The 121,825-nt window shown below is 41.4% G+C and overlaps 2 protein-coding genes across 3 annotated transcripts; one reads left to right on the top strand and one right to left on the bottom strand.

The window, feature by feature from the left end:
- The first annotated feature begins 3,643 nt into the window (after nucleotides 1–3,643).
- Nucleotides 3,644–57,636, top strand: HGD (homogentisate 1,2-dioxygenase). Its single transcript, XM_003825165.4, has 14 exons — nucleotides 3,644–3,786; nucleotides 10,019–10,090; nucleotides 10,893–10,981; nucleotides 15,340–15,445; nucleotides 33,194–33,253; nucleotides 34,980–35,071; nucleotides 37,935–37,969; nucleotides 38,795–38,874; nucleotides 39,481–39,580; nucleotides 41,404–41,528; nucleotides 44,140–44,244; nucleotides 47,253–47,379; nucleotides 52,511–52,692; nucleotides 57,279–57,636. Exons 1-14 carry the CDS (start codon nucleotides 3,772–3,774, stop codon nucleotides 57,426–57,428), a joined length of 1,338 nt encoding a protein of 445 aa, XP_003825213.1. The 5' UTR covers nucleotides 3,644–3,771; the 3' UTR covers nucleotides 57,429–57,636.
- Nucleotides 57,637–83,338: 25,702 nt separating this feature from the next.
- Nucleotides 83,339–91,289, bottom strand: NDUFB4 (NADH:ubiquinone oxidoreductase subunit B4). Of its 2 annotated transcripts, XR_004670680.3 has the most exons (4): nucleotides 89,101–91,289; nucleotides 84,410–84,556; nucleotides 83,802–84,055; nucleotides 83,339–83,459 (listed from the first exon to the last, which is right to left on the bottom strand). XR_004670680.3 is itself a non-coding variant. In XM_003825164.5 (3 exons), the coding sequence occupies exons 1-3, from the start codon at nucleotides 89,515–89,517 to the stop codon at nucleotides 83,397–83,399; spliced, it is 627 nt and encodes a 208-aa protein (XP_003825212.2). In that variant the 5' UTR covers nucleotides 89,518–91,289; the 3' UTR covers nucleotides 83,339–83,396. The 2 variants fall into 2 exon arrangements, 1 of the variants encoding a protein (XP_003825212.2); XM_003825164.5 differs by lacking the exon at nucleotides 83,802–84,055.
- Nucleotides 91,290–121,825: the final 30,536 nt, after the last annotated feature.

The following is a 121,825-nucleotide window of genomic DNA, read 5'->3' as shown; positions in this document are numbered from 1 at the left end:
TTACTCTCCCCTTTCTATATGTATAGGATAAGGCCAGGATTTTGTATTTTTAACAGACAGGCCAGATTTTTCTCATGCAGATAAGTCAGGATCTAGCCTTTAAGAAAGACAAATAAACTCATCAAAAAGTAGGGAATATAGATTGTGAACTCTACTTTATGAGTGCCATTATAGCAGAATTCATCAAAGCGCATCTTTGGCTGCCTCAACCTGATCTCACCTTAATGAACTGATCCACTCCTCCCCACTCAAAGCTACATATGCCAAATTAAACATGAGATGATTGTCATGTCTTCTGTTGGCAAAACAAGTATTTGTCTTTCATGTATTGCTATCATTTTTATTACTGCCACTGTTTTTCCCCTGGGTTCTGTTTTTAATCCAAATATATTTATTTCTAACCAGTGCCTTGCCATCTTACACACAGCCCCCTCTCTAGTACTGTGTTTTCTCAGCTGGCTAATCACTAAGCTTTACCAAGGTCATCAATAACTAATGACAAAGAATGGAACCCCTAAACTCCAACCAAGGTGTAAAACCTCGCTCAGTACCATCAAGTATATCAGGTAATCTCTGTGTTCCATCTTTTTCTCGGAGACATCTGTCCTGGAGTCCTCTGATGCCTAACTCCGTTTTGGAGTGATTACTCTGTAGACCTGTCACACCCTGCTTCACATTACCTTGTAGCAATTCCTGGATGTAATGTTTTCCACTTTATATCCAACTCTTACTCTATGGGACTTGGCTCAGACATAGTCTCCTCTGGGAAGCCCTCCCTGGCTCTGCTCGTCTGGGCTACGTGCCCACTAGTGCTTCCCCTAGATCCCTGGGCTCTTTCCTGTCAGAGCACTTATACTATGTTGTGATGGTTTTCAAAATTTGTTAAATAAATGAATGTATAATTACATTAATTAAAATGAAAAGCCATTAGACATAGAATCAGAACTATCTGTAGCTGTGTGTTATTTATTCTCCAATCCCAGCAGGACATGATGGCTTATGCCTGTAATTCCAATACTTTGGGAGGCTGAGGCCAGAGGATGGCTTATGCCTGGGAGTTAAAGGCTGCAGTGAGCTGTGATGATGCCACTGCACTCCAGCTTGGATGACACAGCAAGACTCTGTCTCTAAAAAAAAACATTAAGTCAGGTGCAGGGGTTCACGTCTGTAATCCCAGCACTTTGGGAGGCTGAAGTGGGAGGATTGCTTGAGCCTAGGAGTTCAAGTTCAGCCTGGGCAACATGACGAGACCTCATCTCTACTAAAAAAATTTTAAAGTAGCCGGGTGTGGTGGTGTGTGCCTGTAGTCCCAGCTACTCAGGAGGCTGAGATGGGAGGATCGCTTTAGCCCAGGAGGTTGAGGCTTCAGTGAGCCATTTTTGTGCCACTGCACTCCAGCCTGGATGACAGAGAACCTGTCTCAAAAAAAAAAATTAAATAATAAAATAATATTTTAATATCCCCTGTGTGTATTCTCTCCTTTTAGAAGGAATCCCTAAAGTTTAGTGAAAGATGTATTCAACTTTAAATATTTTCAAGCCCCTCAAAGTAATTTTAATCCAGTCAAGGAACTGTTAACACTTTCTTACCCCTTCAGAAGTCTCTCTCATACCTTAGGAAAGAACTGAAACACTTCTTAAATCCGCCTTCACAACTGGTTCAATGGAAATAACAGAAAGTTTGTTGAAAAATAAGGCAGTAAAGATTTCCCTTTGTCTTTTATTAGCTCCCATTTGTTTATCTAATGACCAACTGCTAACTTCCAAGATCAATAGAGATTGAAGGCCCAAGGTATTCATAAACTTAGATACACAGGAGATATTTTCTTCGAATTCAGTTTCAGAGTCTGCATGTTATAGGAATAGTGAAAACTTAGCCTCAATAAAGCTAGGGCCTCCACCTACCTTCCTCCTAGGTTTGCATATGAATTCCAGAATAGTTTATATAATGCCACAATGCCATCTGTCTATGCTGACATATGCTGAGGTTTCCTATCAGCTGCCCGGTCCGTAGGCATCAGTCCACATGGTTTGCTACCAGCATGTTTCCTATCAACATGTCCCCTTTTGTCTGGCCCAGTCTGTGCTAGCACCTCATACACAGGCAATAATTCTGCTGCTACTGCAGTATGTTGGAGCCTGGGGACCCTTGGAGGTTGTTTAAGCCCATTTATCTAAAGCAGAGGGTCTCAAACTAGCAGCCTGTGGCCACTTCAAATCTGCACATGTTTTTCAACCTGCATGATTATATCAGTTATTTATCACTGCTTAACAAACCACCCCAAAATTTAGTAGTGTGAAATACACCATTCTATTTGTTCCCAATTCTATGGCTCAGCAGTTCGGGCCAGATTTAACTGGTGGTTCTTCTGCTGGTCTTGCCTGGGATCACACATGTTCTGCAGTCACCTGGCAGCCAGACTGCCTCATTCACATGTCTGGCAGTTCCTGTGGGGCTTGCAGGGCTGTTGCCTGGACCTCTGGAGGCCAGCCCAGCTTCTCTGCACTGTGGTCTCAGGCTGCAAGAATGGGCCCTGTCCTAAGGCACAGGCATGTTTCAAACTCTGTGTCATGTTTGCTACTAGCCAAAGAAAAAGACCCTACCTCTTGATGGGAGGAACAGCAAAGTCACATTCAAAGGGGCACACATACAAGGATAGGAGGAATTGGGGCATTTTTTGCCATCTACTACAGGGTGGTTTCTCTGTCTCTCTCACTCTAATTACCAATGGTTAAAAATGGGAGCTTCATCTTATCTTGAAAAATCAGCTAGCCTACTTTATTCACTTACACTTCCTCCCTCATCTGTTGGCATTTGAGTTGTGATAATGCCTAATTTACAAGATTGTTTTTGTGAAGTTAGATATGGAAAAATCTGACAAAAGCAGAAACTCAATATATGTTTTCTCCTTTCTGAACACCACTAGTCCTGAAGCTGCTACCTGCCAATGACCAAGGAGAGCGGCCAAGATGAAGAACAAGGGAGTCATAGAGGAGGTGGCTGGAGAATAATCCCTTGGTCTGTTTTAGAAGTATAGAGGCATTAGGAAACAAAACTCTTAAAGAATTTATAAGAAAACTAAACGTACTTTAAGAAATTAAAAGGAGCAGTAGGAAACATATCAGTTTGCTCTAAGTGAAATATTTCAGGCTCTGAATGGTTCACCCAAGAACCTGAGCTCATTCCTGGGAGGCACCTGCAGAAAACTGGTTCTGGTCCTGGTCCCTGTCTTCAGGTGGCTGTGTGTAAACATCTTACCCCAGTGTAAACATCTGCAGCTGGTAAATGCCTGGGGGTTTTCTCACTGCTCTCCAGGAGACTCAGCACTGCCCTGTTCCTTCCTAGCCTGAGTCAGGACTGAGCAGAGAATCCTCCACCACACACAGCAGGCGCTATCTGCCACAGTTCCTTTCCCCGATAGCTTCAAATTCTCTGCCTTTTGAAATAAGCCTACTTTTAACTGGAATAAATAATTGGTCAATCTCTACCTCAGGTGAAGAGGAACCAAGCCTCTGGAAACACTTAGGAACAAACTGTGTAAAAACCAAAGGCAATTGTGTAACTGGTTAAATAAGCTTGCTGGACATTGTCCCTGTGTATGAGTTAGGCAATTCTTTCAGCTAGTTTGAGTGACGCACTGACTAGTGAAGCGCAGTGAAGCAGTGGGAACCGGAATATCCAAAGAGTGGTTTGAAGGAGAAAGAAGCATTGTGGCTTTATATCCTCTGGGCCTGGGTTTCCTGAAGTCATCACACATAGAGGAGAGAGAAAATGGCTGAGTTAAAGGTAAGAAACCATCTGACAAGTTTGCTATGGCTTCTTCAGCCAAAATTTATGGAAGTTTCTGAGAACTCCAGGGTATCAGAGTTGGAAAAGACTTAGAGAGGCCCTGGTTCAAACCCCTGTGTTCAGAGGCTTCCCTGTGGTGTCTGTGGGCACAGCTGGAGCTGAAGAACAAGGGAAAGATGATAAAGGAAAGAAATGAAGCTCTTATTGGTCATCCCTTGCCTTTGTTCATTTCAATTATTGTCTTGGAAATCTGTAGACATCCTAAGAGCTCCCCTCCACTACGGACATGCACGTTTCTCTCTATGTCTTTTTCCCACCCCCTGCTCTGACACCTTCCCATTGCTGCAGCCTCATGGACCACTTCCGGTGACCAATTAGATATGCTTGATCTATTTAGTTAATTAAGGCTCTGAATCAGCCCTTGGCCAGAAGAAGCACCTCCTCTAGGAAATCATTCCTTCTTTTTAGTAATACGCAATTGAAAAGTATGTGTGGGTTATGTGCTGTTAGGTGCTAAGCATTTTAACTATGAATTAACTCATAATCCTCAAAATAAATCTGGGGTATAGAGAGAGGTTCTTGTTTCAATTAGAAAAGTAATGCTTGGAGAGACTATGATTTGCCCAAGGTCACTGCCAATAGATGACTTGATTAGAAACAGGGTATGTTTGAATGCGAAGTCCAGGCTCAAAAAGGGGCCTTAGTGGCTCCTACTAGACTGGTATCTTAAGGCAAGGAAAACAGAATATGTCCCTAATATCTAAAACCATGCCTAGTGCCCAGGCCAGGCTTGCATCAATGCTCAACACATGCATGTGTAACTGAACAGAACTGCCCAGAACCTTGGCTCAGGCCAAGTGGGCCAGACCACCCCACAACAGACATCTTCCCAGAATGCAGGGTTTGAGAAGTGCCCTAATGCCCTCTAACTGATGCTGAGTTTGAAGAATCCATCAGTTAAGGGGAGGTGTTTCTGAGTTTGAAGAATCAAACACCTTCCTAATTGGTAGGAATCCTGAAAACACTCCACACCGGAGTAAAAGACTTTGGTTTTTTATCTTTATGCCTGACTAAAAGTTAACTCTCATTCTTTCATTCAGCAAATATTTTGTGCTAGTGCATGACACTGCAGATTAATATCATAGATGAACTGAGTCTGGGCTAGGTAGAGTCAAAAAAAAAATTTCCTAAAGGAGCCTGTACCTAAACTGAGTCTTCACAGAGAAGTTGGAACTGGCAAAGTGAGGAAGGACGGGGTCTGGAGGGAAGAGTGAGTGCAAAGGCACAGCACATACAGAATGCCTGCATGCTCTAGAATCCAAAACTGTGTCAGCCAAATTTGAGTTGATGGAGGGACAGCCAAACTGAGATACCCAGGCGGTGGTTGGATTTATGGATCTGGATTTCAGGGGAGTGGGCAGGGCTAGGGGAATAGAACTGAGGGTCATGATGTCAGTGGTAGGAGTTGAAGTCTTGGAAGAAAGAGTAGATAGAAACTTTGTTTTCTGATGAACATTCTATGAGGAAGTTCAGCAGAGGTTGGAAACATCTTTGCCATTTATAAATAAATTTTATGTAAAATCCTATCCTGCTGTCATGTTTAAGCAACTTATTATGCACAGCACCAGGACATCAATGTAAATTGCATGCCAGTCTTTGCTCTCAGTTTCAAAGGCATTCTTCCCTGCCTGCTGTCTAATCTTTACAAAGAAAGGTTAACTCCAGAGGTCAGGAATCTGAACACAGAAAACCAGATTGCATCATATTCATTCTAATCAATAAACATTATATAATTTTTAAAACTGTTTCTCATCTTTTATTTCTTCTTTTTAGTGAATATGTCAACACAAAGCCGTAAATGAAATCACATTTACACAAAAGTACAACTGGGGTAAGAAAATTCAAAAGATAAAGTAATAAAATTAAATTTAAAATGAAATACCCTATGTATTTGAGTAAGTTGCTTAGCTTCTCCCAACCTTGGTTTCCTCATTTCTAAAACGAAGAACTTGCTTAATATTCAGGCTCTGGGCCCCACCACCAAATCCTTGATTCACTGGCTCTGGGTCTGTATGTAACAAGCTTCTGGAGTGATTCTAATGATTAGCCAGAGACAGGACCTACTATTCTACGTAACTGATTTCCTCTTGCTGCTGTAAAAAATTACCACAAATTTATTGGCTTAAAACAACACAAATGTATTATCTTGAAGTTGTGGAGGTCAGAAGTCTGAAATCGGTTTCACTGGGCTAAAGTCGAGGTGTCAGTGTGGCTGTTTCTTCTGGAGACTCTATGAGAGATTGTGTTTTCCTGCCTTTTCCATGGATTCTGTTTCCTCTTCTAGAGGCTACCCACATTCCTTGGTTTGTAGCCTCTTCCTCGATCTTCAAAAAAATGTATCTCTGCTTTTGTAATCACGTCACATTTTCTCCTCTTATAAGTCAAATCTCCCTTTGCCTCCCTCTTATGATGACACTTGTGATTACATTTAGGATACACCCAAATAATTAGGATATCTCCCCATCCCAAGATCCTTAATCATATATGCAAAAGTCTGTTTGGCTAGAAAAGGTAATACTCACAGGTTTCAGGGGTTAAGCCATACATATCTTTCAGAGTGAGCCATTAGCCATTATTCAGCCTACTGCGATAATGTGCAAGTTCCCTTTACAATCTATGTTCTATGTTCCCATCAAGGTTAATTAGAAATATTAGACTCTTTTTCCACAGAAAAAAAAAATGTAGCAGTAGTTTCATCTCTACCCTGACTTCTCTCTCTTTCCTTCATGCCCAGTAAGAGGAAGTGAGGTGCACCATCTGTTCATCTCATCGGGTGTTACCTAGAATCAGAGTCAGGAGAAAGCACCTCATAAAACTACTCTGACAAGTAAACCATATCCTGGGGACCAGGTGAGAATTAAAAAGCTGTATACTCATAAGCTGCCAAAGAGCTGATGGTACTGAAGTCACATGGAGCTCAGGAATTTATTCTTGCATTTAGAAAGTATGCATATAATTCTCTTGAAAAGAAATGAAATCATATTTTTCTGTCGGATCAAATTATTCAGAAATCCGAACTGTAGAAAACATACAAACACACTTGCTTAATGTTAGCTTTTTAATCTTATTTTTGTACACAGTATACTTTTACATAGGCACTGAACCAGCTGGAAATGAATGCTTGGATTTTCGCAGCTGATAAAAGCAGAGTTCAGATTCTGTCCTTGAGCTCAATGTCTGGAGAAAGCAGCTGTGAATACTGCTTCCTTAATTCAGATGCCTTTGGCCGTGAGGGGCATGGCATTTTAAAGCTGCAATAAACTCTGTACTTCTTCTCTCAGGGGATTAGAAAAACCAATTGATTTGATAGTGACTCAGCAGTTTTCACCTTCCTCTTTAGCCAATGCCCTGCAGCTAAGATTGAAAAACGGATTCAGAACTCACACCTCTTGGTGCTTGGTGGCTCCCTTCCAAACCATCAGCTGTTCTTTCTACTTTCTTTCCTATTTTTTAAAGCACAGTCTGAATCAAGTGCTTCAGAACCATTTATGCTAACTCGTGTTCCAAACACATAACCCTGAACCCTCTTCTAAGGCCACCAGTTACAAAGAATGGGGAAGGTTAATGAGTAACTCCACCAGTGCCTGCCAGAAAGCTCAGCTGTACTCCAGCCTTCCTTCCTCTCTTGCAGAGAGAAACAATGCGGCAGTTGAACAAAGCGAAGGCACTGTAATGCCCAGTGGCTTCAGTCACAGGCTGGTCTAAAATTCCATTTCACAGAATTGAAGATAATTTGGGGTTATTACCAATTCTCAGCAGCTCAAATTCAATCCCGTTGATGGTGAGCATGGGGTTCATTTTGAGAGTAGAAAATTGGATGCAGTGGAGAATCAGAATGTTAGATGGTCTCTGCCATTTCCCCAAAGATATCATCCTAACTGCATGCTGCTGCTTTTAACAAATCAGTATACAACTTAGTATTTTTTGTGTTGACAAATTTTCAAATATACAAAATATTGAGTCTGAAGGCAAAAAGAATAATTTTTCACTTCCATTGCTTCCTAAGTCATAACATTCACATCTGATATTTCTTCCAAATACAGACTGTTGTTGGCCTGATCATCACTCACACATCCAGGCTTGTTACATCTCCACGCCACTGAGTATAAGGGAACCTGCCCCAATATTCACATAGGTTCTTTTCTATTTTCCCTAAGCATCGGCCAACTTTAGAAATAAAGGGACAGAGTACAAAGGAGAGAAATTTTAAAGCCGGGCATCTGGGGGAGGCATCACATGTCGGTAGGTTCCGTGATGCCCCGCAAGCCACAAAAACCAGCAAGTTTTTATTAGGGATTTTCAAATGGGGAGGCAGTGTGCAAATAGGTGTGGGTCACAGACATCAAGTACTTTACAAGGTAATAGAATATCACAAGGCAAGTGGAGGCAGGGTGAGATCACAGGACCACAGGACCGAGGCGAAATTAAAATTGCTAATGAAGTTTCGGGCACCATTGTCATTGATAACATCTTATCAGGAGACAGGGTTTTTGGGATCAACTGGTCTGACCAAAATTTATTAGGCGGGAATTTCCTCTTCCTAATAAGCCTGGGAGCGCTGTGGGAGACTGGGGTCTATTTCACCCCTGCAGTCTCGACCATAAGAGACAGGCGCACCTGGGGGGGGCTGTTTATAAGCCTATACCTCCTGGCTCGTATTCTCTTTCTCAGGGATGTTCCATGCTGAGAAAAAGAATTCAGCGATATTTCTCCCATTTGCTTTTGAAAGAAGAGAAATATGGCTCTGTTCTGCCCGGCTCACCAGCAGTCAGAGTTTAAGGTTATCTCTCTTATTCCCTGAACAATTGCTGTTATCCTGTTCTTTTTTCAAGGTGTCCACATTTCATGTTGCTCAAACACACGTGCTGTACAATTTGTGCAGTTAATGCAATTATTACAGGGTCCTGAGGCGATATACATCCTCCTCAGCTGACAGGATTAAGAGATTAAAGTAAAGACAGGCATAAATCACAAGGATATTGATTGGGGAAGTGATAAGTGTCCATGAAATCTTTACAATTTATGTTTAGAGATTGCAGTAAAGACAGGCATAAGAAATTACAAAAGTATTAATTTGGGGAACTAATAAATGTCCATGAAATCTTCACAATCCACGAACTTCTGCCATGGCTTCAGCTGATCCCTCCGTTTGGAGTCCCAGACTTCCCGCAACAACTGAGAACTCTGGAGGGCCTACCCTTCACCCACTTCCACCCTTCTTATATCTCTTAAGGAGCTGTGTTCAGATGGTTACATTTCGCTCGCTGAGCAAGACTGCATTTTCATTATCCTGGGCTAAAATCAATTGGTATTTAAGTTAGAGCAAAAAGTGTTCTAACCCTATTTACAGCAGCACACATACACTTACATTAGAATTGGCTTTAAGGGAAAAATTCAATCAATCGACAAATTTCCACTGATTACCTTCTATGAGCCAAGACTGCCATAGTCTCAGCCTTCATGCAGCTTATAGGCTAGCAAAAAAGCCAGACAGTGCACAAGAACTCACAAGTGTGTTGAGTGTTGCAAGAGTAAGTTTCAGGGGCTCTCCATGACTTACCTGGTTTAGAAACCCTTTAACTTTTTTTTTCTCTGGGTGTAAAGTGAAGAGATGGCAATCAGAGTAGGTTCCATTGTGTCATTGTGAAAAGATGCTGGGCTGGCATGTCTCCTGAAGGCCACCCATATCTTTAAACTTTATTTTCATGCATTCGCACAAATATAGATGTGTTCCATAGATGAGGCAGATAGCAGAGGCTTCTGCCTACAGCAAGGCTAGTTTGGAGAGGGTTTTGCTGTCAGGGTTGGACCCACACACCTCTTCATAGATGCTTTTTCTTTTTTTTCCCAGAGTTTGAAAGGGAAATGGAGTCTCAAGTTCAGGGAGGTTACAGTGTAGACCCACAAATCAGCTAAGTACAGCTAAGGGTGGAGAAGTCTATGCAATATCCAGCACTCTTCTGATTAATTAGAAGTCTTTAAAATTCACAGAAAGCATATTGTCTTCCCTAAATGATTCATATGTCAAGACACAGTAAAGATATTATATGTGGAACATCATACACAAACATAGGTCCATATAGAAATTCTTACCTTAGTAAACTGCCAATTTTCTGAAATGCTCTTTAAATCCTGCTAATGGTGGCATTTGTGTCTTTGTCACCTACAGTACATTTCTGGATTTGGGAATGAGTGTTCTTCAGAGGATCCTCGCTGCCCAGGTTCCCTGCCAGAAGGACAGGTATGAGCAAATAAAGTGCTTAGAAGAGCTCTGAATCCTATTCCTGGATGACTAGCTTTCAGGCCAAAGTGCCTCCACCCACCGTGGCTCTTCCAATCTAGCCTGTGAACTGTCTAGGGGTTTCCCAAGTCATAGGGGCAATGAAGATACAGAGCAATGACAACACAAAAGATTAAAATTGGATTGGTGGCACAGCAGCCAATCCAAACTAGTAAAATTAACTGTAGGGTTTCCAGTAGGATCCCCAAAAATCCAGGGTTAAAGAGAATCCCTCATATTCCCCTTGAACACCATGGATGTGAGCATTATGATAAAATAACAAGGTGCTTTCACATGTATGCACAAAGATGTGCATACTAGTGCTGGTTAGAAAAGCAACAACACAGGAAACAAAAATATTTTCAAAACTTTTTGCAGGCCGTATCATAGCAAAAAAAAATCCTCATTTCTTAAAAAAAAAAGGAAAAAATGCCTGATTATTACAGGGTTACAGGTATAATAGGGTCACAATTTTGGAGGATAAGAATGCAAGGAAAAATACCAACATGTGAACGCTTGGTTATTTCTGGTTGTGAGATAATGGGTGATATCATATAGTTTATACATTTTCTACAATAAATATATATTACTTTTATAATCAGGGGGCAAGTCACATCAAAAGTTGTTACAAGAAACATATCGGGTTGCAGATGGTCATGTGCAGTCGCCCAGAGCATCCCCATCCCCCTACTGAGTTGGTTGGTGGGAAGGTGGGATGCTTTTCGGATGGGAGTAATATTGTTTATTGCATCCTTTGTTTCAGAATAATCCTCAGGTCTGCCCCTACAATCTCTATGCTGAGCAGCTCTCAGGATCGGCTTTCACTTGTCCACGGAGCACCAATAAGAGAAGGTACAAGGATTAGATGAATTCTGACCTGCAGACTGTGGGTACTATGACAGGGACTTTGTGCTGCCTCCTTCCCCTGGGCCACAGCCTCCCAGAGCTGCCCAAGATCCTGCTTCTTATAGGCTATGGTCTGGGTCATGGTCAGAAGAGAATGAACTTCCTGCCAGCTAGCACCAAGTGACTGGTGGAAGAAGGTGAAGGAAAGCTGCACAGAGCTGGGAAAATACACATGTCCAGTTCCATTTACAAATTATCTCCTATATTCAGAAGGAAATATTCCTAATAGTTTGGTCTTCTTCTAAAGACTGTCCTGTTGAGTTTTGGCTTGGGGTTTACCTGTTTTGTTTTGTTTTATAATGACTAAGTCACAATTATGGAAGATTCAGAGCAATATCTTTCTCAGCTGACTGGAGGTATGTTCTTTGCAAGAAAATGTTGGGTAAACGAAGTTTGGATAGTTAAAAAGTCACATATTATGGCCCACTGTGGTTTGAATTAATGAGGTTTTTACTCTGGTATTCGCCTTTGCTAGAAACCAGCATATTCCTTTACATACTGTGCCATGTTCCATGTTTGCTGTAATCCTACATCCAGGTCAATGAACGTAATCCCTTGATTAACTCATATCAGGCAGGTTGGATGCAGTATGTGTTATAGTTTTGGGAGGCAGTAAGTGTTATGATTTAAACAAATAGTGTCTAATTATAAAAATTTTAGGCTGAGGTATTTGTGAAGAGGAATGCTGCTGGTATTAGAGACTCGGGGAGAAGGGCATGTGGTCTTGTACTGCTTAGTAGGGCAGCCTGGGTTTATCTCCACAGGTCCTTCTGAGAAGCAAATGAGATAGTAAGTAAAAAACTATAATGGACCACACAAATGATAAAGATTGCAAGGTTTAATCATGGCCACCCTGGAGGCAGGCCCCCTAAGTATAAATCCTGGCTCCTTTTCCAGCTGTGTGGCCTTGGGTAAATCATCTGCCCTCTTGGATCCTCTAGTTCTTCATTCGTAAAACAAAGATAATTATAGTACCTATTTCATAGCTGTGGTGAGGATTAAAAGAAAGGATGTGTGTAAAGCACATTAGCTTAGCTTAGCACATTGGCACAGGCACATGGTTAGTGCTCAGTTAATGCTAGTTATTGTCATGATAACTATCATTAAGTATTGCCATCATAGCAGAGTTTCTGCCTCATTTCCAGGGTATCTCTAGGAGGCTGTCAAGAGAACTGGGCATGATATGTGGCAAGTGCTATGTTACAATGTCAATATCAACAGTACTTTTCTCTCAATAGATATATGCGTGGGAAGAGGAAGAGATAGAGAAAGATTTCTATACATGTCAAAAATCAGGGGATAATTCCTTCACTATTTAATCATCTCTCTCTCTCTCTGTAAGCCCAAATAGGGTAAGATAAGCACGCAGATAATTCTGTCCATTCTAATTTATGACAACCTGTCCTCTATGACTATGTTCTTGACTTTATGGCCCATTCCCTAACAGGCCACCTGGTCTCCGGATTCTGCAGCCTGTCCCCATTATTCAGCAATATCTTCAGCCAGCAGGAGCTGAGCTTTGTTCCAGCAGGCTGAAAAGGAGCTGTTGGCATTTCATTAAGAAGCTGGCACTGTTCCCTGAATCAGAATTAAATCTCTGTTCAGGGCAATGTAGTACTGCCTGGGGACTTTTATAAACTCAGCTAAAAAATAAGGGACACTAGGTATGGCTCACCCATCTATTTAGAAGAACTCTTCAAAGATATCCACAAGAATTTTGTGGAAATGCTTCCCACTCAAAATCTTCAGTGGGAAAATGGGACCAGTCTTATCCATAAGTAGGCCAGCCTGAAATTCTTAGTTACTACTCATCTGAACCATAGCATACAGGGCCACCACAAAACTATTAAAGAGTCTATCTACCTACCTACGTACCTACCTACCTATCAGGGATTAATTTTTATCAGATTAGCTAGCTGATTGATCCCTTGGGTCTTGAAAAGGCAAAAGTCTGGAGAGAGAATTTGGAAAATGTGGACTGTGATAAAAATTCAGAAGATTAAGAGAAGAAAGGCAATTTAACAAACACATGATAAGCCAGCAGTTACTGTATGCCAGGCATTTTTGGTACACAAACTCTCTGAGTTCTCACAACAATCTTAGGTGACAAGGATGAAGAACATAAGGTTCAGGAAGTCTAGTAACTCTCCCAGGATCACACAGGTGGTTCCAAGACATACACACATGCTCTGAACTTCATATACTGGGAGCTGGAGAGGCTTAGTAAGACCAAGGTCTGAGGTCACATCATCAAGAGATGGAGGAATCAAATGGAAACTAAACAGATCTAGCCCTTTTTCCCCCAGATGGCTCAATGTTGGGCCAGGCCAACTCAACTCACTGAGGTAGACTGTCCTTGGTCTTGAAAGGGCCAGAGCCTGTTGATTCAGGTCTGGTCTTCCGTTGTCCTTCTGTATTTTGTCAGGGTAGTACCCTCTGAAAGGACTTGGGTCCCTCTTAGTGAGCTTCAATGTCCCTTCCAACTTCTGGAAGGTCTCATCCTGGTGTCCTTTCAGATTCCTTTATCAGAGTCTTCTTCCCTTCCTGAAGCCTGAGATCTGGTCCTGGTAGAGAGGACACACTTTAAAAAGAAAAGAAAGAAAAACAAATAAAGGCATAAATGTACTACAATAAAACATGGACATACACTCTTATAATTTTGGAGTACAGAAGTGTTAATTTATTTTTATTTTATTTTAAGTTCCAGGGTATAGGTGCAGGATGCACAGGTTTGTTACATAGGTAAATGTGTGCCCTGGTAGTTTGCTGCACCTATCAACCTATCACCTAAGTATTAAGCCCAGCATACATTAGCCATTTTTTTAATGCTCTCCCTCCCCCAACTCCCACCCCCCAACAGGCCCCAGTGTGTGTTATTCCCCTCACTGTGTCCATGTGTTCTCATTGTTCAGCTCCCACTTATGAGTGAGAACATGCAGTGTTTGGTTTTCTGTTCCTGCTTTAGTTCGCTGAGAATATTGGCTTCCAGTTCCATCCATGTCCCTGCAAAGGACATGATCTCATTCCTTTTTATGGCTGCATAGTATTCCATGGTGTATATGTACCACATTTTCTTTATCCAGTCTATCATTGATGGGCATTTGGGTTGATTCTATGTCTTTGCATTGTGAATAGTGCTGCAATAAACATACGTGTGCATGTATCTTCATAACAGATTGATTTATATTCCTTTGGGTATACACCCAGTAATGGGATTGCTGGGTCAAATGGTATTTCTCATTGTAGGTCTTTGAGGAATCACCACACTGCCTTCCACAATGGTTGAACTAATTTACATTCCCACCAACAGTGTAAAAGCATTCTTATCTCTCCACAGCCTTTCCAGAATCTTTTTCTCTTATAAATTAATATCAAAAAGACTAACCCAATAGAAAATGATAAAGGACTTCTACAAGTAATTCACAGAAAAACTATAAAGAGCCAATAAATAGACTTGATTTTTGGAAATATTTTGTATTTTCTAATTCATAATAAAGGAAATACAAAATAAAATGAGATACTATTTTCCACCTAAAACACTAAAATTTTTAATAATACTCCAGATTTGTGAAGATGTGGGTGACCAGGCACTCTCACACGTTGTTAGTATGATAATAAAGAGTTAAAATGATCTGATAATTTTGTTTAGAAATGCATTGGACGTATCTGAAAGAATATATAAGAAATATATAAGAAAATCACTAAGCTCTGATGCCTCTGAGGAATAGCCCTGAAGAAACTGGAGGACGAAGGTGCCATTTACCTTTCAGGACTTTTTAATTACTTGAATTATTTTTACCTTTGGCATGTATTACTTTTGTAATTTTAAAGGAGAAAATTGATTTACTATTTCAAAAATAACAAAGATACCACCCATATTCTCTCAAGCTGCGTAGAACTCATTGTTCTTGCCTTCCAGAGCAAGGACTAGCATCCTATGATACACACATAAGCTAATGTTTTTCTATGGATTTTCCTACACAGATATCCCTCAAGGTACTTCCCCTTCCCTTATAGTTTTTAGAAAAGACAGTTCTTCATTTTTTGGCAGCATGGATATAACCATGAGTCAGAGTCCATTTGAAGCATGATGGGTGGAATGAAAAAGTGAGAAGAGGCCAGGGCTGTGGGCAGCAGATGGCCATAAAAAGTGATGCTGTATCATTGCTTCACTGCTTCACACATTAGAGCCCACAGGTCGTTGTTGACTTGAGTGTCTTCCTGATGGTACTGCCTGAGCCATTCTGTGTATCACTCAGAACATTACTCTAAGGCTTGTATATCTTGTATGTTTTTCCCTCTAGCTGGCTGTATAGGATTCTACCTTCAGTTTCTCACAAGCCCTTTGAATCCATTGACGAAGGCCATGTCACTCACAACTGGGATGAAGTTGATCCTGATCCTAACCAGGTAACCTGGTCCTGTGAATTGAAGCATATCATATACCCAAAGCCTTGACTAGAAATACCTAAATAGAATACCATGGTCATTGGAAAAAATAGATAGTTTTTTAAAGTATTATTTTAATAAATGCTAAAGTGTGTCTGTTTTCTGCTCAAACTTGGGTGGTGTATTAGTCCATTCTCATGCTGCTATGAAAAAATAACCAAGACTGGGTAATTTATAAAGGACATATTTTTAATTGACTCACAGTTCTGCATGGCTGGGGAGGCCTCAAGAAACTTACAATCATGGCGGAAAGGGAAGCAAACACATCCTGCTTCATATGGCAGCAGGAGAGAGAAGTGTTAAGCGAAAGGGGGAAAATCCCCTTATAAAACTATCATATCTTGTGAGAACTCACTATCATGAGGGTAACCATCCCCATGATTCAATTACCTCCCACCATGAAGGTCCCTCCCACAAAATGTGAGGATTATGGGAACTATAATTCAAGATGAGATTTGGGTGGGACACAGCCAAACGATATGAGGTGGGAATTTTGGAAATGATGGATTGATTATGTATATACATATTGTTAAAAGAAAAACCTTTGACAAATCTAATTTAACAGAGTTTAATTGGGCAAAGGACAATTCACAAATTATTCTACCTGAGCCGGGATAGGTTCTGAGAGATTCCAGTGCAGACACTAGTAGAAGACGATTTATGGACAGAAAAAGGAAAGTGATGTACAGAAAACAGAAATGAGGTACAGAAATAACCAGATTGGTTGCAGCTCGGCATATGACTTACTTGAACACAGTTTTAACAATGTGTCACAATGATTGGCACAAGAGTAGGTTACACATCCAATTAGGTTATGGTTCACTATGTATGGAGAAACCTTTAGGCAGAACTTAAAATATGTAAGGAAGCAACTTTAGGATAAACTTGATTAACAGTCTGCATGTGTGTGTGTGTGTGTGTGCACATGCGCAAATAAGCTTGTATTTTTCTAGCCTTATGGCATATAGATGGACACAGGAGTAGTTCGGACTTACTAGAACTGCTCAGGTGAATTGGATGAGCGGAAATTTTATAGGTTGGTCAAAATATTTTATATTTTATAGGTTGGTCAAAATATCTACATGCTCATGGGTTTTTTTTTGTTTTTAATCTAAACTTACCACAAAATATAGAAAATACATTCAATACAGACATCTTGGAAGAGAGGCCTTTGAAATCTGGCATAGGGGTGAGAGTCTTGCTATCTGGGCTGAATTATGCAAGTCTATTGTGGTCACAGATCACTATCACAGTCTCTTCAGACCTAGGACTTCCATTCTTTTTCTAGGAGTTTCCTCCTTTTGGTCTAGTAATAGTGGGCGTTTTCTCTGATTATCGTTATTACTTACGTACTCTGCTTGCAGAGTATATAAGATAGAATGAGACAGAACCAGTACTATAGCAATGAGATAGACTCAGTGCTATAAAGGACTGAGCTCTTTTTTTTAACCTTCTGAGAACCCCAGTGTATTGCCTTTGTCCCTGAGTTTAGGTACATGTTGCTGATAATAGGTATGTAGGGCAGGAAGAAAAACAGACCTGGGTTTGCATCCCTGCCCATCTACTTACTAGCTGTGTCTTAAGCTATGATGTTTCAATTGTAAAATGGGATGATAACATTTGCCTCACAGTGCTATTGTGAAGATTATGAGAGAATAGGTGTGAACCTGCTTCATACAATGCCTGGCATGTGATAGGCAAGAACCATGATTCTGATACAGCTATTTATATTTACCTGAATTTACATTATTCAGGTAACTTTATTTCTTCATTTTATATTATTTTTTACTCTGAAGGCTTCTTCTGCCCTCTTTCCCTCCCTCCTACTCTCTCTCTCTCCTCCCTCTCTCCCCACCCCGCCACTTTCCACAACCCAAGGAAATCTCCTGCTTCCCCTTTGTTTACCATGACATTTTGTCTATACCTGCAAATCTCCCTCCCCTAAGTGCTTAGACTTTTTATAAGACAAAAGTCAAAATAATTTATAGACACCTTTGGTTTCCTGCCCAGTTCTCTCTCTTGTCTTAATTATGGAAATCTCAGCGAAATAAGCATCTGCTTGAATGTTACCACCCCTCTCTACCAGGGACAGGAAGGGAGGGAGGCATTTAGGGTGGAAAAATGTGAATTGGTATTTAAAATACTATCTACCTCATAGCCACTTTGAAACTAAGATATTTTGTCTAAATAATTGACCCTTAAACTCGTATGAAGTTTAATGCATAAAGCAGACATCCTCCCTGGTCCCCAGCTGGCCTATATATTGCCTTTAAGCACATTGCAAAATGCAGCCCCTATTCTAACCCCCAACCCCTTAGACTCAGTCCCCCACACAAAGGGACACAGATGAGGCATTCAGCTCCTCCCTTTCCCCTTCAGTCGGACAAGGCCCTTGCGCAGGGCACAGCTTGCACAACCAACCTGGGGACCCTGACTTCACCTCATTCCTGCGTCTCATGTGGATTCAAGTAATATGGGTATAGTAATTATGTATATGAAGTTAACTAAATGAGGGATTATAAGAAAAGTCCATGGGCAGATTTGGATAATTTAAATTATTGTTTATTTATAATGAAAAATAATTATTTATTATTATTTTGCTTCAAGATAGCAATCAAATCAGTAGAGGTTAACAGGGTAGGCTGGGGAGTTCCAGGGCTCCTGCCTGCTCATGTCGATCACAACAATTTTCTAAGCCTCTCAACCTTAATAAATCTTCATAGATCTGTTTATAGTTGTGTGGACAACAGTGGAGCCATACTTCTTTTACATAGTTTTATTCGGGGTGGGGGGTTAGGTTTTAAACCTAACCTTTAAAGAAAATATGTGATGTGACTCTACTTTGAGTGTGATGTGTAATATGCTCAGTAATATACCTTTATTATATATTATTATTTCCTTGACTATCATTGCTACATTTTATTTAACATGAATACACCCTTTCATAGGAATTATTCTGGAGTTCGTGTGACATATCCATGGAAGACAATCTTGTTCTAACACAATTGTTCTAGCTTTGTCTTTTTTTTTTTTTTTTTTTTTTGAGACAAGAGTCTCACCCTGTTGCTCAGGCGGGAGTACAGTGGTGTGATCACAGCTCACTGCAGCCTTGACTTCCCAGGCTCAGATGATCCTCCTACCTCAGTCCCCTGAGTAGCTGGGAATACAGGTGTGCACCACAATGGCCAGCTAATTTTTTGTATTTTTGGTAGAGAAAGGGTTTTACCATATTGCTCAGGCTGGTCTCAAACTCCTGGGCTCAAGCAATCTGCCTGCCTGAGCCTCCCAAAGTGCTGGAATTACAGGCATGCACCACTGCACCCAGCTTAGCTTTGTCTGATTGTATGAGTAAAATATACTTATAAAAACCCAAAAATATTGTAGAAATTAATAAAATATTACTGGACGTCTCCCATCATTAAGTGAGAGTCAAGTATATAAGTTGTACATGTTAATTCATTATTTCATAAATAGTTGACATACATTTTGACCAGGAAGTTTGAAGCAACTGGATTAAAAAGCTTGAGTTAATACAGAGGCATCAAAATAGCTGTATCAGGGTGGGCATGGTGGCTCATGCCTGTAATCCCAGCACTTTGGGAGGCCAAGGCAGGCAGATCACCTGAGACTGGGAGTTTGAGACCAGCCTTACCTGAGGTCAGGAGTTCGAGAACAGCTTGACCAACATGGAGAAACACCATCTCTAATAAAAATACAAAATTAGCCAGGTGTGGTGGTGCATGCCTGAATTCCCAACTACTCGGGAGGCTGAGGCAGGAAAATTGCTTGAACCCAGGAGGCGGAGGTTGTGGTGAGCCAAGATTGCACCATTGGACTACAGCCTGGGCAACAAGAGCAAAACTCCATCTCAAAATAATAATGACAATAATAATAATAGCTGCATTGGAAGTTTCTGCTTGTTTTCTAGCAGACCCTCAGCCCATATTTGTTCCCCTTCTCCCCGCTTCCCATGTTTCCCATTCTAACCTATGGTTAGAATGGCTTTGCTTTTGTCCTTGAACTTGTTGCCTTTCTTCTGTTTTGAATTCCCTGAACACTTTCTATATGGTAGCCACCAAATGAATTTCTTCTCCAATATCTTCCCTGCTCCTTTGAGACCTTGTCTTCACACACACTGGGAGAGATGTGCCTCAGAATTCAATAGTGTCTCAGTGTCTCTGTGAACACCGGCTCCAACCAGGTAGCGATTTATTATCTTTCTGACTTGTGACCTCTGTCACCCGCCAACTACTTCTCTCTCCATGATAAACCCTGGCTGATCTTGCAAAATCTACCCTTTTGTCTTTTCTTTTACACCTTCTTTACAAGTTAATATCTCTTTCCAATTTTACACTTCATTATTTAACCACAGCATTTCGCATTCATCACTTTCTCCCTCATAACCTCCTCCAAATATGTACTCCAGACTCTCAGCAAGAAAGGCTGAGAAAATTATATTTAGGCACCCCTCTGACAGTCCTTCCCAGCTGAAGCCTGTGTGATAGGTATGTCTTCACCTGTCATAGACCAAATCCAATACTTCATCAGCTTCACCAACTATCCACATTAGTCATCTCTGGGAATTTGAAGACCTGAGGATTGCCTGATGATTCCTCCAGTGTAACATTTAGTCCCAAAGGCAGCATCATGCAATATGTGATCAACACTGTCATCCTTGATACCCTCTCAGGAAGACTGGGGGCTGCTCCCCCTAAAGCCTTCATTTTCGTTAGTGTATATTTAATCAGTTATCCAAGAATTAATGCAACCTCTTTTTGAGTGTATTTAAATTCAGCCTGAGGACATAAATTCAATTCATTAATACCTCACATAAGAAGTATACCTAATTTTATGTGTCTGCCTCTAATTTCTGAAGTCTCAGAATTTAATGAACTAATCTACATCCAATTTAACCATGATTTTACAGATTTCAGCTAGAATTCCTGAATTAGCACTTCTCTTTAAGAGTCCTTTAAAATTTATTTTTCTTATTATTTCATTCTAACCTCTTGATTGTTGAAAAATCAGATTCTTGACTCAGTTAAGACTCAGCTGAGAAAATTACCTCTTGGTTCTTAACCAGTATAATTTGGATCAAGTGAGAAATACCTCAAAGCTAATTAAAGAACATATCATAAAATGCCTTCTGTCTCTAGTACATGCAAATTATAAAAAAAAAGTTTCAAAACAATATACCCTTACAGGGTATTTGCTGTCTAATTTGTCAAACTTTCCAGGTTTTGCCATCCTGAAATCCCCTTCCCTCCACAAATGTCTTGGATTTTCCTGCCTCTCTTGCCCAAGTCTGTCCTAGTCACAGCCAGACTCCTTGAGAAATAATCTAAACCCACTTTATCACCCTCATTCACTCTTTAACCCTATGCAATTCAGCCTGCCCAGATGACTCTATTGAAAATATTTATACCCTCTTTACACAATAGTGCATCACTCTCTAATTAATACATATTTTTATTTAAAACTTACATAAAAGTGTCAATGCCCAGTAATTCCACTAACACAGAGTTAACAACTTCTAATGTTTTGGGTTCTTTCAAGTCCTTTCTTTTTGTACATATATGTAAATAAATAATTCCTAGGGTCCCATGTAGCCAGTAACCAAGAGTAATTTAAAATAATATCTGGCCAGGCACAGTGGCTCATGCCTGTAATCCCAGCACTTTGGGAGGCCAAGATGAGAGGTTCACTTGAGTCCAGGAGTTTGAGACCAGCCCTGGCAACATAGCAAGACCCTGGCTCTACACAAATGTGAAAAAAAATTAGCTGAGCATGGTGGCAAGCACCGGTAGTCCCAGGCACTCAGGAGGCTGAGGTGGGAAGACTGCTCGAGCCTGGGAGGTCAGGGCTGTGGTGAGCCCTGTTCATGCCACTGCACTCCAGCCTGGGCAACAGTGTGAAACCCTATCTCGGAAAAAAAAAAAAAAAAAAAAAAGGAAGAGAAAAGAAAGAAGGAAAGAAAGAAAGAAAAGAAAGAGAAAAGAAAAGTTAATCTTTACTTGTTTTTCCTGAAGACATTAAAGAGTATCCAATATATGACCCACAGCAACACTTTTTAAAATCCCCTTTTTCCAGTTTTTCCCAGACTCCAACCCTCTCACATCTGTCTTCTCTCACCTCACCTCTCACCTTCCCCAAGCTCTTCATGCCTTGTCACCATTGATTGTTGGCTTCTCTCTTCCTCCCTGTACATTCTGCCTCTAGAAAATGATACCTGCACTGTAGATCCCCTACCCCATTTGGCTGGGATCACACATGGTGTTATGTGGGATAACACACACATAACAGTGACCTCCATGGCAATACTGGAGTTCAAAGGACTCCAGTGAGAATAGGCAAATCTGAATTTTCTGCAGAGATCAGGGAAGGGAAGAGGAAGAGGCTGTGAATACACTTATAATAGTGCTTTTAAAAAAAATCAGTTACATATATATTTACTATAATTAAGCTGATGGTGTAATGCAGTCTTAGATTATTTTTATTTAAATATCATATTTTGCACCTTTTTCCATGTCTTTTTAAACTTCTTGAGTGTAGATATTTTTGATATTATATTATAATCCAACAAATGTTTATAAAACAATTCCTAATATTGTGAGATATTTGAATTTTTTCCATTTTTGCTATTATGTAGTAAATCCACGCTAAATATAATCCTTTTCTCCTCTACATCCCAGCCTGGAACAACAGACCTCCTTCTTTTCTTCCTGAATCCCCTTTTTTCCCTGGGTTCCATGACATTGCATGATTCCCAAACCTGCAAAATAAGTATTCTTCAAGGTCCTGAACTAGAATCTTGATACAGTTTGACTGTGTCCCCACCCAAATCTCATCTTGAATTCCCACGTGTTACGGGAGGGACCTGGTGGGAGGTAGTCTATCTGCACAAACTCTTTCTTTGCCTGCTGCCACCCAAATGAGATGTGACTTTCTCCTCCTTGCCTTCTGCTATCATTGTGAGGCTTTCCCAGCCACGTGGAAATGTAAGTCCAATTAAACCTTTTTCCTTTATAAATTACTCCTTCTCGGGAATGTCTTTATCAGCAGCATAAAAATGGACTAACACAACTCTCACCTCCCCCTTGTCCTCATCTCCCCTCTGAGAGAAGGGGAAGTACTTACTCTCTCTCTTCCCCTCCTCTTCCTTACTGTCTTTCTTATCCTCCTCTTTTCTTCTCCTTCTCTTCACCCCAACCTTCCCCTTCCCCTCTGTATTGTTCTGCTAGAGCTATCATAACAAAAAGATACTGGGTGGCTTAAGCAAAAGAGATTTATTTTCTAACAGTTCTGGATTCCAAGATTGAGGTATCGGCAGGGTTGCTTTCTTCTGAGGCCTCTCTCATTGACTTGTATCTTCTCCTTGGCTCCTCACATCATCTTCCCTCTGTGTCTATAGCCAAATTTCCTCTTCTTATAAGGACAGCAATCATATCAGATTAGGGTCCACTCTAGTAACCTCATTTAAGTTTAATTATTCCTGTAAAGACTCCATCTCCAAATATAGTCACATTCTGAAATACAGGGGGTTAGGAGTTCAACATATGAATTTGGAGGAGGAACACAATCTAGCCCATAATTCTCTCCTTCTGCTTCTTTTTCCCTCTAAATATCTACTAAGGATTCCCACTCTTTTGGATTCTCTTTGCCTTAGAGATGAAGGGATAGTTGTTGATAAGAAATAATCAAGTGGGACAAACTAACAGGAGGAACTCCTTGAGCAATAGAGGATTTTCCTAGCTCACTACACTGAATCAGGTGCCAAGTCCATAGAATGGTGATGCCTGAGTATACATAAGAGTTACCAGGGGACTTGTTGAAAATGTAGATTCCTCAGTCTTGCTCCCCAGAGATCCCAGTTCAGTAGGTCTGAGGTGGTACTCAGGAGTCTCCCCAGATGACTCCCATGCAGGTTGGTGCTGGACTGCGCTTTAGGAAATTCTGCTGTAGAGTGTGCTTTCAGGATCTCTCTGGTTCCTTTTTTCCTTTTCCTACCTCCACCTGGTTCAGACCTCATTTCTTCTTACCTAGACTATTTTAATGACCTTCTACCTGATTCCTATGTCTTCCCCTCCCTATCCCACACCGTGCTGCCAGAATCAGCGTGCTAAATTATCATCTCAAAAATCTTTAAATCTAACCATCACCCGCCCCCTCCACTGCCCAGCCAATCCAGTGCAGGCTTCCAGATAAGAGCTCAAGAGCTCTGATTCACTATCACAGCCTTTCAGACTCTCCACTCACTTCCATGTCCCCTACCTATCAGTCACACTAGAACCATCGTCATTTTATCTACCTGGGATTTCCTGTTCTTCCATCACAAATACTCACCCATCTAAATCTCACTCACGATTTATGATTCATTTTAAATAATACTTTCTTCATTATGCCCTTTCAATATTTCTCAGAGTATTTAAGGTTCTATGTCTCTATCATCTTCATCTGATCTGCAGTATCCAGTACATGCCTTCTTCCAAATAGAATCGCAAGTATTTGTTGAATTTACTCCCTGATAGTTCAGATCCTATCATTCTATAAATAAATTAGATTGCATTTCTCTAAATGCATTCAGTGGTGTGTGCCAACATTACAGTGCACATTCCCCTGCTCAGCCCTTTTGGACAGCTTGCTAGCTCTTTTTACATTTCATCTCCATCAACTTACATTTCACTTCTTGCAAAGATATTGGAGCTGTCTGCAAACCAGATGATTTCATTGCTTATATCTCTTATTTTCCATATATAAGAATGTTAAATAGGCCCTGTGCCAGGACTTATTCCTGAGAGAACATTTCTATTTACATTTCTCTTCCAAAGTTATTTGCACTGATCCACTTCCTTGTTTTTCTATCATGAGGTTTTCACATTTCCAGGATCTTCTGTAATGGATTATCTGAGGGAAGAGACAATGTCATGTTCACCTCCAGCATCTAGCATAAAATCTGGCACACAGAGAGGTTCAATAAATACTGTTTGAAATAATTAATATAAGGGGATTAGACAAGAAACATTAACCCTGAAGGACCTAAGCAGGGTTAGTGTCCCAGGAATCAGACTGGCCAGGGTGATTCAGCACTGGAGGAACAGTAAACAAAGGTCAATTTGGAAGACCAGGTACAAGACCATTAAAAGGAGGGAAAGCTTGGGTTTAGGAGCCAAGGAGATCAGGAATAATTTGGGAAACAGGTCAAGACAGGCTAAGATCAAAGGGCTCAGGGTGTAGGTTAGTAAGAGGGTCTGAGAAAGTGTTGGCATCAGTTCTTAGTAGAGAAAATTTAACTGTTCTAAACCATCAGTTTTTTCACTTCTAAAATAGAGATGATAATAATAATCATAGGGAGCCTCAGAGAGTTGTTGTGAGAATTAAATGTCATCCAACAAATATTTATTGAGTGACTATTATGTTCTATACTCCGTGCTAGGTGCTAGGTAATGGATTTAAAGCTCTTAGCTTTACATTCAAGGACAAGGTCAAATGAGAATCCAAGTTTTCATCCTTGATGGCTCATCTTCATTTGTAGCCTCATGAAAGACTTTTGTTATGTTTTGTTTTGTTTTTTGAGTACAGGCTGGAGTACAGTGTTGTGATATCAGCTCACTGCAATCTCCTCCTCTTGGGTTCAAGCGATTCTCCTGCCTCAGCCTCCCGAGTAGCTGGGATTACAGGTGCCCACCACCATGCCCGGCTAATTTTTGTATTTTTAGTAGAGACATGGTTTCACCATGTTGGCCAGGCTGGTCTCGAACTCCTCATCTCAGGTGATCTGGCCGCCTCGGCCTCCCAAAGTGCTGGGATTACAGGCGTGAACCACCTCGCTTGGCCTGAAAGACTTTTAGAAATCTAAATTACAGTGACTTGGATCCTCATTATCTATATTCTTGCCTATCACCTCAAAGAACTCCAACGGATCAACCAAAGCCTGATTTCTCTCCACATAATTCATGCTACCTTTTTTTCCTCAAACTTCCAAAGTTTCTGAAGAATTCAAGTGAGCCACTGTTTTATTTTAATCCTTCCTATCTTTCTTAGTCTGGACTGAAACTCACCACCACAAATTACCCTGGATCTCTCTGCTAACAACTATTTATACATTGTATTAGTCCATTCTTGCACTGCTATAAATAAATTCCTGAGACTGGGTAACTTACAAAGAAAGGAGGCTCATAGTTCTACAGGGTGTACAGGAAGCATAGTGGCTTCTGCTTCTGGGAGGGGCCTCAGGATGCTTCCAATCATGGTGGAAGGCAAAGGGGGAGCAAGGTATCTCAGATGGCAGGAGCAGGAGCAAGAGAGAGAGGAGGGAGGTGCTACACGCTTTTAAAGACCAGATCTCATGAGAACTCACTGTCATGAGAACAGCACCAAGAGGGTAGTGCTAAGCCATTCGTGAGAAATCCACCCCCATTATGCAACCACCCCCCACTCTCTCTTGCTCCTGCTCCCATCATATGAGATGCTCCCGTCATATCTTTGCCTTCTGCCATGATTGAAAACTGTCTGAGCCTCTCCAGAAGCAGAAGCTGCTATGTTTCCTGTGCAGCCTGCAGAACTGTGAGCCAATCAAACCTCTTTTCTTTATAAATTACTCAATCTCAGGTCTTTGTTTATAGCAGTGCAAGAACGAACTAACAAAGAAAATTGGTACCAAGGAGTGGGACATTGCTATAAAGATACCTGAAAATGTGGAAGTGACTTTGGAACTGGATAACTGGCAGAGGTTGGAAGAGTGTGGAGGGCTCAGAAGACAGGAAGATGAGGGATAGTTTCAAACTTCCTAGAGACTTGTTAAATTGTAGTGACATGAACAATAAAGTCCAGGCTGAGGAGATCTCAAATGAAAATCAGGAACTTACTGGGAACTAGATCAAAAGTCAAACTTGTTATGCCTTAGCAAAGAACTTGACTGCATTGTGCTCCTGCCCTAGGGATCTGTGGAACTCTGAACTTGAGAATGATGATTTAAGGTGTCTGGTACAAGAAATTTCTAAGCAGCAAAGCATTCAAGATGTGACCAGGCTGCTTCTAACCGCCTATGCCCACATGCATGAGCAAATAAATGACCTGAATTTGGAACTTAAATTTAAAAATAAGTTTAGATTTAAACCTATATTTAAATTTTAACTTGTATTTAAAGGGAAGTAGAGTGTAAAAGTTAGGAAATTTTGCAGCCTGGCCATGTGGTAGAAAAGAAAAGCCCATTTTCAGGAGAAGAATTCAAACAGGCTGCAGAAATTTGCATAAATAAAAAGGAGCCAAATGCTGATAGCCAAGACAATGTGGGAAAGGCCTCAAAGGCATTTCACAGACCTTTGGGGCAGTTCATCCCATCACAGGCCCAGAGGCCTAGGAGGGAAGAATGATTTTGTGGGCCAGGCCCAGGGCCTCGCTACCCTGCACAGCCTCAGGACACTGTTTTCTGCATCCCAGCTGCTCCAGCTCCTCCTGTGGCTCAAAGGGATCCAAGTACCACTTCAAAGGGTGCAAGCCATAAGCCTTGGTATCTTCCATGTGGTGTTAAGACTGCAGGTGCACAGGATACAAGAGTTAAGGCCTGGGAGCCACCACCTAGATTTTAGAGGATGTAGAGAAAACTTAAATGTTCAGGCAGAAGCCAGCTGCAGGGGCGGAGTGCTCACAGAGAACCTCTACTAGGGCAGTATGGAGGGGAAATGTGGGGTTGGAGCTCCCACACAGAGTCCCCACTGGGGCATTGCCTAGTGGAGCTATGAGAAGAGGGCTACCATTCTCTAGACTCCAGAAAGGTAGATCCATCCACAGATTGCACCGTGCACCTGAAAAAGCCACAGGCACTCAATGGCAGCCCATGAGAGCAGCCGCAGGTGCTGAATCCTGCAAAGCCACCTGAGTGGGGCTGACCAAGGCCTTGGGAGCCCACCCCTCACACCAGTGTACCCTGGATGTGGGACATTAGGTCAAAGGAGATTTTTTTGGAGCTTTAAAATTTAATGACTTCCCTGCTGTGTTTCAGACATGCATGGGGCCTGTAGACCCTTTGTTCTGGCCAATTTCTCCCTTTTGGAATGGAAGTATTTACCTAATGTCTATACCCCCATTGTATCTTGGAAGTAACTAACTTATTTTATATTTTACAGGCTCATAGGTGGAAGGGACTTAACTTGTCTCAGATGAGACTTTGGACATTTGAGTTAATACTAGAATGAGTTAAGACTTTTGGGCACTGCTGGGAAGGCATGGTTATATTTTGACATGTGAGAAGGACAGGAGATTTGGAAGGAGCCAAGGGCAGAATAATATGGTTTGGATCTGTGTCCCTACCCAAATTTCATATCAAATTATAATCCCTAATGTTGGAGGTGGGGCCTGGCAGGAGGTGATTGGATCTTGGGGACAGTTTCTCATGAATGGTTTAGCACCATCCCTGTTGGTACTGTCTTCATGATAGTGAGTGAGTTCTCATGAGATGTGGTCATTTAAAAGTGTGTGGCACCTCCCACCTCTCTCTCTCTCTTTCTTTCTCTCTCTCTCTCTCTCTTTCTCTCTCTCTCTCTCTCACTCCTGTTCCTGCAATGTAAGCCATGCCTTCTCCTGCTTCACCTTCTGTCATGATTGTACATTTCTTGACGCCTCCTCAGAAACTGAGCAGATGCCAGCATCATGCTTCCTGTACAGTCTGAAGAACTGTGAGCCAGTTAAACCTCTTTTCTTTATAAATTACCCAGTATCAGGTAATTCTTTATAGCAATGTGAGAACAGACTAATATGTACATTATGATGACTATTTCACCTAGAAATTACTTCAAAATTCTTGGATAGGTGGTACTGACTTCTAATGATATGTCTGTCTATCCTCAGCCAGTGTTGTTGAGAGTACTCAAGTCATCCAATCTAGTTGAGTCCATGGGAAATTTGGAGGGAATCTTAGTAAATTAAACAATTTCAGTTTTGAAAGGGATACTTGGATCATCTAGTTCAACTCCCGGTATTCTAACTGGAAATATTTAGGCCAATTATCTAATATTTTCTTTTCATCTCTGAGCATGAATTTTGAATCTTGATAATCAAATGTTGATACCAATTCTGTCTTCCTCCTTTGGTAATCTTAAGTAATTTTTAATTCTAACTTTGGACACCCTTAAAGATGCTTTCAAATTATTTTTGACCACCTCATTTCTAGCAAGTAAAAGTTTATCGTCCAATAGAACTCATAGAATACAGTTGTAAAATATGTGAAGCAATAATACAACTAAAAGGATAAATAGACAAATCCACAATTTTAGTTGGAGACTTCAACACCCCTCTCTCAACAGTTGATAGAACAACTGAACAGAAAGTCAGAAAAGATACAGAAGTGATCTACAGAAGGAGCAGGATTGGAAAAAAAGTTTTTTAAAAAAGAAAAGATATGGAAGTGACGATTTTACACGTGTGAAGAACTGACATTTTACCTTTGGACTTTTAGAAATATTTGATTTTCTAGACATTGCCTAAATGTTATTTTGAATTCCAAAAGATCTCACGGTCCAGGCACAGTGGCTCATGCCTGTAATCCCAGCACTTTGGGAGGGCGAGGCAAGCGGATCACCTGAGGTCAGAAGTTCGAGACCAGCCTGGCCAACATGGTGAAACCTCGTCTCTACTAAAAATACAAAAACTACCCGGGCATGGGGGCATGCACCTGCAGTCCCAGCTACTCAGGAGGCTGAGGCAGTAGAATCGCTTGAACCCAGGAGGTGGAGGTTGCAGTGAGCCAATATCACGCCACTGCACTCCAGCCTGGGTAACAGAGCGAGACTCCAACCCCCCCCAAAAAAAAGATCTCAAAAATTTACTTTATTCTTGTTCTTAGCAATGTTGTTAGTGCCTTAGATTTATTCATCTATTCAGTCATTCAACAAATATTAATGCCTACTATAGTCAAGCCATTGCATTGGGCATTACAATTGATTTTATTATTTTTGAAATGTTTAATAAGTAAATTCTATAGAGAAGAAGCTATTTAACAATAGTGTATAGTATAAATAAAATAAACTATTTTAAAAAGTTGTAGGACTATATTAGTCTGATCAAGCTGCCATAACAAAATACCACAGACTGGGTAGTTTAAACAACAGAAATGTATCTTCTTACAGTTCTGAAAACTGAGAGTCCAAGTCCGAGGTGTTAGCAGGGTTGATGTCTTGTGAGGCTCCTCTTTGGTTTAAAGACAGTCCTTCTTACTGTATCCTCACATAGCCTATCCTCTGAGTGCAAGCAGAGAGAGAGATCTCTTCTTCTTATAAGGCCATCAATCCTATCAGATTAGGGCCCCACATTTATGATCTCTTTTAACTTTAAAACCCATCTCTAAACATAGTCACATTGAAGGTTAGGGCTTCAACACACAAATTTGGAAGAGGACACAATTTAGTCCATATCAAGGACTAAATCAGTCAGCAAGCATCCTTTACTTCTTTCAGAGGTTCTTCTCTGGAGAGAATTATGGAATTATAGTTCTCACCAGCACCCGTTGTTATATGTAAGAAAAAAACAAAATTTGGAGAGAGAAAATGGCTTTCCTGAAGATCACAGAGTAAACGGGAACAGAGACAGTAGCAAAAACCAAGTCTTCAGTGCACAGTCCTTTTGGTCTGGCCTTGGCTCAGAGAGTTACTGCTCCACAGCATACAATAAAGCTGCAGCTGGCTTTAGTAGATGTTTGTACCATGCACTCCATGGACTCTTCCTATTAATCCTCTGCTCAAATCTCCCTCCTCACACTTATCAAAATATCACATCAGCGCTCCTGACCAAAATCTCTGCTTTCTCTTGTGAGTACTGAGTTTATCAGAACCACCTTGGGGATTTTCTTATCCTTCATGATACAGGCCCAGTATGATCTGAATATCGACTCTGAATAATCTTCTGCCATCAGGGCCAACAGATAAATAACTCCTCTCCCTATACTATCTCTGTCATTTGGTGGGGATCATTTTTTGCATTAGAGAAGGTTCATCAAGGTCGTTGCTTCTTCCAGATTGTGGGCCCTATTGAAGGTATGTTCTCTTCACTATGAAATGTAGTTGCATTTTCTTCCACCACCTCAGGCTCTCTGTTCTCATGACTTGCAGGCTAATGTGCTACAGAAGACCTTGAAAAATGACCAGCTGACCTGGTCAACCCATCAGTCTCTCTGGCTCAGCCTTTTCCACTCAAAGAAGACAAACCCCTTCTCTGAGGGCCAGGACTTTATTACCACTCATAGCAGGGTTTTTGTTTGTTTGTTTTGTTGTTGTTGTTTTTGTTGTTTTTTGTTTTTTAGACAGAGTCTCACTCTGTCACCCAAGCTGGAGTGCAATGGTGAGGTCTTGGCTCACTGCAACCTCCGCCTCCCAGGTTCAGAAGATTCTTCTGCCTCAGCTTCCTGAGCAGCTGGGACTACAGGTGCATGCCACCACACCCAGCTAATTTTTGTATTTTTAGTAGAGATGCGGTTTCACTATGTTGGCCAGGCTTGTCTCGAACTCCTGACCTTGTGATCCACCCGCCTTGGCCTCCAAAGGTGCTGGAATTACAGGCGTGAGCCACCGCCCCTGGCCTTACCACAGGTATTTTAACATCAGGCAGATGTACAAAGATATTGTCCCAGTACAACAAACCAGGCAGAAAATCCCCTGCTACTGGGATTTCTCCCTCTCTCTCTTCTTTCTTTCCCCTTGCTCTTTCTTCTTTTTTCTTGATCACTTTTTTCCTTAGATTTGTAAATCCTTAGACTTGTACTAATTAATCACTCCTGCTATTTAGTAACTGGCATTGTCACTGCCACGTATGGCCCAAGATGCCAGAATTTAGTTGATTGATCAGTTGGTGGGTTGGTTGGTTTGTTGACTGGATGGACTTTTCTGAGTATGATGCTTGGTTCATCAATACAAGAATCACAGAACCTCTGGATTGGGTTCTTAAACCCTAGCTGCACATTAGAAGAACTTTTATAAAATACCGATGTCTGGGCCCTACCTTCACAGATTCTGATTTAATTTGGTCTTGGTCTCAAAGGCTCTCCATGTGATTCTCATGAGTGGCCAGAATTGAGAATCTCTGGATAGAGCTAAAAGATTACGCAGGCAACCATTGATCTGATACTTAAATCCCTTCTACTGGGAAATCCAGAAAGATGACTCTTTCTGGATTTTCTTTCTGAAACTAAGATTCTAGGTAGTATTGTCTTCCTAACAATCTTCCTGGGTATAAATACTCTGCTCTGTTACTATAGAAGGAAGCAGCAGGTAATGGTTAGTGGTAGACCAGAACTTCCCCTAAAAAATCCAGCAGTGCTTAGCTGTGGCACTTCCTGATGTCAGGGAAATATCCTCCCAGGTCAGTGGTTCTCAACTGGGAGAAAATTTCCCCCAAGTGATGTTTGGCAATTTCTGGAGACATTTTTGGTTGTTACAGCTTGGTGGAATGTCACTGGAACCTGGTGGAGGCAGGCCATGGATGATGCTAAGCATCCCACAATGCACAGAACACCTCCCCACAACAAAGAATTATTTGGTGTAAACTGTCAATAGTGCCAAGATTGAGAAACCATTTCCTAGATCCTTGCCCTCAGGTCCCCCTATTATACCCCTAAGAGATACCATCCTTAATGAAATTAGTCCTAAAGCATTTCCTTCTTTCTGAAGCATGATTTCAGCACTGTTTCCCAAATCAACATTTTACATCCTTTTGAAGTATCTTTTAATGTGACCATCCTGCTTTGCTTTTAAAAATGAAGGCTGCTGCCTGACTGTGTGTGTCAGAGAGGCAGAATAATCCCAAGGCTGCCTTTTCCACTTGCTGCTTCCTTTCCCATCTGGCTGCCTCCCTGAAATACAGAATGAGTTGAGCCCTGTGACCTGATGGAGGCCCTGCCAAGCCCACCTTGACCAGGTGCTGCAGCCAGTGGAGCTAGTCTTCAGGGTGCAGGTCGCTCCATGAAACGTGGCAGCTGGGCTTATCAGCTGCCAGCCTGGATAAGTCAGGCCTGCTGCCAAGTTGATTAATAAGCGCTGGGCTGACACTTCAAGAAGGGCCTAAACCTGCTGATTTTCCTCCCCTCTTCCTTAGATCATTTCATTATTAAATTAAAGATTGTTGTGATTTAAACTGAACTGTCAGGCAGCCTAGGGACAAACGTGGGGTTTGGTGAAGCAGCTGAAGCTGGTACTGCATTTACCAAATCAGATCTCAGCTGGGTGCTCTTTCTTTCTCTTAAAAAAACAATTTAGAACTCTAAGGGCTTGAAGTAGAAGTAGAACCTTCCCCTGCAGTGTCAGGAGCCCACACAGGGAGGCTGGCATGCCAGGAAAGGGACCTGATTATAAATAGCATGAAAAGCAGCATCAGTCAAAACTCACTGATGTGCCTGGGCAAAATGTTAAAAGAAACAAATAGCTTCTAAAAAAGGAAGCAATGGTTTTATTTTTATAATCTAAAGTGCTAAGGAACAAAAGCAGTTTATATTCACATAGTTTTAAACACACAAACATGCGTGTGCACGTGCACAAATAACATACACACTAACAGAGTCCCTTTAAGGAAATGATGGATAATCATTTTAATATAACAAAATCACAAGTAGAGCCTCACAGAGGGGGTAGCTGTCCTTTCTTTTCTATGTAATTGATGCTATTTATTTAGAAGGTCTATGGTTTACCCTTGTGAAGTAATTTTTCTGTATGTGTATTTTTTTTCCAGCTTAGATGGAAACCATTTGAGATTCCAAAAGCATCTCAGAAGAAAGTAGACTTTGTGAGTGTAAGTCAGTCCCATCCACACCCTTCCTACTGCTCTCCTCTCTTCTGTGGTGAGTGAGCCAACCATTTGCCTCCTGAATGCCAAGCAGAAGCAGCCCTATCAGGAGGCAGCAGAGACAAAACCACCTGCGTATGCTTTGGGGGCTGGCGGAGGGATGTCTTACTTACAGAAACCATATGGCCCCTGACACCAGAGGGTATTCATGAACTATTTATATCTCAGAAAGGCCAATGACAATTGAACATTTTCTTACTTAAGTTCCTTTCTTTTGGCTAGAACGGGGGCTTTTAACCTTTTTGCTCACTTTGATGTCTGATGTCTGATGATGTCTTTGTTTATAAATATATAAAATAAATTATATAAAATTACAAAGAAGCTAATGATATTGAAATATAACGATAAAAATACTATTAAAAACAAATTTGATTTGGTTTATAGTCATTCATGTGCTTTCTTGTTAATGTACTAAATCATAATATCTATGGAAAACATCTAATAATTCTGGTATGAGATAAATATACTTTGAGGTATCTATAACAACTATAATGTGATATCCATGATTTTTATCATTGATAAAGTTACAGGCACCTCTAATACTGCTGTGGTTTTTTGCCTACATTCATATTAGTTGAAAGAAATGATAAATTTCACTCAGAGATTAGCAAAAGTAAATATAAAATATTTCCCATCCAAGTTCATAAATCTCCCTGAAGTAGATGCTTGGGCTAGAATGGCGTCAATTCAACATGGCAACTCTAGTTAGTACAATGCTGATTGGAAGCTCTGTTTGGTAGTTATAGGTCCCAGGAGTACTGGAATAACTGTGCAGAGCAAGGAGTATCTGGGAGAGAGGAGAAAGGAGCTCTAAGGAAGTGGGGCTCAAAGAGACCAGTGGAGGGTTCTGCAGACCAGCCTCAGCTCATGGCTTACGTAGGGACACTCCAAGTGCCGAGCCATAGGATAAATTGTTGGAAACATCTTGAAGTTCTCATCTTTATTAAGTGCTCCAAACTCTTTGTAGACTCACTTAAATATACCCTAAACTTACAAATTGAGTTAAAATACAAAATGATATCCCCATCTCCTTTCTTGTGTGAATTGTAGATATCTGGAGGTGCAGAGCTCTCTCCTTTTGGCTCTGCATCTGCAGGTTTGGGGCTGAGGGCTATTTTGAGAAGACCCATGTGTTAAGGTTTCTTGCACTATGGATCATCTGGTCACACAGCAGAGAGAATTACAGTCCATCTGAATACAGTCCTCTGCCCTGTTCCAGAGAGATTAGGCTGACCCTATCCATAAGCAGAGGGCTGCCCATAGTGGAGTGTACTTGAGAGGCATTAACTGGTCCCTGATGCTGCAACCTTCCTCCCCAAGCCTCCTAGATGCCTGATGGTACCTCCAACAGAATCTCTTCTTCCAGTTGATGTCAAGCATCAAATTGATAAAATACCAAGTAATGAACTGATACTCTGTAAGTTCTTCTGATATAGCCACTAAGACAACCCAGATTTAGGCCATGGCTGGAGACTAGGGTAAACCACAAACTACCAAACATGAGTCAGTAAATTCAGGCTCCTTAGAGGCTGCCTGGATTCCAAACGTCCCACCGGTCCCAAAGGGAAGACCCTAGTAGAAATGTGCCTCATGACCCTCAGGGACCAGTGGAAGGGCTGCCTCTTGGGCACCGTTCACATTAACCTTTCCCTCTTCTGTGGGTCTCTCCCAGGGCCTGCATACCTTGTGTGGAGCTGGAGACATAAAGTCTAACAATGGGCTTGCTATCCACATTTTCCTCTGCAATACCTCCATGGAGAACAGGTAAGTGGCTCAGTTCTAGGGAAGGACATGCCCATCTTCTAAGGGCTTTTGGCCAGAAGTCAAACTCCAGGTTTCACTCTTGTGAAGTCACATATGCACATACATAGTTGTTTTTGTTATTGGTTTGCTCCTCAAGGCAATATTCATATATATTTATTGACAATGATAATGAATGAGACAAAAGGCATTTATCTTGACTGAACATCAGTGATATAAACAAGCACATCACATAACAATGTAAACAGAAAAGGGAGGATGGAGCCCTGGAATGCAGGAGTAGATCGAAAGGCATTTTGACTTTAAGTCTGAGTCCAAATATCCTTTTGTTGTTGTTGTTTGATATTTCAAGGATTTTTCTGAGCCAAATATGAGTGACCAATGGCCTGCGACACAGCCATCAGGAGATCCTGAGAACATGTGCCCAAGGTGATTGGGCTACAGCTTGGTTTTATACATTTTAGGGAGGCATAAGACATCAGTCAACACATATAAGGTGTACATTAGATCCAAACTGTGGTTTTTATCTCAGTAGAAAAATAACAGCAGATTTAAAGCAGGCAGAAAAGAAAACAGAGAAATAGAGAACTTAGAAACTCTGTAGTTGCAGGTTGACCTTTGGGCTCTGAATGATACAATTTTCCCATTGGTTTAAAATGTGCACAACAGACTGTAATATGTAACCAGCTGGAGTACTAGAAACTCTGGCATACCCTTGAACTTTTCCATTTTACACAAACACTTGCAAGTAGAGGCACCTTTCTCCTTGTCTTTCCTCATTCTTAGATTATTTGTTTCCCACTTTTTTTTCTTAAAAGGAGGAACTGAACTGTGACCTAGGGGTTTTGTGGGTGGTGGATTGGTGTACTGAATGTAGGCAGGACTCCACAGTGTTTCACCACCGAGTCGTTTCCACCCTCTTACCTGTCTCAGTTTCTCTCTCCAGAGATCTAGCACCTCTGAGAGGCCTCAAAATGCCAAGTGATCAGCTCTTATATGTATTTCCGGGACAAAACTATTTTTGGGGGGGTTCCCTGTAGGGCCACTGCACATCACAGGGGATGAATCCCTCAGACACTGCAACTCAGCCCCTAGTCACCCAGGGTGCCTTTCAGTTGGGAAGAACAAAATGCCCTTTCTCTTCAGAGCTGAGGAGCTCAGTCTCTCATTTATGCACAAAAATGACAGTCACGCGAATGCGCAGGCAAGCCAACTGAGCTAAATTTGGGGAGAAAAAACAATGGAGTAGACCATTTAGAATACACCTCCAAACTGGAAACCAAACAGGGTACCCAAAAGGGAGTCATTCTTGTTGTCTTTAGAAAAAGACAACGGAGGCCGGGCACAGTGGATCACGCCTGTAATCCCAGTACTTTGAGAGGCCGAGGTGGGCGGATCACGAGGTCAGGAGCTCGAGACCAGCCTGGCCAACATAGTGAAACCCCATCTCTACTAAAAAATACAAAAAATTAGCCGGGCGTGGTGGTGGGCGCCTGTAATCCCAGCTACTCAGGAGGCTGAAAAAGGAGAATTGCTTGAACCCGGGAGGCGGAGGTTGCAGTGAACCTAGATCATGCCATTGCACTCCAGCCCGGACAACCGTGTGAGACTCCATCTCAAAAAAAAAAAAAAGAAAAGAAAAAGAAGAAAAAGACAATGGAGAAAATCCTTTAGAATGGACCTGTGAACTAGAATTAGGAACCTAATCAAGAGCTTCCTAGGAGGGAAAAATCAAGAACTGTCAACCAAACAGGGCTCAGCAGGACTTAACAGTTCCATCAGAGGAGAAGCCCAAAGTTGAAGGTGCTTTCAATAGGTCCCTGCTGATACCTTAGCTCTGAGTTCAGGCAACTCCTTCAGGGTTCTGAGTCTTCTCTGAGGCCCAATGTGTCCAGGTGCCAAATTATTGTTGACAAAAATAGTCAAACTATTAATATGTAAAATATTTGAATTGATGTATTCTGAGCCAAATATGAGTGACCAGTGACCCATGACCCAGCCCTCAGGAGATCCTGAGAACATGTGCCTTTGAATATCCTTAATTTCTAAGGTTCCCCAGGGCTGTTCTTGAGTCCCAGGTCACAGTGTGTGAGTTTCCATTAGGACCACCCGTTAGTAGCAGGCTACCCGACTTTGGCTTCAGCTAATAGTTCTGTGTAAGCTTAAAATTCTTAAGTAGAGGAGCTTATATACTGGCTTTGCAAAACAAAGTATGCAAATGGCATTCCTGCCTTATTATACACTACCTCTGGAACTGGACCATTTGTGTCCAAAGCCCAACTCTACATTTCCTGGCTGAGCGACCTTGTGAGCCATGAATCAGGGACAAGATCACAGCCCTATGACAAGGCTCTGGAGGCCTCTCTTTGGGTCAAATCTCATATCAGGCCACCTCCCCTCTCTCCACTTGAGCCGCATTGGCCTTCATTCACTTCTTTCAAGCTGCCGCGTGCCCTCCTTCTAAGCACTTGCACTTGCTGTTCCTTCTGCCTGGAACATTCTTTCCTTTCTCCAAACCCTCACCTAGATAACACCTTCAGATATCAGGTCAAATGTGTCCCTTCTTTGAAGAAGCCTTTGCTGATTCTTCAAACTAACCAAGTCGCTATTCTTTCATTCCCTCAAACTTGATTTTCACAGGGTCATTACAGTCTGCAATGATATTGTTCTGTAATTATTTGATTGCTCTCTGACTCCCCACTAGACTCTAAGTTCCACAAGGGCAGAGCCTGGGTCATTTTGCTCCCCATTTTATACCCAGCTCTGAGCTTGCTACATAGGCACTAAACAATGATTTGTGTTATGACGTAATTTGTCTAGACAATGTTAAAACTGAAAATCACAAGAATTACTCTATATGTTTCAGATGCTTTTACAATTCAGATGGGGACTTCTTGATTGGTGAGTTCTGAAGACTTCAGACCCCCTCACTGTTAATTGACCCCTAACCGCAAGCTGCTTTCTAATTTTATACACATTATTTTCCTTCATTCTCCAATCTGTCTTATTTCATTTAGTGCAATCCAGAGACTGAGGTCTAGAGGCCACAGGTGGTCTGGAAAAGATTTCTAGTGTACCTCAAAGCCCCTACTCTATTTCCTTGTCTCTCTGTCTTTGCCCATCTCTTCTGGACCTTTCTGATGTGGGAGACCTGGGCAGCTGAAAAGAAATGAAGACTAATACTAATGGGATTAACTTATTACGGTAACTGTATTTGCCTTGAAACTCTCTCAGTAAAAGCCCATTTATCATTAGTAACTGCAATTTAAATTCAAATGTTCATGAGACCATCTAAAATGTAAAGTCTATCAGAGATTGTTCTGGTCTGCCTATTATATTTGATGGTTTTTTAGTATCAATATTTTGGAATCAACATTTTCGTGTATATGTCACACAAGCAAATGTCAGCCTTTCACTGGAACTATCAGAAATGGGTGACTTTCCCATCCTATTTCTGCTACCCCTTTTTGACCATGTCACAAAATTGTGCATATACAAGTTCCTTGCCTGGTGACCAAAAAAGCAGAGTCATTGTTTTATTCACATTCTTCTAGATAGGAAAATAGCTAATCTAAGTTGTCAGAATTTATCTTTTTCCCCAAGAGACTCAATAAAGCTCTTTTCATTTGGAATGGAAAAGCAAATGCAGCCTTAAGCCTTTCCTGTTCATGAAATGGTTATCACACCAAAAGAATTGCTCACCACTGCCCTGTCTTTTTTTGTCAGTTCCGCAGAAAGGGAACCTTCTCATTTACACCGAGTTTGGCAAGATGCTTGTACAGCCCAATGAGATCTGCGTCATTCAGGTTGGTGATGTGTCCCCTTCTCTTCCCTGCCTCTCACTAATTTGGGAGCAGTCAGATGTTTCAGCTGCTGCTATTTCCAACTCTAAAATTTCTCTGTCATGTCTGGGCAACGAGGAGGGAATCTGAGTTATGCAGAAGGTTCCATGTGCTGAAGAGTAAGCAAGCTTGGGTGCCTGCTTTCTTTTAATATAGCACATAATTCTAAAGGAAAGACCACTTGTCATTGCACTTTCCTAAATATTTACATATACTCTGGATAAGGCCCTGTTCCCACTAATGGCAGTAGAGGCAGTGAAGGTGGACTTTTTTTTTTTTTAGTGTGGCTAAATCAGGCTTACCATCATCTCTGGACCCAATGAGAGGGTAGACTAGAATTGGCTTGGGTCACATGTGTGATTAGGAATTCAGTTTTTCTTTTTAAACTGAATTTTAAAAATTTCTTTTTAAAAAAATTCAGTTTTTCATGTTTGCTCTGGTCACCTCCCAAGCAGCTCAACAAACAAGAGCTTTACTTTTGCATGTGGGATGGGCTATGGCTCTGGGCAGCTTCTTTATAACTACAGCTGTGATTTCAGAGGGCACACCAGTGTCTGCTTTCCATTCCAGAGAGGAATGCGGTTCAGCATAGATGTCTTTGAGGAGACCAGGGGCTACATCTTGGAGGTCTATGGTGTCCACTTTGAGTTACCTGACCTTGGACCAATTGGTAAATCTTCATTACAAGCCTCTAAGCCTCGCTTGAGATGTAGGACTCAGATAATTGCATGAAAGTTAAACATCCTTCTCCCTTCGCTGTCTCACTCAAACTTCCACTTTTCTCTCTAGACAAATTCTTCTCTAGACCAAGTGTCTTCCCAGAAAATATATGCAAAACAGAAAGCAACCCAAACCAATCCACTATAAGTCTCTCTAGAATAGTATATAGACATTGGAGATAAAGACGGCATGTAATAGATTTCTGGTTGCATAGTGTGTACAGGAAAGAATATAGAAGTTTGGGTTACTGTGGGCTCGGGTCACCAGAAACAGCTCCACAGAAGAGATGAGAATTTGACTAATTCTTTATGAAAAGTTGAGGAGAGTAAAGAGGAAAGGGAACAGCTTTGCAAAAGCATATAAGTGAGAATAAGCTTTGTGATTAGGAGGAAGATATTTTTGTTAAGTCAGTGAGATTTATAATGGATTGGTTTGGATTGCTTTTTGTTTTGCATATTGTATAAAATGGGAAGGCCATAAAAATGCCCTGGGCTGTATTCCTATGGAAAGGAGGGATGGACTGGGTGACACATAGTCTATGAACCTCTGTGTACACCCCACCAAATCCACACACTTAGCAGTCAAAAAAACACATCACTCAGTGCTATGAAAGATCTAGAAACCACACCCCAGGAGGCAGATTAAAACATTCCAAAGTGAACCAAGGTCTCCACAGCCCCCATTCTTCTGGCAAGCTGGAGGAAGTGAAAATGTTAAGAGGGGTTGTTCTCAAACTGTCTCTTGGATTGAAAGAAATGGCTGGGAAAATCGGCCCTTGGTTTACTCTTTGGTCACATCTCCCAATTCTTCCCTTCCTTGTCAACAGCTTTTTAGAGCAAACAGGGACAGGCCAGTGTATGCCTTCTGGTCAACTCCTCTGAGGAATCCAAATATGCAGAGGAAGGTGGGAGGCAGCAAGAGGCAGCTGGAGCCGTGGTGGGCCGTCTGTCATCCTGTTCACCGCCCACTCTTCCCACTCTGCTCTGGCTTCCTGCTGCTCTATAGTCAGCATAGCCTCCAGGTTCTGTGGAACATGTACCCTCTGGAAAATATCTATAATTTGCTAACCAGCCGGGGACTTATTTTTTTAAGCCCAGGAGCTGGAAATGATAAAACACTCCTCAGCTCGCTCCTCTCAGAGTTAAATTGTTTTTGCACTTAAGTTTTTCATGTTTGGTCTTTTGATTTATTTCCTTTCTCTGGAGGAAACACTCACTCCTAAGCAAAGGTAAGCAGGCAGGTCCTAAATTCTTCTTCCTGAGTGGCAGACAGGGTTTTTCAGGCTGGAGAACCGTTTTCAGACTGGAATCTGAGTTCTGTCTAGGGAGCAGAGGCATGCCTTAGGCAACAGCGTGTAACCCTTTCTATCTGAGATCAAGGACTGTCAATGACTTCTAGAATATTCAAGGGTTCCTTCAAAAGAAAAAGTTCTGGAGTTCTATCAGATCTTCCCTTTTCCTCTTTTCAGTTCTCTTTCTCTCTTCCCTTCCCCTCACCTGTAGTGATAAGATAATGCATATAAGATGGTTTTGTTAACCATAGTCACTCCACAACCTTAGAAAGTAATGCTGGTTTTTGTGAATTTTTTTCTGACCAGATTCCTTGGGTCTTCCTAAAAGGTACCAGACTGGAAATGCAGTGAATCTTTGAGCAATGAAAGCAATTTGTGGAGTAGCTCTTGACATGAAAGAAAGCCTTTCTCTTCATGCAACCATGGACATCTTTCCTATGTTTTGGAAGTTTCTAAAAGACTTTTGGGTTACTGTTTTCTAGGGGCCAATGGCTTGGCCAATCCTCGTGATTTCTTGATACCCATTGCCTGGTATGAGGATCGCCAAGCACCAGGTGGTTACACGGTCATTAATAAATACCAGGGCAAGCTGTTTGCTGCCAAACAGGTAAAGTAAAAGGGTTGGCAGGCAAGGGAGGAAATGAAGAGTGATTGAGCACTTACTGATTGCCAAGGCAAGTGTTACAAACTTTACATATATCCTTTCGTTGTTATCATACCACTATGGCACTACAAATAAAGCACATAGTTCTAGTAGTCAATGATACTTTCATAGTCATGGAAAAGGCCAGTAATGATAAATAATTTACCAATTTCACAGTAAGTGGCAGAACCAGAATTTGAACCCATATCTGTCTGACTCCAAAGGTTGTGCCCTTTCTACTCACCAAGCAATGAAAATATTAGCAATATGTAGGTTTCTATAAGTGGTATGGAAAACATAATATATGTTCTGAAAAGTAAATGAGTTAACAGATCAGCCAAGATTTATACTCTCCAATACCACCCTATTTCAAATACAAGCAATTCTACAAAACAAGTAGAATTCAGTTAATTAGCTTGGCTTGGTTTGTACCACCGGGCTGGCAATTCAGGACACAAGCAAAGGCACAGATATTAATAAATAATAATAAAAACAATGTAATATGGACTCTGTAACATAATATATTACTAAATGTACTGAATATATATTAGAATAAAATAATCATATAATAAGAAGAACCCAAAGATCTCTTCTGTTTAGCATTATTTGTTTGCTTCATTTTGTCTATTTGACTTATTCCTTATATTTTCCAAGGTATGTTATTCTTCTTAGGCAGCGTCTAGAGATAATGCCAACCAGCCGAGGCCAACCAGTTTGGCACTTAAAATTAACCCCTGAAGCAGACATATTGTTATTCTCTTATTCTCTGGGTCAAGGTCTCTCAAAATTCGGGGGCTATTTGCATCAGAAATCCTCAAGGAGGCTTGTTTAAAATTCAGATCCTAGGCTGGGCATGGTGGCTCATGCCTGTAATCCCAGCAGTTTGGGAGGCCAAGGCAGGCGAATCACCTGAGGTCAGGAATTCAACACCAGCCTGGCCAACATGGCGAAACCCCGTCTCTACCCAAAATACAAAAATTAGCCAGACGTGGTGGTGCACACCTGTAATCCTAGCTACTTGGGAGGCTGAGGCAGGAGAATCGCTTGAACCCAGGAGGTGGAGGTTGCAGCGAGCCAAGATCATGCCATTGCACTCCAGCCCGGGCGACAGAGCAAGACTCCCTCTCAAAAAAAATGCAGATCCTTAGATACTACTCTAGCCTTGCAAAAAATGATAAGCTTTGGAGATGGGACATGGAAACCTACATTCATTTTAAGCATGTTCCCCAGATCATTGTTTACATACAATTGTTAAAGAACCACAATTCTAGAAGCAGCCAGTAGCTCCTCCGAAAGGTTTGCACTTTCCAAGTGGACCCTGTGCTGGTTATTTTCTGTGTGAGTCCCCACTGATCCATTCTCCCTCTTTGCCATGATCTGTGCCCTGGAAGGTTGACTGTATCACCCGGGCTCCCTAGCCAGCTGGCTTCTGTTGGGTTCAACCCACAGGAAACTACAAGGCAGGAGGAAAGACAAATTGGGATATTTCTTCCCCTGCTTCCTCGCTGTTTAGGACTGTGTTTCTGACAGTAGCTGCATCCCCCATATGACCTCAGTTCCTGTTGGGTAGCCCTACTGGTGGGCTGGAGCTGATTCATAGTGACTTGCAAAAGCTGATATGCACGCTTCTGTCCAACTGTGTATTTGTTGATGTCATACTGGTAGCTAGAAAATCATCATGGTGAGACTGTATACACCTTAGAAATCAGTAAACACTATATGTCAATGCTTTATGTATTTTTTTCAGAGTGCTAGTTGTTAAATATTTACCAGCACACCACTGGGTAACACCCTTCTTTATAATTCTAGCTCTTGCTGAAGTCCTATAACAATATTTCCCTCCTCATTCCACATGCCCAGGAATAGCAGTGTCTTCCCGCTATTGCGAGGCTCAGATACCTCAACATTTCTAGTCATTCCAGTTAACCCTAACCACGCCTCTATGAGTAGCGCCTTCATTAAAATCTTTAGCACTTTCAGACCCATAGATACAGAAGGGACCACCTTCCTATAGCAGGACACTGATCCTCTTCTACCCCAGGACAGGACCAGGAAGTATTATGTTAGGATTGCTCTGAAATCTCAAGTCCTTGGAGTTGGAACTTTTAGAGGCCTTCTCCCCTCTCCTGGACTCACCAACCCAGGCACTGTGTCTATTGCAAGCTCCTCTAGGCTGAAATTACCTGGAGAAGCATTACAGCAGGTACTCTCTGTTCCAGGAAACAGAAGGTAGCCCAGATTGTTTGAGAACTGCTGACATCCACAGATCCTCACAGTTAGGTTAAAAATTGTTGAAAAGGCACTACTTGGAGAATGTGCTGTGTTTCTGCTGCATGTGTGATCAGAAGGCAGCTGCAGCTTATGAACCAGAAAAATAGGGTTAGTGGCTAAGTAGAGGGTGTGTGGAGCAACCACAAAATGATTCAGGGTTATACTTCTCCCAAAGGACAGTAAAATTAAATCGAGAACAAAATCAAATCAAAAGAAGAGAGAGGTATGCTCAGTACATATTGTGGGATCACAGCTACAAAAGCATTAGATGGTAAAATTATCCTTTCCTGCTTTTTGTGTTTAGGATGTCTCCCCATTCAATGTTGTGGCCTGGCACGGGAATTATACACCCTACAAGTACAACCTGAAGAATTTCATGGTTATCAACTCAGTGGCCTTTGACCATGCAGTAAGTCTGAACCCTGTAGGGGCCTTGGGATGAGGCAACGCTTGGGTGGGAGGGGTCCACAGTAGACCCCTGACATTTACAGATCTAACATTTCCAATGTCACTGTTGGAAGCCCTAGATATAGTCATTTGTCCTTTGGTGAGGGAGTAAATAACACAACTAGTAAGGAAGCGAAGCCAGATACTCAACATTCCCCTGTGAACATAGCTTCATTCTCTACAGAGCATTGGTGATACTCTGACTTGTATTTGCCAAACTAAGTGGATAAACACTTAGTTTCTTTGTGGAAAATTTATCCCCCAAAACAACCAAGTGTTAATGTCGGTGGTAGAATGAGGAGAAAGGAACTTTATGAATTTGGAGAAGTCTCTGACCCCACAACTCTCAAGAGCCTGCTCTATGATCTCTGACTTCTCACCCCAGTGCCTTCATTCCTGGCTGTATTTGGCAGTGACAGAGTGAATAGCCCACTTCTAAAGTTACTCATAACTTTCAGTGCTTGAGTTTAAACCAGAGAAATTCTAGAGCATGAACTTGGTCATATTTTTCACTCAGTTCGGAGGCCACAAATGGTCTCTGGTCTACAGTGCAGGCTCCCAAGACCCTACATTCTTATTAAAGTGGTGGTTCTGAGACCCCGGGGGGAAGTTCATTTTGCAGCTCACTTCCTAAGAGATGAACCTAACCCACAAGCTGGAAGGATAATTAGAGCAGAAGTCAGAGACTCAGAGGCAAAAGGATTATCGTGAGCCAGTTCAGTTTATTTCTGGGGGGACAAACCTACCTCTCCAAACAGCAGCAACTCTTAATAAAAGCAAAGGGGAAAAGAAAAGTGAGACATCAGACCCCAAACAAACAGCACGAAAAAGGATCCTGAGACACTGATAAAGCTTTATTTGTGATTCACTACCTTTGCTTTAATAGTTTCAGATCATGTCCCATGACAGTTGAAGAAATGTCAATTCTCACAGCAATAAGGGTTGGGTTTATTTTTATTTGAATTTACACAGATGCGATCTTCTCTGTATTGCTGCAATAGTTATTTTTCCAAAATTCAGTTCTGATCATGCCACCACTGTCTTCATTAGAAAGCCTTTGCAGGCTTCCCATGGCTTAGGATTAAGTCTGCACTCTGAAGCATGGTGTTTGATGCTCTTCACCATCTGTCCCTGGACTCATTTTCCAGTATCACCTCTTGCCCCTCTCCCTTCTGTCAATGCACGGGGTTTTAGCCTTCTCTCCTCTTAACAAAATCTCTGTGCACTTTGATGTGTTTTCAGTGATTAAAATGTCATTTCCCTTCCTTCCCACTTCCTTAGTCCTCCCTCCCTCCCTCCCTCCCTTTTTCCCCCATCCCCGCCACGTCCTTCCTTTCTTTTTTTTTTTTTAACTTTTATTTTAGGTTCAAGGGTACATATGCTCCTTCCTTCCTTCCTTCTTTCCTTCCTTCCTTCCTTTCTCTCTCTCTTTTTCTTTCTTTCTGTTCATTCTTGAAGACCTACCTCAAATGTCACCTCCTCTTTGAAGCCTTCCTTGACCCTTTCAGGTAGAATTAGCTGCCCAACCCCCACCCCACAATTAATGCTAAAGAAGCAGGGAATCGATCCCCATGATCTTTGAATCTCCAGACTCTTACATGGCATCTGAAAGGGAACATGATTGTTGATTTCAATTAAATTGAATCTCAACCTTCTCACTAAAGAATTCTGAAGAGTTTTAAAAAGTATAATTTCGTCCCTCAACCTATCCCATCTCTACACTACCACTATGAAGACTACAGATGTAAATGCTGTGTTTTAGACCTGAAAGTCAAACAAAGGTAGGAAAGCAATGAACCACTTCTCAGACTTTTCTGCCAATGGATACAATCTGGAATCTCCGTATTCTCCCAAAGAGGAGCACATCTACACCAAAACTTGGATTTTGCTTTATTTCTATTTCTACTTTGCTCTGAGCATCCCTTCTGCTGCACATCTCAGCTCTAGTCAACTTGATCTGAGGTTGAGAAGCAGGCACCGTTGGTTCTCAGACCCACGGGGTAATAAGTTGCATGTAATGTGGGCTCAGCAGGGTGAAAAAGCAGTTCAGAATCCTTTTAGCTGGTGTTAATTCATTTTGCCTCAAGCACAGCAAGAGGAAAAAGTCATATGAGTGATTATTGCACCTTGATGACAAGCCCAGACTTCTGTTGTTTGATCAGAAATTAGGCTGTCCGTTTGCAGCAACATGGATGCAGCTGGAAGCCATAATCCTAAGCAAATTAATGCAGGAATAGAAAACCAACTTCTGCATCTTTTCACTTATAAGTGGGAGCTAAACATCGAGCACCCATGGACATAAACATGAGAAAAATAGACACTGGAGACTACTAGAAGGAGGAGGGTGAAAAAACTACCTATTGGATACTATGCTCACTACCTGGGTGATGGGATCCTGTATTAGTCCATTTTCATACTGCTGTGAAGAAATACCCGAGACTGGGTACTTTATAAAGAAAAAGGAGTTTAACGTATCCACAGTTCCACATGGCTGGGGAGGCCTCACAATCATGGTGGAAGGCGAAGGAGGAGCAAAAGCATGTCTTACATGGAGGCAGTCAAGAGAGCATGTGTTGGGGAACTGCCCTTTATAAAACCATCAGATCTTGTGAGACTTATTCACTATCATGAGAACAGCATGGGAAAAACCTGCCCCCATGATTCAGTTACCTCCCACTGGGTCCTTCTCACAACATGTGGGGATTATGGAAGCTACAATTCAGGATGAGATTTGGGTGGGGACACAACCAAACCATATCAGATCCCTACCCCAAACCTCAGTATCACACAATATACCCATGTAACAAAACTGCATATGTATCCCTCTATCTAAATTAAAAGTTGAATAAAAATAAATAAAAAGAAATTAGAATGTCACTTGCAAACACCTTCATGTATGCATGAAATGTGTGTCATTGTCCAGTCACTTCCCTTGCATCATGCGTTCAGTCTCTCCTTGTGTGTTCACAGGACCCATCCATTTTCACAGTATTGACTGCTAAGTCTGTCCGCCCTGGAGTGGCCATTGCTGATTTTGTCATCTTCCCACCTCGATGGGGGGTTGCTGATAAGACCTTCAGGCCTCCTTATTACCATAGTAAGTCTCTCTTTTACCAAGCCACATTTGCAAGCCAAAGAGACGACAAAGCAGTGAGCGCTACACATTGGGAATAATGCCTGGGTTATTTCTGGACACCCACCATGGCATGAATTCAGGATCCTGCTGCACAAGGCCTAGTGCTGATCCCCAAGCTTTAATCTCTTTAAGGGATGCTAGTTGTGTTAGTCCATTCTTCGTTGCTATAAAGGAATACCTGAGGCTACTTAATTTATAATGAAAAGAGGTTCATTTGGCTCGTGGTTATGCAGGCTGTACAAGCAGCATGGTGCTGGCATCTGTTTCTAATGAGGCCTCAGGAAATACAATCATGGTGGCAGGCAAGAGGGAAGCTGGCATATCACATGATGAGAGCAAGCAAGAGAAAGGAGGAAGTCCCAGCTTCTTTTGAACAGCCAAACCCCATGTGAACTCATAGAGTGAGAACTCACTCATAACCGTCATGATGGCACCAAGCCATTTATGAGGGATCTGCCTCCATTACCCAAACACCTCAAACCAGGCCCCACCTCCAACACTGGGGATCACATTTCAACATGAGAGTTGGAGGGAACATACATCCAAACTACATCAACAGTGATGCATTGATTCTGAGCCTAGTTCCCAGTTTCTCTGTCCCTGTAAGAGGCAGAAAGGCTGGTAAAGTTTAGAAGCCTTGTTAGAAAGGCTTCTAAACAAGTTTCCTCACATTTTAGATGTTTCCTTTTGGGGAATACTGGGGAGGTTGTTAGTTAGTCTGTTGTTTTGGGAAAGTTCATCACCTAAGTCTGGTTCAGAGAACCAGAGAAATAAGAAGAGAGAGACAGAGAGAGACAGAGAGAGACAGAGAGAGAGACAGAGAGACAGAAATGTGCCTTCTCCAATTATTTTGGCAGGGCAAAGCAGACTGCAGCCTGCATTAAGGAATGGACTCTATTCTGGAAAGAGTTTCTGCAGAACATTTGTTGCCTAGTACAAGACCTAACAAATCTACTATTTTTATTTTATTAATATTATTATTCTTAGCACCTAATAATTATTGTCCAATTTCTATGGCTCTGTTACAAGTTTTTTAAAAAACTAACTCATGAAGTGTTTATAATACTTGTAAGAGACAGATAGTATTATTGTCCCCCCCGCTTTTTTTTTTTTTTTTTTTTTTTTCAGAAAATTAAACTGACACGAGAGGGATTAAGTAACTCTCTCAAGGACTCACAGCAAGTTAAGTGTAGAGTCAGGATTTAATTGCAGGCTGTCTGATACCAGAGCAAACACTCATGACCACTAACTGGTATGGCTAGCATAGTGCCTGATATATAGCATGCTTTTAATAAATATTTATTTAATAAGTGAATGCATCAACAAGAATAAATAAAGTACTTCACGGCTGTACTTAATGAGGTTGACATTTTTAATTGTGGAATAGCTAGCTGAAAATCCAATCAAAGGTCAATGTGCAATTCTACTTCCTGGAGTGTGCATTTTTTTGTACATAGAGTTCTGGAAAGACTCTAAGAGGCATTCCACCTGGAACATTCTAGAAAACAAATTCCTTTCTTTAGTATAAACTCCAGGGCCTTCTGTTTATAATAGGTCCCTCTCTATATATACCAGTTCCCAGGTGTCAGGGCTCAACAGAACACAACAGTGCACTGAATGGCCAATTTAGCTATTTTATAGCATCAGGAATGAAGGCCCTTAGGATGGACGTAGGCCACTCCATGGTCAAATGCCAGCATCCCCCTTTTCAGATGGCACCATCATGGTAGAGAAAAGAAAACAATCAGTTACCATGGCAAAGACAGCAGCTATTTTGTGAATAGCATCATAAGTCGTTTCTAAAAACTGTGAAGCCTACTAAAGACTCTAACTTTTCTCCTCCTGGAAGTTAGTGACCTAGAGGACCTGTTGTCAAGGAGAGAAAATTGCCCTGGCTTATAGTCTGTACTTCGCATGCTACTCCTTAATAATTCACCATTTCACTCTTGTTCTTGTATTGAGGTTACTCTGTGTGCCTGTAGTGGTTCTTACATTTTACAATGTGTCAGAGTCAGCTGGAAGGTTTATTAAAACACAGATTACTGGGCTCCATCCTCAGAATTTCTGCTTCAGTAGGTCTGGGATAGGACCTAAGAATTTGCATTTTTAACAAGTTCCCACAAGTGATGCTGAATCTGCCTTTTTTTTTTTGAGACAGGGTCTCACTCTGTTACCCAGGCTGGAGTGCAGGTGGCACAATCTCAGCTCACTGCAACCTCCACCCCCCAGGCTCAAGTGATCCTCCCCGCTCAGTCTCCTGAGTAGCTTGGACCACAGGTGTGCACCACCACACCTGGCTTTTTTTTTTTTTTTTGTATTGTTAGTACAGACGGGGTCTTGCCATGTTGCCCAGGCTGGTCTTGAACTCCTAAACTCAAGCAATCCACCTGCCTTGACTTCCCAAAGTGCTGGGATTACAGGCATGAGCCACCATGGCTGGCCAGAATCTACATTTTTCACTGGCAAGTCAGGGGATTCTGATGAAGGAGGTTTACAGACTGCTTGTTGAGAAATACTGGCCTAGGGTGTGTCCCCATCCCTAGGTGGAGGAATAATAGAGTGATCTGATTTAGACAAGTTTGCTACTGTGCTATAGGGTCTCAACCCACTCCTTAATTTTTATTTGTAGTTCAGAGTTGCTGGCACAAATAATCTTGAGAGATGCCTCCTATAGTTTTTTAATGACTCTCGAAGTAAATTTGGCCCCAGGGTAGATCTTATAAAGGTATGGGTACCCTGAGTTCGTTGGAAAAAAACCACAGAACCCCAGGTTAGAAATGAGTTTTCCAGAGATATTAAAAATATTGCCTTGGCAATACTCAAAATCTTTGCTGTTTTGATGTGACTTTATTATAAGAGAAAATGGAGAATTATTTCTATAGAAATATTGCCTCCAGTCATCTTAATATGCCTTAGTCAACTAGATTCAGCTTTTTTTTTTTTTTTTTTTTTTTTGAGACGGAATCTCACTGTCTCCCAGGCTGGAGTGCAGTGGCGCCATCTCGGCTCAATGCAAGCTCTGCCTCCCGGGTTCATGCTATTCTCCTGCCTCAGCCTCCTGAGTAGCTGGGACTACAGGCGCCCACTACCACGCCCGGCTAATTTTTTGTATTTTTAGTAGAGACGGGGTTTCACCATGTTGGCCAGGATGGTCTCGATCTCTTGACCTCGTGATCCACCCGCCTCGGCCTCCCAAAGTGCTGGGATTACAGGCGTGAGCCACTGAGCCCGGCCTAGATTCAGCTTTAATCAGAAAGGCAAGGTCTATCCTCCCACTGTCCTTTGAAATATAGAAAATGATATAGAAATGTCATCACCAAGCTCACTGCTATCTAAATTCATATTCAGATCAAAGCTGAATTCTGTTTTGCTCTCTTCTTAAAATTAAGCCATGAAGGTGACCCTGAGGACACATACTAGAGCAAGGAGCTTGACACCAAATTTAAGTCATAAGCTGAACTGTTTTTAAAACATAGACAATTTATGCTTACATTTGCTTCTTTTTCTGTATTTCCACTTCATAGAGAAACAAGTAGAACTATTATCTGGGTCTCACCTCTTCAGCAGGAGCTCACACACTCTCACTCACTTTGTAGGGGCCTGCAGTAGCTTTCTGTTTCTGAGCAGGGTGGGTGTGGCTGCTTAGTCAATTATAAAAGCATTTGGCACTTGGTTATACTGCACATGTAAGCAAGAAGGGCAGGTATGTATCATGTCCAGTGTTTGATTTTGTAAGGGTTGCCACTGCCACATCTCTCTATTCTGTCCTTGGTTTGCCCTCTCAGTACTCTCACAGGACAGACTATGAGTAGCTTTAAAGGCTATGTTGTTGTTGTTGTTAATTATTTCTTTTTTAAATAGCTTTAAAAGCTATTTCTTATTCATCTCTGTCTCATGTTAGCCAGCACATATCTAATTATATGTGCTGGCTAACTGGATGGGCAGATGGGTGAAGTGGGAAAAGGACAGATGAATGAATGGGTAAGTAGATGTGTGGTTTGAGATGCAAAGGCACTTAAATTTGCCCAGGTGTTATATTTCTTTAATTCCTGCTCTATTGTATTGCTACTCTAATAAAGAGCTTTATTTCAATAGAAGCATAAGATTGGAAGAGTGGAAACATGGTGATTTTTGTTAAATTTTGTGTGACTCTAGAAAGCACAACTAGGACCAATGAATTTAACTCATATAAAAGCAAATTTCCATTTAATATAAGAACTTTCTTACACACAGAGCTCTTCAATAATATGATATGCTTTGTAGAGTGGAGAGCTTCCATTCACATCCAGGCAGAGCCCGGGAGGTAATCAGTCAGGAAAGATATAGAAATTTCTTCTACATTGAGTAGAAGTAAGGATCCCTTCCAATTTCAAGATTTAGGACTCTATGAATAGGGTATCAATGGAACTAGAAAAAATAAAAACAAATCCAAAAGACATTCTGAAGAACAGAAAAACAAGAGGATAACAGATTCATCTATAGAAGATAATATTTGTTATAATAAATAGCATTTATGGTCTGTTTTATACACATACCAAGATTCTTTCACACAGATTATCATTTGATAATGGACTTTAAGTCTGGGGTTCTTTTCATTACATTATCATCCATCAAAACCACACACCCTCAATCTAAGCCTTCTAGATTGGGAATTAGAAATATGCTGTTGCTGTGTCCTACAGTGGAGCTACTTGGGAAAGGGTTATGATCTGGGAGATAAGATAACTTTGATACAGGGCTCCTAAGCTTAGATGATAGAGTACATTCGCTCTCTATTATGACTAGCATTTTAATTATTATTATCTTCTCTGGGCCCTGATTTTCTTTAGATCTAGCCTGATTCCTGTCAGAGAGTGGAACTCGAGACCTCTGATAATCCACATGGCCATGGAGTAGAGCTGTGCCTGCCAAGAATGCCAATATGAATGTTTTATGATTGTTCTTCTGTCAATCCATATTCTTTATTAATCCTATACAATTTACTAGTTTCTCCTGTGTTCTTGGAATTCTGCAGAAATAATGTTTAAGGGGTCTTTGTGTTTTACTGGTCTTGCCTTGGATAATAAAAATAATACTGCTTCAACCTTCCCAGGGAACTGCATGAGTGAGTTCATGGGACTCATCCGAGGTCACTATGAGGCAAAGCAAGGTGGGTTCCTGCCAGGGGGAGGGAGTCTACACAGCACAATGACCCCCCATGGACCTGATGCTGACTGCTTTGAGAAGGCCAGCAAGGCCAAGCTGGCACCTGAGAGGATTGCCGATGGCACCATGGTAAGTATGTTAACTGCCACATTCCAGCGGCCTCTGAACTCCCCACCCTTGCTGAGAGGGGTGGCCGTTTTTCATTTCTCCAAAGTCACAGAGGAAGAGTCAAAAGAGGGAGAGTTAATGACTGCATAAGTATGTTTACATGTATATATACTCACATCCTTGTGTATATACTAGACTTCTGTTGTGGTGGTGTAGAAAGATTGTTGGACTTGGAGTCAGACCTGGGTTCTGAGTTCAAGTCCCATCTCTTAGTTCCTACAGGATCTTGAACAACTCACTTAGCTTCTCTGTGCTTCATTTTCCCCATCTATAAAATGGGTATAGTATCCAACCCAGCAGATGGCTATGAGTTAACCTAACAGACTGTCCAACACTATTCAAATGTAAGGGAACATTATTAATGCTATGTGAAGCCTCTTCCTGTATCCATATGCAGCCCTGGGCATATGCTATGTCTCAGAGTCTTCTGCATTTTGAAGTAATCCTCCAGGGCCACAGTAGTAGCGGAGGCAGGATCTCACCTTCAGCACGTGTTTCAAGCCAAGGAGGGTCAAAAAGCCCTTGCCTCACTATAGTCAGGGCTTGTGAGAAGCAATTCTCAGCTGTTTTTTGCATTTTCCTTTGCTCTGCTTTGGCATGGATGCAACTGATGGAATTTAAAACCTGTTTTGTATTCTTTCTGTGTCAGGCTGTAAACATTGAGGCTGAACACAATTGCAGCTGGCTGCGGTGCTTGATTTTATTTTATTTTTGCATTCTTCAAGGTAGAGTTTATGGTCCACAGGGAGTAATTTTATGCTAAATCACATGCAAATTTGCTTTACTTTTGAAAATAAATGCCTTCAATGCTACCTGGTTTAAAATCTATAGCAGAGACCTGCCTGCTTCATGCTTGCAAACTACCTAAACAGTGAGCATTATCTGTCCATCTGTCCACTGCAGTTTGCTTTCAGTCCCAACCCTGGAGCCAGAGTTGGTGGAGCTCCTTTGCAAAAGGAGGGTGTACAGAGTCCCATTTGCTTGCTTTGGCTCTATTTCCCCTTTCAAGGGCCTCTATGGAGTTTCTGTAGAACCCCTACATCTCAAAGAGATGCAGTCTGGCAGTCTCAGTTAAGCTATTACCTCTGAAGTCTCCTGGAGGTGCAGTCCTGGAGGCTATTCCAGAGTTGCCACTCAATAACCTTTGGTCCCCCAATTTGGCTTTGGGTAGTCAATGTTATGAGGGAGCTGTGTTTTACAACAGTGAGGCGTAGGACAGGGCTGTTTCTATGAGGAGCAATACTTTGAATTACTAGTGAGAAAGAGCTCTCCTATTAGGATGGGAGACCCTGGGTATCAAGGAGCCAGAATACCTGATGGCGGAGGGTCCAACATCTTACCTAGACCTAACTTTCAGTCGTCCTCACCATTTCCCATTATATAATTCAGACCCAGGTCTATCTACATGCCTTATCCTTATTCTTGTTTGGAGTGATTAACTTGGTACAATAGCATCTTCAAAGTCAGCTGGGATGGGGCTTTTGTTAATCCAGCCAAATGGAGAGGCTTTTAAGAAGCAGTCAGCAAAGAGACAATAGCAATGGCCATAATGATCCTTGTATGTGAATAGTGCTTTTTAAAAATCTTTATTACTTATTATTTATTATTTTTATGGATACATAATAAGTATGTATATTTATGGGGTACATGAGATATTATGATACAGGCATATGATACGTAATAATCACATCAAGATAAATGGGGTATCCATTACCTCAAGCATTTATCCTTTGTGTTACAAATAATCCAATTATATTCTTTCAGTTATTTTAAAATGTGCAATTAAATTTTTATTGACTATGGTCACCCTGTTATGCTATCAAATGCTAGGTCTTATTCATTTTTTTTCTTTTATTTCTTTATTTATTTTTAACTTTTATTTGAGGTTCAGGGGTACATGTGCAGATTTGTTATATAGGTAAACTGATGTCACAGGGGTTTATTGTACAGATTATTTCATCACTCGGGTACTAAACAGTACCCAATAGTTATTTTTTCTGATTCTCTCCCTCCTCCCACCCTCTATTCTCAAGTAGGCATCAGTGTCTGTTGCTCCCCTCTTTGTGTCCACAAGTTCTCATCATTTAGCTCCCATTTAGAAGTGAGGACATACAATATTTGGTTTTCTGTTCCTCTTAGTTTGCCAAGGATAATGGCCTCCAGCTCCATCATGTTCCTGAGAAACACATGATCTTGTTCTTTTTTATGGCTGCATAGTATTCCATTATCTGTGTGTGTGTGTGTGTGTGTGTGTATGTGTATATATATATATATAAAGCTCTTAAGTTTAATTAGATCCATTTGTCAATTTTTCTTTTGTTGCCAATTGCTTTTGATGTTTTTGTCATGAAATCTTCTTTGCCCATGCCGATGTCCTGAATGGTATTGCCTAGGTCATCTTCCAGAGGTTTTATAGTTTTGGGCTTAACATTTAAGTCCTTAATCCATCATGAGTTGGTTTTTCTATATGGTGTATGGAAGCGGTCCAGTTTAAATCTTCTGCTTATGACTAGCCAGTTGTCCCAGCACAATTTATTGAATAGATAGTCCTTTCCCCATTGCTTGTTTTTGTCAGCTTCATTGAAAATCGGATGGTTATAGGTGTGTGGCCTTATTTCTGGGCTCTCTATTCTGTTCCATTGGTCTATGTGCCTGTTTCTGTATCATTACCACACTGTTTTGGTTACTGTAGCCTTGTAGTATACTTTGAAGTTGGGTAGCATGATGCCTCCTGCTTTGTTCTTTTTGCTTAGGATAGCCTTGGGTATTTGGGCTCTTTTTTGGTTCCATATGAATTTTAAAATAGTCTTTCCTAGTTCTGTGAAGAATGTCGTTGGTATTTTGATATGAACAGCGTTGAATCTTTACATTGCTTTGGATAGTATCGTCATCTTAATGATGTTGATTCTTCCTACCCATGAGCATGGAAAGTTTTTCCATTTGTTTGTGTCTTCTCTGATTTCTTTGAGCAGTGTTTTGTAATTCTCATTATAGAGACCTTTCACCTCTCTGGTTAGGGGTATTCCTGGATATTTTATTCTTTTTGTGGCAGTTGTGAATGGGATTGCATTCCTGATTTGGCTTTCAGCTTGACTGTTGTTGGTGTATAGGAATGCTAGTGATTTTTGTACATTGATTTTGTATCATGAACTTTGCTGAAATTTGTTTATTGGTTGAAGGAGCTTTTGGGCTGAGACTATGGTGTTTTCTAGATATAGAATCAGGTCATCTGCAAACAGGGATAGGTTGACTTCTTCTCTTCTGGATGCACTTTATTTCTTTCTATTGGCTGATTACTCTTTGCCACGACTTCTAAGACTATGTTGAATAGGAGAGGTGAGAGAGAGCATCCTTGTCTTATGCTGGTTTTCAAAGGGAATGCTTCCAGCTTTTCCCCATTCAGTATGATGTTGGCTGTGGGTTTGTCATAGGTGGCTCTTATTATTCTGTGATGTGTTCCTTCAATGCCTAGTTTATTCAGAGTTTTTAACTTGAAGATATACTGAATTTCATTGAAAGCCTTTTCTGCATCTTGAATAGCACTGTATAACTTGCATAGCACTTCCATATGATCTCATCCAGTCTTCCCATCAAGCCTGTCACAGGAAATCAGGCAGCGATACTCATATCCATTGTTTTAGACAAAAATAATTTAATGTATATTAGAGCCCAAACATTAATGTGGGTGCTTTGGGTTGTAGCACAAGATAATTCTATTATTTTCCTTTTGCCTGTCTGTATTATACAAATTTCCAAATGTGAGCATATAAGAATTGTAGGGTTTGGTTTTTGGGTTTTGTTTTGTTTTTAAAGCCACAGTGGATAAGAAAAGTCAGCAATTGATGAAGCTGTAATGTCTAAGATGCACAGAGTATTTACATATTCTTTCTGTTGTGGACAAAAACCTCCTGACAGTGCAACATCCACCATTCAGACACTTCTGAGATATGACTTTTAAAAGTGCTACAGCCATTCCTGCCATTTCCTTCACCTCCCTCTCCTCCCCACTCCCTTTTTCCCTTTTCCCAGCCCATCTCTTGGTCAGAGTCCTGAAAAGACAGGCTCAAATCCCAGTTCTGCCATGACTTGTCGCCTTAAGCAAGTCGTTTCCCAGCTCTCAGCCTTAATTCCTCCTCTGCAAAATAGGAAGTATGACTTTCCTCACAAGGACATAGCCACAGTAAGTGAAGGCCCTCAGAAGATGGATATTCCCAGGATTCTCCCATGTCTGCCCTTGGATCTAGCAGACTTAGTTCCGTAATACCATGAAGATAATTTGAAGCTTAAGGGCTGAATTTTATTTTACAGAATGAAACTTGAGGCCCTGAGAAGTTAAGGGTCTTGTACCAGGTCTCACCAGCTTACAAATGGAAGGACCAGAGCCACAACTCAGGGCTTGAGCCTGCTCTCCTCACCACTCTAGCACACAAATCTTTGATTTGTTATTGGAAGATTTCACCTACCCATACCTTCTGTTGACATCTAATCAAATGTGTTTATTATCTATCTCACCTCTTTTTTCTCATCCCCATCCTCACTTCCTCCAGGCATTTATGTTTGAATCATCTTTAAGTCTGGCGGTCACAAAGTGGGGACTCAAGGCCTCCAGGTGTTTGGATGAGAACTACCACAAGTGCTGGGAGCCACTCAAGAGCCACTTCACTCCCAACTCCAGGAACCCAGCAGAACCTAATTGAGACTGGAACATTGCTACCATAATTAAGAGTAGATTTGTGAAGATTTCTTCAGAATCTCATGCTTTCTGGTAGTATTGGAGGAGGGGGTTGGTTAAAATGAAAACTCAGTTTTCATAGTCAAGTAACTCAGAACTTTTATGGAAACGCATTTGCAAAGTTCTATGGCTGTCACCTTAATTACTCAATAAACTTGCTGGTGTTCTGTGGACGTAGTGATTGGTCATAATCAAGTCTTGATGAGACAAACCTGGCAGGTCAGGTCAGTCTTGCTAAGATTGAACCAAGGCCCAGGGCCCTTTCCCTTGTGGTTGGCCTGAAGGCCTTCATTCTAGGAGCACAAGTCCAGGCATATACTAGGTATCACAAGACCAGGCCATAAGGCCAAACGTTAAGACCATGAGCTGAGACTGGAGGTATGGCAAAGCTCTTAGGAGCCAATCCAGACATGGGGAAATTTAGGGGATCATGAGTGCTCCAAATATCCAGCTTTCAATCGATGAGGAACCAGGCCAATAGGCTGTCTAATCTTGGTAGTCACGTAGCAGCCAATATGATGATACTGGAGAATAACACCAGCCACCAAGAAGTGAGAATCACTCCTTTTCTTGGGGTGACCAACTGTCCCAGTTTGTGCAGGACTATATCAATTTTTTCACTGAAAGACCCACATCCCAGGAAACCCCTCAGTCCTGGTCAAACCAGGACAGTTAGTTACCCTACCCTTCACTCATTTATCAATCCATTCGGTAACCACACGTTGAGTCCTTACTACCAGCTACAGTCGAAGATGCTGGGAATGAAGGGTTGAATAAAAAGAAGCAGGCTGTCCCCTTAAGGAGCTCACAGTCTGGAGAGATAAGGGCCAAAGAAAATCAAGGCCCGAGTATAAGGCCATGATAAAAATTTCCACTGTGTGAAAAGCTGTACCTACCAGTTCCCTTCCTATGGTCAGCATCCCTCCCAGAGCGCTGGGCTGCCCAAGACTTTAGATGTGAGTTGATTAGAGTCTCCTGGTGTGAAAAGACAGGCAAATCTGAACAGAAATATGATGGAAAATGATATTTTTCGCTACTTCAGTTCTGTACTTTGCACATTTCCCCAGCTTTGTTGCCATAGTAGCAATTTTGATATGCTGCTACCAAATTTTCATTCAGTAAGATGTAGTGAGAGTCAGCTATGTGTCAGGGCCTAAGGATTAGGATTGCCAGATAAAATATACGAGGCCCAGTTAAATTTAAATTTCAGACAAACCACAAATAGTTTTTAGTGTAAGTATGTCCTATGCAATACTTGGACATTCTTATGTTAAAAAATTATTAATCGATTACCTGAAATTCTAATTTAAGTGGGCATCCTGTATTTTTATTTGCTAAATTTGGCAATCCTACTAGGGGTAAGTGGTCAAGGAGATAGGCATGGTCCTGCCCTTACCAAGGTTACATTACAGAGAGGGAGATGACATGACTTCCCCCTGGAGAGATAGCAAATAAAATAAATAAATAAATAAATAAATAGAGGGAGTTCGAGTGTCGTGGCTCACACCTATAATCCCAGCACTTTGAGAGGCCAAAGCGGGCAAACTGCCTGAGGCCAAGAGTTCAAGACCAACCTGCCCAACATGGCGAAACCCCATCTCTACTAAAAACACAAAAATTAGCCTGGCGTGGTGGCATATGTCTGTAATCCCAGTTACTTGGAGGCTGAGGTATGAGAAATGCTTGAACCCTGGTGGCAGATGTCGCAGTGAGCCAAGATTGCACCACTGCACTCCAGCCTGGTTCACAGAGCAAGACTCTGTGTCAAAAAAAGATAATAATAAAATAAAGAGAGGGAGACAACAAAATAAACAAAAATATTACAAACTGTGGAACGTGCTGAGAAGAAATCAAATGGGGATTGATATGGAATAACAAGTGGTATGAGCTAGGAGAGCTCTTTCTTCAGAGGAAGGAAGGTCTTCAGTGAAGATGTGACTTTAACCAGACCTAAAGGATAGGAAGGAGCAAGTCATTGGAAGAGCGGGGATGGGGAGAGGTGGGAAAGGAAGAAGCATTTTAAGAAAAAGCCTCATGGGTTCAAGTGCCTGAAAGAGCAGTGAATGTGGGGTGCCCAAGAGGAAGCTATTGCGATAGTCCAAGCAAAAATAAACCTTGTCCTGAACTAATGAGGTAGCAGCAGAGACAGAAGTGGATAAATTCCAGAATGTTTTAGAGTAGACCTGAAATGACTTGGTGGATTGGATGTAATGGGTGACTCAAAGAAGAGTTAAGGACAGGGCTGGGATGACTGCTAGGTTTCTGGCAATGGTATTTCATGGTCTCAAAAACTAAGGTGAAGATATCTTTAAGGCTGACGGAGGTTGATAACATTTTTTTTTTGAGGCAGGGTCTCACTCTGTCACCCAGGCTGGAGTGCGGCGGCACAATCGCAGCTCACTACAGCCTCAACCTCCCGGGTTGAAGCGATCCTCCCACCCTCAGTACTGAGTAACTGAGACTATAGGCTCACACCACTACACCCAGCTGATTTTTTATTTTTTGTAGAGACGAGGTCTTGCCATATTTCCCTGGCTGGTCTTGAACTCCTAGGCTCAACCTATCCTCCCACCTTGGCCTCCCAAAGTGCTGGGATTACAGGTGTGAGCCACCATGCTTGGCCCCGATATTCTTTCATATAAAAAAAAGTCTATTAAAAATTAAACATTAACTAAGCAAAGAAGTCAGTACTTTAAAATAAGAAGTTTAAAAATCGACCACTGTAGCAGAGGCTGCCAGTGGCTTACCTACATCCCATCAGCAATCACCATTCAGTGCCAACTGGCTGCTTTCAATTGCCAGCACTGGCAACTCTGCCTGAAGCCAAAACCAGAACTCAGCCAAAGTGCTTAGGAATGAATGGCCTTGGATGTAGCCTTTAACCCATGACAAATAGGAATTAGTGGATTAATACAGCAGCTCTGTCACCTCATATCTCTGAGGTTTGTGTTCTGCCCTGGCTCTCTGCAGCTCCCAGAGGAATTCTGCTCCAAGTGCCCACATGGCAACTTCTTGATAATGCACCCATTATTCACATCCTTCCCTTCCCTCTCACTTCCCCACTCTCCTAGGGTACTTCCTGGACTCTTCTCTCAACCAGTAACTAAGACAACCACTGAAATATTTCATTCACAAACCCCAGGCTTCCCCTTATGAGTTCATTCTAACACTATTCTTATACACATATATCAACTCTCACCCATTTCACCTCACTCTACTCTCAATTTGGTGGCAAAGCCTTCCTAGGGCTAATGCAACATTCCTGGTTGACATCCACTTAGCACCCAAGCCCTTTTACTTTGTCACCCCACTGCTGGCTGCAACTCCTTAGCTGGAGGCAAGATTTCATCCAAGCCAGACTGTTCATACTAATTATAAAAAGATTTCATTTCCTTTCGTTGTGCCTCAGATCAGCTAGAAAGTTTCCTGTATCATTTTCTTAATTCCGTTTTCTAAGATGCCTTCCTCTACCATGCTCCCCAAGAAATATGCCATCTCTTTGCTTAGAAATAGAAAACCTTAAAGAACAGAAAGCACCCTGATTAGGTTTCTTCCAATGACAGGAGAATTTTCTGCCAGATCCCCTTGGCATCTATATATATATATAGTTAGAGAGGGTGCAATAACAGCCACCTTCTTTCTTTCTTTCTCAGAGATGTCTTTCACAGCCCAGACTACTAGCAATGGCTCAGGACTAATGGTGCTCAACAGAAGCAATTTTGTCCTTCCCACCCCAAGACATCTGGCAAAATCTAGAGACATTTTTTGTTGTCACAACTGGGGAGGGTGCTCTTGGCGTCTAGTCAGTAAAGTCTAGACATTCTGATAAACTTTCCACAATGCACAAGACAATCTCCCACAACAAAGAACTACGTAGTGCTGAATGCCCATAGCACTGAGGTTCAGAAACCCTCCTCTAGAAACAGTGGTTCTCAAGTTCATCTGTGCATTGGATCTTTTGACAACTCCATAACTCACAGTGCCCAGAGCATGCCTCAGATCAACCAAATAGAAACACTAGGGATGAGACCCAAATATGATAATTTTTTTGAAACTCCTCAGATGATTCCAATGCACAGGCAAGGATGAAGACCATTGTTTTAGGAATTTCAAATCAGTATCCAAAACACCCTCTATTTCCAACCTCAGATTCTGGTCCAACTCAGGGACTGGTTTTGTTTTATTTATTTTTCAGGGACAGGGGTCTCACTATGTTGTCCAGGCTAGCCTCAAATTTCTGGGCTCAAACAATCCTCCTGCCTCAGCCTCCCAAGCAGCTGGGACTACAGGCATGTGCCACCAGGCCCAGCCATATCAGGGTTTCTTAAGGTGTACAGAAAGGAGGTGAAAAATCCCTAAGGCTCCCAACATTTGAGTAACATAATGGGATGAGCTGAGGTATAGAGTGAGGGATTGCCCTTCAGAGCAGTGTTAGATATGAGTTCTAAATTTCTTTTCAAAGAATCAATATGTCAGTATGTTCAATTCTTTGCCTTCTACTTTTAACTTTCTTGTAAAGCAACTTTTTCAATTACCTGCTCCACCCTGACTCATTCCGATTATCTACTCCGCCCTGACTCATTCCGATTACATGCTCTGTCATAACCATTTTTCCCGACGAACCACTCACCCCTTCAGTCTGTTTAAATTAGCCAGTCGTAATTAGTTTAGCCTGTGTGATCTAACCCTAGCCAATAGGGGAATGACACAGCAGCAGGGGCCACATGCGTCAGGGATAAGAACCCCTTCCCCTCCCTTGTCCAAGTGTGTGCTCACCATTGCTCCATCTGTAAGGGCGCACCCTTCTATATAAGTAACTTGCCTTGCTGAGAATTAAAAAGAAAATGTTATATTTGAGTGCTATTTCTTTTGCAGCACCAAAACTTTATTTATAACAATTTAGGGGCTCATTTGGGATTACATTCCACTCTGGGGGCAGTCTCTGGTTCTCTCTCATGAGGAGGCATGCCCCGCCCCCTTGTGGTGGCCTCAGGGGTGAGAAATCAAGACCCACCCAGTGCAAGGAATAACCTGAGCTCTCAGCAACATGGGAAAAAAAAAAAAAAAACTGGCCCACAACCTAGCTTAAAGGATCCTCACATACTGCGACAATGACTCTGTGCACAGACCAAGGAAGGAGAAGCCGCAGGAGCTGGTAAAGTATTTCCTAGGTGGTCGAGACTAAGGAAAAAGCTGCGAGGCGGTAAATCATTCCTTGGTTAGGACATACCAAGTAGAGAGAAACTGCAGGGGCAGTAAAGCATTCCTGAGTTGGGACTAGGGAAAGAAAGCCACAGGGGGCAGTGAAGTATTCCTTAGTTGGGAAGCCCTGGAGGTTAAAAAGAGGTGAGAAATCCCCATGATGGGGAGGTTGAACCTCAAAAAGAGGTAAGAAATCCACATGAGGGAGGGTTAAACCTCAAAAAGAGGTGAGAAACCCCCATGGGGGGATTGAACCTCAAAAAGAGGTGAGAAATACCCATGGGGGGGTTGAACCTCAAAAAGAGGTAAGAAATCCCCATGGGGGGCTGAACCTCTAAAAGAGGTGAGAAATCCCCATAAGTGGGGGGTTGAACCTCAGAAAGAGGTGAGAAATACCCATGGGGGGGTTGAACCTCAAAAAGAGGTGAGAAATCCCCCATGGTGGGGGTTGAACCTCAAAAAGAGATGAGAAATCCCCATGGGGGATGTTGAACCTCAAAAAGAGGTGAGAAATCCTGATGGGGGGAATTGAACCTCACACAAACCTCCGGTAGTAAGAAAAATATTCAGAACTCCCCTTTCCTTTCTTCTTGGGGGAAGAAAGAGTAGCTCCACTCCTGCCAGTCCCTCCTCCAGGGGAAGGGGAAGGGACTGGAGAACAGCAGCATAAGCAGCTGGCAGAGGCAGGGAAAGAACAGCAGAGAGGAAAGAGGGAGAGAGAGAAAGAGAGAGAGAGCGGGGGGGAGACAGAGAGAGAAAAAGAGGGGAAAGAGAGACAGAGAAAGGGGAAAGGGGGAAGAGAGAGGGGAAAGGGGGGAAGAGAGAGAAAGAGAGAGAGAGGGGAGAGAGAGAGAGAAGAGAGAGAAAAAAGAGAGGGAAAAGAGAGACAGAGAAAGGGGAAAGGGGGGAAGAGAGAGAGGGGAAGGGGGGAAGAGAGAGAGGGGAAAGAGAGAAAGAGAGGCAGAGAGAGAGGAAGAGACAGAGACAAAGAGGGAGTCAAAGAGAAAGAGAGAAAGAGAGAGGCAGAGAGAGGAAGAGACAGAGACAAATAGGGAGTCAAAGAGAGAGAGAAAGAGAGAGACAGAAAGTCAAAGAGAAAAAGAAAGAGACAGAAGTAGTAAAGAGAAAACAGTGTACCCTATTCCTTTAAAAGCCATGGTAGATTTAAAACCTATAATTGATAATTGAAGGTCTTCTCCATGACCCTGTAACATTCCAATACCACCTTGTTGTCAGTGTAAACAAGGGCATAGCCCGAAAGCACTGAGGCCACTGACAACCCATAGCCTTCCTGTCAAAAATCCTAGGCCAAGCGTGGTGGCTCACTCCTGTAATCCCAGCACTTTGGAAGGCCGATGTGGGCAGATCATGAGGTCAGGAGATCAAGACCATCCTGGCTAACACGGTGAAACACCATCTCTACTAAAAATACAAAAAATTAGCCAGGCATGGTGGCGGGTGCCTGTAGTCCCAGCTACTCAGGACGTTGAGGCAGGACAATGGCGTGAACCTAGGAGGCGGAGCTTACAGTGAGCCGAGATTGCACCACCGCACTCCAGCCTGGACGACATAGCAAGACTTCATCTCAACAATAATAATAATAATAATAAATAAATAAAAATCCTTAACCCAGTAACCCGCGGATGGCCCAAAAGCATTCAATCTGTAGCGGCAACTGCTTTGCTAGCAGAAGTAGAAAAATAACTTTTAGAGGGAACCTCATTGTGAGCACACCTCACCAGTTCAGAACTATCCTAAGTCAAAAAAAAAAAAAAAAGCAAAAAGGTAGCTTACTAAATCAAAAATCTTAAAGTATGGGGCTATTCTGTTAGAAAAAGATGATTTAACATTAATCACTGATAATTCCCTTAACCCAGCAGGTTTCCTAACAGGGGATCTAAATCTTAATTAATTACCATACAAAGGTCCGACAAGACCTAGGAGGAGCTCCCTTCAGGACAGGACAACAATAGATGGTTCCTCCCAGTGACTGAGGGTAAAAGACACAATTGGTATTCAGTAATTGATAGGGAAAACTCTTGTAGAAGTAGAGTTAGGAAAATTGCTTAATAATTGGTCTGCTCAAATTGGAAGCTGTTTGCACTCAACCAAGCCTTAAAGTACTTACAGAACCAGGAAGGAACCATCTGTACCAATTCTAAGTTAATTTGGACTAAACAAGATCTTATTAATAGCAAAGGATAATTGAAATCCCAAACTTACAAGGTTTTCAACAAAAGTAAAGTTTGCTAAAAGTTAATAGTGTAACATGTATTATCCTAACTTCTAATCTTGAGGCCTTAGACAGTCTAGTCCACAGACATGAAGGAAGTTTACTTTGGAAAAGAATGGTTATCATCTTTGTGTAGAAAGGAATGTTATATGGTAAAATCTTGTCCTAAAATAAATTAACCGGTTGTTTAAAGAAAGGGATATTTGCAACAAGTCAGAAAGTTGAGGCATGTCAAACAATTGACTGTGAAAGTCGTGAGAAAAAAAAATGTTATAAAAGGGAATTTATGAAAGATGTGTTGTATAGTTTAAAAGTAATTAGGCCTCCTGAATGTAAAACTATTGAAGAAACAGTTTATGTGCAAGGTGTATAAGGAAAGTAAAATATACCTTTGGTAAAAGGATTATAAGGAGGCATAAGAATGTGGATTTTTATCTATTAAAAGGTTAAAAAATACTTTGTTTTAAAGATTTAAGCAAGTTTTGAAATGTTAATTGTGAAGGAAATTCTGTGTGTAAACATATTCGCTAAAGTTAAAGGGGTATCATCCAGTTTGTCTGTGAACTGGACATTGAAATAAAAGCACAACAGGTTTTTCTTAAAGCACTAACTTGCTCTTTAACAAAAATTATAAAAGGTTAAAAAGAGCCTATAAAAATCTTACCCTATGGTCAGACATTAAAAATTGGATAAATATGTCTACAAGGTTTTATTAAAATTAAGTTTAACATGAATAACACTAATATAAAGGTGAAGTTTAGCTTATCTGGTATAAAAATCATACAGGAAGCATTGTCAAATATAAAATGGTGTTTGGCTTTCTTTAGTCTAAACGCTAATAAAAATACGTGCTAAAGGAAATTTCTCAGTAAGAAGGCACCGAGGACTATAAAGTCCACTGCTGATGTCCCCACATTTAAAATAAAAGATCAACTTCTTAGAAATTATATACTTGGTTTATATACTTCCACTTTATATTATATACTTCCACTTTCCTTTCCCTCAAAACTGAGTCTTTTTGCATAGGTACCACCCCTAGAATTTCCGGTAAACCAGCATCAGCCTGAGGATCACGTTCTCATCAAAGGGTGGAAAGAAGGAAAACTTGAGCCAGCCTGAGAACGACCCTACCTTGTGCTGCTAACCACCGAGACTGCTGTTCGCACGGTGAAAAGGGGATGGACTCATCACACCCGGGTCAAGAAAGCACCGCCCCACTCCAGAGTCATGGGCCATAGTCCCAGGGGAAAACCCTACCAAACTAAAGCTAAGGAAAATTTAACTCTTTCATCTATGCTATTACTCTTTCTTCTATCCTCGCTCTATTGCTGACCATCTAGTTATTAACATAACCAAGTCAATTTTGCCTCAAACTATTACATTTAATGCTTGCCTTGTTATACCCTGTGGGGACTTGCCAAGTCAGACAGCTCTCTACTTCAGAAAAGTCCCTTTGTCCCTCCTGACTCTCCTCAGACTGGGCATTAGTGAATTGGGACCATTTAATCTGAGGAGGCTTCAATAAAAACCCCACTGTCAACCAGGAGTCTTGCTCCCTGATGTAGAGCTTTTATGCCATAGTTGGTCCAATGTTCTTTGGGCCACTAAAGAGCAAGAATGGACTGCCACAAATGGTTTTTGTAATTTCCTAAAACCATACATTCATTTTGCTAGAGGGACAGCCCCCCGCCACCAACTGTCAGCTAAACTGGTGCAATCCTATACAGGTTATTATCTCGAACCCTCAAAGTTGTTCCCCTTTTCTAAGCCGGTTCACTTCTTTAAGCCTGTTTTATGGTATGGGGGCTAAGGTTTCAGGAACAGACCCTTTGGATTCTTTGAAATGCATTTCTTTGATCCCCCGCCACCTGCACCTTCCTCTAAGCCTTCTTCCAAAACCTCTTACAATTGAACAATTGCTCCTCCACCATCTAACGACAAGACCAAGATAGCTATCATAGAAGTTAAAGACTTAAAACAAACTTTGGCAATTAAGACAGGATACCAAGATGCAAATGCCTGGTTGGAATGGATCAAATATTCCGTCCACACATTATACAAAAGCAGTTGTTAACGCTTATGCACACGGCAGGCCAGAGGCCCAGATTGTCCCCTTTCCACTAGGTTGGTCCTCCAGTTGATGGGGCATGGGCTGCATGGTAGCTCTTTTCCAGGATTCTAGAGCCTGGAGTAACAAGTCATGCCATGCTCTCTCTCTGCTATATCCCAAAGTCCAGCACCCTGCGGGTCAGCCCCCGAGAGCCATCCAGCTTCCGTCTCCCAACACTAAGTTCACTTCGTGTCTCTCATGACAGGGAGGAAACTTAGTGTTCCTTGGAGACCTGAAGGGATGCAGTGAGCTTAAGAATTTTCTATTCAATTTTACTTATCAATCAGTCAGCCCTTGTTCATCCCTGAGCCGATGTATGGTGGACCTTTACTGGACACTCTGCCAAATAACTGGAGTGGCACTTGTGCTTTAGTCCAATTGGCTATCCCTTTCACCCTGGCATTTCATCAACCAGAGGAAGGAAAAATAAGACATCGTAAAGCGAGAGAAGCCCCTTGTGGGTCTTTCGACTTTCACATCTATTTAAATGCAACTGGAGTCCCACAGGGAGTACCAAATCAATTTAAAGCCCAAAATCAAATCACTGCAGGATTTGAGTCAATATTTTGGTGGGTGACAATTCATAAAAATGTAGATTGGGCCAGGCATGGTGGCTCACGCCTGTAATCCCAGCACTTTGGGAGGCTGAGGCGGGCAGATCACGAGGTCAGGAGATCGAGACCATCCTGCCTAACACAGTGAAACCCCGTCTCTACTAAAAATACAAAAAAAAAAAATTAGCCGGGCATGGTGGCAGGCACCTGTAGTCCCAGCTACTCGGGAGGCTGAGGCAGGAGAATGGCATGAACCCAGGAAGCGGAGGTTGCAGTGAGCCGAGATTGCACCACTGCACTCCACCCTGGGCAACAGAGCGAGACTCCATCTCAAAAAAAAAAAAAAATGTAGATTGGATAAATTACATCTATTACAACCAACAGTGATTTTTTAACCACACTAGAGATGCTGTTAAAGAAATAGCTGAGTAATTAGGGGCCACTAGCCAGATGGCTTAGGAAAATAGGATACCCTTAGAGATGATATTAGCAGAAACAGGAGGAGTTTGCGTCAAGATTAAACTTCAGTGTTGCACCTTTATCCCAAACAACTTACATGGAAGTATAACAAAGGCATTGCAAGGTCTGACTGCTCTACCCAGTGAGTTAGCCAGCAACTCAGGGGTAAATGACCCCTTTACAGAATGGCTAGAAAAGTGGTTCAGTAAATGGAAAAAAATAATAGCCTCAATTCTTACTTCCCTCGCAGCTGTAAGGTGTACTTATTCTTGTCGCGTGCTGTGTCACACCATGCATCCGTGGGTTGCTGCAGAGGCTCATAAAAATGTCACTTACTAAAACCTCCCTTAACTACCCTCTACCTTATCCAGACAAGCTTCTTCTTTTGGAAAATCCAGCAGAACAACTAAGCCAAGACATGTTAAAAAGTTTGAAAAGAAATTGCTGTAAGGAAATGCAAGATGAGGGGTTGTTAGATATGAGTTCTAAATTTCTTTTCAAAGAATCAATATGTCAGTATGTTCAATTCTTTGCCTTCTACTTTCAAACTTAACTTCCTCGTAAAGCAAACTTTTTCAATTACCTGCTCCACCCTGACTCATTCTGATTACCTTCTCTGTCATAACAATTTTTCCTGCCAAACCACTCACCCTGTCACTCGCTTTAAATTAGCCAATCGGAATTAGTTTAGCCTGTGCGGTCTAACCCTAGCCAATAGGGGAATGACACAGCAGCAGGGGCCACGTGCGTCAGGGATAAGAACCCCTTCCCCTCCCTTGTCCAAGTGTGTGCTCACCATTGCTCCATCTGTAAGGGCACACTCTTCTATATAAGTACATTGCCCTGCTGAGAATTAAAAAGATAATTTTATATTTGAGTGCTATTTCTTTTGCAGCACTGAAACTTTATTTATAACAGCAGTGTGGGGAGGGGCACTACCTCCCATAATAAGCTTGAATTCTGCAAGGGTGCTCAGATGGGGCATAGGGAGAGTCAAGGTGTTGTAGGAGTTATTAAGAAATTATTTTAGGCAGATACAGAGGAACAGGGGTCCTTCGGAAGTTTTCATTTTTTAAAGCATCTTCAGAAACCTTTCTTGTAAAGCCCGGGCTCTTAGAGCCAGGCAGGCAACCTTTGATATGCAAATGCAGGCCACTAGAAACTGGGTCCACCCAACATGGCGATTCCCAGCATTGTCCTCTTGCCCTTGCCCCAACATGTGCTGGGCAATATGGCCACCCCCACATATCCCCTGTGTAGAACATCATGGCAACCTGTACTTTCATATTAAAAGGCTAGGGTGGGAGGGCCAGCTTTTTCGTGGGCTACATGAAGGACATGCCTGGTCAAACCAATCCCCTGAGCCCTGTGCAAATCAGACACCGCCTCCTCCAGCCTATTCATAAAACTGGCTGATATCCATGGCACTTGGGGGTACCCCCCTCCCTCTGTCTCTGTACAGGGGAGTGAAAGATTCTCCCCAGGGCCTGAAAGCTTAAGGGAATGAATAACTCCTCCCTCCTCAGGCCCAGTCCCAAGGCTCCAGGCCACTTGTGCCAGCAGCATGCGTCAGCAAGACAGCAGAAGCAGGAAGAGAGCTGGCTGGAAGACACAGATCCCCCGAAGACTGAGGAAGAGGCCGTCAGGATACTGCGTAGCAGTTACATCAGGCTGAGACACTTCCTGTTTACAGGACACTATAAAACCCCTGTCCCGTCCTCATTTGGTGCCGACGCCATTTTAAGCCTCAGCCCGCCTGCATACAGGCGCTCATTAAAACAGCCTGTTGGGAGAAATGCAAATCAAAACCACAATGAGATACCATCTCAAGCCAGTTAGAATGATAATCATTAAAAAGTCAGGAAACAGCAGATGCTGGAGAGGATGTGGAGAAATAGGAATGCTTTTACTCTGTTCTTGGGAGTGTAAATTAGTTCAACCATTGTGGAAGACAGTGTGGCGATTCCTCAAGGATCTAGAACTAGAAATACCATTTGACGCAGCAATCCCATTACTGGGTATATACCCAAAGGATTATACATCATGCTACTATAAAGACATGCACACGTATGTTTATTGTGGCACTATTCACAATAGCAAATTTGTGGAACCAACCCAAATGTCCATCAATAATAAACTGGATAAAGAAAATGTGGCACATATACACCATGGAATACTATGTAGCCATAAAAAAAGATGAATTCATGTCCTTCGCAGGGACATGGATGAAGCTGGAAACCATCATTCTCAGCAAAATATAACAAGGACAGAAAACCAAACACCACGTGTTCTCACTCATAAGTGGGAGTTGAACAATGAGAACACATGGACACACAGTGGGGAACATCACACACCAGGGCCTGCTGGTGAGTGGGGGGCTGGGGGCGGATAGCGTTAGGAGAAATACCTAATGCAAATGATGAGGTGATGGGTGCAACAAACCAAATGGCACATGTATCCCTATGTAACAAACCTGCACGTTGTGCTTATGTACCCTACAACTTAAAGTATAATAATAACAATAAAATAAAATAAAAATAAAAATAAATAAATAATCCATCGACATAAATGGAAAAAAAAAAAAGCAGCTTGTTGCCCACACCGCTTCATGTTGTTTGTTGGTGGGCTCTCTGGGTTCCAACCGATACAAGAGCCTCGCAGGGAGCTGCTTCTTTCTGGCTTCTCAGTTCCTTCTTGCCTATTAAACTCTCCGCTCCTTAAAACCACTGCACGTGTGTCTGTGTAGTTTTTTTCCAATTCGACACGAGACAAGAGCCCTGGTGTTCCTCCACTCATCGAAAACGTATCAAAGGGAGGAGGAGAGGGAAGTTTAAAAAAAATCTAAGGCTTAGATATAAACTTTCTATAAGTTACAAATTAATGTGCTGTTTCTGTATTGTGACTTTCCAGAGTGATGAAAGAGTTATCACTTCCAGGTGTGAAGGAAATTGTGTCCTTCTAGAAAGATATTTAACTATTAAAATGAAAAAATAGGCTTGAGTGCTGGCATTTAAACTTCCTTATTATATTTAGTAATCAGCTAGGCTTCAATTTGATATAATTAAATTTATATAATTACATCACCAAACCTGAGGTATGTCCAAAATGTATCCTTTTGTGAGGCAGGGTAGTGTATAGATAAGAGAACAGATGCTAGAGCCAGACTGCCTGGTTTCAAATTCAGATTCTACAACGTGTTAGCTGTGTGACCCTGAACAAGTTACTTAACCTCTCTGAGTTTCTTTTTCCTCAGCTTGAAAATAATAATAATAGTACCTACCTCATAGTGTTAGTGTATTAAATGAGTTAAGACAGGAAAATTGCTTAGAATAGAACCTATCACATAATAAGCACTGTATAACAAGTAGCTATTATTTCAGAGTGTTTTTAAAATTTGGATCTTGATATATTAGTTTTCAATATAATTGTTAAGTTATCATATAATAACCATTATCAATTAGTTTAATTTTTTCAAAAGAATAGTCATTAAGAATACAGGCCCTGGAATCCAGACTGCACTTTCATAGCTGAATGAGCTTGGGCAAGTGATTTAACTTCCGTAAATCTTACCTTCCTCATTTGAAAGAAGTATATGATTTATTTCACAGGGGGTTTTCTGAGAGTTAAATGAGACAATGCACTAGAGGCACCCACATGGTTTTCAGGACATGGTGAGCATACATGAATATTAGCCATTATAAGATAATGGCTCTTTAGCTATTGTCTTTATATAATTACATCACAAAATCTGAGGTGTGTTCAAAATTTATGCTTATGTGAGGCAGTGTAGTATGTAAGAGCACAGATGCGACATCATCTAGATTATGGGGGCCCCTGAGACTCCAATTAGCCTAACCTAGGTTTTTAAAATCTGAAATTATATTAGAAGCTTCGACTCAACCCACCATGGCACTATTGACTGTGAAACCCTGTAAACCCTGTAACCAAGTATATGCAACTCTATACAGTCCTTGGAAGAGAAATTAGCAAATGGGGCAGTTTCGCTCATTCATGAGCATTTACTGCCTTTATCTTGGATTCTATGAATAAAATTTAAATCTGAAGGGCAGGCACATTGTATGATATCACTTCTCTTTATATGTATCAATTAAGAGTGCATTCAATTATAAGTATCTGAAAATCTAACATTAGCTTAACAACTAGGGCTTTGTCTCCCAAAAGAAAAAGTCTGAGGTTTGGCAGTTCAGGATGGAGAAAATGATAAGAAAATGATAAAGTTATCCCAGACCCACGTGCTTTCTGATTTTCTGTTCCTGGCATTTTGTCTTATTGTCTTCATTTTTAGGCCTCACATGCATGTTCCAGGTCAAAGGAAGGGGGAGAAACCAAAATGATGAATGAATAGAAGGCTCGTTCCTGAGGAGGGAAAGGAAGCCCTCCCTGCAGATTTCTCCTTAGGCCCCACGGGCAGAACCGGGTCACATGATAACCCTTACACCAATCCCTGTGAATCCCTGATTCATTCTCTGGGGCTGGGGTCATGTTCACCCTCCCTGAGATAAAGGGATCCCCACCAGCCTCTTGAACAAATCAGGATTCTATTGGAAAGAAAGAAAACGTAGGTGGTATTGGTAGGCAACAGCTAGTGCCCGCCATGGATTCTTGTATTGTGGCACTCCAGCAAGAACAATATGGGAGACATTGGATTTGAATCTAATATCTTCATTCTCACAGCCCCAAGAAGAGACAAATCTGCTAATACTTTACACACACAAAAAAATGCTTCAAACATCTGCCTGATTTCTTCCTAAATCTTTCCCTATTAAAATGGCTTTTCAAGTCTTCTGTTTGTATGAGGTAAGAAAGTCAACTGGACATCGTCTTTAGTGCCTGACAGTTTCACTTCTAATCACAAGCAGGTGACAGGGGCAATTGGAGCAGTAGTTCCTAATCAAAACCTAGAATCCTAATCCTTGAATTTGTAGGGTTTCTTGAAGAACTGAACAAGTCATTTCTCCTGTCCAAACTTTTCCTATAAAATTAGGCTGTGAGACTAGCAGATCTTTAAAGATCCTTCCAGCTCTAACATTCTATAAGTCTGTGAATGTGCTAGAAAACCTAAAAGTACAAGTGTTACTGGAAAGGGATGCCAATCAGGACCCCAAGAGAGGGTTCTTGGATCTCGCCGAAGAAAGAATTCAGGGTGAGTCCATACAGTAAAGTGAAAGAAAGTTCATTTAGAAAGCAAATGAATAAAAGAATGGCTACTCCATAGGCAGAGCAGCAGCTTGGGCTGCTGGACTAAGGATACTTACAGTTATTTCTTGATTATATGCTGAATGAGGGGTGGATTATTCATGAATTTTCTAGGAAAAGGGTAGGCAATTCCCAGAACTGAGGGTTCCTCCCCTTTTTTGACTATATAGGGTAACTTCCCGACATTTTCATGGCATCTGTAAACTGTCATGGCTCTGGAGGGAGTGTCTTTTATCAGGCGAATGCATTATAATTAGCACATAATGAGCAGCAAGGATGACCAGAAGTCACTTTCGTTGCCATCTTGGTTTTGGTGGGATTTGGCCAGCTTCTTTACTGCAAACTGTTTTATCAGCAAGGTCTTTATGACCTGTATCTTGTGCCAACCTCCTATCTCATCCTGTGACTTAGAAAGCCTAACCTCCTGGGAATGCAGCCCAGTAGGGTCTCAGCCTTATTTTACTCAACCCCTATTTAAGATGGAGTGGCTCTGGTTTGAATGCCTCTGACAAAAGTGGGAATCCTTGATCTCTAAGGCACCATCTCTTAAACCCTCCAGGCTGGATCAGATGTCCTTTCTCAATACCTGGATCCCCAATGCATCAGTCTTTATCCCTTTCAAAACATGGTTGAAGATATGTTCTCTGGAGTCAGGCTGCTCAGATTTAAGTCCCACCTTATTAGCTCTGTGGACTCAGGCAAAGTATTTAATCCTTCTAAATCTCATCGGCATAAAGGGGCTATTAGGAGCTACCTGAAAGGGTTGTTTTGAGGTATTTTGAGAGGTGTGTAAAGCCCTTAGTTTAGCATAGTGCCTGGAACACAAGTCAGAGTTAGTAGTGTTGGCTGCTGTAATTGTCTTTGTCCACTATAAGTTCCTCTAAGAAGGAGCTGTATCTTCTTCATATTAGTATCCTCAATGCTCAGCAAATGATAGGGGCTCAATAAGTGTTTGATCAATGCAGAAGAGGCCTGCACACCTACAAGAATTCAATAGGACATAGGCTCCTGTACCACAGCATCTCCAGAAAACCAACCATCCCCAGTATCTGCACACCAACAGCAGCTCATCCTCCTTACAGCCTGCAAAACTGTTCTGAAAGGACCAAATCACTTCTGGGCCACTCTTTCTGCACCACATGATTTTGGAGGGGAAGCTGCCTGATCAGCTTATAATAGATGGCTTCAGGGAAGTTGGCCAGTTCCATCTCCATCTACCCTCCACCCAAGCCATCCCATATAAAATAATAATACTCTCTGATGTTTTCTCCATTTTCTATAAAATATGAATAAAACCCTTTTTAGAAAACTTTCTGTTTTTAATGGATATGAAACATATAATGTAAGTTTTTGTTGTTGTTTGAGATGGAGTCTTGCTTTGTCACCCAGGCTGGAGTGCAATGGCATGATCTCCGCTCACTGCAACCTCTGCTCCTGGGTTCAAGTGATTCTCCTACCTCAGCCTCTCAAGTAGCTGGGATTACAGGTGTGCGCCACCATGCCCAGCTAATTTTTGTATTTTTAGTACAGACAGGGTTTCGCCATGTTGGCCAGGCTGGTCTTGAACTCCTGATGTCAAGTGATTTGCCCACCTTGGCCTCCCAATGTGCTGGGATTACAGGCATAAGCCACCATGCCCAATCTAACATGAGTTTGTTTTTTTTTTTAAGTGCTTAAATGTGCAAAGTTTTGGAAGTCTCCTACCACCTTCTCCTCCTGCCCTCAACAATTTCATACCAGAATTCAGCCCCTGAGTACCTCCTATACTGATTTATGGAGCAACCTCAGACAATTTTCTCTTTCCCCTAGTGCCAAGATTCCTCAAAGCATAATTATTAAATAATAGGTGAATTATTTAAATACAGTTGGTGATAGAAGTAAATAATAACTCAAAACTGATAAGGTAATACTCCTTGTGATTAAGGGGACAAGGGAACTCTAGTGCCAGGTTTGCTCCAGAAATCTCAGATGTTCCACCAGCCATCCAGCTCCAGGAAATTCAGAGGTCAGATGTCAGGAATTGAGCTTCCTTTAATACTTTGAATCCTGAAGCTTGGCAATGAGATTGATGTGCTCTGTACTTTCTTGGTAACTCAAAATGAAGGTTCTCCAAATAGGTGATGTGGCGCCGTGTCTCTCCAGGCCACAGTGAGTATCAGCAGAATGAGGAGTCTCTATCTTAGCCACAAAAATGGCTGTAAACAATGCAGCCATAGGGGAAACTATAGGAAGTATTAGTCGTATTTATAGGTACAAGTGGGTCCTCTAAATGAGGAATAGAAACATGATAAAATTCTATTTGTTCACACAAAGGTAGAAAGTGGCAGTGTGTCAAAAAATAACAGATGCTGGTGAAGATGCAGATAAAAGGGAACACTTATATACTGGTAGAAGGAATGTAAATTAGTTCAACCATTGTGGAAAACAGTCTGGAGATTTCTCAAATAACTTAGAACTACCATTTGACCCAGCCATCCCATTATACATATATATCCAAAGGAATATAAATCATTCTACCAAAAAGACACTTGCACTTGCATGTTCATTGCAGTGCCATGTACAACAGTAAAGACACAGAATCATCAAAGTGGATCAAGTCAATGGTGGATTGGATAAAGGAAATCTGGTACATATACACCATGGAATACTACACAGCCATAAAAAATAATGAAATCATGTCCTTTGTGACAACATGGATGGAGGTGGAGGCCATTATCCTAAGCAAACAAATACAGGAACAGAAAACCAAATACTGCATGTTCTTACTCATAAGTGGAAGCTAAACCTTGGGTACACACAGACACAAAGAAAGAAACAATAGACCACTGGTGGAGGGAGGGAGGAGGGTGGAGGGTGAGGATCAAAAAAACTACCTATCAGGTACTATGCTTATTATCTGGATGATGAAATAATCCGTACACCAAACCCCTGCAATACACAATTTACCTATATAACAAAACTGCACATGTACCCCTGAACCTAAAATAAGAGTTTTTTTAAAAAGACAGTGGCAGTGAAAGCTTTGAAAATCCAGAATCTTTGAATATATGTATAGCATTACATTTTTAGTAATTTTAAAGTGCTGTCCATATTTTGTAACCATGCAAATTTGATCGAGAGAGCTTCTTGTGCAGATCTCTGATTTTTTCAAATACACCATTAATTATCCTGAAGAATATAGACATAGATATTATAAGAAGACTGCCAGGTGCCACTAGGAATGAGAAAACATAAAAAGGAAAATAAATCAGAGACTGGACCCACTGGGATTTCAATCAGAGCATGGATGTTATCTTTTTCTCCAGGCAGAATCCACAATAAAGGGTAAAAAGACATAGTACTTGAACCAGCCTGTTAGGGAAGCAATATTGTTCCAGGGACGGGGAGAAGATGTTATAAAAGGGTAAGGAATTATAAGACTGACTCCTCTTGCATGTGCGTAAAGGAGAACTCAGAGGGATAATGTATTTAGACTTTCATAAAGCTTTCAACAAGTTCACATCCAAATGAGTCACCTTGGTATTGGCAGGGGCTGCTTTGTTCTGCATTGAGGGCTGTCTCAAAAATAAAAAATTATGTCTGATTGAAAATGAACATGATTATCGTCCTCCTGCAGCCTCTCTTGTCCTGCAATCATCCTCCATCCAGGAACCAGATGATTTTCCAGAAATGAAAATCCAATCATGTTTGTCCTGCTTAATCCCTTCAGTGACTCTCACTGCCATCAGGCTAGAGCCTAAACTCTTTACGTGATAAGGGATTTATGATCTGGTTCCTGGTTACCTTCCTCATTGCACACGTCATTTTTTGGATGCTCAATAGTACCAGAGTGAGCTCCTGTGCCCAGTGCCCAGGGCTAGTGCATTGGTCAGACAGATGGTAGCATGTGGTGCTCAGACGAGGTGGCAATTGTTACCCGCACCGGACCACTTTCCGGTGTGATTTCAGACATTTCATTGTTCCTGACTGATAAAAAATCTATTGAAACTGATTAAACCCACAAGAACACACTGCTCAATAATTCCTAACATTAAAACGTGTTTTTTAAAAATCCTACTAAGTAAAAATTGCTTCGGGTACTGCCTTCTTTCAACATTGGGTACCAAGAATATACTGTAAATATTTTTCCTGTTACTGAGGGGTACCAAAATAACTCCTGATGAAAGAAGACTAGTATGATCAAGAATTAATGTCTTTAATATATATTGTTTATGCCTTAAACTCATTAAGAAAAAAGACCTATCAGAAAAACAGAGCCAGGTCAGGTGGCTCACACCTGTAATCCTAGCACTTTGGGTGGCCAAGGTGGGCAGATCACTTGAGCTCAGGAGTTCAAGACCAGCTTGGGCAATATAGTAAGACCTCCTCTCTATTTTCAATTTTAAAACAAAGAGAGAGAGAGAGAAAGAAATACAGGCCGGGCACAGCAGCTCATGCCTGTAATCCCAGCACTTTGAGAGGCTGAGGTGGGCAGATCACCTGAGCCTAAGACTTTGAGACCAGCCTGGGCAACATGGCAAAACCCTGTCTCTACAAAAAAAAAAAAATACAAAAACCAGCAGGGCATGGTAGCACTTGCCTGTAGTCCCAGCTACTTGGGAGGCTACGGTGGGAGGATCTCGAGCCCAGGAAGTCAAGGCTGCAGTGAGCCATGATCGCGCCACTACATTCTAGTCTGGGCAACAAAGTGAGACTCTGCCTCAAAACAAAACAAAGCAAAAAAACCAAAAACAAAAAAACAAAAAAACAAGCAGTGATTTTGAACAAAGAAGTAAAAAAAACAACTGGATAATATGAAAAAAACTTTTAACCTCAATAATAAATAAATTCCAAATTTAAAATAGTTTTCATCCATTAGGTTTAAAAATAATAATAGTAAACACTAAGACTATATACCACTGTCCTAAATACTTTATTAGTAAGAAATCATTAAACAATACTATGTGTTATTTAGTACATCTATTATAAAGATAAGGAAACTGAGGCACAAAGAATGTAAACACTTTCCAGGTCACTTCACCAGTAAGTGGCAGAGCAAAGATACAAGGGCAGAGTTTGGCTTCTGTGACTGTGCTCAGGGCACAGGGAACAGACACTGCATTCATTGCCCAGGAATATAAAATTATAAAACCTTTTATATTTATACCCAAAACAAAACATTTGAATACTTATTGACCCAGAAATTTCACTCCCAGAAATTTATCCTATGAGAAAACTTAAGACACACACAAAAATTCATAGCAAGAGCATTCATTACATTAATTATAACAGCAAAAAAATTGGAAAATCAGTTGGGCACAGTGGCTCACGCCTTTAATCTCAGCACTTTGGGAGGCCAAGGTGGGCAGATCACCTGAGGCCAGGAATTCGAGACCAGCCTGACCAACATGGTGAAACCCCGTCTCTACTAAAAATACAAAAATTGGCCGGGCGTAGTGGTGCTTGCCTGTAATCCCAGCTACTCGGGAGGCTGAGGCAGGAGAACCACTTGAACTCAGGAGGCAGAGGTTGCAGTGAGCCAAGATGGCACCACTGCACTCCAGCCTGGGCGACAGAGCGAGATTCTGTCTCAGAAAAAAGAAAAACTTGGAAAATGAAATGTCCAACTATGAGATTGGTTAAATAAATTGTGGTAGACACATGGAATACTAGCAGTTATTTGAAATGTTGCAGAAAAGTCATTGCATGGAAAGATGTCCAAGACAAATCATTGAGCCAAAAATTTACAAATTATTATACAAAGTGTATCTCATTTTGTTGAAAAAAAAGATATATAAGCACAGAGAAAAAAAAAGTTTTAGAAGGATATGCAATTGGCCCTCAGTATCCGAGGGTTCCACATCTGTGAATCCAACCAACCATAGACTGAAATTAAATAAATAAATAAAGTCAATATACAATAAAAAATTATAGAAATAAACATGACAGTATAACAACTATTTGCATAGCATTTACATTGTATTAGGTATAATAAGTAATCTAGAGATGATTTCAAGGAAGATGTGCATAAGTTACATGCAAATACTAAGCCATTTTACATAAGGGACTTTAGCATCTGAGGAATTAGGTAACCACAGGGGGTCCCAAACCAATCCCTTGCAGATACCGAAAGACAACTGTACACTAAAATATCATCCCTGTGTGATGGAATTGGGAGTGGCTTTTATCTTATTCTTGTACTTAACTAATTTGTAATTTTCTTTTTTGGAAATTTGTAATTTTCTTATAATAGACTTGTATACTTGTATTCTTATTAGAATAGCGTGTTCCCTTTTATCAACAGAAAAGACATTCCAAGACCCCCAGTGGATGCCTGAAACCATACAGATAGTACCAAACCCTATATATACTGTTTTTTCCTATAAATACATACCGATAATAAAATTTAATTTAGAAATCAGCCACCAAAAGAGAATAAAACAATAACTAATAGTAACATAGAACTATCATTATATACTGCAATAATAATAGTAAACACTGTTATGTTATGGGAATGTGGTCTCTCTCTCTCAGAACGTCTTATTGTACTGTCTCACCTATTTTAGAACTATGGTTGACTTCAGATAACTGAATAAGTGGGGACTACGGGGTACACTAAAGTCATCTAGAAAAAAAGACTGAAGGTCACAGTAGGATTCCTTCTGTTTTTGCCCTCTAGCAAAATGAGAATCAAGTAATACAATTCTTTAAGATCTGGAGAACAATATAACAATAATGGCCATTAGGATGGGTGGAAGAAGCAGGGTCTTACCGTTATTGTAATGATATGGGCAGGGGCAAATTAGCAAACAGGAACCACATGGAAATCATATGATTTGGTCAAGTCTCATGGGCACAGGATGGTAGCTGTAGATCCAAAATAGTTTTAAGATCCATTTTGCAGGAATTCATGGATCTTTACTCCACCATTACACACAGCTACTCCCACGTGTCTACCACCTTGGCCCCTTTGAATTGCTGTTTCTCACACCTTCTAGTATTTCTGCCTTAAAGCTTCTGTTTACTCATAGATTAGATTCCTCATTACCTTAATGCACTAGTATAAGATCCAGAAAGTGGGAGATAATCTCTATAAAGGTTTAGGAGCTTCCCATATCAGTGATGTTTGTGGGTATCCAGTGGTCTTTGGCATGCCAGGATAGCCCCTCCAAAGTAAAGCACAAGTTGAACCACTTCACACCCTCTACTACAAAGAAAAAGGCACAGCACTTTGTGGGCCTCTGGATTCTGGAGACAACACATACCCTACTTGGGAACAGTACTCTGACCCATTTATGCAGTGATTTGTAAAGCTGCCAGTTTTGTTTTTCCAGAGAGAGGGTCACAGTTTGTCACCCAGGCTGGAATGCAGTGGGTGGCATGATCATAGCTCCCTGCAACTTTGAACTCTTGGGCTCAAGAAATCCTCCCATCTCAGCCTTCCAATTAGTTAGGCACATACCAGGCATGCCTGGCTATAAGCTGCCAGTTTTGAATGGAGCCCAGAAAGGACTCTGCAGCAGATCCAGGCTGCAGTGTAAGCAGCAGCCACTTGGGTCATATAACACAATAAAGCCAATACTCTAGGTGTCTGTGGTAGGTAGCTAAGGATGCTGCTTGGAGTCTCCTACAAGACCTTGGCAACAGAATAGTTGCAGTGCTGACTTCTTAGGTTGTGGAGCAAGGCCATGCCTTCTGCAGCAAAGAAAAATTCACCATTCCAAAAGCAGCTGGGCACCCAGTATGAGATGAGGTGACCATTCAACCAGAACTGCCTATCAAGATCTGGACAGTCAGAAGCACTGTCATGTGATTGGATGTACACAGCAGCTCTAGGGCACAGATGAATTTAGCTAAGCCTACTAAAGGCTTAGCTAAAGTACCAGCTTAAGGACATCTAGCAGGATTGAGGCTCAGGGTTGACCATGTGGTATATGCAATGAACCAATGGTCATAGATACAGTGCTATGCCCCAGCAGCTAGAATTTATGACTCTGAGAACCAAGACGTAGGATTGGCCCCTTTTGCCATCCCAGTAACTCATGGTGGAATGTGCGCTTCCCCTCCCTCCAAATTTAGGTTCTGCTGGAAGAAGTCCTGATTCCCATGCTGGGGCATAAGAACACTTTCACCAGGGAAACAAAATAATCTGGTACTTCTTGTATTTGGGAAACAGTAGACCAAAAAAGAAATTTCCATACTGGCAGCAGTAAGTGACCCACGGAGCTAGGGTTGCTGCTACACAATGGGGCAAAAAGGGTAATGTCTGGAGTCCAGGGGATTCACTGGAGCATCTCGGTGCTTCCACTTCCAGCCCAGCTGTAAACATGCAATTGCTACAACAAAGGGCTGATGATGATAGAGTAACTTAAATTCTGGTCCTTAGAAATGAAGGCTTTGGTGACTCCATCTGGCTAGCAATCTAGACCTGCTAAAATGATGGCCAAGGAAGGGAAATCTAGTAAATACGATGAGGGGAGATGAATGAGTTACAGACTCTGGGCCAGTTGCAACAGTATGTGCTGTAGCTGGTTCCACTAATTGTCCATACTGAGTGTTCTGTAGATTGTATACAGCCATCACCTTGAAGGAAATGTTATAGACTGGACTCAGTGTATGTACAAATAGATCCAAGCAGCACATGAAGTGGAGGAAGAAATCCTATATCTCTTTTGCCTGCCTCACAACCTCTTGGTCCACCTTTTTACTCTAACTATTGCTGCCACTGTCAGCTGCCTGCAAGTGTGACCTGACAATACTTTACCTCAGCTGCACATCACTTGCTTTCTGCCCTAAGCTTCCTTTCTCCCGCATGTGTAATGCCTGTAAAAACATCGTCAGCCTTTCCAGAGTATGTCCGTACCCTGATGTACACGAGAATTGCATGGGATAACCCTTGACCAACGGAGACAAGACAAACATTTGCTTTTCCCACATCTGGTTGAAAAATTCTACATTCCACAGTGCTTCTCAGAAGGTCCCAGGTGGGAGCCTGTTACTCTCAAAGGCAACAGGTTCATGGCACATGTTTGCTGGCTTTCCCTCCTTCCATGTTTCACTCTTCCCAAACTTCTATTCCTTCAGATCACTTCCTAATATAAACTACCTGCACAGAAGACTTTCCCTCAGTCTCTGCTTTCTGGGGCAACCCAGGCTTATGCAAGCATCGAATCAAAGTAGTCGTGGATATCCTTTGAAAGTTAAGACCAATATACCATCTACACCAGCCTTACAGAGCATGCTGGTTATCTACAGCACTTGACTTTACTCTGCCTTTGTGGTGAAATTATCACCCTACTGTTTCCAGACTTAACTACAAAGCATAATACTGTTATTTCATTGTCATCTTCATGACCTTGTGAGGTAGTAGGCTATCTCCATGCTATAGATGAGCATATGGAGGCCCAGTATTCCAACTGTTTAACTTGAGCTAGGATTCTAGCCCAGATTTGACCTCCAAAGCTCACGCCCCTAACCATTATATTTCTGTTCCTCAGGATGACCTCCACGCTCCATCTCCTCACCCCACAGTAGCCCACAATCCAGCCATACCCAACACACCTTGCCCCTTCATGCTCCTGTTTTGTCCTGTCAGCCTTGTGAACTTCAGAGCCTAGATCAAATGCCACCTCCCTAAATTCCTCAGGTGGAACTGCTTCTCATCAGCTTGCCTACATCATTTTCCTGAATCTCGATTGTATTTTTTACATCGGTGTTAGTTTGGCTGTATTTACCACTGCAGCTGGGGCCAGACAAGGGCTTAGGTATTAAATAGTACCAGACGGTAGTAAGCACTCAAATAATTGTTCAATAAACAGCTGTCAGAGTACGTACTCCTTAAGAACAGGCTCTGTCTTACTGACTGTTGTATTCTCTGCACATAACATAACGCCTGGCTCGTAGTTAACACTTGCTTGTTGAACAACTGATTGTAGAATCTGTACTTTCTAAGAGCTCACAGTTTAATGAAGTTTATGTTCATTCATTCAATGTCCAGCAAATGTTTGCTGTCACTCTGACAGCAGATTCCCAACACGGGCTGCTTCTGCTTCTGTGTTGTTAGGGTGTTAATAAGTTTTTAACATTGAGTCAAGGTAATACTAAGAAAGAGAAACTACTACTTAATGATTAATAGATGATTTATTTAGGCAGGAATACATATAGTCATCATTGCCAGACTTAATACGAGAGGTGAAATGTTCGATCCAATTTTCCTTCCTGGATAAGTTTTTCTTTCCTATCCTGTAAAGACAGAAAAAAAGTACATTAAAGACAATATATTCTGCCAGTTGGCTATATTAGATAAAAATAAATAAATAAAAAAGTTAAGAAAAACTGCATTTTGGCACAACCCACCGTACAACTGACAAACAGAATGAAACACTCCAAACCTAATTGCAATCCCACTGTCTAAAGCCCAGGGAGTGTACGAAGAAACAGTAATCCGAGGAACTAAAGACACAGTAAGAAAATGCTCCTATTCAAAAACATCTTACTCACATTTTAGTCATTAGAAATATATTATCCCATAAAACCATACATTGAAAGCAAAATGCAAACACTTTCTGGGAAAGTGTGGACTACCTTTCTGTTAAGTAGATCATTCACCAGATAATCAAAATACACGAACTCTAATGGGAATGCAGATGGGCCAGTTAAAGACAAAGCTAGACGAGTGGGCTCCAGTGGCAACACAAGCCTGGGGGCTGCAGCTCAGGGTTTAGTACCAGATGTGGAATGGTTTGGTGCCAAAGATCAGCTTGACTTTCTCTCCAATCATATACCCAGGCTGCTGACGGCAGCTATTCCCCACACAGGCAGCTTGTGCTTCTCTGTCCCTAGAGTATTAATAGGTTTTAACATTAATTTGCAAAATGTGACCAACATAAATAGAATTCACGCAAACAGGAAACGTACTAAATGATTTATGTATTCTGCTAATACTTAACCCAATAAACATCATCTTTTTAAAAAACAAATGAACTAAGAAAAATAGACAAAGGTGACTGAAAACTTTCTGTTTTAACTCCTGCTGGAAAGGAATAAAGATAAAAGAAGAGAGGAAGGGAAGGCAGAGGACAGCCCCAAGGTGGGAGGGGCACTGGTGGCAATCTTCAAGAGAAGGAGCTGCAGCTGGTCCCTAGAAAGTGAACCTATCACTCAAATACTAAACATCTGGTCTGAATACTTACCCTCTCAGTTTTGATAATATAATAAATGAAGATGAGGGGCCCAAATCCACACAGAGCTCCCATGAGTGAGTTTTTAGGAGTGGGTCTGAAATTAGGATAGACATTTATTGTTCTTGCATAGGCCCAACGAAGCAAGGCAGGATTTTCCTAAAATTAATGAAAACAAAAAGTTATAGAACTTAAGAAGGATCACATTGAGAAACAAATTCATAGGGACTTTTGTGAAAGAGCATAGATGCATTTTGTTCTCTAGAACAGTTAAGGGTATATCATGAATATTCCTAAACAGCTTCAGGAAAGATCTTTCATTTCTGGTGTTTTTTGAATTCTAATGATCTTGTTCAAATCCTTCAGAATGTAGAAGGCTCATATCACTAATTAGCTTTCTGTTTATTTAAGAATCCTAATCTTAATCTAACTAATCTAACCTAATCTAACTGTCAGAGAAGCCACTTTTTCTCCTTTGTCATTTTCATGTATTCTTCTCTGGACTGTTTTTAGCTTCATTGTCAAGTGTGACCATCAGAACCATGCAGTATTCCCAATGAAGAGAAACAGATTTCATATGCTCTATCATGCTTTGTATTTTGTTTCCAGGACCCTTTCTAATGCTATCACCAAAATAGTCTTTCCAGGCTACAAATAAGCTGTAGGAAGATGAAGGAGGGGGTAGGCTAGCTGAACTGTAAGTTTTTTAAGCTGACCTGACTGATACTTTAAAAGCATTAATTCAGACATTTCACACTATTAGAAGTTTTGTAGAAAGGTCAAAGTTGTTAAAGAAAAATAATCAGACTGTCTTAAGAAAATAATTGTCCATTTTAATATATTTATACTAGAATAACTATCCATGAATAGCAAATCTACCCACAAACACATAAATTTAATTAGCTAAATGCCCAAGTGATTTTACAAAATTAGTCTTTCCAATTAACTGACAGATAAAAATAAGCAAATAAAATCAGCTTTAAGACTTTAATATATAACATGAATATTCAAGGTCCTAACCAACATCAAGAAGTCATGATTTGTAGGACTAAAATAATTTCACAAGGTCTTCCACAGTCATATTTCAAACTAAATTACAACAATTTACCCTGAGATAATCAGCTGCAGCTCAGAAGTTTAAAAAAACAAAACAAACAAAAAAAAACCTTATGATGGAAATGCTCCCGTTCCTTTTAATCAGACTGAAATTCCTCAACGGTGTAAGCACTCACTACTAGATACAAAGTCCCAAAATATCTTCTGCTGTTCTAGAAACTATTGACATTATCACACCACATTAAAATGAAAGCACATGCAAGTGTTCTGCAGCATTGTTTATTATTATGCCTATACTGCCAACAAGAAAAAAGAGGGTAAAGACACAGATGTAGGTCCAAGGGGATGTTAAAGCTCAATAGCTGAAAGGATTAATGCATCTATTCTTACATCCTTTCTACTATAAATGTATCTGAATGACTATCAAATGGCAGACTTCTCAATTTGCTAGTCACCTCTCTGTGCTTTAATATCTGCCAGATCTGTCTTCCAGAAACAGACATTTCATTTCATAAAAATACCAATTGCCCCATGACCATAGTTCATTAAGCCCGGTAATGTTATTGAGAGGTTCCAAAAGACACACTATGAAGAGAGTTTTCCTCCTCTGACATCACTAAAAGTCCAGTGCACTCTCAGTAGCATCTGACATGGTGAAAACTCCTGAAAATCATGTCTTCACTTGACTTCCAGGCCCACACCTGCTTGGATTTCCTGCTGACTCTATGGCCATTCTCTCTTCATTTCTTTGCTCTTTTCCTCATCTCCCCAATCTCTTAATATTGGACCTCGCTGGTCTTTCCTATCTACATTTACTCCCTTGATGATGTCATCTGGTCAGATAACTTTAAATAATCTATCTAAAGGCTGATGATTCCCAAAATTTTACCTCCAGCCCTGTAACTCTACCCTGAGCTCCAGACTTAATATCCAACCAACTGCTGAACTCTGACATACGGTCCTAACAGGCATCTAAAACGTCACATATCCCAAACTGATTTCCCAACAGTCTACTCCACCTCCATACCTTCTCCTCTCCCATTCCTGTGTTTCTTAGTAAAAGGCAACTTCATTCTTAAAATCACTTAGGTCAAAAACCTTGGAGTCATCCTTGACTCCTCTTTCATACACCACATCTAGTCTATCAGCAAAGCTGGTTGGCTCTACTTTTAAAATACACCCGGAATCTACCATTTCTCACCGCCTTCTGCCACCACCCTGGTAATCAACAGAGATTGGATTACTACAAAAGCCTCCTAGTCTCCCTGATCCTGTCCTTTCCCCCATAGTCAATTCTCAACTAAGCAGCCAGAGAAATTGTTAAGTCCAGATCATGAAATTCTCTATTCAGTAAAAGTCCTTACAATTACCTACAAGGCCTGGTGTGATCTTGTCCCACTCTGCCCTCACCTTTCTCCACTTTAGTCACAATGGTCTCTCCAGTGTTTTTTCAATTAACCTGACACTCTCCTGCCTAATGGCCCTTGCACTTGCCGTTCTCTGATGAGTATGCTGCCTTCCTAGAGAGCTAGGTCCCTCACCCCACTTCTTTCAGATCTTTATTCAGATGTCACCTTCAAACAGAGGCCTTCCCTGGGCCTAAGATTGTAGCTGCTTACCTCCCCTACTACTTACACACACTCCAAATCTCCCCTGCTTTATTTTTTTTCTCATCACTTACCACTAACATGTTAAATGATTTTAATTTTTTAACTTGTTTCTTGTCTCCCCTACTAGAAAGTTTGTTCTACAAGGACAGAAATTTTTGCCTGTTTTGATCTCCATTGTTATCTTGGCATGTAAAATAGGGCCATAACAGACCCTGAGCAATTATTTATTGATTCAATCAATCATTCTTAAAGATTAGGCAAGATGGCCAGGCACAGTGGCTCAAGTCTGTAATCCCAGCACTCTGAGAGGCGGAGACAGGAGGATCGCTTGAGCTCAGGAGTTCAAGACCAGCCTGGGCAAAATGATGAAACTCCATCTCTATAAAAGATACAAAAAATTAACCGGACATGGTAGCGCACATCTGTGGTCCCAGCTACTTGAAAGGCGGAGGTGGGAGGACAGCTTGAGCCCGGGAGGCAGAGGTTGCAGTGAGCCGAGATCGTACCACTGCACTCCAGCCTGGGTGACAGAGTAAGATCCTGTCTCAAGGGAAAAAAAAAAAAAATTAGGCAAGAGAATTTACATGTATTGATTAATAAATGATAGTGTCACACACTCATTTAATCAACAGAACCAAAGAGACTGGTAGTATTACCTCTATTTACACATGAGAAAATTGAAACTACCCTGAGGCATACAGCTAGAAGACAGAAGATCTCGGTTTCAATTTCAGGTCTGACTGAGGCCTTATTCTTTTTTAATGCATCACACTAACACATCAAACCCAATCATGTGAGTTTGTAATAAATGTGTCTCTCTGCACCCTCTTCCCAAGTTAACAAGGTTCTGGCTGGAGACAGTATAACCAACTAGTTAAAAGCAGATGCTGTGGGTTACACAAACCAGGGTTAGAATTTTGCTCTATCACCTACTAAAGAGGTATCTCTGTATGACCTACTTGTCCTTCCCATGTTGTCTTCTCATCTGTAAAATGGGGACAGTTGTAGAGCTTAATCATCCAAATAGTTGTGATATGTAAATAATACTCAAAAAGAGTTTTAGCACAGTGCCTGGCACATTGTAACTTTCATTCAATCCTCATAACTTCCAAAAATTCCAAAACACCAATGCAACGTGTGGGAAAAGTCCTGTTCTGTTAACATCATATTTAACCTACTTAGCTCCTGTATAGAAAACTACCTAATGAAAGCACACCTGTTAATTACCAGTTTACTGGGCATATATTATGTGCTGGGAATGTTACACAGACTGTCTTATTTAACCTCATAATGCTATGAAGAATGCACATCATTTATATATGAAACCAGGAAACTATAATTCAGAGGAGTTGAAGTTGCCCAAGGTAACAGAGTTAGCCAATGAGTAGTGCTTTGGGTTCTGACTCCAAAGCCTAGAACTTCAGCAAGCTTCAGGGTCTTTAAAAGATGCAGGTTGAAGGAATCACTGTATTCCCATCAGGAGAGAGCAGTATCCCTATGAGCTGTGAACTGAAAGGTAAACACCAGCTCTTTAAAATCATATATATATATAAAATATATATGCATATATATAGAATATAATATATATGCATATATATAGAATATATATATAATATAATATATATATGCATATATATAGAAACATTTTCTGAACACGCCTTACGAACGAGGCACTGTGCTAGGACAGTCACATACTCTATCTCATTTAATCCTAACAGCCTGATAAAAGAGTAAGCACTATATTACGCCCATTTTGCAGACAGAAAATCGAGGATAAGCAGAGTGAATAACGTCCTTAAGGTCACGCAGGCAGGAAGTGATCAAGCCAGGATTCAAACCCAGCCAGGTCTGAGTCCAGAGCCGGTCCTCTCGAGGGCCAAGCTCTGGCAAAGGTAAAAGGGTAGTGAGTTGGCTAGGCCTGGAAGAGGACCTGCGTCTGAGATACTGATCGGGAGCGGTGGCCGACCCTTTGCGTGGTCTCTCTCGGTCTCTCCCAGGACTCGGGCCCTATTCCCGCCCGGGAGGCCCCACACTCACGATGAGCCCTCGGCGGTTGGGATCGTTGTACTGAAGCAGGTACTCTCGTTTCAGCTGGGCTCTTATGGCCAACCGCTCGGCTTGCGCCCGCCGGGTTTCCGGAGATATGTTGTATTCGGCTGGGTCGAGGGTCTCAGGCAGAGTGCGCAGGCTCGACGGCTTATACTTTGGGAACGACATCTTGGCGACCCAGGGCACAATTGCGCCTGCGCGATTCTGAGGCCCTTTGTCTATGCTGACCTTCAGCTTCAGGAAGTGCGCCTGCGCGTTAGCAGAGGTTGGTGATGACGTTAACAAGGAGCTCCGCCTCTTTCTCCTACCTTCCCGAACACGGCGTGTTCGCTCGGTGATATGCGCATGCGCGAAGTGCTCTTCTCGCAGTGCGCCCTGCGCCACCGCCGCTCCCCACCTACTCATCTGTCACCCCGCTGCTTCTTCCTAGCAGCCTTGTCTCTACTGACATAACCAGGGCTTATTATGTAAAGTTGAGCTGTGTGGGACCGGCTGTGGAGTCAGAAGTCCGGGTTTTCATTGTGGGTCTAACCGTGCTGTGTCACCTTGGATAAGTCACTTAAAGTCTCTGAGTTTCCTTTTCCTTATCCTGGAGATAATGACTCCTGTCCACCTAGCAAAGTTGTTGTGAGGATTAAATAAGCTAACAAATAGATCACAAAGTGCTTTGCAAAACAGAATTCCCTACCCAAGAAGAAGAGAATAAGCTTTTCTGTACTTTACCATGCTAGATTCATACAACATTAAGTGTAAGCTTATTTTTCACAGGTACGAAATAATGATTAATAGGAAAAATGATGTTATGAGAGAAATGTTGCCTGACTGACTATAGAAGGTCAGGAAGAAAATGAGATACTGAATAAAGCTCATGAGAAAATATCTTAGTTAAAATACTAAAACCTCTTGCCTAAAATCCTTAGCACTCTTCAGATGCAAAGAATTAAAAACATCCTTACAGGTATGAAAATACTCATAGGGGCATGTATCTTATTGTAAAAGACGATCTGGGGCGAAAACTGAAGTAATCAGAAACAAAACCTTCTCTATCCCTACTGTCCTTCCTTCTCCCCAGTTACCAAGGAGAAAAACAACTTCAAGTTTCACAGCAGGGTCTTTGGGTTCCCCTTCTCCTCAGGGGAAAAAATGTAAACAATATTTCCATAACTCGGGCAAAGAAGGATGGATCAAAAGAGAGCCCCAGCTTGGCTGAAACGTCTGGGGGCGCGTAGGTATGTTGGGAAATGGTTGCTAGAAAAGGGACCTAGAAAGTGTTGGCATTTGAAATGATGAGAAGCAGCACTGCTGTCAAATTTATTCAACATTTTAATACTGTTTTAAAATATTTATTAAGCACCCACCGCGTGAAGCACACAGCACACTAGTCAGTGTTAAGTCAATCTTCTAGGCTCAGTGGGGGAAATCCAGACAAAATGGAAGATGGGGTGTTTGCCTTTCGGGAGCTGACAATCAGGCAGTACAGAAAGAATAGGCAGAAATGGTAATATTTCAAAGTAGTCTAATGTCCAGATGAATATAGAGCAAAATGGACTCATGAGAATTCAGGCTGAGAGAATGTAGAAAAAATGAACACAAGACGAGTTACTCAGACTCGATTTTAAAGGAGAAAAAAAAAAGGAAATTCTGACTTGTTCAAAGGTGTTTTGAAATACTAAGAAAATAATACAATATGAAAAACAAGAGCAGGTTATAAAATTCTAAAGACTACATAAAGTTTCAAAAACCTGTATAGATTAGACACTGATCTAGGAAGGAGAGCATGTAAAAAGAATAAAAGGATAAAGGAATGAGTCCAGCGAGTACGAACTGATGCAGGGCAGGCGAGCCCCAAAGTGGGGCTTAGGCAACCAGGGAACTTGGCTTTGCCCAGGAAAGAATTCAAGGGCAACCCGGAAGTAGAAGAAAACAATTTTATTGAAGAGGAAGTGTTACAGCTTTGGTGGTGTCACAGCCGTGACTGCTCCTGTAGAGCAGGGCCACCTCATAGGCAGAAAGCACCAGCTCAGGCCAGCTTTGAGTCACATTTATACCCACATTTGGCAGTTTGGCCGGGCGCGGTGGCTCACGCCTGTAATCCCAGCACTTTGGGAGGCCGAGGCGGGCGGATCACGAGGTCAGGCGATCGAGACCATCCTGGCTTACATGGTGAAACCCCGTCGCTACTAAAAATACAAAAAAAAAATTAGCTGGGCGTGGTGGCGGGCGCCTGTAGTCCTAGCTACTCGGGAGGCTGAGGCAGGAGAATGGTGTGAACCAGGGAGGCGGAGCTTGCAGTGAACCGAGATCGCGCCACTGCACTCCAGCCTGGGCGACAGAGCGAGACTCCGTCTCAAACAAACAAACAGACAAAAAAGTAAAGAGGCAGTTTAAGCAGACATTTCTAGGGAAGGCGTAGCAACTTTTGGGTCATCAGGTCATTGACCTGGAAAGGGGTGGTAACTCGTGGGTGTTGCCATGGCAATGATGAACTGACACACTGGTGTGTGTATCTGATGGAAAGCGGCTTCCACCTCCGACCTGTTTAGGCTAGTGCTCAATTTGGTTCGGTGTCCGAGTCCTACCTCCTACCTCAAACCAGCTGACTAGGTTAAAGAAGATTTCTTAAGGTTACTATAAAGAAAGCTTTGGATGAGTTAAAGTAGTTATTACCACACTTGCCTGATTATCACGAGGATTGCTTATGATGAGTGTTAAAAAAAAGGGAGTTTAGCCAGGTGTGGTAGCATGTACCTGTAGTCCCAGCTACTGGAGAGGCTGAGGCCGGAAGATCCCTTGATCCCAGGAGTTTAAGTCCAGCCTAGACAACAGAGTGAGACTGCACCTCTAAAAAAAAAAATGAAGTAAAAATAATTACTAAATTAAAATATGGAATTTTTTTTTAACTCCTAGTTCCCGTTCTCCACCTGGAGATTCAAAATTGGTATGGCAGAGGAACCCAAGAGTCTGTATTTTTTACAATTTCCAGTGGGGGAGTGGTGGTATTAAAATATATTACATGCTTGTAAAACAGAGATGAGTACAAAAGGTCTTTCTTTTCCAAAGATAATTGGTACCAGAAAAGGCCCTCTTAGAATGAATCCATTAAAGATAGAGACGTAGATTCCATAGTGAAAGAGTGAAAGAAAAAGACTTGATTTGAACTTTATATTGAAAAAAATTCAACCAAAACTTATAAAAATGAATTTATCTTATATTTAACACGTTAGGTTACAACTGCAAGTATGTGCTAATTCTGGTAACTCAAATGTTGTTTTGGAGGAGGGACATAATTTTTTATATGGCTCATTATCCTTCACTGTGCATTTGATTTTTGCTGCAGGGTCTTACTTGCAAAAGTTTTGGAGGCGTTTATCTAGTTTTCCCAAAGACCTCTCTTAATCCTTTGAAATCAAATTATTTCTCTTTGATGTATTGATGTCAACATCGTTCTCATTGATTTTCTCTTTTTCATTTGTTATCTGGTCCAACTCTGTGAAGTCCTGCTTTATTAATGACTTTGCATGTGGATCCAGCAGTTTACTAACATCAATTTCAAGATCATGAAATTCCACATCTTTTGCAAATTTGCACTTTTAATTTGCAATAGATTTCAGTTGTATTTGAGGGCTGGATATTTCCAAATGAATGACAAGGATTTTGATAGAAGTGGGTATAGGCACTAAGGTTAAAAGATTGGACAATTTAAGTGGGGAACAATTTCACAAGTTGTCATTTCATCAATGAATATTTCCTGTTTTGAAGACTTTTACTTCCTAAGAAACCTCCTAAGAGAGTTTATCAGGTCATGGGTTACAAGGACAAAGTATATGTACCTGTGTTTGGCTGGAAGAAGGGGGATGATGTGGTGAAGTGAAGAAGGAATGCAAATGGGAAGGGGTGGTTAAGTTATGTGGATAGGGCAGGGTTTTGGGGAACAGAAGATGAATAGGTGGATATAGAAACTGTAAGAAAGGTGCATCAAGAAAGCACTGTATTGTCTTGCTTTTTCCTCTATAGAATACAATATTACAACAATCTTGCCATCTGAAGAGGCAAACAAAGTGTATGCAGCCAAAATATATAGGAAAAAATATAGAGGTATATCAGAAAATTAATACAAATATTTTATTATTTCTTTTATATATTTCATTTTGTGATGTTTATGTTTTAAATTTGTAATTTATTGTGATTTTTCTCATTTATATCTAATTGTATTTGTAGTTTTGTGTAATTTTTCTTAAAGAAGACTCCTCCAAAACCTGGATCTTCCTCAAACCTGGATCTTCTTGTTAGTTTTATTAAGGTTGCAAGGAAGAGACAGAGAGTACTATGTGAATTAATTTAATTGGCAAGGAGATCCAGGAACATGGGGTAGCAAGGACAGTCATCTCTTTGGTTGTATAGCCAACCTGGGACCTTGCCTCCCAATATTGGAATGAACAGCAGCCCTAAGGGAGAATAAGAACAATATTTTAGGGTTTTCAGGGTCCTACTTGAGCTTAATAACCCACTTTCTATTTGTTTACCTAGCACTTACTCTTCCTCCAAAAGAAGACATACTGGGTCCATTTGAAACTTCAATCTAGATTGCCCCAAAGCACCACATGGGAGGTTGGCTTTCATTGTATCCAACTCCTCTGTAGTTCTGTTGACTTGGGCAGTGTCCTGATCAGTCATGAATAAGCATACAACTGTTTTCACCCAATAGATACACCTAAGTCACAGAAGTTTATGATATTTAGAAAAGACCCACCTAGGACTACTTTCTTTCTAAGTGGTAATGTATCCAGCAGGCACTTTGAGAATACAAGGAGTGTCCATGACAAACATATGTTACTTTTATGTGTTTTTACTATGGCTTTGTAATATCTTGTTATTTCATGGGGCAAATCCCTCTGTTTTATCATAGTTCAAAATTGTCTAAGCTACGTTTTTTCCTCTTCTCTTTCAGGTGAATTTTAGAGTTATCAAGTCCTATAAAAAAATCCATTGAGATTTTTATTGGAATTGCACTAAATTTATAGCTTGACTTGGGGAGAATAGGCATCTTTGTAAATATTGTATCTTCCCATCCATGATCATTAGTCAGGTCTCCTTTTATGTCCTTCAATCATGTTTTGTAACTTTCTCCATAAAGAACTCTTGCCTCTCTAATACAGTAATAGATTTTTATTGCTGCTGTTGTTTACTTTTCCGATTACATCTTCCAATTGGTTATTGCTGGGATATGGGAATATTATTGATCTTTATATACTTATCTTGGAATCAGTAACCTTGTTAAAATTTTTATTAGTCCCATTAGCTTTTCTTTACATTCTTTAGGATTCGTCTATGTAGTCAGTCATATCTCGTGCAAATAGCAGTCTTGCCTTTTCTTTTCCAAGTCTTAAACTTATTTTCTCTCTCTCTCCTATTGCATTCGCTAGGACCTCTAGTACAATGTTGCGTAATAGTGGAAATAGGGGGTCTCCTATCTTATTCCCAACTCTAATAGAAAATAATCTGATATTTCACCATCATATATGATGCTTACTATAAGTTTTGACAGAAACCCTTTATTGGGTTAAGAAAATTCCCTTATATTCCTTGGCAAAAGTTTTTTTTTTTAATCATTTATGGGTGTTTAATTGATCAAATGCTATTTCAACATTTTTAAGATCTATTATCTGTTTTTTCTCTATTAGTCTATTAAAAAGGCAGATAGCCTTGGTAAGTTGTTCTGATGTGGAGTTGTTTTGCATTCTGGAATTTACCCTATGTCATGGCTATGATGTATGTTTCTTAATATGCTGATGAATTACATTTCTTAGCATTTTACTTTGAATTTTGTCATTTATGTTTATAGGTGAATTGGCTCTAAATGTTCTTTTTAGCTTATTTTGTTGTCTAGCTTTGTTATTATGTTTACATGAATACATGGGTTATACTTCTTTCTTTTTTAATGGGGGTAGTATATTTACATGAAATGAGTTGGATAGATTTCTCTCTCTTTTTTTTTTTTTTAACTCTCCAAAACAGTTTGTATAAGATAGGGACTATCTATTCGATGAAGGCTTGGTGAATTAACTTGTATAACTGTCTGGGCCTTCCATGTTTTTTTCAGGGGAGCTTTTTGGCTATTATTTTAATGTCTGTAATGGTTGTTGGTTTGTTCAGTTTTTCTCTTCTTGAATTAATTTTGATAATTTATATTTTCTCAAATATCTTGTTTCAAATGTACTGCCATAGAGTTTCTAATCTCATCCCATGAATTTTTTTCAATCTCCACTGTCTTTATAATTATGTTCCTCCCTTTACTTCTAATATTATTGATTGCTTTTTCCTTCATCCATTCTGCTAGAGGATTGTCTACTTTGTCTTTTAATAGAACCCATTTTTAAGAAGATTTTATTTTTTAGGGCAGTTTTAGTTTCACAGCAAAATTAAGAGGAAGATACAGAGATTGTCCATATACCACCTGTGCCCCCATATAGACAGCCTCCCCCATTATCGACATCCTCCACCAGACTAGTACATTTGTTACAATTGATGAACCAACATTGACATCATTATTACCCAAAGTCCATAGTTTACACTGTGGTTCACTCTTGTTGTTACACATTCTATGTATTGGACAAACCTATAATGACACATATCCAATGTTATAGTATCATACAGCGTATTTTCCCTGCCCTAAAAATTACCTGTGCTCTGCATATTCAACCTTCCTCTCACCTTCTCACCAACCTCTGGCAACCACTGATTTTTTTCTCTTTCCATAATCTTGCCTTTTCTAGAATGTCAATAGTTGGAATCCTACAGTATCTGGCCTTTTCAGTTTGTTTTCTTTCACTTAGAAATATGCACTTAAGGTTCCTTCATATCTTTTCATGGCTTCATAGCTCATTTCTTTTTAGGGCTGGGTAACATTCCATTGTCTTCATGTACCAAAATTTATTCAGCCATTCACCTATTGAAGGACATCTTGGTTGCTTCTAAGTTTTTGTAATTATGAATAAAACTACTATAAACATCCACTTGCAGGTTTTAGTGTGGACATAAGCTTTCAACTCCTTTAGGTAAATACCAAGGAGCGTAACTGCTGAATTGTATGGTAAGAATACGTGTAGTTTTTGCCGGGTGCAGTGGCTCACACCTGTAATCCCAGCACTTTGGGAAGCCAAGACAGGTGGATCACCTGAGGTCAGGAGTTTGAGACCAGCCTGGCCAACATGGTGAAACCCTATCTCTACTAAAAATACAAAAATTAGCCAGGTGTGGTGGCAGGTGCCTGTAATCCTAGCTACTCAGGAGGCTGAGGCACAAGGTTGACTTGAACCTGGGAGACGGAGCTGGCAGTGAGCTGAGATCTCACCACTGCACTCCAGCCTGGGCAACAGAGTTAAACTTTATCTCAAAAAAAAAAAGACTATATTTAGTTTTATAAGAAAGCACCAAACTGTCTTCCAAAGTGGCTGTACCATTTTGCATTCCCACAAGTGATGAATGAGCATTCCTGTTGCTCCACATTCTCTCCAGCATTTGATGTTGTCAGTGTTCTGATTTTGACAATTCTAATAGGTGTATAGGGGTGGCTCATTGTTGTTTCAATTTGCATTTTCCTGATGATACATGACATGGTGCATCTTTTCATGTGCTTATTTGTCATCTGTGTGTCTTCTTTGGTGAGGTGTCTATTAAGGTCTTGGCCCAGTATTTATTTATTTATATTGTGTTGGCTATTCTGGGTCTTTTGCTGCTCCATATAAACCTTAGAGTCAGATCATTGATATCCACAAAGTAAACTGCTGGAACTTTGGGATTCCATTTTTATTTAGTTAATCACTTCTAATCAATAATTTTTCCTCTCTTCTGCTTTTCTTGCACTTACTCTAATGTCTTTCTTCTAGATTTTTAAACTGAATGCTTTCTCATTCATTTTTGTTTTTATGTTTTATAATACATGCATATTATTCTGTACATTTTATTTAATTACATCTCTACAAGTTATTATTATCATTTTCATTCGTATACAGTTCTGAGTATTTGACAGTTTCCAGTATGATTTTTTTCTTAAGTCACAAATTCTTTAGAAATGCATTTTTTGCTCTCCAAAAAATGTTTTAAGTTTTTATTGTTAAATTTCAATTTAATTGCATTATTGTCAGAGAAGCTTGTGTGATATTCCTTTGAAATTTTCTGAGTCTCTCTTTGAGACTTTATCTTTGTTTGCTCTGGTTTGGTTTGGCTTTTTTTAAAAACAAGCCATTTTATGGAAATTTAACATACATATAGAAAAATGCAAAAAATATACATATTCTGTTATTAGAAAATGAACTTACCTTGTAATCATACATAGTCAATGTATATAATAGTTCCATGTGAGCTTAAAAAGAATAGATATATTCCATATTTATTGAGTGCAGGGTTAGATCAAGCTTGTTAATTGTGTGGTTTGAATCTCTCACATCTTTATTCATTTTGTCTATTTGATCTATAGAGGTGTATTATAATCTCCCAATGCCATTGTGATTTGTTAATTTCTCTTTGAACAAAATTAGAGTATTCAAGATGAATTGAAGGTGAAATGGAAGCATTTTAGTGGGAATGCCTCTGTGAATTGTTTGTATATAAAGAAAAAGTAACTCATATATAATGCTTTGTTCCCTCTATCCATTCAGTGTGCTGTATACAAACCAGCCAAGAAAAAACATTCTGCCTAAAATATACAGTACACTTAGAAACACATCTGTCATGTAGACATATCCAAAAGCTTATGAATATTACATTTTGCATTCCACTTCTTCAGAGACTGTCTTTTCATCCTAGTGTTAGCATATATCTGTTCTTATTGCTAAAGTCACTTACATAAGCACATATTTGTACTTGAAAGGAACAATAAGTTTCCTACAAAGTGTAAGGTGACATTTTCTTGCACGCTTTCAATTTAATATAAAAGAGAGTTAATCCTCTTAGCTGAGGATATGTCATGCTTTCTTATTTGTGATAAAGTATAGCCCTATCATCATCTTTTCCCTGGGGAGAGCAGCAGCTTCTTAGTTGATTTTCTTGCATACATCTACTCTTGTCATACTCTCATTCCTTTTCCATACAGCAGCCAGAGTGGCCTTCTTAAATATAAATGATCCTATCACCCCCAATTAACCCTTACCTGACTTACAACACCCAGTGGTGGTCTGCTTCCTGTCTCGTCAGCAGTACTTGTCTCTATGCTCCTCATCACTGTCTGTGCTTCAGACATGCTGGCCTGTCTTCAGTTCCTTCTTTCCACAGGGCCTTTGCACTTACTCTTTGCTCTACCTTAAACACTACACTCTACTTTCCTATTCGTCCTTCAGAACTCAATTCTATAGCCCCTTAACTAATCAACAAGGTCGAATCCCTCTACTAACTTTCATAGCGATATAGGCTTCTCCTTCATGGCACTAACTGCAATCCTAATTAGGCATTTTTAAAATTATTTAGTTCATCTCTGCCCCCAACCCCAACAAGATTGCAGGCTCTTTGAAGACCAGGACCACATCAGACTTGGATCTACTGCATCTCGATACTAGCACAGTGTTTGGTACAACGTAGTAGTGATGAATGAATGAATGACTAGTTGCCTTTCTTCACTTCCAAGTAAGTCTATTAAACAAATGTGCCTACACCCCTCTTGCTGCCTCTGCTTTCATCTCACTGTCACCTCCAGGATGTATTCCATACCCACCACCCCTCAACCCATACACACATACAGCCCCCCACCACACACACACACACACACACACTCAAAATTCAAGTCTAACACATTGTCTAGTAATGTAGATTGTGATCAAAGATTTATCTGGATACACAGGAGAGGAGTTATATCACAAAGCAAAATGACTCAATGATGTCTTTTTAGTGTCTCTTATTTGCTTCCTACCAAGTTCTTATCTCTGTAGCAACAAGAGCTCTTATTCCTCTTCTTCCCCACTCCTTAAGTCTGTTCTGGGAGCCCCACCAGCCAAGCAGCCTCCACCTCCACCTGCCTTTCAAAGTTCGCAGAGCTCCAAGTTCATACGCAGCAAAACAAAGCCCAGCCATAGGCCAGGTGATGACTCCCGGGTCCTCAGTTCATAGGGCCACTTGCATTTTTAGAAATTTGGATTGGAACATGTTATCTTTTTTTTTCGTATCTTCTTTTGCTTGATAATATTCTTCCCTCCATCAATGTTATCTTATATCTTCCCTGCTGCCTGTGGCTGACTGAAATCTTATGTCTATCAAGGGCTGCTTCAAATGCCTCATTCTCTGGAAATCTTCCCTTATGGCCCCCAAGTAGAGGTGATTTTTCTCTTCCCTAAATTTGCATCCTACTTATTTTATTCTACTTGGTATTACAGGCAATTTTGTACTTATTTTTTTCTCCCTCTCCTTAAGAACAATTTCTGTTTCTTACTCCACATGTCTCCTGAAGAAACTGGCCCGGGACTTGGGGTGCATGGCAGGCCCTAATGCTGGTTAGGTTATAAGGAAACTTTTTATATTTTTCTTCCATGTTGGTTTAAGTCTCTTTAAGAAAGCTGCTGAATTTCATGTTCCTAAATGATAGATATTCAATATTTCAATTTCAGAATCAGCTAGAAGAAACCATTGGCCCCTGCCAAGGAATTCTGTAGCTATTGTGGGTGAGTGTAGTATAGCTTTTGGTTTAACAGTCCTAGAGATATGTTCTCTCTCCAGGTAAAAGGTATCATTGAAATTTTTGCCTGGGTTGACTCTGGATTTCTAAAAATGCAGCACAGGCCTGGCCTCTGAAAGAGTATTATTTACAGAATCTAACTCTTGTGACTTGTTAAGTATACCAAGGATGGCTAATTAAAAATATTGGCTTATGAATTTAACCTCCTGAGGTCTCCTATCTTTTGGTTCAAGCTTGTCCTCAGCAGAAGCAGGCTGATTCCCAGAAAATCAATTCAGCAGAAGCGTTTGTGAATGACCACTTCTTAGAATGGCAAGGTGACCTAGGGCCAACCACAGCAAGCTAAACTGAAGGCTGTGGAATATACCAGACTTTGCTAGACCTATTGCTAGAGTCTGTATTCTGCCATCATTGGTATGATCTTTAGGTGAACAGACTTCTTTTTTTTTCTTTTATGATGGAGTCATGCTCTGTCGCCCAGGCTGGAGTGCAGTGGCACGATCTTGGCTCACTGCAACCTCCACCTCCCGGGTTCAAGCGATTCTCCTGCCTCAGCCTTCTCAGTAGCTGGGATTGCAGGTGCCTGCCACTGCGCCCGGCTAATTTTTTGTATTTTTAGTAGAGATGGGGTTCCACCATGTTGGCCAGGCTGGTCTTGAACTCCTGACTTCATGATCCACCCACCATGGCCTCCCAAAGTTCTGGGACTACAGGTGTGAGCCAACACGCCCAGCCAGGTGAACAGACTTCTTAGTGTTTCATAGTCACCTTGATCAAGGAAAGGGGATGGAGACCCAGTGATGAGGTTTGCTTCATGTGTATATGGCTGAGGGCAGCCAAGACATAACGTAGTATCGCTTGCTCAGAGTTTCTACCAAACTATACTTAAATTCTCAACATGAAGTATCTTTAACTTCTTTTATTCTTATAAGCATTACCCTGGATTAAACAAGGATAAAAAGTAAAATGAAGTTCTTTGGGGGTTTTAAACCATTTTTTCCATTCCAAAAGTAATACATTTCATTATAGGAAAATTTTAAAATAGAATGAAAAATTAAAATATTTGAAACCCATCTTTCAGCAGCCTAAGGACAATCACATAACATTTTTGACATTTTTTTCTTCCAATCTTTTTTCCACAGAGAGGATGTTTTAGAAAATTGTAATTATCCTATATGTATTTTTTCTTTTTTTATTTATTTTTATTTTATTATTATTATACTTTAAGTTTTAGGGTACATGTGCACAATGTGCAGGTTAGTTACATATGTATACATGTGCCATGCTGGTGTGCTGCACCCATTAACTCGTCATTTAGCATTAGGTATATCTCCTAATGCTATCCCTCCCCCCTCCCCCAACCCCACAACAGTCCCCAGAGTGTGATGTTCCCCTTCCTGTGTCCATGTGTTCTCATTGTTCAATTCCCACCTATGAGTGAGAACATGCGGTGTTTGGTTTTTTGTCCTTGTGATAGTTTACTGAGAATGATGATTTCCAATTTCATCCATGTCCCTACAAAGGACATGAACTCATCATTTTTTATGGCTGCATAGTATTCCATGGTGTATATGTGCCACATTTTCTTAATCCAGTCTATCCTTGTTGGACATTTGGGTTGGTTCCAAGTCTTTGCTATTGTGAATAATGCCACAATAAACATACGTGTGCATGTGTCTTTATAGCAGCATGATTTATAGCCCTTTGGGTATATACCCAGTAACGGGATGGCCGGGTCAAATGGTATTTCTAGTTCTAGATCCCTGAGGAATCGCCACACTGACTTCCACAATGGTTGAACTAGTTTACAGTCCCAACAACAGTGTAAAAGTGTTCCTATTTCTCCACATCCTCTCCAGCACCTGTTGTTTCCTGGCTTTTTAATGATGCCATTCTAACTGGTGTGAGATGATATCTCATTGTGGTTTTGATTTGCATTTCTCTGATGGCCAGTGATGGTGAGCATTTTTTCATGTGTCTTTTGGCTGCATAAATGTCTTCTTTTGAGAAGTGTCTGTTCATGTCCTTTGCCCACTTTTTGATGGGATTGTTTGTTTTTTTCTTGTAAGTTTGTTTGAGTTCATTGTAGATTCTGGATATTAGCCCTTTGTCAGATGAGTAGGTTGCAAAAATTTTCTCCCATTTTGTAGGTTGCCTGTTCATTCTGATGGTAGTTTCTTTTGCTGTGCAGAAGCTCTTTAGTTTAATTAGATCCCTTTTGTCAATTTTGGCTTTTGTTGCCATTGCTTTTGGTGTTTTAGCCATGAAGTCCTCGCCCATGCCTATGTCCTGAATGGTAATGCCTAGGTTTTCTTCTAGGGTTTTTATGGTTTTAGGTCTAATGTTTAAGTCTTTAACCCATCTTGAATTAATTTTTGTATAAGGTGTAAGGAAGGGATCCAGTTTCAGCTTTCTACATATGGCTAGCCAGTTTTCCCAGCACCATTTATTAAATAGGGAATCTTTTCCCCATTGCTTATTTTTCTCAGGTTTGTCAAAGATCAGATAGTTGTAGATATGCGGCGTTATTTCTGAGGGCTCTGTTCTGTTCCATTGATCTATATCTCTGTTTTGGTACCAGTACCATGCTGTTTTGGTTACTATAGCCTTGTAGTATAATTTGAAGTCAGGTAGCGTGATGCCTCCAGCTTTGTTCTTTTGGCTTAGGATTGACTTGGCGATGCAGGCTCTTTTTTGGTTCCATATGAACTTTAAAGTAGTTTTTTCCAATTCTTTGAAGAAAGTCATTGGTAGCTTGATGGGGATGGCATTGAATCTATAAATTACCTTGGGCAGTATGGCCATTTTCATGATGTTGATTCTTCCTACCCATGAGCATGGAATGTTCTTCCATTTATTTGTATCCTCTTTTATTTCATTGAGCAGTGGTTTGTAGTTTTCCTTGAAGAGGTCCTTCACATCCCTTGTAAGTTGGATTCCTAGGTATTTTATTCTCTTTGTAGCAATTGTGAATGGGAGTTCACTCATGATTTGGCTGTCTGTTTGTCTGTTATTGGTGTATAAGAATGCTTGTGATTTTCGTACATTGATTTTGTATCCTGAGACTTTGCTGAAGTTGCTTATCAGCTTAAGGAGATTTTGGGCTGAGACAATGGGGTTTTCTAGATATACAATCATGTCATCTGCAAACAGGGACAATTTGACTTCCTCTTTTCCCAATTGAATACCCTTTATTTCCTCCTCCTGCCTGAATGCCCTGGCCAGAACTTCCAACACTATGTTGAATAGGAGTGGTGAGAGAGGGCATCCCTGTCTTGTGCCAGTTTTCAAAGTGAATGCTTCCAGTTTTTGCCCATTCAGTATGATATTGACTGTGGGTTTGTCATAGATAGCTCTTATTATTTTGAGATATGTCCCATCAATACCTAATTTATTGAGAGTTTTTAGCATGAAGAGTTGTTGAATTTTGTCAAAGGCCTTTTCTGCATCTATTGAGATAATCATGTGGTTTTTGTCTTTGGTTCTGTTTATATGCTGGATTACATTTATTGATATGCATATATTGAACCAGCCTTGCATCCCAGGGATGAAGCCCACTTGATCATGGTGGATAAGCTTTTTGATGTGCTGCTGGATTTGGTTTGCCAGTATTTTATTGAGAATTTTTGCATCAATGTTCCTCAAGGATATTGGTCTAAAATTCTCTTTTTTGGTGGTGTCTCTGCCCGGCTTTGGTATCAGGATGATGCTGGCCTCATAAAATGAGTTAGGGAGGATTCCTTCTTTTTCTATTGATTGGAATACTTTCAGAAGGAATGGTACCAGTTCCTCCTTGTACCTCTGGTGGATTTCGGCTGTGAATCCATCTGGTCCTGGACTCTTTTTCGTTGGTAAGCTATTGATTATTGCCACAATTTCAGAGCCTGTTATTGGTCTATTCAGAGATTCAACTTCTTCCTGGTTTAGTCTTGGGAGGGTGTATGTGTTGAGGAATTTATCCATTTCTTCTAGATTTTCTAGTTTATTTGCGTAGAGGTGTTTGTAGTATTCTCTGATGGTAGTTTGTATTTCTGTGGGATTGGTGGTGATATCCCCTTTATCATTTTTTATTGTGTCTGTTTGATTCTTCTCTCTTTTCTTCTTTATTAGTCTTGCTAGCAGTCTATCAATTTTGTTGATCCTTTCAAAAAACCAGCTCCTGGATTCATTAATTTTTTGAAGGGTTTTTTGTGTCTCTATTTCCTTTAGTTCTGCTCTGATTTTAGTTGTTTCTTGCCTTCTGCTAGCTTTTGAATGTGTTTGCTCTTGCTTTTCTAGTTCTTTTAATTGTGATGTTAGGGTGTCAATTTTGGATCTTTCCTGCTTTCTCTTGTGGGCATTTAGTGCTATAAATTTCCCTCTACACACTGCTTTGAATGTGTCCCAGAGATTCTGGTATGTTGTGTCTTTGTTTTCGTTGGTTTCAAAGAACGTCTTTATTTCTGCCTTCATTTCCTTATGTACCCAGTAGTCATCCAGGAGCAGGTTGTTCAGTTTCCATGTAGCTGAGCGGTTTTGAGTGAGATTCTTAATCCTGAGTTCTAGTTTGATTGCACTGTGGTCTGAGAGACAGTTTGTTATAATTTCTGTTCTTTCACATTTGCTGAGGAGAGCTTTACTTCCAGCTATCTGGTCAATTTTGGAATAGGTGTGGTGTGGTGCTGAAAAAAATGTATATTCTGTTGATTTGGGGTGGAGAGTTCTGTTGATGTCTGTTAGGTCCGCCTGGTGCAGAGCTGAGTTCAATTCCTGGATATCCTTGTTAATTTTCTGTCTCGTTGATCTGTCTAATATTGACAGTGGGGTGTTAAAGTCTCCCGTTATTATTGAGTGGGAGTCTAAGTCTCTTTGTAGGTCACTCAGACTTGCTTTATGAATCTGGGTGCTCCTGTATTGGGTGCATATATATTTAGGATAGTTAGCTCTTCTTGTTGAAGTGATCCCTTTACCATTATGTAATGGCCTTCTTTGTCTCTTTTGATCTTTGTTAGTTTAAAGTCTGTTTTGTCAGAGACTAGGATTGCAACCCCTGCCTTTTTTTGTTTTCCATTTGCTTGGTAGATCTTCCTCCATCCTTTTATTTTGAGCCAATGTGTGTCTCTGCACGTGAGATGGGTTTCGTGAATACAGCACAGTGATGGGTCTTGACTCTTTATCCAATTTGCCAGTCTGTGTCTTTTACTTGGAGAATTTAGTCCATTTACATTGAAAGTTAATATTGTTATGTGTGAATTTGATCCTGTCATTATGATCTTATCTGGTTATTTTGCTCGTTAGTTAATGCAATTTCTTCCTAGCCTCAATGGTCTTTACAATTTGGCATGATTTTGCAGTGGCTGGTACCGGTTGTTCCCTTCCATGTTTAGTGCTTCCTTCAGGAGCTCTTTTAGGGCAGGCCTGGTGGTGACAAAATCTCTCAGCATTTGCTTGTCTGTAAAGTATTTTATTTCTCCTTCACTTATGAAGCTTAGTTTGGTTGGATATGAAATTCTGGGTTGAAAATTCTTTTCTATAAGAATGTTGAATATTGGCCCCCACTCTCTTCTGGCTTGTAGAGTTTCTGCTGAGAGATCAGTTGTTAGTCTGATGGGCTTCCCTTTGTGGGTAACCCGACCTTTCTCTCTGGCTGCCCTTAACATTTTTTCCTTTATTTCAACTTTGGTGAATCTGACAATTATGTGTCTTGGAGTTGCTCTTCTCAAGGAGTATCTTTGTGGCGTTCTCTGTATTTCCTGAATCTGAATGTTGGCCTGCCTTGCGAGATTGGGGAAGTTCTCCTGGATAATATCCTGCAGAGTGTTTTCCAACTTGGTTCCATTCTCCCCATCACTTTCAGGTACACCAATCAGACGTAGATTTGGTCTTTTCACATAGTCCCATATTTCTTGGAGGCTTTGTTCGTTTCTTTTTATTCTTTTTTCTCTAAACTTCCCTTCTCGCTTCATTTCATTCATTTCATCTTCCATCACTGATACCCTTTCTTCCAGTTGATCGCATCAGCTCCTGAGGCTTCTGCATTCTTCACGTAGTTCTCGAGCCTTGGCTTTCAGCTCCATCAGCTCCTTTAAGCACTTCTCTGTATTGGTTATTCTAGTTATACATTCGTCTAAATTTTTTTCAAAGTTTTTAACTTCTTTGCCTTTGGTTTGAATTTCCTCCTGTAGCTCAGAGTAGTTTGATCATCTGAAGCCTTCTTCTCTCAACTTGTCAAAGTCATTCTCCATCCAGCTTTGTTCCGTTGCTGGTGAGGAGTTGCATTCCTTTGGAGGAGGAGAGGCACTCTGCTTTTTAGAGTTTCCAGCTTTTCTGCTCTGTTTTTTCCCCATCTTTGTGGTTTTTATCTACTTTTGGTCTTTGATGATGGTGATGTACAGATGGGTTTTTGGTGTGGATGTCCTTTCTGTTTGTTAGTTTTCCTTCTAACACACAGGACCCTCAGCTGCAGGTCTGTTGGAGTTTGCTAGAGGTCCACTCCAGACCCTGGTTGCCTGGGTAACAGCAGCGGTGGCTGCAGAACAGCGGATTTTCATGAACTGCGAATGCTGCTTTCTGATCGTTCCTCTGGAAGTTTTGTCTCAGAGGAGTACCTGGCCGTGCGAGGTGTCAATCTGCCCCTACTGGGGGGTCCCTCCCAGTTATGCTGCTCAGGGGTCATGGGTCAGGGACCCACTTGAGGAGGCAGTCTGCCCATTCTCAGATCTCCAGCTGCATGCTGGGAGAACCACTGCTCTCTTCAAAGCTGTCAGACAGGGACATTTAAGTCTGCAGAGGTTACTGCTGTCTTTTTGTTTGTCTGTGCCCTGCCCCCAGAGGTGGAGCCTACAGAGGCAGGCAGGCCTCCTTGAGCTGTGGTGGGCTCCACCCAGTTCCAGCTTCCCGGCTGCTTTGTTTACCTAAGCAAGCCTGGGCAATGGCGGCCGCCCCTCCCCCAGCCTCGCTGCCACCTTGCAGTTTGATCTCAGACTGCTGTGCCAGCAATCAGTGAGACTCCGTGGGCGTGGGACCCTCCGAGCCAGGTGCGGGATATAATCTCCTGGTGTGCCATTTTTTAAGCCTGTTGGAAAAGCGCAGTATTAGGGTGGGAGTGACCCAATTTTCCAGGTGCCATCTGTCACCCCTTTCTTTGACTAGGAAAGGGAACTCCCTGACCCCTTGCACTTCCCGAGTGAGGCAATGCCTCGCCCTGCTTCAGCTCGTGCACGGTGTGCTGCACCCACTGTCCTGCGCCCACTATCTGGCACTCCCTTGTGAGATGAACCCGGTACCTCAGATGGAAATGCAGAAATCACCCGTCTTCTGCATCACTCATGCTGGGAGCTGTAGACCGGAGCTATTCCTATTCGGCCATCTTGGCTGCCCTTATCCTATATGTATTCTATATTCTGCTTTTTCAGTTAAATTTTTTAAATAAACAGTTTTCCATAATCTTTATTATGGATAATAACATCCATAAACTATGGACATGTAATACTCCAACAGTAGGAAATAATTATAATTTACTTAGTTATCTCCTTTACTTGACTTTAAGGTTTTTTTTTTTTGAGACAGCATCTCCCTCTGTCACCCAGGCTGGAGTCCAGTGGTGCAATCTTGGGTCACTGCAACCTCTGCCTCCTGGGTTCAAGTGACTCTCCTGCCTCAGCCTCCCAAGTAGCTGGGATTACAGGCACCCGTCACCACACCCATCTAATTTTTATATTTTTAGTAGAGACGGGGTTTTGCCATGTTGGTCAGGCTTGTCTTGAACTCCTCACCTCAGGTGATCCACCCGCCTTGACCTCTCAAAGCGCTGGGATTACAGGCATGAGCCACTGGCCCCAGCCTTAAGATTCGTTTTCTAAAAAGCATCAGTAAGTACTTAGATAAGGAAACACCACTTTTTAAAGCATTTTGTGTTTGCTTATGGAATTATGTGCTTTTTTACAGTTCCATTTATCTTTGCTTTTCACCCAGTTGCTCTTCTAGGTGTTGTGCCCACCTCCACCCTTCCTGTCAAACCCTGCCAATGCCTCAAGGCTTTGGAGGAAACGGACACAATGCTTTCCTGACAGTTCTCACTTAGTCTATGAACTCTGTCACCCTATTGTCCCTGCCCAAGGAGGCATGCTGTTGATTTTTGTTGGTTTAAGCTTGTCCTCAGCAGAAGCAGGCTGATTCCCAGAAAGTCAATTCTGCTGAAGCCAGTTTGTGAATGACCACTTCTTGGAATGGCAAGGTGACCTAAGGTCAACCACAGCAAACTAGACTGAAGGCTGTGGAATATACCAGACTTTGGAGTCAGATACATGGAACGTCAAACCTGGGCCCTTCTCCCAATGCCCCTGGAATTGATTACTCTATGGTCTATAGGCAGAAAACCTGACCTCTCCAGCCTGAGTTCCTTCATCTTTGAAATGGGTGCCTAGAGAGCGTTTTGGAGATAAAATGACAGCATGCACACAAAGGCCCTGATGTGGGACCATCATGGTAAGGCATGATGGAGGGTCATGAGATGCCTTCTTATGCTCTGGAAAATGGTGGAAGGAATCACATGGTTGGCAAAAACATATGAAATTCTACATCTGAATCTTGGTTTCTTCTCTCTTTTAAAATCCAGCTCCTCACAAGTCTATTTTTTGAAAGAACCAGCCTCCTTTTCTTCTAAATATTCTAAATATATGAAATCCAACCAAAGTTTCAAAACACACTTTTGTGGTTGTTCTTTCACAGGTGTTAAAGACAATTGGATAAGATATCCTGCCAAGAGCATTTTAAAAATACCAGGGTAACTTCAATTTTTTTTTGTTATGGAAACTTCCCACACACAAAAGTAGAGGAAATGGTGTAATGGACCCACTGTATTCATTCTCCAGCTTTTATCATTTTAAATATTTTTCCATGTTGTTTTATCCATCCCCCTAGATATACCCTTCATTTTTCTTTTTGCTGGATTATTTGAAAGCAGTCCCTCACAGTGTTTTATATTATCCATTAAATGCTTTGGCATGTATTTCTAACAGTTAAGGAGGTTTTTTTCTACATAACCACAATGCTATTATCACACGTAACAAAAGTATCAATAATCTCAGGAGCATTTTAAAAATAGTGTTCTCGAAAAAGCAAGCCAAATAAGTGAGTAATAGAGAATTTCAAGCACTATGGTAAGAGGTTTGGGAAGATGCTTTTGGCAAAGGGGGCACTTTCATTTTTGCAAATGACATCACAGAGCCAGATGTCACTTTCTCCTACATATCCAAAATTGGATTTACTTTCTTACCCCTGAAATGTATTCTCTAGTTCAGTGTAAGGCATCAGTATCCACCCAGGAGCTTAAGCCAGAGACTCAGAATTCTTGTAGAGTTTTTTCTCTCCCTCCTTTCTCTCTTACCCCTCCATTTAACCAGTTTTTTAAAATCGTGATAACATTTAACACGAGATCTACCTTCTTAACAAAATTTTAAGTGTACAATACATTATTGTTGACTATAGGTACAAGGTTGTACAACAGCTCCCCAGAGCTTATTTATTTTGCTTGACTGAGACACAATGCTCATTGTTAGTGATTCCCCATTTCCTCTTCCTCCCAGCCCTGGCTACCACCATTCTATGATTCTATTAATTTGAATCATAGATACTTCATCTTAGATATTTCATATAAGTGGAGTCATGCAATATTTGCCTTTCAGTGACTGGCTTATTTCACTTAGTGTAATGTCCTCAAGGTTCATCTGTATTGTTACACATTGCCAAATTTCCTTTTTAAAGCTGAATAATATTCCATTGTATGTATGTACCACATTTTCTTTTTATCCATTCATCTGTTGATGGACATTTAAGTTGTTTTCACATCTTGGCTATTGTGAATAGTGCTGCAGTGAACATGGGTATACTAATATCATTTTGGGATCCTAATTTCAATTCTTTTGGATAAATATCCAGAAGTGGGATTGCTGGATCATATGGTAGTTCTATTTTTAATTTTCTTAGGAACTTTCACACTGTTTTCCATAGTGGCTGCACCATTTTGCATTCCTACCAACAGCATATGAGGGTTCCAATTTCCTCCACATCCTCACCACCACTTGTTATCTTTATATATATAACAGCCATCCTAGCAGGTGTGAGGTGGTATCTCATTATGGTTTTGATTTGTGTTTTTCTGATGATTGGTGATGTTGAACATTTTCTTATACCTGCTGGCTATTTGTATGTCTTCTTTGGAGAAATGTCTATTCCAGTCCTTAGCCTATTTTTAAAATTAGGGGTTAGTTTTTTTTTAATTACTGCTATTAAATGTAGGAGTTTCTTATTTTGAAGTTCTAAATCTCAGAGTGAATATTTCTCATAGCAACCCCCTCTTCTCCATTCCCACTTCTGTTCCCTTTGTCTAGTGCACATTATCCATCTCGGCACGAAGTACTGAATGGTGTTTTTTTTTCTTTTTTAAATGAGGCTTTTGTCATGTTGGCCAGGCTGGTTTTCAACTCGTGGCCTCAAGTGATCCACGCACCTCAGCCTTCTAAAGTGCTGGGATTACAGGCATGAGCCACCACACCGGCTTCTGAATGGTCTTTATCTGGCTTCCTCTGGAAACGAAACCTGAAACATGGATTCTACTATAAATAGTTCATTTGAGAGGTGATCTCAGGAATCCCTGGGAGCTGATTCAGGGAGCAGGACAGGGAAGTGAAAGAAGCCAATAAAGGATGTGTTACTAAGCACTGCCGAGCTCCATGCCACTGAGAAACTCCACTGGAGCTCCACCTCACTGAGAAACTCTGAGACACAGAGTAGAATACGACTTAAGAGTTATCCCAACCAACAGGCAAGGAAGCTGGGGTGTTTACCCATCAACTCTCCTGTTCCTCATTGTTTGAGGTCTGATCTCAGGGACATCAACCCCCCAGCACATCTGGCCTGCACTCCTGCGCTGTGTATGGGCTGTGCATGCTGCCAAGCCAGAGCACAGAGGGTCACAGGCCTTGGGGGTGTGGGGTGCATACTAATTGGACGTGGGCGGGGCACTGACAGCACCACTGCATTGCCTACCTTCTCCCTTTCCCGACAGAGGCCTGGGATAACTTTCCGAAGTGCAAATCTGATTATGACACTCCTCTAGTCAATAAAAGCATATGTGGATGATGCTAAAGACCTACCTTGCTTATTTCACCTGATGCAGGTGACTGGAGTGGTGCCAAGCCATCTGACCCTGGGCACCTTTGGCATACCTTCTGCAGGTGGTCAAAGCTTGGACTGGATTTTCAGTAACGTGAATTAAATGGATAGATAGCTTTATTCATATATTTATAATTAAAATCTGTTTATTTGCAGAACAGGTTGGGAAGGGAGGAGATAAATGATTGCCTGTGGTTTAGGGCCCACTGGTGCAGCCCCTCTCCTCTCAACAGCTTTGCTGACCCCTTCTCGACAGTGCAGAGCCTCTCCCCTGTGCTTCTGTCACTGCACCAAAGCCACTCGTGGCAGCACTTTGTTCTTCTTTATGCAGTCACATTATCTGGGAATCTCAATGTGATTTGCAAGCTTACATAACTTCCCAAATGAGTCAGCATGCTCATCAAGAAGGCAGCATGGTGTCGTGGAAAGAACAAGGCATTTGGTGCCAGATAGAACAAGTTCAATTCCTGCATCTGCCACTTCCTAACTGTGTGTCTAGACAAGTTATTCTACCTCCCCCAGCCTGTTTCTTCCTCTAACAAATGGAGATGAGAATATCTACCTAGGAGGGTTATTATAAGGATGAAGGGAGGTAAGGAACACTCAGAGTGTGATCAGTGTTTGCTTCTCCCATCCTATATCCTGATTTACACATCTAGCAGCAAATTCTTGAACCTTACTGACATGTAGTGAGTAGAAAATGCTGATTTGTCTTTGTCTGCTTTTAGCACCAGTTAATTTTTGATGAAAGTTTAAATCATGTATTCGTAAAGGAAAAATTGGTCTTGCTCTACTCTGGGCAAAGCAGGCACAGTGCGTGTGAAATAAATCAGCACCAGAAAGGGCTGTGGTGCTCTAGGTAGGGCTGGGCAGGCACAGCCTGGCTCAGGCCTGGCCGGACTGCAGTGGCAGCCAAAGATCACTAGCTTTCAGAGGAAACTTTGGGAGCATGCAGTAAGACAGACAGCCTGAAAAACAAAATATCCAAGAGAGGATGTGGGATCCAATCCGAATAGCTGCTTACCACAGTGGGGAGCGGTTAGGAATGGCATGGTAGAATGCCTTTCGCCAGACAAAGCAGCAGCATACGAATGAGGATGCTGCTGTGCTGTTCAGGGCTGGGGATAGTTCTGGAACTGTTTTTCCTAAGTGGTTAAAGCAAATGCAAGCTTAAAAAATAAAATAAAATCCCTGATCAGCAAATAAGTACTGCTACAAATGTTCTTCCCTGCTGGTCACAACACTATTAGGGCAGGAGTAGCAGACAAGCTCATTTCCAGGATCTTTACAGCCAGCATAATACATAGCTAGCAGTCAGCTGGGGGCAGCAGAGAGAATATTTATAATTTAGAGGTGATCGGTTTGCATGTCCGTGGAGCAAAGAGGTAGCTAAAAAAAGAAAAGCAAGAGCCGATCTTTAAACTCAGACACCCCAGAATGTTAGAGCTGGAAAAGATCTTTCAGATCATCTAACTGTTCTGGTGATTTTTATATACTAACAACAGCAGAACTTTTCTTTTAAATAAAATCTTATGCAGACTCTCCCCTTTAAAACAAATAAAAGGAGAGCTGCTCTGAGTAGGGGAGGGAGGGAGACGAGGGGGCAGTGTGGTTCTGGGACGGCAGCCTCTGAGCCTTCACTGTAGGTCTCCAGCAGTAGCCCAGAAATACGTCATGGAAATCCTGAGGCCCCACTGACCACAGCTTAGAAACCCCTCATCCAGTCTTAGGCTCACAGAGGGCAAGTGACTGGTCTAGGGTTACTGAGCAGAATTGGGACTAGAGCGCAAACCTCTTGATTTTAAGTTCCTTGCTCTCTGCTAAAAACCATCTCTCCTTCAGAAAAAAAAAAAGTATCTGTAAAGATAAAGTTACCTCGTGAAATAGCTTATTAAAGTAAATGAGAAAGCCAGAGGCATCTGAGTGTAAACACTGGCTTTGAAAAGGATCCAATTTTATCTTCTTCTCTGCTGGACCCAAGGGCAGCTTCTTACTACATTTATTTTTAAGGCTTTTAGCGTAACAGTCACAAAATCCAAGGAGATTTACTAAATTAACGGTCACTTAAGCCAGGACGAGTCTAACCAGTTTGTACCTGTTAGAAAACAGAAACTTAAAATAATAGCTTAGTATTAGAAAAAAAAATTCTTTTTACTATATTGGCACAATAAGAAAGGAAGGTGAAATGCACAGCAGATGAAGGGGCCAAACCAGAGCTCTCAGGCACTGGAGCACGAAGCATTTCAGACTCTTGCCTCCGTTTATCGTTTGTGAGAACTCAGACAAGTCACAACCTCTCTGGACCTCAGTGTTTTCAATCTATAAAATGATTAAATCATTAAGGCTATTAAAGGTCAGTATGCAACAGAACTCTGACGTAGAACTTCCCAGTGAGCAGGGTCAGCTGGTGCTGTGCCTAATTAACATGCAGCAGAAGTCTCTGTGTCCAAGGCCAAGGGCCTAGTAGTGCAATTAATACAGAAGAGAAAGGAGAGGGAGGAGGGAAGCAGGCAGAGAGGAAAGCAGAGCCTCTCCTTTCATGCTTCGGAGGACAGGACTTTGGTCAGCAGCATCCTGCACATTTATGTGAGGACTATTACCTGGAAGTCCTCTAAATGGCAAGATAAATGGCATGTGCATATGATGAAAAGTCTGTAAGGACATACACCAAAATGCCAACAGTGTTTTTACTGGGTTAAATGTTTATGAATGTCCTTTGCTTTCTTCCTTCCTTCCCTTCTTTCTTTCTTTCTTTCTCTTTCTCTCTTTCTCTCTCTTTCTTTCTTTTTCTTTCTCTTTCTTTCTTTCTTTTCTTTCTTCCTCCTTCCCTCCCTCCTTCCTTCCTTCCTTCTTCCTTCATTCCTCTCGTCCTTCCTTCTTGCCTTTCTCCTGTCTTTCCTACATTTTGTACCTTACCCATGTATTGCTTATGTTTTCCCCACCAGAAGGTAAGCTCCATGAGTGCAGGAATTTTTGTTTCTTTTGTTCACTGCTGTATTCCTAGTGCCCAGAACAGTGCCTGGCATTTGGTAGGCACTCAATAAACATTTGTTGAGTAATGAATAATGTGCAATTTAAAAGTGAGAATTTTTTTTTAATTGCAGGCAACACAAATTATGTCTTAAAGCAGTAGTTTTCAATCTTTTTGGACTACAGCCCATGGTAAAAAAATATTTTTAAAATTGTGACATCACAGTACATAAATTCACACACACAAATATGACATATATAACAAAGATTTCACAAAGTAATACTTATTATTATAACTTGTGGCATACTTTGATATTTTAAAATCACTTCTATTTCCATTTTTGAAATACTGACTCACTAAATTTATTTCAAGACTCACTAATAAGTTATGATCTGCAGTTTGAAAATCACTTCCATTGAAAGAGCAGCCACCTGCAAGGTCAGCCATGGTTGCCTTGTAGGGGAAGGCATGGGTGAGAATCTTCCATCTGTTTGCACCTAATCTTTGGAAGATCAAGAGCTTGAAATTAGCAAGGGCAGGTGAAGTTGTCCATGGTTACCTGTGTTTCCTAGCTACTCTTCAGAAAGACATTGTGTCTCAGAACCTTGAGTAGAATCATTTAGACAACTCCATCACCGTACAAGAAGAAACTGAGGATTGGGAAAGGAAGAAGGCTTCCTACCACATCCTACATGTGTGAGCTTAATGTTCCTTAAAACAAATATTCTAGTCAACTCCACCCCTGAACATGAAGTAGAGACAAAGAAAACTGGGGCAGGAATCAGAGATTCCAGTTCTTATGATTTGGCCAACCTGGTTTGAAACTCAGTTTCCTCATCTGTAAAATGAGGAATCGGCCATAATGCTATTCAAGACCAGTGCCAGCCCTAAAAGTTGATATTCTAAAAGTAAGACAAACAAATAAGAGTAACAATCTTTGCCAAGCACCTATTATGTACCAGACAATGAGCTAAGTGTTTTACCTATAGCATCTCACTAAACCTCCCAACAACTCTGGGAGAATAGGGTTATTAGCCTTCACAGAGGATGAAACTGAGGCTCAGAGAGGTTAATAACTTGCCCCAAATCAGCAAGTAACAGGGTTGGTTTCTAATTGGGGTCTCTCTGATGTCAACCCCCATGTTCTCAACTACAACACATACTGTTCCCTAATGGAGTTGCTTTGGGGTTTCCATTTCAAACCCCTGACACATTTGGTCTCCCTTTAAGCTAGGAATGTTCAATTAAAGGTAGTAGTACATTGTAGCAAATGATAAAACGATACCAAGGGGGTATATATAAGGAGAAGGGAAGCAATACTATTTGAATGCAATATTCAAAGCATTTTGTTTATGGTATTCAATTTAATCCTTACAACAACCTTCAAATTTGTTTTTGTTTTTGTTTTCATTTTACAGATGTAAACACAGAAAGGTTTAGTAACCTTTCTTTTTTTTCTTTTTTGAGACAGAGTCTCACTCTGTCGCCCATACTGGAGTGCAGTGGCACGATCTTGGCTCACTGCAACCCCCGCCTCCTGGGCTCAAGTGTTCTACAGCCTCAGCCTCCCGAGTAGCTGGGATTACGGGTGCTCACCACCATGCCCGGCTAATTTTTGTATTTTTAGTAGAGACGGGGTTTCACCATGTTAGCCAGGCTGGTCTCAAACTCCTGACCTCAGGTGATCCGCTCACTTTAGCCTCCCAAAGTCCTGGGATTACAGGCGTGAGCCACAGCACCCAGCAGGTTTAGTAACCTTTTAAAGATAACAGGTATTTAGTGTAGCTGTGGGACTGTAAGCTCTCTGAGGATACAGACTGTCTCTCCCATTTGTGCTTTTATTGTCAATGCCTAAAAGAGTGCCTCGTACATTGTAGGTGATCAATACACACTTACTAAAGGCATAACTGAAGGAAGTAACCAGGTTTTAAGCCCAGATCTGCCCAACTCCCAAATCCAATTCTTTTCACTGCTGAACTCATATTATTTATTTAAAACAATTGGTATTTAGCCAGTTGTTACTGAGTTCCCATCTCTTGGCCGAATCTATAATTAAGGTAATTTTGTAAGACATAGTTAGAGCTATTCCCTGGCTCCCTAAAATGCGTAACGTTCACCCAAAGGACCAGACTTGGAGAAAAACACGGGACTGGAAAACATGGGATCACACCCTAGTATCATTGCTCTCCCTGATCACCAAGAGCAGTTATAGAACAGAGAGGTTTGTTTTGTTTGGTTTTTAAATCAGTAAACACAAATTTTAAAAGGCCTACTCTTAGGCAGAGTATCTTCATAGTGACAAGGACATAGTGACAAGTGCATCTTCTGGTGCATCTTCTGGGATGTTTCTGCCCAGGAATTGGAGGAAGGCGAGAAATGAGGCATACCAAGCATGCCATAGCAGACGGGTGTGTGCAAGTGTGCCTGAGACATGGCCCTGCTTAAACTCAGCCAGGCAGGTCCAGTGATGGATGAGTGGATGGCTCTGATAAAGAGCAGGCATCTCCTTATCTTTCTCATTCAAGGGTAGTTCCTCTCCAATGCACTGACCAAGGCTACACCTGGCCCTGGCTTCGGTCATTCAGGGTACTTCCCTTGCCCTTTGGAGTTGTGTGCTCATCTGTTTCTTAATTTCTCCACCTTTTCCAAGTATTTACTAAGGGCTCTCATAGGCCCAACCTACGCAAGGTGCTGTGGTGGCTACTACAGAAGGAACAGAGCACAGGCTTCTTCTGGCCTCTTGGGTGTCACTGGTAATATACTTGGAACTCAAGTGTAACCATGAAGTTCCCTGGTAGCTGAGCTGGTGACTTAACTATTATCACCTTCCTTGCCACCTCCTGAGAGCTTGGGAAGCCTTTCTTGTTACTGTGGTTTGAAGAGTGTGATTCTCCCTTATTTCCCTGTGCACCTTCTGTCACCATGACAGCTGCTCAAATGTGGTCTTCTTGCCTTGAGTGAACCAGCACCCATATTACCAAGGCCAGCATGATCAGAGAGGTGTAAACTCTTTACAGGTGGGTCAGCTGGAGAAGATGCAAGGTCAGTTCAGCTTTGTAGATAATTCTCTTTGCTTCCTACACTGAATTTGGCTGCCTCTGTCTTTAACCTGAACTAAACCTACTCTGTTCTCATCCAAAGTATTTTTTTGGAAGGGGGTAGGGCTGGCTGTCCCAGAAGTCAAATGTTCTCTTTATATTCACCTTGTTTCCTGCTCTGAGTTTCCTTCTATAGTGTCTGTTAATGCCTGTTTTGGTCCAAATCTTTTTTTTTTTTTTTTTTTTTTTTTTGAGACAGAGTCTTGCTCTGTCACCCAGGCTGGAGTGCAGTGGCACGATCTCGGCTCACTGCAAGCTCTGCCTCCTGGGTTCACGCCATTCTCCTGCCTCAGCCTCTCGAGTAGCTGGGATTACAGGTGCGTGCCACCATGCCTGGCTAATTTTTTGTATTTTTTAGTAGAGACGGGGTTTCACCATGTTAGCCAGGATGGTCTCGATCTCCTGACCTCGTGATCCACCCGCCTCGGCCTCCCAAAGTGCTGGGATTACAGGAGTGAGCCACCCGACCCGGCCTTTTTTTTTTCAATAGAGATGGGGTCTCACTATGTTCTAGAACTCCTGGGCTCAAGTGATCCTCCCACCTCGATCTCCCAAAGCTGGGATGACAGGCATGGTCCACTGTGCCCAGCCCCAAATCTTTTCTTAATAACAGTTTTATTGAGATATAATTCACATACTTAAAATTTACCTTTTAAAAGTGTAGAATTCAGTGGCTTTCATTACAGTCACGGAGATGTGCAACCATCACCACTATCGAATTTCAGAACATTTTCATCATCCCCAAAAGAAATAACATGCTCATTAGTAGTCAGTCCCATCTCTCCCTTCCCCAGCCCCAATCAATCACTAGTCTGGTTTTTTGCCTATTTTATTTTTTATTTGCCTTTTATGAATTTGCCTATTCTAGACATTTCATGTAATTAGAATACTACAATATGGCTCTTCAGCGACTGGCATCTTTCAATTAGCATGAAGTTTTCAAGGTTTATCTATGTTGTAATGTATCAATACTTCATTTTTACGACTGAATAATATTCCATTATATGGATAAACCACATGTTGTTTAGCCATTCATCAGTTAATGGACACTTGGGTTGTTTCCACTTTTTGGCTATGGTTAATAATGGTAGGAATATTTGTGTACAGGTTTTTGTGTGGACATGTGTTTTCAGTTATCTTGGATATATACCTAGGAGTCAAGTTGCTATGCTGACCCATATCTTAACGAAACATTTCCAATAATCTTCATTCCTATCTCTCTGTTTCCTCGGGAGCAGATTTCTCTATATTCATTAAACAAAGAGGAATGACCAACAGTAGGGACTTTTTCACCAAGTGCATGACACAGCACCTGCTTTTCCAAGTCAGATACAAAGCCCGAACACTCCTACTCCAAACTATATGCGGCTGTGAGTAGCTGTGTCAGGCCCAGGACAGGGACAAGTCACTTCGGTGACTGCACATTAAATAGCAGTTTGTGGCACCCAGAGGGAGGTTTGTGCAAAACCAGCCCTTTCTGCCCAGATTTTAACCTTACAAACAAATAAATATGTATTACAAAGAGCTGGTTCCTTGAAATCTAGTCACTTGTAACCTATCAAGAATCTTGGACCATGATCTCTGGGGGTATGCATAGGCCCAAAGTGAGTATTTACACCATGGAATAAGTAGTTTACAACCTTGAACCATCAATTACATTTCCCCACTATCTGTTCTACAGTCTTCCGTTTATAACTGAAGTCTGCCCTCTGCTGGTCACAAGCAGCCCAGACCCACAACTCGGGGCCGCTGAGCAGGTCTCTTCTAAAATCATTCTCCAGGAGCATTTTAGCAATTGCTACAATTTATTCAGCTATAGAACACAAAGTAATGTCATCTTCTGCAGAGCGTTCCCTTTTTATTTTTTATCCTTTGATGTTTGTGGGGTTTTTTCCTTTTATTCAACAGAAGCAGAACTGGGCCAGTTTCAGTTATTTATGAGCCACCTTCATTCGTGATAAATAACCATAATATGTATTTATGCAGTGCCTGCCAAGGCCCCTCTGCTCCTATTGACTCATGAGTCACTAAAATACTTTTCTATGGTAGAAGTGGACAAGGGCTATTCAAGATAGGAGATAATACAACTTACGGGCTGTCAGATGTCTAGTAATTTTTCAGCAGTGCTTTGCAGATTGATGTTGAGTCAAGAAAGACCTAGAGCCTGACTCTCCTCAAACTCTATGAGATATCTCTTAGTCCTGTTAGAAATCTGCAAGGCATCAGACATTTGGATCCCCAAGCAGATATACCAATACCCTCTTCCCCTTCCTTCCACAAAAGCACTCTGACCGGAAAAGCAGATCCAGGAGCGACAGGAAAGGTGAGTGGGGGAGGAAGCCAGAGCCCAGAGCTGGGGAACATCACTGACGGTGTGGGCAAAAAGCTGCACTCGTGAAAAGAGGAAAGAGGGCAAGCTGGGAGGGAAGGTGGACAAAAGAAAGAAACAATGGGCGGGGGCCCAGCAGGTAATGAAGATACTAAAGCATGTGACCCCATTTCCCTGAGGGTCACTCCTGCAAGGCAGTTAACTGTAACATCTGTTTAATTCTTCATTACAAAGGGAAGAGAATCCTTTCTGATGTTCTCACCCTGTGCCTCTGACCTTTAAGGTCTCACTCTGTTGCCCAGGCTGGAGTGCAGTGGCACGATCTCAGCTCACTGCAACCTCCGCCTCCCAGGCTCAAGCAATCCTCCCACCTCAGCTTTCTGAGTAGCTGGGACCACAGACGCGAGTCGCCATGCCTGTCTAATTTTTGCTTTTTTTTTTTTTTTTTTTTTTTTTTTTTGGTGGAGATGGGGTTTTTGCATTTTGCCCAGGCTGGTCTCAAACTCCAGAACTTAAGCCATCTGCCCGCCTCGGCCTCCCACAGTGCTGGGATTACAGGAGTGAGCCACCACTCCCAGCCTGAAAGAACCTGATTTTTAGAGACATAATTTGGGTTTCTAATCTCTGAGGAGATGAGAGTTGCTTACTGTGAGCCCATATACTAGCCAGAGGTCTGGAAACCTGTCCCCATCCCTCAAGGTGATGCCTGTGTCCTGCCAGAATGGGGGGGGGGGGGCGTGCCTAAAGCCCCAGTTGCCCCCACTGCTGACCTCAGGGACGCTCCTTGAGGGTCCCACCACCCCTGTCAATCAGTTGGCTGCAGACTCCCGTGTCCTGTTCTTCCTGTTTCCCCTATGCTGCTCTTGCCTTCTCCCTTCCCTCCCACCCTGCCTCTGGACTCTTATTCTCTCCTCCCACATCCCCTCTCTAGCCTTTGTGACTCAAGTCTCAGTCACTTTAGGAAAGACAGGCTCACTGCCCTCTTTATAATCAACCTTCATCGGGTGTGAGGGAGAGGGAGAAGAGAGGGAGAAAGGAGGGAGGGAGAGGGAGAGGGAGAGAGAAACAGGAACCAGGTCTCCTGCGCTTCCTCCCAGAGATAAAGGCTATTCTTAGCAGTAACATAGGCTTGGCATTTGGGGAGACTTGTATTTCTCTCCCTCTCGCCCCAGGGGCTTTGCACATTGCAATTTCTCCCCTCCAAGCAGAGAAGAAAGAGAAGATGAATAGGGAGAGAGATAAGGAAAGGAAAGAGGGAGGCGCGCCATCGCTCGTGCCCTGAGAGGCTCTTCTGGGGATTTATTTTGGAAGGCTGCTCCGAAGGTCAGAACTGGGCGGGGAACGGCTCTCACCCCAGCCCCAGAAGGGCAGTTTAATTCTAGCCTCCCTTTTGAGGCAAGAAGACGAAAAGCCAAATGAAATCCCTTTGGGCCTTTCCGCAGCACTTTGTATGTGGCACGTGTTTCATAAATGTTCAGCCAAGCCCCTGCGTGCACTCTCATTAGGCTGGGTCTCTCAGGACTGCCCTCACTGGGCCTTAGGACCTTGGCAGTCAGAGCATTCAAGCGCTGGCATTAGACAGTAGGCTTCAGTGAAGCCAGGAGCTTGGAAAATACAAAAATAAATAAAAATGTAAAAATGGGGTGTGCAAAGCTCGAGAAATTACGTAATTCGATTTCACCTTGGGCCCAGACGGTGAAGTTCTGCATAGTGGCCAGCAGGGGGCGCTCAGGCAGTGTGTCAGAACCCCAGCGCGCAGGTTGCCTGGAGCCCAACCAAGGGACAAACAAAACAATGCAGCTTTGCGGTTTCTGTTCGGTTTTCAGTTCGGGGAGGCTTAATCCGGGACCGCCTGATCTCTATCCTGGGGTACGCAACTAGCGTCTCGCAGAACACCGTCTTAATAGGCTTTCCTGAATCTCTTGACCAAATTGCTTCCTAGAACTCTGTGTTCCTCCGCACCTAGAAAATGGCTTTTCTCAGCATCTCCCAGTATCTTTCCCTATGTATCTTTTTGTCAGCCTGGTTTTTTTTCGTTATCTGTGTTTCTGGCGTGGTTCTTTCTTGTCTCTCTGTACTATCCTAGGCCTACTAGTAGATGTTAATGAAAAATATATGGAGCTGAACCCACCCACAGGCTGAGCTCTGAAATATTTCAAGATCTGGCAGAATATAACACTTTGAATAAAATTTAAAACATACTGCAAAAGTGGCTAACTCTGCCACATTTGGCTGTGCAGTCATGTCTTTCCTTTTCCCCGTCTCTGTTCTCGGAGTGGGCTGCCGTGCCACCCTACAGCTGCCTCTTCCCCTTGGCTGCCGCCGCTCTTGCCCACCTCCCCCAAACCCCTAACCTCCAATGGTCAGCTCCTCCCTGGCCAGCAGGACGGGTCTTCCAGGTCTTTTAGAGAAGATACCAACTCCAGAATGATTGTACCTCTGTTTACATGTTTTTGTTTCGTTTTGATTTTTGTTTTCTAATTGAGACCACCCCCCTCGTT

The sequence above is a fragment of the Pan paniscus genome, chromosome 2, assembly GCF_029289425.2.
Source record: "Pan paniscus chromosome 2, NHGRI_mPanPan1-v2.0_pri, whole genome shotgun sequence".
In the NCBI taxonomy this organism is placed as follows: domain Eukaryota; kingdom Metazoa; phylum Chordata; class Mammalia; order Primates; family Hominidae; genus Pan; species Pan paniscus.
This window is presented reverse-complemented; position numbering and strand designations above follow the sequence as displayed.

What these genes read in the sequence shown, in the direction of transcription:
- HGD (XM_003825165.4), top strand. An exon ending in GTTCCCTGCCAGAAGGACAG is followed by an intron (nt 10,091 to 10,892) that starts GTATGAGCAAAT and finishes CCTTTGTTTCAG; the next exon opens with AATAATCCTCAGGTCTGCCC. An exon ending in GGATTGCCGATGGCACCATG is followed by an intron (nt 52,693 to 57,278) that starts GTAAGTATGTTA and finishes CACTTCCTCCAG; the next exon opens with GCATTTATGTTTGAATCATC.
- NDUFB4 (XM_003825164.5), bottom strand. Translation starts at nt 89,517, where the DNA reads ATGAGTAGGTGGGGAGCGGCGGTGGCGCAGGGCGCACTGCGAGAAGAG. An exon ending in CCAACCGCCGAGGGCTCATC is followed by an intron (nt 84,557 to 89,100) that starts GTGAGTGTGGGG and finishes CATTAATTTTAG; the next exon opens with GAAAATCCTGCCTTGCTTCG. An exon ending in ATATTATCAAAACTGAGAGG is followed by an intron (nt 83,460 to 84,409) that starts GTAAGTATTCAG and finishes CTGTCTTTACAG; the next exon opens with GATAGGAAAGAAAAACTTAT.